Source organism: Pleurodeles waltl, chromosome 7 (genome assembly GCF_031143425.1).
Source record: "Pleurodeles waltl isolate 20211129_DDA chromosome 7, aPleWal1.hap1.20221129, whole genome shotgun sequence".
Taxonomy (NCBI): domain Eukaryota; kingdom Metazoa; phylum Chordata; class Amphibia; order Caudata; family Salamandridae; genus Pleurodeles; species Pleurodeles waltl.
Window position 1 is genome coordinate 1512080323 of NC_090446.1, and position 144179 is coordinate 1512224501.

At 45.6% G+C, this 144179-nt stretch overlaps 1 protein-coding gene across 1 annotated transcript; it reads right to left on the bottom strand.

The window, feature by feature from the left end:
* Nucleotides 1–25862: 25862 nt before the first annotated feature.
* LOC138247457 (phospholipase A2 inhibitor and Ly6/PLAUR domain-containing protein-like) lies at nt 25863–115524 on the bottom strand. The gene is made up of 5 exons (XM_069202082.1): nt 115413–115524; nt 95081–95200; nt 73182–73322; nt 26308–26457; nt 25863–26150 (listed from the first exon to the last, which is right to left on the bottom strand). Exons 1-5 carry the CDS (start codon nt 115462–115464, stop codon nt 26032–26034), a joined length of 582 nt encoding a protein of 193 aa, XP_069058183.1. The 5' UTR covers nt 115465–115524; the 3' UTR covers nt 25863–26031.
* Between the last annotated feature and the right edge of the window lie 28655 nt (nt 115525–144179).

Genomic DNA, 144179 nt, shown 5'->3' on the forward strand with positions numbered 1-144179 from the left:
ACACACTGTAAAGGTTTATTTGAAATGAGAAGGGGCGTCTGCTGCGGGCGTCTAGCCGTCGAAGCTTTAATTTGCTGACAGACGTCACAACAAAGGACATACTGCTTTGCCTCTTTATAGAGACCAGGCCACCAGTAACCAGCCTGCAAAAGTGTAATCGTGGCAGCCACACCAGCATGTGCAGATGCCGCCCCCTCATGTGCTGCAGATATTAATCGAGGTCTCTCAACTTTATTGGGCATGTCACGTACACCAACGCCTGGAATTTTAACAACAGCATTTAGCATACTACCCAGGCAGTAACTATATTTAGAAGGGAATCCTTTAGGAAATGGCGTGCCATCAGCCGTAGCTTTTATGGCAGCCGAAATCTCTGCGTCTGGTTTGAAACTCGAACGAGTCACTGCGGCTACAGTGGCAACCGCCACTGCCGATTTTGCGGCTTCATCAGCCAAAGTATTTCCAGCTACATGTATTCCAACGCGCTGGTGTCCAAGTGTATGCGCAACATGGACTTTAGGAAGCGTTTCTTTCAGATTCGCAACCTTCCCCCACAGCAATTTGTGTTTAATGGTGTTGCCTTTGGAATCTCTGTACCCATTCAACCTCCAGTAGTGCAAATATTAATTGAAAGACTGAACACAGTAGTAGGAGTCACAGACCAGCAAGGTAAGTATCACCGGATCTGCGTGCTCCAAGGCTAACAATAGAGCCTTGAGCTCAGCCAACTGTGCCGTACAATCTCCCAAGGTCTGTGTAGAAGTATGTCGGGGGCAGAACACTTCCCCCTCCATATTGCCGCTCACCACCACACATGCTGCAGAATACTGTTGTTTAGTCCCAACCGCTGGCTGCGCAGAGCCATCTGTATACATGACCACCTGATATTGGTCAATAGGTAACGTGCCAGCGGGAACTGGGTACTTCATTTCATATTGAAGAAATTCCTGAGTCTGCAGTTTAGGGTCAAATATGTAATCTACATCAGTGGCTGTCAAAGACGTAGCCCATTGTATCCATCGCGGGTGTAAAGCTTTCAAATTAGGAACACTCGCTTTAGTAACAGCCTCCAAGACCGGAATCGGGGAAAAGACAATGATGCGTTGGCCCTGGGCAAGAGGTCTTTCTTTAATCACAGCCATCTGTACAGCAGTGAGTATTTTCTCAATTTGTGCAAATCGTTGCTCTGCAACAGAATACAAGTGTGACTTGTATGCTATCGGGACAGTCTCACCCTCATTAAAGATGACATATGTAAACCCAACGGCAGCAGGTATTACCCTGATTACCAGATGCGTTTTATTGTCCCGAGTGTGTAAATGTTTAACTGCTAAGAGATCAGTTTGTAGATCTCGAAGAATATGTGTATGCTCAATCGTCCAAAATCTACTCAAAAAATGTGGGCGAATCAACTCGTATAAGGGTTTTATACGCGTACCATAATCAGGAATGTAGGTTTTGCCAAAATTCAGAAACCCCAACAATGACGGAGCTTCCGAACCGTATTAGGAGGCTGCAAATGAGCACATTTATCCCAAAAATGTGGCACTAAGCTCTTACCCTCATTCGACAACTCATATCCCAGGAAAATGACGCTGAGGAAGGCAACGTTCGATTTCTTAAAATTAAACTTATAGCCAATTTCAGCAAACCCCACAACAATGCGTGCTACACGCCTTAGACGTTGCAGAATCTCATCGTCTGTCAAATATATGTCATCAACATATGATAACGCTTCAGGGTCCAACTCGTGCAGAATTTCAGTTACACGAGCCGAAAATAGTCCTGGGCTATTCTTATACCCCTGAGGCAAACGACAAACCTTTTTCTGAGAGCCAAACGCACTGAAACTGGTATAGTCCCGACTTTCGGGTGCTATATTCTGGCAGAAAAATCCATTCGAGATATCTAATGTTGTTTTGTATTTTTTACGCACAATATTATTCATAAGCGCAGCGCTGTGTGAATTCTGTATTGCATATGTGTGTGTATGTCCATTTATGTGTCTGTAATCCACCACTATCCTATATGAATGGTCCGGTTTAGCAACTGGAAATAAGTGATTATTCATTGGCGAGACACAGGATTCAATTACACCCTGGTACTCCAATTGTGTAAGAATTTTCCTACCCAATGCCCTTGCCTCAAATTTGATAGGATTCTGCGGCTGAGGTTCGCCCTTTATTGGAATTACATGATAAGGTGATTGTCTATCCCACCCCACGTTATTTCTATATAGTGCGGGGGCCTGTGCCAGAGCCCATGATTTACTATAGGACTCCGCTAGTTCTCTCGGAACAAGTGGTGAGAATGAAGGTGTAATAACCTCCTCCCCAACCGGACAGTCGCGAACAAAGTCAGGTGGCCAATCTTGTTCGGCCAGAAGAACGTCATATGATTTTACCACATGGTCCCAAAAGAGGGCGTGTACAATGCGGTCAATGTCCCCTTCTAATTGCAAAGTTACTTTATATACTCTATCAGGATCAGAGACACGCATATCTGCCGTTTCAACTTGTATGAAGTCATCAGTTGCTTTCACCTTCAGATGCTCTAGAAGACTCCGGCGAACTATTGTGACCTCTGTCGCGCTGTCTAACAGTGCCAACGCCCATGTCTTGTTTGTCAAGAGAACTCTCTTCTTGAGCGGCATGTCTAACTGAGACTGCTGCCACTTTCTTCTTTTTAAATTGTTGTTTTTGTTGGTGTGGTTTCTCTTCCTGTTTAACAGAAACCTCCGTTGAGCGTTGTGATTCCTGTCTCGGTTTCACGTACTCAGTTCTCTGCTCTGACCGCCCACCTCTCTCACTTCTCTTGTCCGAGGAGTCCTGAAAGGAACGAGATTGGCGTGTATCAGTATATTGATATCTATCAGGCGTCTTCAAATTATCCCTATTCCTGAGATTATACGTATTCTGCGGGTTCTCCGGTTGCGGAGACTGTCCCCCATCTTTCTTAGGTGTTTGCTGTTTCTTTTCCCAGCGCTTTTTAGTACCCTCAGGCTGCTGTTGTTTAGCATTTTCTTTACTATTTTTACCCTGTAATTGGGGTTTTTGCGGTCTAGCCCCTAGGCTATCGCGACCAATACTGGAATATGTTTCTGCCATTATTCTCGGGAGTTCCCGCTCCTGATTAAGTTGCGGAACGTCTCGAAGACGCATACGCACGGCTAGCGCCACTGCCTCTCCCTTGAGATTACTCAAAATAATAGAAGAAACCGCTGCAAAATTGCCCATCAGCTGCATGCCCAAATCTAAGGCGGGGGCAGCCCCATATTCATCTTGAATTTGTTTAAGCACTTCCGGTAGATTAGCTAATGTTGGCGTACCGTGTGCTGCAGTGTAGAGCGCGGCAAACACCGTGCCCCAGGTAAAACAATGGTCCACAGTGGGAACCATTCCATACGGCAAACACATCGTCAATATTCTATGTTTATCCTGAGGTCCCGTATGGGGAAATACTGCTTCCAGCGTATTCATTTTTTGAGCCAGCCAAAATGGAGTTTCCTCACGTTTAGCCGGTACCTTACCCATAACTGAGTGTACAATGGCTGGATTGATACCTGGAACCACTGCCTGTGGGTGCGCCGGAGCAGCACACGCTGCATTAGTATTTAAAGTCTGCATTACAAACTGAACTAGTCTTCTGTATGTAGTTGCCAAGTCTATATATAAATGACGAACGTCAGCCACTGCCAAATTAGCAACCGCAGGATATGGTGTGTATGTAGCCAATAAAGGCCAGGTCGGACCATCATCACTCAGTGGACCCAACCTAACTTGTGCTACTGTGTGTGGGAGGGCGCCATCAAGCCAATTATGGTGTTCTTGATAAGATAAAGGTATTTCTAAGTACGCATAAGCCCTGTACTGTCCAGGGACATTCGCAATAGTGTATTTGTGAAAAGTATTTGTACCCCCATCAACTGCTGGAAATACGACCCAAGAATAAAAAAGTTCTGTTCTATAGGCTGCATGGGCGTCCACCACAAAAGTGACCGGGACCCCCTGGACTGTCAGTCCATGTGCTATCAAATGTCCCGTGAGTGGTTGATGCATATTAAGCGCCACGTTCACTACTTGAGGATTCGCCATTATAAAAATAACAATAGGGCAGAGAAAGCACACCAATAACGGGGTTTTCCTTTCAAAGTTCAAGCTTGAACAACCCACCACTAAGTAATAGGATGCTCCTATCCTGTGGCGGCGGAAATACTCAGCCCCACGGACGTCTCCGCTTACGGAACCGAGAAGTCAATATATATATGAGACCGAGAGAGTCAGCCGGACCCAAAAATCAGAGCCAGACCAATCATTGGCGGCGCCATGTCGCGTGGGCTCTCATTATCCTAAATGAGAATACTGGATTTCTAGGCAGCAGGATCGTTCACGGTGTGGGGGACTGAGTCTGACCCACTTGGAAGGACCTCTGTCACCCTAAATCCGGTTTTGCTCCGGCTAACTAGCAGTGTCTTATTTCTCCAAAAGGGAAGAGATGATTGGGCAGCCGAGCGCATGACATCTTTGGAACTTCTTAGGGAAGTCGTGGTCACTCAGATCCAAACTAACTCTCTCATTTACAGTACGATCTCATATACAAATGACAAAGGTAGTATAAGTTTTATATAATGTTTTAATAAAACGACTGCATTTTAGATAATAAGGCGTGAGCCGCAATAACCAGAACCATACAACACAGTAGGATTAAAATAGTCACGAGGAGAGTAAAACATAAGAATAACGCTATCATGGTGTTTAACTATTTCTACTCTCCCTCAGCTAGTTCTATTTCCAGCACAGCATGTTAAGCTTCTAACTTGCCTTTCTGGATCCCTCGGGAGACATCAGCCCTCATACCTGAGCAAAGGCCTGTGATCTGGTTCAGCATCTGCAACGAGGCAGTCAGCGTCTAGTTGTGGTTCCCTGGTCAGAATCTCCCTCTTGCGTATATTGGGACAAGGAAGTGTTTTTATAACTAACATGTCAGCGTGATAACAAAATGTCCCTACGCAGAAATGCCAAAGACTAAACTCCTACCACGTCTATCGGCAATGTGCCAGACTGTATCCTTGACTGAAGCACAGAGTGAACAGGAAGGTGTCATGGAGAACTCCAGTGCTGAAGTAGGCTAAACAGTGTGATATGAAATATAAAACAAGACCGTAGAACTGGCTATTTGAAAAATAACAGTACGAAGCCGAATAAAAGCATGTAGAGCAAAGTGCACAGAGGCTCTAAGCTGCGAGCAAATGAATAAAATACATCCAGGGCAAAATGCACAAAGGCCTAAAGCCTGAAGCTAATGTGCAAAGGATACGTAAAACTAACCACACTACACCTCGAGGCCAGGCCTGACATTGTAGAGTAGGTCCCATGTTGCAATAACAACAGAAGATGGATGGAATGCAGAACAAATAAAAAATTCACCCCCAGTCACAGATTTGGGTTTAATCTATCTGTTTTTTTGCTTGCCATGCCATTCCAGCTCAGACCCAGCCATATGCAAATCAGCCTTGGCCCTGTTCCCCATGGGAACAGTCCAGCCCAAACTGCCAGACCAGGTCCTTCCTGGAGCAGAAAAAAAGCATCCTGGGACTGGTTTCAGGGTATCACCCTTCATCCGCCAGGCTAGTTTGAATCAGGTGGCATAGCAAGCACGGGACCCACGTCTGGGTATACCCTTCCCACTTAGGGCGACAAATGCAGAAACAACAGAAGATGGATGGAATGCAGAACAAATCAAACATTCACCCCTAGTCACAGATCTGGGTTTAATCCATCTGTTTTTTTGCTTGCCATGCCATTCCAGCTGAGACCCAGCCATATGCAAATCAGTCTTGACCCTGTTCCCTATGGGAACAGTCCAGCCCGAACTGCCAGACCAGGTCCTCCCTGGACAGAAACAAGCATCCTGGGACCAGTTTCAGGGTATCACCCTTCATCAGCCAGGCTAGTTTAAATCTGGTGGCATAGAAAGCACGGGACCCACGTCTGGGCCTACCCTTCCCACTTGGGGTGACAAATGCAAAAACAACAGAAAATGGATGGAATGCAGAACAAATAAAAAATTCACCCCCAGTCACAGATCTTGGTTTAATCCATCTGTTTTTTTACTTGCCATGCCATTCCAGCTGAGACCCAGCCATATGCAAATCAGTCGTGACCCTGTCCCCCATGGGAACAGTCCAGCCCGAACTGCCAGAACAGGTCCTCCCTGGACCAGAAACAAGCATCCTGGGACCGGTTTCAGGGTATCATCCTTCATCAGCCAGGCTAGTTTGAATTTGGTGGCATAGCAAGCACGGGACCCACGTCTGGGCATACCATTCCCACTTGGGGCGACAAATGCAAAAAAAGGAACAGACAATGGACGGAATGCAGAGCAATTCAAACATTCACCCCCAGTCACAAAGATCTGGGTTTAATCCATCTTTTTTTGCTCACCACGCCACCCCAGTTTAGACCCAACCATATGCAAATCAGTCTTGACCCTGTTTCTCATGGGAACAGTCCAGCACGAACTGCCGAACCAGGTCCTCCCTGGACTGGAAACAAGCATCCTAGGACCGGTTTCATGTGGCAGAGCCCACCCACTGGTATGGATAAAAATCCTAAACACACCACTCTTCTTCTCTCTCTTCTTATCTAATCAAGGGGCACCTAATTGTCTGGGTTTGAGGGTGTGAGGGAGGTGCTGGGTTGCTACAAATGTTCTTCCCTGCCTTTGAAGATCAGTTGGCAGCCCTCCCCCTTCCTGCTTCCCATCTGCTGAGGGAAGATCTCCTCCACCAGGCACATCTCTTTGTGTTAAGCAAGGCCATTTCACACCTCAGGAAGCAGCCTGGACAGGCTGCCAGAGGCTGGCCAATCAGATCAACAAAGCAAAAACAACAAGTGATGGAGGGAATGTTGAACATTGTCAAACATTCACCCCCAGTACAGTGATCTGGGCCTAAATCCATCGTGTTTTTGCTGCCCATGCCATTCCAGTTTGGAACCAACCATATGCAAATCAGTCTTGACCCTGTTCCCCATGGGAACAGTCCAGCCCGAACTGCTAGGCCAGGTCTTCCCTGGACTGGAAACAAGCATCCTGGGACCAGTTTCGGGGTTTCACCCCTCATCAGCCAGGCTAGCTTGAATCCAGTGGCATGGGAAGCACGGGACCCACGTCTGGGCATACCCTTCCCACTTAGAGCGACAAAGCAAAAACAACAAGTGATGGACGGAATGCTGAACATTGTCAAACATTCACCCCCAGTACAGTGATCTGGGCCTAAATCCATCGTTTTTTTGCTGCCCATGCCATTCCAGTTTGGACCCAGCCATATGCAAATCAGTCTTGACCCTGTTCCCCATGGGAACAGTCCAGCCAGAACTGCTAGGCCAGGTCTTCCCTGGACTGGAAACAAGCAGTGGTGAGCAAAATAATGGATGGATTAAACCCAGATCTGTGACTGGGGGTGAATGTTTGATTGGTTCCGCATTCTGTCCATCCAGTTACGCTATCCCACAACGTTTGTGTTTTGCTTGGCCAATCAGATCAAAGCAGCAAAACACTACAGGGCTGAATTAGTCAACTTTTCAGGTAAAGTTTAAACATCTTTACCTGAGCAAGTTATATTAAATCCAACAATTTTACATTGTGGGATTTATTATAACAATTAATTTGATACCAAACTTAAGCTATCTGTTATTTAAAGGTACTGTATAAACTGGAGTAAAGTCTCCCCATTCTACCCTATGGAGGCCATTCACTACAAAACTAATTTGGCTGTTTTACCTCACCAGGGCTTAAAAAACTATTTTTATAAGGTCCCTGCTTGTAGTTACATGGCTCCCAGCCCTAAGAACACATAGGGCACACCTTAGGGGTGACTTATATGTAACAATAAGGTAGTTTAAGACTTCAGAAGTACTTTTAATTCCAAAGTCGAATTTACATGTAACTTTAATTTAAAAGCAGCCAGCAAGGCAGGCCTGCCTTTAAAATGACCCTGGGCACCTCAGTAGTGTACCTATGGGTGCACTACCTATGCTGGGGTCCCTAAACCTACATGCCCTACTATATACTTGGGACTTCTAGATAGGTTAATATTGCCAATTATAATGAGCCTAACTTGCATATCCACTTTACACAGAGCACTTGCCCTGCAACTGGTAACCAGTACCCAGGGCGCAGCCAAGAGTTCGTAACCACCAGTATCTGTCCAAAATGTTTGGGGGTGACCTGGGCAAAAAGAAGGACTTTCCTATATTGTCCCCCAGATGAAAGGTGATGGGTACTAACCTACACCCTGGTAGTCCTCATCAGCCAAGCGGATAAACCTGGAAAGGCCATCTGCATTGGCATGGGCAGTCCCAGGTCTGTGCTGCATTGTGAAGTCCATCCCCTGTAGGGAAATGGACCACCTTAACAGTTTTGTGTTCTCCCCCCTCATTTGCATCAACCATCTGAGAGGTCTGTGGTCAGTTTGTACGCGGAAGTGTGTGCCCAACAGGTATGGCCTCAACTTCTTCAGGGACCAGACCACAGCAAAGACCTCACTCTCAATGGCACTCCATATTTTCTCTCTGGGGAGTAGTCAACTGCTGCTGATTGATCTTGGCCCTCTTCATTAACTTGTGCTAACACTGGCCCAATCCCTTCCTCTGAAGCATCTGTTTGCACTATAAACTCCTTGCTGTAGTCAGGGGCCAGTAACACTGGTGCTGAACACATAGCCTGCTTTAGGGTATCAAAAGCTTTCTGACACTCTGGTTTCTAAACGACCTTCTTGGGCTGTTTCTTTGAGGTAAGCTCATTCAGAAGGGCCACTATGGTCCCATAATTATGGCTAAACCTTCTGTATTACCCAGTTAGGCCAAGAAAGGCCTTTACCTGGGTCTGGGTTTTAGGAGCCTCCCTATTCAGGATAGTCTGGATCTTGGGCTGGAGAGGTTGTACATGGCCTCCACCAACAAGGTGGCCCAGGTACACAACTAAACTTTGCCCTATCTGGCACTTGCTTTTCTTAATAGTCGGGCCTGCTTGAAGCAGAGCCTGAAGCACTTCCTTCAGGTGTACCAGGTGGTCCTCCGAGGTGGAACTGAAATCAGCTACATGATCCAGATAAGCTGCACTGAAAGATTCCAACCCAGACAGGAATCTGTTCACCAACCGTTGGAAGGTGGCAGGAGCATGTTTCAGGCCAATGGGCATCACCTTGAACTGAAAGTGGCCCTCTGGTGTGGAAAATGCTGACCTCTCCTTAGCTCCTGGACGTAAGGCAATCTGACAGTATCCTGATGTCAGATCACATGTGCTCAGGAATTTGGCAGCCCCCAACCTATCAATGAGCTCATCAGCTCTAGGTATGAGGTGAGCATCAGTCTTAGTGACTGCATTTAGACCTCTGTAGTCCACACAGAATCTTAATTCCTTCTTCCCACCCTGGGGATTATGTTTGAGTACCAGTACCACTAGACTGGACCAAGGACTGTCAGAGGGCTTAATTACCTTGTGCTCCAACATCTTAGCCACTTCAGATTTGATGTTGGCCTTGACCTGGTCAGACAGCCTGTACAGCTTGGTTTTTACTGGAAAGCTGTCACCAGTGTCAATGTCATGAACACACCAATTGGTGAGACCAGGGGTCAAGGAAAACAGACTAGCAACCTGCTCCAAAACCTTTCTGCAGTCTTTTTCCTGCTGGTCTATCAGCTTGGGAGAGAGTACCACTCCCTCCACTGACCCATCTTGTGCATTTGAGGACAGGAGGTCTGGCAGAGGTTCACTCTCCTCTTCCTTCCCTTCATATGTGACCATCAGCACGGTCATGTCTACCCTGTCCTAGTGAGGTTTCAATCTGTTGACATGCAGGACCATATGAGGATTCCGGGGGGTGCCAAGGTCTCACTCTTTTTCTCAAAAACAGGATAGGGTCCAGTCCATTTGACCTGCGGTGCCTTAGGAACCAAAGGCTCCAAAACCCACACCAGCTGACCTGGGTGATACTCAGGCATGGTAGCCTTCTGGTCATGCCAGAGCTTCATGAGCTCTTGGTTGGCCTCCAGGTTGCTGCTTGCCTGCTTCATCTACTCAGCCATGCGTGACCACAGGCCCAGCACATAATCCAGCACATTCTCCTTGGATTCTTTGAGAGGCTTCTCCCAAGAACAGTGACTCTCCTGAAGGGTATTGCCTCAGGGTACCTGGTGGCATGGTCCACAACCACCAAAATGTACCTGTTGCCTGATGCAGTTGGTGGGTCTAGGGGACCAATGATGTCAATCACCACCCGCTCAAAGGGAGTCCAGCCACTGGCAGTGGTATCAAGGGAGCCTTTGGCTTACCCCCCGCCTTGCCACTGGCCTGGCAGGTGACACAGGAGCTGCAAAACTCCCTAACTTTTTCTGACATTTGGGGCCAATAAACAATGGTTTTACCTAAGCCTTTGGTCTGAGAGAGGGTTTTGGACATATTATTTCCTATATAGGCTTTCTCACTTAGATTCTCACATACTGTCTTCCCCAAGAAAACATATGATTTACCGATTTCTAGCTTTTGGGCACCCAAGGTGCATACATAATTCCCATAATTTGGCTTCTTCCTCCCATGGAAGAAAATTATTTTAATTATTTTACTTTTAGTTTCAGTAATATTCATAAAGTGCTTGTCTGCAAACTCTTGTAAAGCCTGCAGGCGACAATTTAAACCTTTAGGGGAAAGAACAAACAATATTATAGCATTTCCTCCAAGCAATGGGGCAATATCCTTTCTTTGAGATAAGCAGTCCGGGAGATCACGGATGTAAAGAGAGAAGATGTATGGGGCAAGCAGGCAGCCTTGTTTTAACCCATTTAAGGTAGGAATAACTTGTGACAAGCCCTATCCCTACCCATGAGCACCCTACACCAAGGGGGTTATTCTAACTTTGGAGGAGTGTTAATCCGTCCCAAAAGTGACGGTAAAGTGACAGATATACCACCAGCCGTATTACGAGTTCCATAGGATATAATGGACTCGTAATACGGCTGGTGGTAAATCCGTCACTTTTCCGTCACTTTTGGGACGGATTAACACCTCCTCCAAAGTTAGAATAACCCCCCAAGTGTCTGAATGAAGAGAAATTCCCTAAATTTAGGAGGGGACCTGGCATACCCACTTTTAACAGCTTATTCCACAGCAAAGAACGATCAGAGGGACTACAATACTACCCGTCCAAGATGGGTGAATCTTTATGGTTTCATAAAAAAATTTGACAACCGGGTTACATTTTTTACTCCAAAGTAGTGTATTTTGTTTCAATACAGAAATAGGAATCAGGCCCCATTGCTGCCGAGGGGTGCATTCCTTGGATTGCAGATCTAATTTCTTCTTTGAACTGGGGACCATAGAAGAAAAAGTCCTTCTTTACTAAAGTTTGATTACTCTCCACCTCATTTACGGCATAAAGGCTCTTAATAAAGGTAACCCAGTTCAATTCCTATATAGATAATGGAATAGATTGGGCTCCTACACCACAGCAATACCCAACTAGTCTCCAAAAAGTCCTAGAATTGCCTTTGACTGCGGCTTCCCTTAATTAAATCTGGAGCCTATCCCATTCTTCTCTCTTCAGGTGAGCTTTTTCTCAGGATCAAAAACCAAATATTGGTCCCTAATGAGTGCATTTGTTTCCCTATGTAATAACAGAAGAGGAAGAGGGGTCACCTTAGGATGGTTCATTGAGTTTTATTTTGGTTAATATCAAACATTCAGTTTGATTTCCTACCCAATTACCGAAATTACCGAGGGCGGATTTTAATTTAACTTTCAACCCCAAGCATGACCTATAATCCCAATGTGTCTGCCCTGTCTTCTTATTAAGGCTTAAAGCATATCTATCCAATTTTTCAGGAACTATTAAGGGAAATATTAAAGTACAAGGAGAAAGCTAGCAGGCTGTGATCATTAAGCAGAGGATCAACAACCTTTAGGTTACTGAAAAGACAGAACGAAGTACTGCTTACCACCACATAGTTCAAAATGGACAAGCACCCCAGGAGTTCTAGGAGTAGATACTGCAGGGGATCGCATGGTAACCTCCCACTAACTATAATACAAGGGGTCCTTTCCAACTGGGTCAATAGTACCTTCCCTCTCTTGTTTGTTCTTATATTTGGGGCAAGATAGCTGGAGGGATCCGCAAGGCTTCCTCTTTTTCAGCATTCCACAACTGATCTAAGGTTGTGTTAGATATTTTACAATTTAAGTCCCCTACCAGAATTATATGCGTAGGCTGATCCTTTTCAGCAACTTTTCCAATATAAGAGAAAACCTTATGCAAGTGCTCATCGTAAATGGTTTCTGGGGGAATATAAGCGTTTATTAGCAATAGAGGAAGAGTCCCTTGTTTATTTTCTGAATTAAACAAAAGTACTGCCAAAAACAAATGACTTGGGTCTTTATAACACTCATACCTCCAATTGAGCCTGTTAAACAACAGATAGGCCACCCCTCCCCTTACATGTCCCCGTCTTGAGGGCTTTGCTTCATACTCCAGGGAAAACAAATCTTCAAAGACCAGACAGTCTACACTCCATGTCTCCTGGAGGCATATTTCATCTGCTTTCGCTGATGCCAACTATTGCAGCTTCTCCCGACTGTTCTTTACCCCAGCCATATTCAAAGAAATTACTTTTAGATCATTGCTACTTCTAACGACATTGCAAGTGACCATTATGGGAAGCACTGGATAGAGCACCCGGTAACAGTCCCATCTAGACAATTCATCTTCACGTACTAATTGGGTAGAAGACCTGAGAGGATCCCTAAGGGATACCTGTCTACCATGCTTACATAGGTGGATTAACCCAATACAATCTAACTGGGACCCTTTACTAATGGAAGGATCCTGGGGGGCTAACAGCCCTCTGCCCATGACATTAATCTGATGAGGGGCCATACCAAGGATTTGCCTGCCCGCGTCTTCCTTGATAGGATTAACATCAATCCCCCTACATTCATAATTAATAAATATCATACTTGCCATGAATTTAGAGTGAAAGGTTACCCTGATGTAAAACCAGGCCCCACAGACAATATAGAGACCAACTTAATATAATTACCTCCAATTAATCTTAGGTTCTCAATTTTAGAGAAACATTTAAGTAAGGAGGCCCTATTTAAAATTAAATCTCCATCCAAAAGCGGGATAAAGCCCAACATACAGGAGTTCACATTGTCCTCTACAGCCTTTGCCTCTTCTAACACCAATTGACTTCTCTTTATTCCAGTATCTAAAAATGGCACAGCCATTGGATTTAGAGAAGATGGAATATGAGATGTTTGTGGCATATAGTCATCCTCGTTTACTGCTGTAGTTTTCTCGACCAATGCTTTTGCGAGGATTTTTATAGAGTCACCTACAGCCTGCACTAAAGCCAGAATTTGCTCAGGACCCTCAGCGCTTTGTAAATTATCAGTAACTTCTCCAAAGCATAACTTCCTTCGACCTTTCTTTGAAAATCTACGACAAGGTTTTTTCTTTCCATTGTTCAGGATCTCCCTCTTCCCAGGTTTTACTTGGTTTGGATCGTCAGTACTTGGCACCTGTTTGGGGCGGGATTTAAACATCGGAAACAAGACCTGCTCAACAGCTTGTGGATTGTCACTCGAAGTAATACTGTTAACTGTACAGGGATGGCTCTCCCCCTAGTGGCAGCAGCTGCAAAACTTTCACTATAAAACATTAATAAACTACATTTGTTATTGTATTATGGTGAAAGGGGCAGATCCATGGGGCAGTGATAAGCACGAACGGGGAATGCATAGCACTTCCCCTCAGTGCGCATGTACATTTGGAGGTCAGTCAAACACAAATGCACACTGGGCTCTCTCCAACCCAGACCTGGCTCCCACTCTCCCTCAGAGTCCCCTGGCAGGGCACTCCATCCAATCCCAATGCTGCTTTCATAGTGTCAGCAGCATGAAAGCAGCAGTAGGGTTGGATGCAGGGCAGGCTGGGAGCCTGTGCCTGCCGTGGAGGACCAAAGTGGAGTGGCACGGTGTGGCGAAAAAGGTACTTTTTGTATTAATATATAATGTTTTGCTCCCATAAACCCCTGCCACGCGCCATCCCACCCCACACCTTTTCCGTCCTGTGAGACGCGCCTGTAACTGTAATCAACTGTTTACTCTCACCTGACTCTTTCTCCAGTTACGTAGAAAGATCACCACTGCAAATCTGCAGCCTTTGTCTGACCCAGTTCAGCTGCCAGTTAGGTGGGAAGAATGCCCAGGTCTATCGTTCTCCATTTACATACACTCGATTTTGACCCCATTCTGATTATTTGACTTAGTTGTTTGAAAGTTAAGTCTGATGATCTGATGAAGCGACTGGCAACCAGTCTTGTTTTGCTTTTCATATTTCCCCAAGCTCTTCCCTTTATGTTTTTGTCCCTTATAAGCTCCTCTATATCTCAATGCATAACTCCTCACTTTGCTTTTAATATTTCTTTATAACTCTTCTGTTTGGTGCATATGCCTCTGTCCTTTTTATATATTTTCTCCAAGTTAATCCATGCTTGCTTTTCATCACCCTTTTTTGCTCTGTTCACCAAATACATATCTTTGTTGTGCTCCCCTGCTTCATTTTTAATATATCTTTCCTTTGATCTTCTGTGCATGTTCTGGTATCCCATCTGCACATATAAATTCAGTTAGATCCCCTCGATACATTGCATTACGTAATACTCTGTACATGTAGAACTACTGAGTTTCCTCAGTATATGTAGGGCATATGATATTTCACCCAGATCCACTGAGATTTCCTTAGTATATGTACATTTTTTGATATCCCCTCTCTACATGTAGATCCACTGAGATCCCTAGGGCCTAGGAGCATGTAGTTCCCTGGCATATTAACTCAGACCTCAGATGAAACCATAGGCAGACTCAGAGTGGAGGAAAATGTAGGTCACACTTGTGGCCCTGAAAGGCTGGTACCACTGGAACATGCTACTTCATTTGTCAAGCAGGTCATGTAGCTAAAATGCTAAATAAAGCAAATCACCAGGGAGGAATCGTGCACATGGTGAGTGGACATAGAGCATGGGTAGGTTCCTTTATAAAAGTGCAGATTGATAGGTATATGGTGAACATATTTTCTCCAGAGCAGCATGTTCACCAATATTTGAAAAACGTTCTAATTGTGATTACTCCATCAGCCATCAGATGTTCCTAGTGAAAGAGTTCGTACAACTTCCTACCACTTCCACTACTACCTCAATACATTAACATAGCCTAGAAGTTCTGTCACTAGTTTTACTGCTGCCTTACCTTGCATTCTGCCCTTCCTGCACCCTTTTAACTTTACGCGTACCGATCTCCTAGTTCATCTTCCCCCTCGTATGCCTTATTTCCTTTACCACTCTACGTAGCACAATACTTCTACTCATGCCAATGCCATATTATCACTACCACTCACATATTCTAGCAACTCTATCCTTGCCTGTAACCCAGCACCTCTATCCATTCCTAGACCCTTATACTTTTCGGCCTACTTATAAATTAGAGCATTTTAATCCAGCTGTGGCCTTGAACCTTGTACTATATGCACACCCTTGCACTTTTTATCTGTGCCTGTAACTACGGCCTGATTTAGATCTCTGCAGACGCATTACTCTGTCACAACAGTGGCTGATATCACGGCTGCCGAAATCGAAATCACATTGTAAACAGTAGGATTTCGATTTTGGTTGATGGGATATCTGTCACTGTTGTGGCAGAGTCATCCCTCCGTCAAAATGTAAATCAAGACAGCATGGAATCATACTGGACTCCTCTCTCTCCATGACTCAGCAAATCAACACCATATCATCCTCCTGCCTCAACACTCTACGCATGCTACTCAAGACTTTCAAATGGATTCCTCTAGAAACAAGAAGAACTGTCACCAACGCCCCTCATAAGCAGCAGACTGGACTACGGCAACGCCCTCCACGCAGGGACCACAGCCAAACTTCAGAGAAAACTCCAGGGCATCCAGAACGCAGCCGCACGTCTCACCCTCATCCTCCCTCGCCACAAACACATCTCCCCCCACCTCAGATCCCTACACTGGCTGCCCATCAACAAAAGGATCATCTTCAAAATCCTAATCCACGCTCACAAAGCTCTCCACGACACCGGACCGGCCTACCTCAACGAACGCATCAAGTTCCACAACCCAACTCGACAGCTCCGCTCCACCGACCTTGCTCTCGCAACAGTCCCCCACATCCAACGCACCACCTCCGGCAGCAGATCCTCCCCCCACCTCACCACCAAGACCTGGAACTCCCTCCCCACTAACCTACACAAGACCCAGGACCTCCTAACTTTCAGAAAGCACCTAAAAACTTGGCTTTTTGAGCAGTAACCCCCCCTCCCAGCAACTTGAGACCCTACCGGGCGAGTAGCGCGCTTAATAAATTTGATTGATTGATTGATTGATTGACGCTCTTAGCCTCTTTGCTTATCTAAATGCTAGTACTTTTTGACTGGTCTAGATCCTAGATCCTCTCACCCTATCCAAACCCTAGTACAAATATATCTGTCTATTCTCTAGAATCCCTGTGCATAACTTGTAGTCTTATGTATATATATATATATATATATATATATATATAGTTCAATATTTTTATCAATACCTAATTCCCCCTCCTTTAACCTGATGGTATGATCATCCCCATAATGTTTCAATTAGTATGTGTTCCTTCTCCATTCAGCATTTATCCAGTCAAGGTGTTGTTTGCATATTTTCTTCTTCTCTTTTTGACTTTTTTGTTTAATTGCACATAACCTTTTTTTTATGTCCTCAAGATTTAGAAGGAAATTGATATCGCTTTGAAAATTCCCCCCAAAAAATTAATCATTATTTGGTTTCCACTTAGATTTTTCTCTGAGATGTCGTAGAGTCTTCAGACACATAGGAGATGCACTTGCAGAAAGGATCTCTGTAGCACCTCTTTTTCTTCTCATAGCACCCCCTTCATTTACTTCCCAGACTGTGCCCAGGATTCCCACTCTTGCACTACAAGCTCCTCTCTTATACATTCTTTGCAGCTAGATTTGCTCTATGGAAGTTCCATATGTCCAGACATACATAGAGTGGTTTGTGCGGCCTGCCCTAGTGTCATATTCTTTTGTACACCACACAAGTGCAGATGCCACCATCTCTGTCCAGAACTATGAAATCAATGGCAATTTTACTGTTTCCCAATAATTCAGTTGTAACATACCCATGCTTAGTGTTATTTTATGGCTTCAGCATCAGGAGATTAGTTGAATATCCAGTCTTCTTCCTGAAACTTTTGTCTACTTCTGGCCCCTCTATTAGCACTCTAGCTTCAATTCCCTGGTTGTCAAGAAGTCTGCTGAACACCTTTGTTTATGTAAAATGACCTAGTGGTAGTCCACATTTCTTTAATAAATTCTCCCTTTGGTAAGGTAGAAACTATCCCAAGTGTAAGAATTTTCTCTTATATCCATAATTTCATTGACATGTTCAGCAACTACATACGCCCCAAACTGTCTTTCTTCAAGTTTAAACAAATCTCAATGCTCTCTACCTATCAGCATAGGTTTAAGATATAAGGTGGTACACGGATTGAAAGCCGGTTGTCATCCCCTGGTTTTGTAGTTACATTTGAATTTTTAGTTTCCATTTCTGTTTTTCACAATTTTGCTGTTACATAAGAATCATGTAACACATCGTAATGTATAATTAGCAATAAATCTTTAAAGAATCTCGAAGGGGAAGTACCCCATACTCAATAAAATACAGAAAGAGCCAAAAGATACACCTGTTGTGCTATACCCTCAAATATCTAAAGCTCAAATCACAGAAATTCAGTGTTACCACACATGCCGTGTAAGAGACTGCAGTGTGGGAATATTTACAAGCATCAATAAATGTGTCTATCCCAGATCTTTCCTCTTTGTGGTATACTCATTCACCCTACCAACAAAGGAGTGCCACAGTAGAGACATTATCATTGGGATAGCTCACACCACTCTGACTGGAATTAAATGATTCATTAGTTAACAGTTCTGGTGTTGCTAGGTGAAAAAGCATTAGTCAATGAATGTGGTGCCTTGCTGATCCAATTAAATACTACAAATACTATGCCTGATTATTTGACTTAGTTGCTTAAAACTCAATTCCCCGCACTGGTGAAGTGATTGTGAACTTGTAATCTGGTCATTTTCAGAAGGGTGTGCTGTGTTGAATACTCATGAGGTGTGTCAACCTGATGCTGAATGTATGACATGTGTGCACTCATGCAGAGCAGGACTGGGAACCCAATGAAAATGTTGTCAGACCAGACACACTAGGGTGCATAGCAAGCACATGCAGTGAGAGGGCCTGACCACTGTCAAAGGGGCTTGAAGAGTTTCCCCTACCAAGAAAATGTGAAGAAAATGGCAAATCTGGTGCATCCTATAGCACATTTTCCATTGTATATTTGAATGTATTTACTTCTAAAGCTTAGCAAATGAAGATCATACAGTGCACCGGAATAGTTATACCCACAGACATTCTTACAGAGAATACAAAAAAGGCCAGATAGTAGAGAAGAGAGAAAACAAAGAATAAGACAGAGTGAGCACAGCAAGCAATTCAGGCCACTGCAAGATGGGTTGGGGAGAGGTCCTCTTCCCAAGAATATTTGGTAACAAATGGCAAAAATGGTGCGTTTTCCAACACATTTTCTTTATTATATATTCAAATGTGTTCACATTGAAAGTATAGTTAAAGTGGTCTTCAGAGTGTCTCAATTATACATGCCAAGAGACCAGATTCAGGCATGAGACTCCTGAATTTTTTTTAAGCCCAATATAGCTTTATTTTAGGTTTCTCTTACTTAAAACCTACTCTGCTTCAGTGTAAGTCATTGGGGCAAAATCAGTTCCCCTGATTTGTATAGTCTCACTGACTCCTGTTATGTTCACTCTGTTAGACATGTATTTTGCTTTTTCCTTCACACCTCATCCATCTGCAAATGGTGTACCTCATCTCTTTCCTCTTCCGCACCCTCTTTTCGCTCTCTCCTGGATGCATCTACTCATATCTGCCTCACTTCACCACACCCAAACATACAACAAACAACTCACCTTTAAGCACTTCATGTTCTTTTACTTTTGCCTTGTCAATATTTTGACAATTGTGTATCTCCTTCAAAACACATTTATAAAAATTGAAATCACAGCTGGAATATGTGACCCATTGTTGGACTTGGCCCTCTCAGCAGGGTCAGCTGCAAACCTTTTGCCTTCACTCCCTCAAGCTTTCTGCTAACCAGTGGTAAATAGCTTGTGCTCATTCCTTTAAACATGGTAAAATTGACTTACAGCTAATTGATACATTTAATTTACTTGTGTGTCCCTTGTAATGTGGTGCTACATGTACCCAGAGCCTGTAAATTAAATGCTATGAGTTTGCCTGCAGTACTTATTGTACCATCCACTTTAGTAGCCCTATTAAACATCTCAGGTCTGCCATTGCAGTGTGATGGTCTGTTTAAAACTGTCATTTCAGTCTGACAAAATAAACCTTTTGCCAGGCCAAGCCCAATCTTTTTAATACATAAAAGTCACCCCTGGTGTAGTCCCTAAACAGCTCATAAGGCAGGGTGCAGTGTATTTGATTTGGACATGTAGTTTAAAATTTTACATGCCCTGATAGTGAAAATTGTATATATTTGTTTTGCATTACAGTAAGGCCTTCCTTTCCCATAGCATAAGGATGGGTTACCTTATTACATTTAAGAAGTTATAACTATTGTTTGAGAACATGTAGACACTCTCCTATGAGCTCATATTTCCAAGCTCATTTATGCTTTGCTTTTCATATCATCATCCTAAGCGCTTCTTTTCACTGAAAACATATCACTGCTGGGCTCCACTTTATTTTAATATATGGTTCATGATCTTTCTCCTTTGATTTTTACTTGTCTCGTCTGTGTTTTCCTCTTTGATTTTAATTTATCTATCCTGAACTACTGTCTTCGTTACATATATAATAACTCCTATATTTTCATTTATATGTATAGATCTCACAAGCTGTTATCTGTGAATGTTTCGATAGCCCAGTGTACATATAATAAAACTTAGACCACCTCCTTACGTTTCAAACATGATATATCATCTATACAGATCCACTAAGATTCCCTTGTTACATTCAAATTTTCTAATATCCCCTCTGTACACAAAGCTCCAAACAAGAGAAATGCCAGCTAAAACTGCAGCAAAGGAAACTTCACGATTGTCAAGGATTACACCACATCCACAGCTGCCACAACATCAACTCATCATAGGATCCGTTAAATGACCTCTCAGACTTCTTTTATAGCAAGATCACAACCATAAACAGCAGCTTTGCCCCACAATGGTACCCTGTGGCTCTCTCTAGAAGCTTCACAGTGATGAATGAAGACAACACAATGACCACGTGAGCCACTATCAACACAGAGGAAACCACAGCAATAATGGAAACCATATACTCTGGTGGATCCCTACCTCATGCCTTTGACAAGCAAGTGATCCCTATCAATATGGCTCTCATCCCCATCATCAACACCACCATTAATACAGCCAATTTTCAAGAACCATGGTGTAAGAAAACTGGCTTTTTGCAGGTCCCCCCACCCCCATGTTTCTGCCCCTATTTGGACTTCTAGCTGCTGGTTTTTGACTCTGACAGTGCACTGAAGCTGTCTACCCAGACACCAGTGCTAGTGCTCTCTCTAAAACGGATGTGTATGTATTGGTATCCCCAATTGGCAAGGACTTCAACCCCCTTAAAAGTCCCCTTATAAATGGTACCAGTGGTACCCAGGGCCTGAGAGTTAATCACCAGGGACTGAAGCATCGATTGTGCCACCCTGAGTGACCCAAGTAAACAGGGGACGGCAAGTCTTCCATTGCAGACTGCAGGAACAGTGCAAGCTGTTCCAACTTGACTTTGCCCTCACCATATGTGGCTAGGTCAAAGCACTACTTTTAATATATGCCAGTCACCACTATGGTAGCCCTCCTAAGCCCAGGAGGCTGTTTGCATTATCTTAAAGTGTGGGCATATAAGCTGCAAACTTATACGTCCCTATAATAGCCTTTTCCATTCGGGGCTACTACAAGTGCCTAGGGCGCCATATGGCCTGGCTGAAGTATCTCATGTTTGGTGTCAAACAACTTGTTTAATTAAACATGACTTTATTCCAAAGTCAAATTTAATGTGACATGCACCCAGGTGGCTATCTTAGAGGTTGCCCACAGGGTTGCCCCAGCCTTTTCTGTGCCCAGGCTGACAGTCTATGAGCTGCCTCCACTGCGACAGGAATCTCACCCCTTGCCAGGAGGTACAAACACTCCCAGGAGTCAAAAACTAAGGTCTTCCTAGACGGGAGATGTCACCTCTCTCCCTGACAGGATGGCTAGTGAAGTGTCACACCAAGGCTTTGAGCTTCAAAGCCGCCCACACCGCCTGTAATATGCAAACAGGCTGACTCCCATAGGAGGACAAAGCCACGCCTCTGCCCTCACGCAATTCTGCACCCAAGCAGTTTAGGAAAATTAGGTAGTAAGGATGCGTACACCCCCTAAAGGCATGCCATCCCCCTAGGGTAGGCTACCTGATCTGTACAGCAGAGAATGGAGTATGACATTTTAAAAAGTAGAAAAATTGTGGGTTCTATATAAAAAAGATGAGATACACTCCCTGATGTGGTCACCTCAGGGGCAGTTTAGCAGCTGGGGCTAGTAGCACATGGGCCACTTGCACCCACACCCCTAATGCCCCTAAATTTAGGATTCAGGCAGCACCCCTAGCTCCAGAACCTCAGCTCTGATTTGACTTGCAAGAAGTACAAAGAAGAGACCCGAGTCTGTGACCTTAGGACCTGCACAAAGAAAAGGCCTAATACTCTGCACCTGTGGCAACCACGCTGCAACTGCATGACTGCGACTCATCCTAGACTAGAGGCCAGTTCCAAAGTCAAAAGGAACTTTTCTGAGCACCAACGGGAACTCCAGAAGTCGCTTGGACTAAAGACACTAATCTCCTGTAGTCCGCAGGTAATAACACGTTCCCAGATCCAAAGAATCCGCCATCGTCAGAAGCCACAGAATGAACATCGTGTCATACGCTGATGACAGACAACTCATAATTTCCCTCACCGAAGACCCGGACACAGCCAAAAGGATTTCCACTTGGGAATGGAAGCCGTCCTGGATGAGAGAAAGCTTCCTCAAGACAAGACCGAGCTCATCATTTTCGGAAAAGCCACCTCAGCATGGGACGACTCCTGGTGGCCCACATCTCTCAGCACCCCGCCTTCATTGACTGAGCACGCCCACAACCTAGGTATCATCCTCAACTCTTCCCTATCTATGAACCGACAGGTAAACTCAGTCACCTCCTCCTGCTGGCACACCCTCCGCAAACCCCGGAAAATGTTCAAATGGATCCCAGCAGACTGCTGCAGGATAGTCTCCCACGCCTTAGTCACAAGCAAGCTTGACTATGGCAACGCTCTCCACACCGGCACCATGACGAGAAACATCAAAAAGCTGCAACTCATATAGAACGTCGCCGCCAGACTTGTCCTTAACCTCCCACGCCAAGAACATATCTCCCAGCACCTGAGGACCCTCCACTTACTCCCGGTAGAGAAAGAAATCACTTTCAAGTTACTCAACCACACGTACAAAGCCCCGCACGACGTTGGACCAGCCTATCTGAACCACTGCATCTCCTTCCACACTCCCGCCAGATCCCTTCACTCCGCTCAACTGGCTCTCGCCACTATTGGATTAAAAAACCACAGCTGGAGGACGATCCTTCACCTACATCGCAGCCTCTACCTTAGACAAAGCCCATCGCTCACCATCTTCAGGAAGAATCTCAAGACGTGGCTCTTCGGATGAGGCTCCATCCTTCCCGCTCCCCAACCTCCAGTGCCTTGAGACCCTCACGGGTGAGTAGCCACGCTTTACAAAAACTGATTGATTGACTGGCCATCAGACCCAATGAGGGATTGCCCATAAGTAAATCAGCTAGTGTATTGTTGGAAATAAAGTCCTGACCTCCAACACGTTTCAGGTGGCTACTGTTTTCCCTCGAATTCCAGAATGTCTAAGTAACCGCAAGCTGTGTTTGCCACCACCAAGGCTTGTTGATGGCCAGCCAGGCTATCACTACCTTTGCTTGGTGCTGGCCCTCAAAGGGAACCCGGCAGCACAGTCAACCACCAACCTCAGTGGCTCAAGTTATTGCATCCGTTTCCTCACTGGGAGGTCTAAGTTGTAAAACTAGCACCTGCAGCTCCTGCTTTCAGCCCCAAGGATAGCCAGGACCACTCCGCACCCATGCCGTATGAGCCAGGTAAAGTTGTACTGCTTTGTGACCCATTGTCCAGGGACCCGCACCAGCTTTACCTCCAGTGAGTTTCCTTGAACACGACATGCAAGTGACCAAGTATCACAGGGGAGGTTTTTTTAGCGACCCTGGCTCCCTCTTTCAGCACTAGGATTGCCAGGACAATTCTGCACGTGGGCCCTATGAGCCAGATAAAATTGTACTGACTGCTGAACTGTGGTCTTGGAGCCGCATCACCTTTACTCCCAGTGGTTTCCACTGGATTTGACTTGCACGTGACCGATTGGCACTAGTTGATTTCTCCATTGACCGCAATATTAAGAGTATTGAACTTCACCGACTTAGTTTTCCTTCTGAAATCCATAACTTTGGTTAAACATATATGCTTGTGTTCATGTTGGTGTCTACATTTATATAGAAAAAGCTGCTCTAGTTTTATAAATTGATGTCAAATTTCTTTTGAGTCTTGTCATTTACTTTTCATCTATGTTGGTACTGTGAAATGCTTAACACATGTTCCTCTAGTAAAGCCTGACTGCTCTTATCCACCCTAACAGGACTGAGCTAAGGACTTTGAATCCAAAGGACCCAGTGTGGTGTATTGCATAGTGAGACCTTACTAGCCTCAATGCATAATTTTAATTTTTCTACACATGGAAACACACACCAGTCCTTGTCTGTCTAAATAAACCCTTGGCTAACCCAACCAAACTTGCAAACTACTGACTAATATTCCTCCTCTCCTACCCAACCAAAGTCTTGGAAATGCCAGGATCAAAGACCTCACCAATTACCAGCTTCAAGATGCCACATAATCAGGATTTCCACCCAACCACAGCATAGAAATCGTCCTCATTGCAAACTGCAACTCTCATTCTCCTATACTTATCAGCAGTGTACATCACTGTCCCCCATCTCATTCTAATCAGACGTCTTCACAAAGCATGTATCCATAGAAATGCCCTTGAATGGATCTGCTCCTCCCTCACCAAAAGAACCCAAACCATCAACATGCCCCTTTACTCCTCTGAAGCACAAGAAATTATCTGTGAAGTCTTTCAGGGCTCCTTGCTCAGCCAGATGAAATTCAACATCTACATGACTGCACTGACTGATGTCATACAGACATACAACATAAACACCATCACATACGCTGATAACACGCAACTGATACTGACCCTCTCAGACAAAACACCCAAAACCTGGTACAAGTTCATCACATGTACGCCAACTGGATAAAATCGAACTGCCTCAAACTGACTTTGAACAAGACCAAAGTGGTGGTCTTCAGGAAAGAGGCCTCACCATAGTACCCCAGCTGGTGGCCCACAGACCTAAGACCCATCCCAACGCCTTACTCACAAGCAAAAAACCTCAGAATCATCATAGGCAACAAACTGGACATGGTCTCCCAAGTCAACACAGGAGCCTCGTCCTGCTTGAACATCCTAATAATGCTGGAGAAAATCTTCAAATGTCTACCAAACAACACCAGAAAAATGATTAGCCAAGCCCTCATCACCAGCAGACTAGACCATGGAACACCCTGTAGACTGGGATAACCAACCAGCTCACAAGAACACTGCAACTATCTAAAAAGGCAGCAGCAGCCAAACTAGTCCTCAACTGCCCACACCAAGCCCATATCACAACACAAATTAGGGAACGTCCCTGGCTCTCAAAAAACATAGATGCACACTTCAAAGTCCTCACCCACATCTATAAAGTACCCCATAACACAGGCTCTGCCTACCTGAATGGCCACCTTCATTTCCATCAACCTTCCAGGTGCCTCCACTCAGCTGGTCTCTTAATAGCACACACCCCACACCTATGCAAATGCAGAGCAGGGGGTAGTGCCTTCTCGTGCCTGGAATAACATCCCACAACACATCAGAGCCTCCTCCTCTCTTCTTGACTTTTGTAAGAAGCTGGAGATCTGGCTATTCGATTAAGCCCTTCAGGTCTGGCCTTACATATTAGCTACAGAGCACCTGCATACTGAGGGTTGATAAGCACTCTATTAAATGCAAAATCATAACATAACACAACATCCATTCAGATCACCCCAGTACATTTAGATCCACCGAGATTCCCTAGGAACATGAAGATCCCCTGATATCACTCTATACATGTAAACCGACCATGATTCCCCAGTACATCAAGATCTCCTCACATCCCCTGTGTGCATGTAGATCCCCACAATCCCCTAGCCCTGAGGTGCTTCTGTTAATGTAGATCAGCCATTATCTAAACTGCATATGTAGATCCCCTAGGAACCCCTTGCCAGATCCCTCAAAATTCATCTGCATAAATAGATTACTTAATATGCGTTTGTACCGTGTGAATGCTCTGCCGCCACATAATTCTAAGGTCAATTAATGCTCAGTGCACATTTCTGAGGTCAATAACTGGCTCACAACATTGTCACAACATTTGTCCAATATGTAGCAGAAAACCAAATGCAACGCTTGTGTAATTCTTTCAAAGAAATACTTGAATTACTTTTTTATTAGCTGTGAAAAGTAAAGAGCAGATAGAACCACCACCATCTCCCATAGCGAGGCATTTTCTACTTTTATGGGGGCTAGTTTGGATAAGTTTCAAGGAGTAACCCCATAGAAAGTCCAACTTCAGTGGTCTGGCCGTCATCCTTTGGTGCAGGACACGTCTTCAATTTCTGTGATCAGACCTCCTGGAAGCTCTGGGAATGGGTCACAGTCCTCCAAGTTAACACAGCCAAGAGATAGCTTTTTGAGAGACTGGTCTGGGAAAAGACAAAAAAGGGTATACATATTTAGAGAATTGGTAAAATGGGGAGACTGTAGTGTAAGATGTAGTGCAAAACTGTATGTGATCCACCTCTAACAAGCTAATCACTATAACACTATGTGAGTGTACGTTAACTTCTGTGCTTTACGTACTTCCAAAGGGGTCGACTAATCCCCTAAAATAAAGACAATTTGTCTCTGAGTCAGTGCACTGCAGCATCTTCACAGGTTCACACTCATAGCTGCCCATGTGGAAGCAGGACGGGCATGTCACTCTGTTGGGTTTGTTCTCTCTGGCTGGAACTGTAAAGTCAAAAAGAAACAATTAGTTTAGACTTCAGGTGAAACCATGGGTAGCCTCAGGATAGGGCAAAATAAGAGACCTTTGAAAAGGCAGGTGACCATACTCGGCTGGAGGAATTTGGACAGAGTGCTTCACTTTTCAAGCAGATATCCATGGACTCACCTGCGACCCTTGCCTTGTCCCTTGCGACCCATATCACTACCTTTGCAACCCCTGGGTTCAGTGGTTTCAAAGGCAATGATCAAAACAGAAAATAAACAATGCCATGATGAGCACTGTTTACTCCCTGCAACTCTCACTGCGATCTGGAATATTAAACTTTTAGGGCCATATTTATGGCAAGGTGGCACAGGGCTTGTACTAGGTAACTGGGAAAGGGCAGAAATGTGCTGTATTTAAGGCGTATAGCACATTCCTGTACTTTCCCTCGTGCTGGTGCATAATGGGCAGCCTAGCGCCAACGCAGACACCCGTGCACCATGGTGGAAGGAGGCCTGTGTTGCATGCAGGATTGTTTTTGTGCATGAAGGGATATCTTCTGGCACAAAAACAATCCTTAGAGGCCTTTTCCTCCATCTGTGTGTGCTGCAGAACGCAGCACAAAGAAAGAGGAAGTAACGAGGAGAAATACAAATATTTCTCCTCATTACACCGCTCCTGGGGAGGAGTATCTTTTTAGTGCATTCCCAGGTTTACCAGGTTTAGTAAATCCAGAAGTGTGTCAAAAACCATGGGAGTTGCTTGGGAACGCCCACACAATGCCCATGGTAATGCCTCAGTTGTGCAGAGTAGTGCTATGCAACGATTTGTGCTGCATTGTAAAATTTCCAGATTTTGAGAAGCAGGCAAATTGGCTTTGCGTGGCCTCAAAATTCTGACTTAGAAGTTTGTGTCACGCATGTACAATGTTGCGTGGTTTAAGCATGACGCAAACCTCTCATAAATATGCCCCTAAATTCATTTATACAAATACATTCAGCAGCACAATCTCTCTTGATTAAATTAAATAAAAATAACCTACAATTTAAACAACATATTTCTGATTTTTCATTACTTTAAACACATGTGAGAAGATGTGTTTGAGTAAAAACATCACCCCTGTGATTTGCATGGGTGATAGGAGTGTACACTAGTGGAATCATTAAATATTGACAGCTTGTGGAACAATTTGGGATCCCAGTGTTTCTTTTTCCATCAAGCACATATTTTTATTTGCAGAAATGCGGAATGTGCCTAACGTGTGAGCACCCTACTTAATAGATAGGTGGTATATAAAATATATTTTTTTTTGTGCTAGTATCCGTAATGTTATTATGTAGTTTTGTGCATAATGGGTTCTTAATGTCAGCAATGTCAATTATTGGGATATCTTCTGGCTGGAGGTCATGTGACTTCACTTCTTTGGCGGATGTGTGTGATGTCACTTTGATGTTATTGTGTCAAAGGGGGGTGTCATGTCAGCCCTGTGATTTTCGTTAATTGACGTTCATGAAGGTAGGATGCAGATTAAATAATACTTCTCTTTTAAACATCTTAGAAACTAAATAAAAAATCCGGAAAGCACATGGGAGGAATCAAGCACATCAGCACACATAATGCAGGTGTAAATGTCTTTATAAAATGCATAGTAAAACTGATAGGTGAGGAGGCACTGAAATTAAGCGAGGGAGGGGCAGTGAAAATAATGTTAGTGACGTCTTGTCTAACTGTTGATAACGCGTCCCAATATGGATACTTTACTCACCCTGGGACTCGTTTTAGGCCAATGACTCTTTTGACTCTGATTGGAGACTCCTTAGGACGAGATTCAACATTTCAATCCCTGGATCAATAACCTCATCAATATTCACAATAACTAATCAATCAAATCAATTATCAATCTCAATATTAATCAAGACCCCATGACCTTTCAGCCATGAATAACCACACAACTTTAGTAAGATTTTATGAGATTTATTCCTTATTGATTACACTCTATGAGCATGTGTATTAGTCCTACCAAAATAGCAGTTGGTACCTAGAGAGAAAAGGCAAATAGACAATTACAATACATCATCATATAGTTACCCTCCGTATTGGGTCAGCATACAGAGTCAGTCTTCGTCCTCAGTACATCAGTCGATTCGCCATCAGCCAGGATAAACAGCAAAGGTCAGCAAACAAGGTAGAATAGGACACTTCCCTCATAAGGAGAAGAAGCATGAATCAAGTAGGGTAAGGATGAAGATGATTGGAAGAATGAAACAGCAAAGTCTTTGGACAGAAAGATTGGAATAACAGCAAATATGTCTCTAGAATTTTGGCTTATTTCCCCATGTGTCACGTCGTTATATTAATCTTGTTGAACAAGTCTCTAATTTCCAATTGGTCAGTATTTGGTGCATCGTTATCTTTAACCAATGATTCGTCGATTGTTTTACTAGAATTTTCACCTAAGACTGTTCTCACGTAGTATATTGGCTCCTGTAATTGACGTCTTCAACGGTAAGAGTTTCAGGTAGAAAGTGATACTATTGCTGTCCCTGTCAGTAGTACCTTTGTCCATACCGGTTCAGGCGACCTTGCACCTGTTATGAGTCTACATTGTTGCAGTTGGCAAAAAATGTCTCCTTGAGCAAGCGAGGTCTCATGAGAATGAATTTACTACGATTACACACACTTCTCTAGCTTCTGGAAAAGTACAGTTTCATGTCCTTCAGCAAGTCAGCACATTGCACGTTAGAAAAACTCATTTAATATGAGACCAGGCAGCTAGGCCCAGACCCTTGCTAACTAAGGCCTAGTGATTAATTTAGCAAAACTTCAACATTATTACTCTCAATACTAATACGAATCATACATTAGTACCTTATTTACCCTTTATTAGTCAATTTCATTAATCATCGTATACATTGGTGGCCACTCCTCGTGGGCACATTTCAAACGCATACATTAATTTTCAGTTAATGCATTTTCTATGCAGCTTCATTATACATTATTCTACAAGCATTTCATATTAATTTTGATAATAAAATCTACACTCCATCACTGTCGAGGGATGATAAGAAAAATAAAGTAATGAGATTTGGATATCCAACAAGGTGAATGCCGAACATATATTCTCCACATGAGCATTTTAACCAATATTTTAATAACTTTCCACTAGTAACTGTGGGTTCACTGAAGGCTATCAGATGTTATTAGTTAAAGGAGTAGTGTATATCAAAGTTTTAGATTTTGCTTTTCAGTTTGGTCTCTCGTATTATTTAACGAAAATGACAAAGAAATGAAACCATTTGCAGCCACATTGTTGGGTCTGGCTTAATACTACAGTTGTCTCCACAACTTATTGTTAACTACTCTTTGAAGCATACGTGGAGGGGGCTTTGACTCTGCCCAGGGAAGTATTTCTCACCTCATGCAATTGGCTGTTCACGTAAGGTTCCTCCTTTTACATAGTAACTGCACTGGAATGCAAGAGGTACTATTTTAGATTTCAAAAGTAATCTCAGTCATCAAACGCATTCATTTATCTCAGACATGTATTTTATATATAAAACAATCATTTTTCACTGCAGAAGGCAATTTATCTGTTTTTTTCTAATCGTAAGTACCACACCTTATGATGGCAAGCTCACACTCATGTCTCTTTTCAGCCTTACTTCAGGTACCCTTCCCTGAAGTCTTGCTACATCAGCAACAAAAGGCACTTCGTGGGTACATTTCAGGGTCAGGCAATCCGATTGCCATTGTCTCACTGTCTCATCGACTGGGTGGATCCTTCTCATGCAGTCTCCATGCACCAACTTTCAAGCATTGGCAGAGCTAATGGATCTATATTCCATTCTCTCTTTTCCTTATCATATCCGCCATCCCGTTTGATGCTGGTTAGAACATTTGGAACGTTTTCCCTTTCAAGATTCTATATTGTTTGTTGAGTCCAGTCTACCCAGGTGTGTAAAACCTATCGCTACTTCAATAAATTCTACATTTCCACTATTTGCCCCCTGAATCTCCGTTTGGCATCAAGGACCGCACATTAAACACATTCCATAACTAAATTCCAGTTTTTATTGGTGAATGACCAATATATTGTTTCAAAAATATTGTGCTTGAAGAACATTGTTTCAAAAATATTGACAAGCTACAAATATTGAAAAATGTAATATAGAAGGTAAGAATAGTACTTATTTTTATGTATTATATATATATTTTTTTTAAATCTTAATTCATTATATTTTGTTATATTATTTTTAGGTATTAGTTTTCTTACGATGGTAGTTTTATTTTGTTTGCATTGTTTGAAATTTGTATGTATAAATACTTTTTAACATCTAATTAGTAAATTTTAATTCAGTAGTGACATGTTGATTTTGTAGAGGATCAAAATGAGAGGTTATTTTAATTTTTAAACTGTAGTTTCAATGCATTAATAATTAATATTTTAGTAGTGATTTGTTGGGTTTGTAGGTGAGTAGCGTAGGGACTTATTTGAAGGGTAAATTAATGTTTTTGAATTGTAAATAATTGTTTTATGTTTTTTGAAACAGTTCCCAATTATTTATGCAAATTATTTAATTGATTATTTATGTCAATATTGTTTTGTATTTGAATTAATGAATTAATTGCTAGTATATTTAATAATATGAATAAAATGAATTTCTATTGTTTGTTATTTAATTAATAATTACATAATATTATTATTTGGATTATTCCTTTTGTTTTTGGTATGTTTATGGGTAGCAGGGTAGTGTATTAATTTGAAAAGATTTTATTTTATATTTCCTAAATTATTTTAATGTTAATATCATGTCATTGAATTTCACTCGATTAAACTGAATATATTTTAAATTAAATATATTTGAATATTTTTGTGTTGTTAGGTTTAAATGTTCATTTATAATTTAGAAATGTATATGGTTTATATACTATTAGAGTGGGAGTAATAAATCTAACCAATCCAAGGCCCAAAGGTTTCTCCTATTTAGCTTTCATTGGAGTGGGAATAGTAAATCTGATCCTTATGAAGTTCAACACTTAAAGTGTTTTTGGTTTAAAATAGAGTGAGAATAGTCAGGGGGTCATTAGGAGTTTGGTGGATGGAAACATCCAGCCGCGAAACTCCAGACAAGGTGCTGGCGGTCTCCCCTCTGGCCCCAAGTCTCCCCACTAGCCCCATTACAACTTTCCCACTGGCTGACCAGCAGAAACCAAGGTTCTGCCAATCAGCCCAGTGGGAAAGATGCAGCAGCATTGTTCCCGGCTCATGACTGAGCAGGCGGCATATCTGCAACACGCAGGGTGCACCAGCAGCCTTGAAATGCACACTGTCTGCACACCATTGCAGGGTGCTTGGCAGGGGGACCCCCTGCACGGATCATGCCATTGCCATGGCCAGGGCTGGGGCACCCTTGCCGACCCCCTGCACTTGTTCCCCACCAGCCTTTTCATGGTGGTCAAACTGCCATGAAAAGGCTGGCAGAGAACAAGATTGTAATCAGCACAGCAGTGCTGGCTTCAGCGCCACCATGGCTGATTACAACCTTGACCTCTGTCATCCGCCAGGATCACTGATACTGGTGGAGATGGTGGTCTTTTGACTGTCCGACCGCCAAACTCTTAATTTGACAGTTGAACTGTCAAAGCCACAGTGTTTGGGACCACCCCGCGAATCTGGAGGTCTAGTGACAGCCAGACTCGTAATTAGGCCCTAAATCGAACCCCTTCAAAACCCAACACTTTTCAAAGTTTTGCACAGATTGGAAAGGGAATAGTAACTCTAACCCCTCCAAAGTCCAACACCGTCCCTTGTTTACCTTATGTTGCAGCTGGGAATAGTACATCTAACCCCACCAAAGTCCATAACTTGCCTTAATGTTGCTTAGATTGGAGGGGGAATAATAAACATAAATGTAACTCCTCCAAAGACCAACACTTTCCCTGTATTTTCATAGATAGGAGTGGGAATAGTAAATGTAGGCCCTCTGAAGTCAAACTCTTTAACTGCTTTTGCATAGATGGGAGTGGGATAGTAAATCTAACCCCACAAAAGTTCAACATTTTTCCCGCTTTTGCTTACGCTGGAGTGGGAACAGTAAATCTGACTCATTTCGAGAAAACATTTTTGCTAGTGATGTTTATTTTGGATAGTTATTATTATTATCATGATTGTTGTTATTATTATTAGTAGTAGTAGTAAAAGTAGTAGTAATATTACTATTATTACTATAATAATAATAATAATAATAATAATTATTATTATTATTATTATTATTATTATTATTATTATTATTATTATCATTATTTTTATCAGTAGTATTATTATCATTATTATTATTAGTAGTATTATTATTATTATCATTATTATTATACTACCATCATCATTTTCACCATCATCATTGTTATCATTATTAGTATGGTCTTATATTTAATATTATTTAGATTAAACCTTGTAAGTTATGTTTTTATGGTTTAAGTTGTTTATATTATTTTTAATGAAGAGCGCCACATATTTTTGCTAATATGCATTTAATGGTTTTACATTTTTTGTTAATATTTTAATTTTATTTTTTTTGACCTGTTTAAATATTGTTTTTATATGGTTTAAAGTATTTCATTTATATAGATATATATTCACTGAAGAAAACAAAGGTTAAAATAATGTTATAATTCGGTCGAATGTTTAATAACAACATACTGTTTTAAACTCCAAAAACCACAGAAATTCACCAGTTATAGTCATCTCAAGTAACTATAATTCGTGCTCTAACATGACTATGGCTCGCACCCCCACCATGCATGTTGCAGTGATATTATCAATGATGTCATTGAAAATGTCATGAGCAATATAATATGTGGGGTAAATAGCAGTGAATCAGAATCTGAAAATGGTGGAGGAATCCACTGCTCAAGTGCCTTCCCACATGGTCACAATTGAATTTTGACTTCCAGATTGTGCACTGTTTTCTGTATGTTTTCCTAGTGTGGTGTGGCGTTGGCCCTGTCAGCTTTAGGGTGGTCCTCCCCCAAATGTTTTGTCTTCACACACCTATGTTGATGAATTCATTAATGTTGGCTTAAGGACTCTGTGCACTTTACCACTGCTAAGCAATGCTGAAGTGTTTGTGCTTTCTCTCTAAAACAAGGTAAAATTAGCTTGTACCAGATTGGCATACTTAATTTACTTATAAGTCCCTAGGAAAGTGGTATTCCATATACCCAGGGCTGGCTTGTAAATTAAACACATGTCCTGGTGGTGAAAAATTCCTAAATTTGTTTTTCACTAATGTGAGGACTACTTCTCTCATTGTATAACATCGGTTTGCCTTATTACATTTAATAAGTGCTAACATTTGCTAGGGAACCGGTAGGCATTTAGGGCCTCATTACGACTTTCCGTCCGCCGAAGTCGCGCAGTCAGCTTACCTTCCGGAGACCTTCCTGCGGCCCCTAATACAAGTTGGCCGCTGGGCCAGCGGGTGAAAACAGAGCTTCCGCCCGCTAACCCAGCGGCCAACAGCCCACAACATTGAGGCCGGCTCATAATTGAGCCGGCAGCAGTGTTGCAGTGCATAGGGTGCAGCAGCACCCGTTGCACTTTTCACTGTCTGCAAAGCAGGCAGTGAAAAGCGTGACGGGGCTGGCCATGTTGGCCCCTGCACTGCCCTACCAAGTGCATGGGCAACTTAATAATAATATAGAACATGTGTATAAAAAACCCTGGTTTTAAGGGCGAGCCAGATGACTTTCCTTTTTCTCCAGAGACTCTTCATTTGTTCAGAAACTTGCTCCTTTCTCCTTGCTATTAGAAATGCTGTCAGTGTTTTCCTTGTGATTCTGACAGAGACATTGTAGGAAAGAACCCTCTTTTTGGCATGTTACCCCCAATTTCTGCCTGAGGTCAGTGTGTTTCACTGTGTCACTGGGATCCTGCTAACCAGGACCCCAGTGCTTATGCTCTCTCTCCTCTCAAACTTGTCACTGCATACTAGTAACCCAGTATTGCATCCCAAACTGGCATACTGTTACCTTATAAGTCCCTAGTATGTGGTACTTAGGTACCCAGAGCATTGAGGTTCCAGGAGATCCCTATGGGCTGCAGCATTACTTTTGCCACCCATAGGGAGCCCATGCAAAGGCTTCTGCAGGACTGCCATTGCAGCCTGCGTGAAATAGTGCATGCACCCTTTCACAGCCATTTTCACTGCACCAGGTCACTTATAAGTCACCTATATGTCAGGCCTTCCAACGCAAAAGGGTGGGTGCAAAGTACCTGTGGGTGAGGGCACCCCTGCGCTAGCGGAGGTGCCCCCACGCTGTCCAGGACCATTTTCCCGGACTTCGTAAGTGCGGGGACGCCATTTGTTTACGCGTGCACTGGACATAGGTCACTACCTATGTCCAGCTGCACAATGGTAACTCCATGTAAGGTGTCCAACACCTGTGAATTGTACCCCAATACTGATTTTTATATTGGTTTTACAATTCCATGCACTCTGGGGGATCCACAGTGGACCCCCAGTGCTGCCATTCCAGCCTTCTGAGGTTTTCCAGGCGGCCCCAGCTGCTGCCACCTCACAGACAGGTTTCTGCCCTCCTGTTGTTCAAGGAGCTCAATCCCAGGAAGACAGAACAAAGCATTTCCTTCGGGAGAGGGGTGTTACACCCTCTCCCTTTGAAACTTGGTGTTAAAGGCATGGCAGGGGTAGCCTCCCAAAGCCTCTGGAAATGCTTTGAAGGGCACAGATGGTGCCCTCCTTGCATAATCCAGTCTGCACCGGTTTGGGGACCCCCAGTTCCTGCTCTGGCATGAACCTGGACAAAGGAAAGGGGAGTGACCACTCCCCTATCCATCACCACCCCAGGGGTGATGCCCAGAGCTCCTCCAGAGGGTCCCTGGGTTTTGCCATGTTGGATTCCATGGTGGTGGGGCACTCTAGGAGCATCTGAGTGGCCAGTGCCAGCAGGTGACGTCAGAGCCCTACCCTGATAGGTGCTTACCTGTGTAGCTGACCAATCCCCCTTTCAGGGCTATTTAGGATCTCTCCTCTGGGTGTTCCCTCAGATTCGGATTGCAAGACTGCAGCAGGAATCCTCTGCATTCTTTACTTCATCTTCTACTGATGAAACTGCATCTGGACCCTCCAGGAACTCTACAAACTACAACAAAGAGGCAAAGATGACTTCTGCAACATTAAATCTTCAGCTCCTACCAGCAATTACAATTGTTTCCAGGTCATGCATCCTCCGAGGTCTGCCTGTCTTCAGCCTGCACCACAAGAAGTGAATTAATCTACCTTGAAGTGAAGGAGTCACTTCCCTGCTTCAGCAGGCACCCATTTGCAGGGACGACCAGTGGCGTGGGTCCCCTCTCCTGACAAAGTGCGTGGATCTAGCAAACCGGGTGGTGGACTGAAGTGGTCCTGACGGTCCCAAGGTCCAGCTGTCCAACTTTGGTGGAGGTAAGAGCTTGTTGCCCCATGCAAGACAGTACCCCCATGAACCGCATGTGTTGCAGTTACTAAGGCTTGTGTGCGACCTTCTTAGAAGTTATTCATGCACAGCACAGCTCAGGACCCCAGCACTTTTTCCTGCGGCGCACAGCTTCCTGAGTGGTTCTCCGGCAGCGTGGGATCTCTTTGTGTTGCGCTGCATGGGCCTCCATTTGCACCTTCGTTGTCCCCGTGCTGTGGGACTCCTGTGCACTCTGCCTGGTGTTCTGAGGGCTCTCTGAGTTGCTGAGAGTCCTCTCTGTCTCCCCCTCCTGAGTAGAGGCCACCAGGTCCCTCCTGGTCCCGGGCAGTGCCATTTTCCTGTTACTGCGTGCTTTCCGTGTGCCAAGGCTTGTTTGTGGAATCCAGCATCGCAAACCAGACTGCAATCATCCATCCGGTGTGGAACATCATCTGCACCAACCAGGAACCCACATCCGTCCTCTTGGGTGCAGTACTGGCTGTTCCTCTTCACCTGTGGTTCTTCTTTTGCACCTTCATCCGGGTTAGCACGGCTCCTGTCCTCCCTGGACTCTTCAGTGCTTCTTGGACTTGGTCCCCTTCTTCCACAGGTCTTCAGGTCCATCGTTGGTGTCTTGCAGTCTCTTCTGGTTCTTGCATAATCTTCCATCATGTGTTCTTGTGTGTTCTAGGAAACCTACTGTGATTTACTCCTGCTTTCCTGGGCTCTGGGGCGGGTTCTATTACTTACCTTTGGCATTTTGTAACACTCCTAGGGCCCCTCTACATACTACACTTGCCTAGGTGGGAAACTGACTTTTGCATTCCACTATTTTAGTATATGGTGTGTGTTCCCCCTAGGCCCATTTCTAACTATTGTGATTTTCACTATTTGCACTGTTTTCTAACTGTTTTTACAGCTATTACTGCATTCTAGTGTGTATACTCTGTATATTACTAAGGTACATTTGGCATTTGTGTCACCAAAATAAAGTACCTTATTTTTGTAACACTGAGTATTTTCTTTCATGTGTGTAAGTACTGTGTGACTACAGTGGTATTGTATGAGCTTTGCATGTCTCTTAGATAAGCCTTGGCTGCTGAGCTACAGCTACCCCTAGTCAGCCTGGCTTCTAGGCACTGATAAGGGATAACTGGACCTGGTATAAGGTGTAAGTACCTTTGGTACCCACTACAAACCAGGCCAGCCTCCTAGAGACCTTAATTTTCTATTTAATTCTATCTTGGGTATGATGTTGAGGAGGGTGGAGTCTCTTATCGCAAGATCAAGGGTGCTGAGCTGAACCATCTGAGGTAAATCTTTGGGTTCATTAGAATTTCAGGTTTTGAGTTCTACTTACACAGAAGGAAACTTACTACACAGTGTAACCTTTTTCAAAAGTATAACATACCTTTGTGAATCAGGCACTTTGTTTTCGTGAGGGATTTCCCTTTACCTCACTTCCTACAAGTTCCAATGTCCTAGAAGCTTCCACCACTGCCTTAACATATATTATTGCCCCTAGTTCTCTATCTTTGCTTATTCTAAAGTACCTCTCCATCTATGTACGTATACGATATAGCTCAGCAGCCCCTTTCTGTGCTCTGAGATTCTCCACCTTTTCCTTCAAATATGCTTTGATGCTTTTAGTTCTATACATATGTGTTAGAAATGGGGTCTCTGGTTGGCAGTCAGTTTGCACTCTGTCGAAGCAGGGACCCTACTCTAGTCACGGTAAAGGAGAAAAACACCTGGCTAATCCCCCACTCACTCCCTTGGCAGCTTGGCATGAGCAGAAAGGCTTAAGCTCAGAAGCAATGTGGAAAGTATTTGTACCAACACACACAGTAATACAGTGAAAACACTACAAAATGGACACGATACCAGTTTAGAAAAGTAGGTAATATTTATCCTAATCAAACAAGACCAAAGCAACATAAATCTAACATACACAAGTCAAGATATGAATTAAAAAAGAATAAGAGTCTTAGGGCCAGATGTACTTTGATACATCTGGCACTTAGGGGGTCATTCTGACCCTGGCGGTCAAAGACCGCCAGGGCCACGATGACGGAATCACCGCCAACAGGCTGGCGGTGCTTCCCAGCCCATTCTGACCGCGGTGGTAAAGCCGCGGTCAGAAAACCGGGTCCGGCGGTTTCCCGCCGGATTTCCCCCGGCTGGGCGAATCCGCCAGGGCAGCGCAGCAAGCAGCGCTGCCCTGGGGATTCTGACCCCCTTCCCGCCAGCCTGTTTCTGGCGGTTTTCACCGCCAGGAAGAGGCTGGCAGGAACGGGTGTCCTGGGGCCCCTGGGGGCCCAAGCACTGCCCATGCCACTGCCCATGCAACTGCACCCGTCGCACGCCCGCAACACCGCCGGCTCCATTCGGAGCCGGCTTCTGTGTTGCAGGCCTCCTTCCCGCTGGGCCGGCGGGCGCTAACATGGTTAGCGCCCGCCAGCCCAGCGGGAAGGTCAGAATGCCGGCAGCGGTCTTTTGACCGCAGAGCGGCCAAATGGCGGTTCCCGCCAGGCGGGCGGCAACCGCCGCCCGCCGGGGTCAGAATGACCCCCTTAGTCCTTAGAATACAGTGAGAATGCTGTTGTTGCACAAAAGTACCTGGTTTGTGTCAAAAATAAAGCCTCACGGGTGAGTGTGCTTCGGAAATGTCCGCGAGGCATCGATTTCTCGGCTGCAAGCGAGACAGTGCGTCATTCCTTCTTAGGTTGGGTCAGTGATGCGTCATTTTTCCTCCTTGCAAGAGGGCGATGCAACGATTTCCACACGCGCACCTCGGGTCTGGGCAGGCTTTGCGTACATTTTTCATGCCCAGCGATGTTGCATTGAAATCCGGTCGCACGATGTCAGAAAACCGCGCTGCGTGGGATTTGCATTGTTATCAGCCTCCGTAAGCAGGTGTTGCGTGTCATTTCTCCAGCCGCGATGCATTGACTTTCCAGCCGCGATGCAGGTGGAGCATTGATTTCAGATGCGAAGCCAGCGGCGCACCGTTTATCAGCCGCGTTGCGGAAGGTGCATCAAATATTTCCCCACACCGCGGTGTTTGCGAAGATTTCAGTCCTTTTCCATCAGCTTCACGTCTCAAGTGCCCAGAGACAGGATGGGGCACCACTTGGCAGGGCAGAAGTCTCACCAGAGAGTCCAGGTGCTGGCAGAGACGTCTTTGATGCCCCTGAGAATTCAACAATAGGAGGCAAGCTCAACTCAAGCCCTTGAAGATTCTTCTCAAGCAGGAATGCACAACAAAGTCCAGTCTTTGTCCCCTTTCACAGGCAGAAGCAGCAACTGCAGGCTAGCCCAACAAAGCACAGTCACTGGCAGGGGCAGCACTTCTCCTCACCTCTTCAGCTCTTCTCCTTGGCAGAGGTTCCTCTTGAATCCTTGAAGAAATCTACAAAATGTGGGGTTTTGGGTCTACTACTTATACTCCTTTCTGCCTTTGAAGTTGGCATACTTCAAAGGAAAGTCTCTGTAATTCATAAAATCTTGCTTTGCCCAGGCCAGGCTCCAGGCTCACATCAGGGGTTTGGAGACTGCATTGTGTGAGGGCAGGCACAGCCCATTCAGGTGTAAGTGCCCACTCTTCCTTCCACTCTAGCTCAGATGGCCCATCAGGATATGCAGGCTACTCCCCAGCTCCCTTTGTCTCACTGTCCAGAGGGAATTCACACCAGCCCAACTGTCAGTCTGACCCAGACAGGGAATTCACAACTAGGCAGAGTCACAGAAAGGTTTAAGCAAAAAAAATTCTACTTTCTAAAAGTGGCATGTTCAAACTGACAATTTAAAAACCAACTTTACGAAAAGATGTATTTTTAAATTGTGAGTTCAGGAACACCAAACTCCATATTTCTATCTGCCCCCTAAGGGAATCCGCGCTTAAATATCAATAAAGGGCAGCCCCCATGTTAACTTATGAGGGAGATAGGCCTTGCAACAGTGAAATTTGAGTTTAGCAGTATTTTACTGTTAGGAAATGTAAAACACATCAGTACATGTCCCACCTTCAACAAACACTACACCCTGTCCATGGGGCTACCTACGGCCCACATTAGGGGTACCTTACATGTAGAAAAAGGGAAGGTTTAGGCCTGGCAGGTGGGTACACTTGCCAGGTCGAATTGGAAGCTCATAACTGCACACACAGACACCGCAGTGGCAGGTCTGAGCCATGTTTACAGGACTACTCATGTGAGTGGCACAACCACTTCTGCAGGCCCACCAGTAGCATTTGATTTACAGGCCCTGGGCACCTCTAGTGCACTTTACTAGGGACTTACTAGTAAATCAAAGATGCCAATCAGGAATAAGCCAATTACACAGATAGTGTACACAGGAACACTTGCACTTTAGCACTGTTCAGCAGTGGTAAAGTGCCCAGAGCACCAAAACAGCAAAAACAGAGTCCAGCACACAGTTGAAACATGGGAAGCAGAGTTAAAAAAGACAGGGGAGACCACGCCAAGGATGCAGGTCTAACAATATGCCTATACCAAATAACTTTACTCCTACCTCTACCTTAGTTCCTCAATCCCTTTCTATGCCCTGTTACCTCAACTACTGCCTATAACCTAGTACTCTTCTCCTACCTATACTATAGTTACTGTGTCCCTGCCTATAGTATGTCTAACCATATAAAGCACCTCTACTCCTACCTCAATAGATGTCTATTTCCTAGCATATCTAGCACTAGCTATACCCCTACCTTTAACCTTACCTTCACTATTTCTATACCTCTCTAAATTTACCCTTACCTATATCCAAGTACATCTTCCTCTTTCCATACCATTTTTCCTCTACCACTACTTTTTCCATAATAAATTTACTCCTGGCACTTACAAACTATCACTATCCCATCTACAAAATTGAAACTCTATCCTTATCTATACCCAGCACATCTACTTATATCTAAATCCTTGTAAGTTCAGTCCTACCTACACATTTAAGCATCTTTCCTATCTATACACTCAAGCCTTCTAATATCATACATAAACCCCTCATTCTTCATCTGTCTCTGTAACATAAACCTGTATACCTTTATATGTGCTACTATCATCTGCTTATGCTCTATAACCCCAACATATAGGTAAAGGTTAGTACATCTACTCATAGCTAGAATTTTGTATCTTTCCAACTACCTAGTTCCTGTCTCAATACCCTGATAAAAAGGCAGCCCCTCTATTATTTTTATTATTATGTGTACTTTCTCCATTCAGTGATAATCCAGCCAACCTGTTTACTTATTTCCTTGTACTATTTACTTGTTCTCTTTTTTTGTCTCTGTTTGAATATTACTTTTTTTTATATTTTTGCAATGTCCTCAAGATATAGAAGGGGAACGAACTCTCCTTAAAAATTTTTACGAAACCTGGGGGCTTATTTACAAAGAGGTCACACAGAGTGGCAAGTAAAGCTGCTGCGCTGCATAGAATGAACAGGAGAGAGAAGAACTGAGCCATGTCTACTCAGAAGTGTTTGCAGTTCTGCTTTCTTCCTGCGCTGGTGGAATTTTGGGTGCCATGCACCAATACATACACTCTCGCTCCAAACTGCAAGGGTGTATGCATTGTGGTGAGCATAGAATTTGTGTAGAAAGACGTTCCTTCCTGCAAAACACCTATTCTTTAAAGCATGTTCCTCTCTGTAATTGTGCTGCAGAATGCAGAAAAACAAGGAGAAATCCTGAGGGAGGCACAGGATTTTGATGAAAACACTTGTCTACAGTTCTTTGTAGACAGGGATTTGGTTCAAGACACATGGGTGGTTGCACTGGAAATGCCCATGCAGCACTCATGAAATGCCTCCTTGAGGCAATGTAATGCATGTCGGAGCATACCACTGCCTTACGTTACTATAGGTTACACACCAATGCAAATGGTGACTTGTGGTGGTTTGTAAATACCAGCTGAAGACTTTGAGTCTGGTTGCTTTAAAAAAGTAACGCAAGCCTGATGCAAACTCTTTGTAAACTGTGGCCTAAGTTTCTCAGCCTGAGTTCATCAGTTTGGTTCACATCGTTTTTTTTTTTTCAGAGATAACTAAGGCCCATATTTATACTTTTTGACGCTAAACTGCGCTAACGCAGTTTAGCGTCAAAAAGTTTTGCGCCGTCTAACGCCATTCTGAAGCGCCATGCGGGCGCCGTATTTATGGAATGGCGTTAGACGGCGCAATCAGACCGGCGCTGCCTGGTTTGCGTGGGAAAAAACCACGTAGACCAGACAGCGCCGGCGTAGGGGGAAAATGGCGCATGGGCGTCTTAAAATGGGGCAAGTCAGGTTACGTCGAAAAAATCGTCTTAACCCGACTTGCGCCATTTTTTAACGACGCCCATCCCCCATCAACATGACTCCTATCATTGTAAAGATAGGAGTCATGCCCCCTTGCCCAATGGCCATGCCCAGGGGACTTCTGTCCCCTGGGCATGGTCATTGGGCATAGTGGCATGTAGGGGGGCACAAATAAGGCCCCCCTATGCCACCAAAACAAAATATAAAAAAATAAAAAATTATACTTACCTGAACTTACCTGAATGTCCCTGGGGTGGGTCCCTCCATCCTTGGGGGTCCTCCTGGGGTGGGCAAGGGTGGCAGGGGGGGTCCCTGGGGGCATGGGAGGGCACCTGTGGGCTCATTTTGAGCCCACAGGCCCCTTAACGCCTGCCCTGAGCAGGCGTTAAAAAGTGGCGCAAATGCGCCGTTTTTAGCCACGCCAACTCCCGGGCGTCTCTTTTGCCCGGGAGTATAAATACCACGTAAAGGCCTGGGAGTCATTTTTTAGACGGGAACGCCTCCCTTGCATATCATTAACGCAAGGAAGGGGTTCACGCTAAAAAATGACGCACATTCCGGGAACTTTGGCGCTATTTGCCTCTAACGCCATAGTATAAATATGGCGTTAGTTGGCGTTAGTTTTGCGTCGAAATTGCGTCAAAAAAAACGACGCAATTTCGGCGCAAACGGAGTATAAATATGGCCCTAAGAGCTTCTGGCCAGACCCGAGGTGCACTTGCAGACAGGATGTCAGTCCCACCTCATTCACTGCTCATTAATTCTCCTACATCCTCTTACAAGACTGTGCCCTGGACTGTATTCTTGCAATCTAACCTCCTCTCTTGTTCATTGCTTTGTAGCAAGACTTGCTCTGATGAGATCCTGCACATCCAGACATACATACAGTGGATTAGAACAGCTCACTACTGTCAGATCCATTTGTCCATCATACAAATCTGCCTTTCACCATCAGTGTTATGAAAGCCCTGGCAATATAATAGTTTTCCAAATAATTAAGTTGTAACTTTCCCATGCACATTGCAGGTTTATGGCTTCAGTTCAAGAGAGTTAAGCTCTTAAACACACTCTTAGAATATTGTAGGCTTTGGTAGCTGACCATCATTCCACACCATAGGGTCAAAAGTGCAACTTTCTGAATGACTGAAGAGAACTCATTAATACTCCAGTACTCTGGAAGGAAGCACATTTTCACCTCCATGAGGTAGGAAATGGGGTGATATCTCAAGTATGTAGTTTCCAACTTACTTCTCAGGGGTGCAGCTGTTGGACTCTATTGAGCCCTAACAGCCGAAGCACAAAGTCAAGATGATTTGTTGCTAGGAGAAAACCCTGGAAGTGAAAGTGTAAAAATACTGACACATGTAGTAAGCTTCTGGGACAGAGACATTTTAAGTGGGCTCTGCCACAGGGCCCCAGCCTCTCACAGGAGCCCCTGATACAGCCAGCTCTGTTCTGCAGAGTGTCTTGCCTTGGTGACCTTGAATAGTTCTTAACGGATTGTTTTATATACTGTTTTCCTTTAATTTATTTTTAACATCCATAAAACATTTGGGAGGATGTCACAGAGGTTATTTGCAGTATTTGTAGTGAGCTGCTGCTGTGTCAAAACACGTTTCTCTGCCTGAATAGTAGGTATAAACACATTTACACTTTAGAAGAGTGTGCCTGTGCACTCTCAGTGGCCTGGCCAAAGACCGCATGAAAGAGCTGAAACTGTATCATAAATTCAACTTGTTCTGAACAAGGCCCCCTGTAGGAGGCTGGCCTGGTTTGCAGTGGATACCAAAGGTACTTACATCTTATACCAGGTCCAGTGATCCCTTATTAGTGAAATGTAGCAGTGCCTAGAAGCCAGGCTGTCTAGGGGTAGCTGTAGTTGAGCAGCCAAGGCTTATCTAGGAGATATGCAAAGCTCTTGCAATACCACTGTAGTCACACAGTACTAACACACATGAAAGAAAATACTCTGTGTTAAAAAAATAAAGGTACTTTATTTTTAGTGACACAATGCCAAAAATACCTTAGAGACTATGCCCCCTTCAGAGGTAAGTAATATACACAGTATACTGTATACACTAGAATGTAGAAATAGCTGTAAAAACAGTTAGAAAACAGTGCAAATATTGAAAATCACAATAGGTTGCAATGGGCCTGGGAGGAACACAAATCATATAGTGGAATGTGAAAGTCGTTTTCCCACCTAGGCAAGTGTAGTGTGTAGAGGGGCGCTGGGAGTGTAAGAAAACTCCAAAAGTAAGTAATAGAACTGTAGGAAAGTACCATTTTTCTTGGCATGTTACCCCCAATTTCTACCTGTTTGTCAGTGTGTTTTGCCTGTCTCACTGGGATCCTGCTAGCCAGGACCCCAGTGCTCATAGTTTGTGGCCTATATGTGTTATCAGTATGCTTGACTGTGTCACTGAAGTTCTGCTAACCAGAACTCCAGTGCTTATGCTCTCACTACTTACCATATTTGTCACTACAGTTTAGTGACTCCATATTCCAATTCTGATTGGCACACTGGACACCCCCTTATAAGTCCCTAGTATATGGTACCCAAGTACCCAGGGCATTGGGGTTCCAGGCAATCCTTATGGGCTGCAGCATTTCTTTTGCCACCCATAAGGAGCTCATACAAACCTTTCATCAGGACTGACACTGCAGCCTGAATGAAATAGTGCACACACTATTTCACACCCATTTTTCACTGCATTAAGTAACCTATAAGTCACCTATATGTCTAACCTTCATTTACTGAAGGCTAGGTACAAAGTTACTGTGTGTGAGGGCACCCTTGCACTAGCAAAGGTGCCCCCACATTGTCCAGGGCCAATTCCCCGGACTTCGTGAGTGTGGGGACACCTTTATAAGTGTGCACTACATATATGTCATTACATATATGTAGCTTCACAATGGTGACTCCTAATATGGCCATGTGAGGTGTCTAAGATCATGGAACTGACCCCCCAATCCAAATCTGGTATTGGGGGGCCAATCCCATGAACCTTGGGGGCTCCACCATGGACCCCCAGTACTGCCAAACCAGCTCTCTGAGGTTTTCACTGCAGCCCCAGCTGCTGCCACCTCACAGATAGGTTTCTGCCTTCTAGGGGATTGAGCAGCTCAATCCCAGGAAGGCAGAACAATGCATTTCCTTTAGGAGAGGGGTGTTACACCCTCTCCCATTAGAAATAGGTGTTACAGGCATGGGAGGGGTAGCCTCCCAGAGCCTCTGGAAATGCTTTGAAGGGCACAAACGTTGCCCTCCTTGCATAATACAGTCTACACAAGTTCAGGAACCCCCAGTCCCTGGTCTGGCGTGGAACTGTACAAAGGAAAGGGGAGTGACCACTCCCTTGTCCAGCACCACCCCAGGGGTAGTGCCCAGAGCTCCTCCAGAGTGTCCCTGGCATTAGCCATCTTGGATTCCAAGGTGTGGAGACCCTCTGGAGACCTCTGAGTGGCCAGTGCAAGCAGGTGACGTCAGGGACCCCTCCTGATAGGTGCATACCTTGGTAGGTAGCCAATCTCCCTCTCAGGGCTATTTAGGGTCTTTCCTCTGGGTGTTTCCTCAGATTTGGTTAGCAAGATTCCTCCACGACTCCTCTGCATCCTCTGCTTCAGCTTCTGACCGTCGGATCAACCGCAGACAGCTCCAGGAACCGCTGTAACTGCAACAAAGTATCCAGGACAACTCCTATGACCTGCAACTTCAGCTCCAGCCTGCAATTGCAACAGTTTCCAAGGAATGCACGCTCTGAGGACAGCCAGTCTTCACCCTGCACCAGAAGAACCGTAGGAATTTTCCATGGAGTGATGGAGTCACTTCCCTGTTTCAGCAGGCCCCTCTCTGTGACAACAACTGGTACTCTTGGACTCCTCTCCTGTCGACGGACATGATCCCTGGAACACAGGTGATAGACTGAAGTGACCCAGACTGTCCAAAGGTCAAGCTGTCCAAATTTGGAAGAGGTAAGATCTTGCCTCCCCGTGCTGTGACAGTACCCCTGTGCATCGCGTCTTCTGCAGCTCCTTGGGCGTCTGTGCACTTCTTTCAAAAGTTCTTTGTGCACGGCGTAGCCTTGGTCCCCAGCATTCCATCCTGTGATGCACAGCTTCCTGAGTTGTTCTCCAGCGCCGTGGGATCCTCCAGTGTAGTGCTGCGACGACCGCACTTTCCATCTCCTTTTTCCTCATGTTTTGGGACTCCTGTGGGTTCTGCCTGGTCTTCTGAGGGCTCCCTGAAGTGCTGAGAGCCCCCTATGTCTCCTCAATCTGAGTTGAGACCCCCAGGTCCCTCCTTGGTCCAGGCAGCTCCTCTTTGATGCAAAACGCATACTTGCACGAACCAAGGCTTGTTGGCGGAATCCAGCAACTCAAACAGCCTGAATCCAACAACTCGACTTAGGACATCTCTTGCATCAAGCAGGAACCCGCAACTATCTTCTTTGGTGCATTTCTGTACTTTTCTTCCAACCGAAGAATCCACTTTTGCACCTTCTTCCTGGTGGGCAGGGGCTCCTGTTCTTCCTGGACTCTTCTTTGACTTCTGGACTTGGTCTCCTCTCTCCACAGGTCTTCAGGTCCAGGAATCCACCGTTGGTTGCTTGCAGTCTTGCTTGGTTCTTGCATAATTCTTCATCACGACTTGTAGTGTGTTCTGAGGAAACTTGCTGTACTTTACTCCTGCTTTCCTGGGCTCTGGGGTTGTGTACTTTACTTACCTTTGGTGTTTTCCTACACGTCCACCACCTCTCTACACACTACACTTGCCTAGGGGGGAATTCAACATTCGCATTCCACTATTTTAATATATGGTTTGTGTTGCCCCTAGGCCCATTGCAATATTTTGTATTTTCTACTGTTTGCACTATTATATGACTGTTTACTTACCTGATTTTGCTTACTAGTGTATATATTGTGTATAATATTTACCTCCAAAAGGAGTATTGCCTCTAAGATATTTTTTGGCCTTGTGTCACTAAAATAAAGTACCTTTATTTTTGGTAACACTGAGTAGTAGTAGTCGTAGTATTTACTTTATTTCGGTAAAACAACCATAAAAGTATACATAAATACATTCATAAAATTGAGTATATACAATCTCCTAGTGCATTCAGATCTTAAAGAAAATAGATAAAATATGTATTATTTACACATGTAAAAGAATTAAAACACGTAAGCATTGTGTAAGTGCAAGGTACAAATTTAACACGAAGTACATGTACGGCATATGGGAAACAGGTCTAAATTGGAGATGAAGTATTCAAATGTAAGTTCAAAAGTATCTGTCCGATAGCTAGACAGCCTGGGCGCTTTGTCAGTCCAAGAAATTCCATTAGGACATTGCTCTCCGTCTTATGCGCCATGCTTGCTCCAGATATTTGGTTACAGCAACGACTATGACGGCCTTCAAGTCATATTTAAGGATTCTCAGGGCCTCCCAGTAGTTTCAGGCACCCAAGAGTTTACAAACAGGGATTATCCATCTCCTGCGAGGGTGTGAATATTGCGGGCAGAAAAAATTAAAATGCTCTTTAATTTCCTTTAGCTGAGGAAAGAAATGACAAGACACAGAGGAGGTGCGCTTCTCCCATTTGGCCGTTAAGGGCCAGATGTATCAAGCGAATTTGCATTTGCAAATGGTGCGAATGGCCGTTTGTGAATGCAAAAATGCCTTTCATTATGTATGAAAGGCATTCGCTTTGCAATTTGAAGGAATCGCTAAAATAGCGATTCCTTAAAATTGCGAGGCCATTTAGAGAACCGCAAATTGCGATTCTCTAAATAAGAAATCCTTATTTGCGATTTCTTAAGCACATGTATCAAGCTGTTCCTTAATGCGAATTGGGCATGGTGGTAACCATGTGCAAATTTTAAAAATTCATTAAAAATGCATTTTTAAAATTGACATGTAACGCACATATGCCCCTTTGGCATGTGTGCGCCTTACATGTCCTTAAAAAACTTCTTGAGGTGCAGCAGAGGGGGCCTTAGGCCCCCAGCACCCTGGGGTTTGCATTTCCCAAATTTTCGAATTCCAGTTAGGAATTCGCAATTTGGGAATGCAAAAACTTGGCAAATGTGAGCCTACAGGCCCATAGGTGGGAATGGGGCCGGTATTGCAATTTGCGATTCGGTAATAGCATTTGCGATTCTTTTAAAGAAATCGCTATTACCGAATCGCAAATATGATACATTGCATTTTGCGATTCAGAAATAGCGATTTCTAAAAAATCGCTATTTCCGAATCACAAATGCCTTTTTTGAGACATCTGGCCCTAAATGTCTTAGTGATAAGGACCCGTACCTAAGCTGTAGGTACAGGCACTTGGCAAAGGGGGGATGGATTTCATCCAGGAAATTTTCATAGGATAGGGAGCATTTAATATTTAAAAATTGCCCAGCCAGGTTCTCATGACCATTTTTCAACCATCTCTGTTCCAATGCATAGTTCCAGTAAGCTCTTTCTAATGTCAGGGATACGTCCTTGGCAACCACTGTGGGCGACTTCCAAAGGTCAATCATTTTCAGTTTCTCACTCTGGGACCTAATGTAGTCCCCAGGCCACCAACACCACCTGACTACACCGACCGGGAGGAGAAGATACTCGCCATCCTGCACCCAGAGGGACTCACTGGACTCACTGGAGGAATGGACTCGGGTAAGTCATCTACAATTACCCCATATACAACACATCTGCAATGCAGGCACCACCCCACCCCACCCCACCCACACCCCACCCAGCCATTACCCACCACATCCACCACCCTGCATTACCCACAACTCACTGCCAGGCCCACATCACTCCTGCTGTGCACAGCCACCCACCCCTGCACGTACCCACAATGGAATAATAACCCCCACCACAATGTAACCCCACAACTGCCACTAAATTCAATGTCCACCTCACAAAGGCACCCTGGTAGCCCACTGAAAGCCACACCAGCGCAAAATTGCACAGTTCTGTACACCTCAAACCCTCATGCATATGTAACAGACATGTCTATGTCCCCCAACAGGCACCACCATCCATGCAACCCTAATGGAGGGGACAAGGAGTGCCACAGCACTCCAGGGAGACAGAGGCACATCACAAGACCTTGGTGAAGGACCCCTGGACACTGATGAGCAGGCAGACCCCTCACTAAGCCCTGGATGGTCACCATGCAGCAGCCCCACCCAGGAAAACACTGTCACCCCTAACACCCAGTCAAGACCAGCAGGCCAGGGGAGGCGTACCCACACCAGTGGACCCAGGGCACAGACAGGTGGAACACAGCTACAGAGGCCACAGTCTCCCACACCCAACATGCAGGAAGGCGAGGGCCCCAGTATAAGTGGCACATCAAGACCTGCACAGGGGACACAGGGACAGGGGGCCAGGGCAAGTTCAAGTGCCCCAGTAGGTCAGGGAGTAGGGCACCGGATGGACGCAGCAGCCCAGGACGTCATTGCAGAGGTATTGGGGGCCTACCAACATACCCAAGACAGGTTGGCCCAGATTGTGTCCACCCTGGAGCAAAGTCAGAGGATGCACTTGGAACAACACCAACAGGCCATGGAGCAGTGGAAAGAACACAATGCCACAATGGCCACCATTGCTGGAGCACTGCTGCAGTTGGTCAACAAACAGTCAGACACCCACACCGGACAAGAGGCCCCCACACCAGCCCTGGACAACCAGCAACAGATGATCCAAGCAGCAGAAACAGCACAGGAAATACCCTCCCAGGAATCACAAGGGCCAACCATGCCACCCCAAGAAGTTCCACAGCAGGCGCCCAAACATAGTCTCAGGCCAAGATATGGCACTGAAAAACCCAGCTAAGAACAAGCCCCACTCCAACAATTGACACTGCTACTACTGCAAAGTCACCATCCCACCCATTCACCAACTACACTTAGCTGAGGGCTACATAAAGTACTATACTACAAATAGGACCCACCTAGGACATCCAACAGGGCTGCCACCAAGTCCGTTTTGAGGACTCCCAACCATTACGACTTCCATCACTCTACATAGCACATTTCACTGTATTCGACCAATAAACAACATTTCTCACCTGTAACACTGTCCCCTGTCTTCAATGTTGAACAAAGTGGAGTATGGATGCAACTGACAGGAAACAACTTTATTGTCAATTTGTGCTTGGTGGTGGTAATGTCTGTTTCAAATTATGCAAGGAGGGAATGCATATATTGTCTCTCAGTAACATGCTGCAGAGGTCCATGTCTCGCCTATCATGACCAATCCCCCCTATATGACATGGCACACTTACAGTATCAGTCACTAACCACAATTACAGGCTTAAGTCCCACACAATTATTGGAAGTAGAGTTGTATCAGTTGGTTCCTTGAATTGACATCTTCCCCTTCCTCATCCTAACCATCACTCTCCTCACCTTTCTGAGGTAACTGATCAGGACCTATAGCACCCTCCACCTCCAAAAGGGGGATAGAATGTCTCACAGCCACGTTTTGCAGCATGCAGCAGGCCACCACTATTTTACACACCTTATCAGGCCCATAGGCCAGGGAACCCCCAGAGATAGGTATACACCGGAATCTGGCCTTCAGGAGACCTATAGTACTCTCTATCACCCTCCTAGTACGTCCAAGGGCCTCATTGTATTTCCTCTCTGCATCCGTCCTGGGATTCCTCACTGGTGTCAGGGTCCAATGCAAGTTTGGATGGCCAGAATCACCTAGAGAAATGGTCAATACAGAGTCGTCATTGTAATGTCCCGTAGTCGGACAGGCTGGTTTTCTGCAATGTGTCAGTTAGTAACAGGCAAACTTACCTATGATCCACCCTCTGTCCTCTTGTAGTTGTTTCATCTTCTCATCTTCTGTGGCACACTACTGTTCCTCAAAACAAATGAATTATGGACTGAACCCGGAAACATGGCATTCACATGGGAAATGTACTGGTCTGCAGTACATACCAATTGGATGTTCATGTAGTGAAAGTTCCTCACTCTTGGGGGGATGATAGCTATGTGGATGCCATTGGTGGCACCTATGACATGGGGAATGTTTGCAAAGGCATAGAAGTCAGACTTGATGGCAGGGAGGTCAGCACTTTGGGGGAATCGCACATAGGACTGCAGATGTTGTACAAATGCATTCAGAAACCTTGTCAGTACCTGGCTGAACATTAGCTGTGAGAAACCAGCACCCATGCCCACTGTCACTTGAAATGAGCCAGTGGCCAGGAAATGGAGTGCGGAGAGCACCTGCACCTCAGTTGGAATGCCATGCTGATTACGATTTCCGGGAGTCAGTGCAGGATCCAGTAATGCGCATAGGTCCTGCATAGTAGCACGTGTCAGTCTGTAAGTGATAATGATATCACGCTCCACCATGGTCCCGATATCCTCAAGTGGTCTGTACACCGATGGTGCCCTTCCTCGCCACAAGGGTCGGTACCTATGAGGGGTAAGAAAAAGGAGTGATGTGCACACATACATTGGCATATTTGCCAAATACATGCAGTGCATTGTTCATAGTAGTGTCTGTACAATAACTGCAACCTGACAGATGTACATTTACATCACTAGGAGGGAACAGAGTAAATCATGTGTGATCATATACTCAATGGATATAGGCCTAGGTGCTTCATATGGCTAGTAGGCCCAGCATTGTGGGAATTATGAATTTCAAGATGCATAGGTGATGGCAAAATGTCTGCCCACTGTATTTCTGCCCCTTCGTTGTGGAAGTGACCTAATACCGCTAGCGGTTGACGTCACAGTGTATGGCAGTGTTGAGCACTGTTCACACCCTCATTGGCTAACATGGATGCCAATGGGGAATCCTGGCGTATCATGATCGCCGCCGGCGGTGACTGTGCATACCGCCGCGGAACGTACGTGCGTTCGTCATCGTTTGATCAATTGACTCCCTGATCTTGTGCGGACAGGTACTCCACTCTGTGTACTGCTGTAGCCTGCCTCTGGCTATGGATGTTCCATGTCGTGCAGGGGAAAGGGCCCCGGCCTTCACCTAGGAAGAACTGGAAAAACTAGTGGAAGGGGTCCTGTACGACAGACTCTACGGCCGGCCAGAGGTACAGGTGAGTCAGGGATCGGGGGGCACTGTGTGAGTAATGGATGGAGTGGATTGCACAGATATGTGCTCCTGTGAGCCAGTTTGGGCCTTGGTGCATGGAATGCTGCGTGCCACTGTCCTGCATGTCTGGGAGTACTGTCTGTCCTATGTCTGACAATCTACTAGCTGTTGCCATCGTGCAGGTGCCTGACCTCTGTGTTCCATTTCTGTGTCACCCTACTAGGTCAGCGTCCACCAGAAGAGGGCACATTGGCATGCCATTGCCAAGGATGTATAGGCCCTGGGGGTCTACAACCGGCAGAGCACCCACTGTCGAATGAGATGGGAGGACCTGTGGCGCTGGGAGCAGAAGATCACTGAGTCCCAGCTAGGGAAGTCCTCCCAACGTGGAAGGGGTGCCCGTCGGGCACTGACCCCCCTCATGCGAAGGATCCTGGCAGTGGCGTACCCAGACCTGGATGGGCGCTTGAAGGCTGCACAGCAGTCACAAAGGGGTGAGTACTCACAGACCATACTTCAGCCTGATAGGATGAGTGTGTGTGCGATAGGGCTCATGGTGCTTAGAGCAGGGAATTTGACTGGTCTCCATCTACTGTCTGTTCCCCAAAGGGTGTAGGGGTGTCCCTGTCAGGTTTCACCTACCTCAGCTCCAATACAATTTCAGGGAATGGGTGTAGGTCAGTATACTGTTCAGTAGTCAGGGCCATGGCCATGGGCATAGTGCACGGTGCTGCCTGTTGGGTGTGTCCGCTGGGTAGGTGTATGTCTGGCCATTGTGTATCAGCATTCAGCTATTTACAAGTGTCTCTCCTGTTTTGTCTCCCCATCCCTGTTCTCTTGTGTTTGTTTGGTACAGCATCAACATCAGGCGAGAGAGCTGGGGCACCGGCAAGTGGGGAGGCAGCGGCCCACGGATCCTCCGAGGCAGAGACAACGGACGCCCAGGGGACCAGTGGGTGGGAGGGCGAGGGGACTTCCAAGGGGAGGCTACTACCATAGGAGGTAGTGACTCTGAGACCTCCTCCGATGGGGGTCCTCTGGCGGTAGCGGTCCCTAGTGGACACAGCACTACCGTGAGATCTTCCGCCACTACCCATACCATCAGCGTCCTCCCTTCTGCTCCCCACCGAGTTGCCCGTGCCCACCCACCCAGAAAGGTGGGCGTCTCCTTCTCCCCAAGCACCTCCTCCCCTGCCCCAGTCAGCCCTGCTGCCCTCACAGAGGAAGCTATTGACCTCCTGGGAACCATCTCTGTAGGGCAGACAACCATTGTCAATGCCATCCAGGGTCTGGCTTCTGAGGTGCAGCAGACCAATGCCTATCTGGATGGCATTCACGGTGCTGTGTCTGCCCTACAGAGATCTTTTCAGGCTCTGGCCTCCTCTCGGACGGCGGCCAGTTTCCCTGGCCATTCCGTCCCCCCTCCAACCTCCTCTACCCCTTCCAGCACCCCACTCCCTTCACCCGTCCAAAGCACACAATCAGACCCGCTTACAGGCACATCAACACACAAGAAGCACACTTCCAAACACAAGCACCACACCTCCCACCACAAGCATTCACACAGCCAACAGACACCTGCACACACAACAAAGTCCACTTCCCCCAGTGTTCCCGCCTCTTCCGCCTCCCTGTCTGTCCCCTCTACATCTACACCCTCATGCACTGCACCTTCACTCACTGTTACTGCTCCTCTTCCTGCACTCACCACAATAGCAGACAGCCATACATGCACCCCATACACCACACCTGCACTCACCACCTCTTCTGTAGTTGACACATGCAGCACACTCACCAGACTTGCAGACACCCACCCAACATACATCCACACTAGCTGTCTGTCTTCTCCCACTCTGTCCACCCCCCACCTCCCAAAACACTCAAACGCACCGACACCCACCCATCAGACATCCACCACACCACAGCATACTGAGCAGTCACCTGCACCCACTACATGCACACCTACACCCCATACATCAACTCCCTCTGCCGCCACTCCCACGCCCTCATCCACGCCCACCCCACTTGCTCCCAAGAATCTTTTCCTCTCCCGTGCAGACCTGTTCTAACCCACTGGCCCACCCCGTCTTGTCCTGAAACATGCCCTCCTCCTTGCCCTTTCCGCTCCTTCCACATCACAGCCCACTCCGGTCCAGCCTTCCCATTCCCGTGCCCCTTCTCCGGTAAAGAAGAAGGCCCGCTCAGAGTCTAAGGCATCCAGCTCCACCCGAGCCAAACAGCCCCCACCCCCTTCAAAGGAGAAGCCCACCCCCCTCCAACCTCCTCACGCAAGTCTAAGTCCCACCCCGTCATAAATTCTCCCCCCCCTTCTATGAGGTGCCTGGATCCCCATATGGTGCCCCGTTCAGCGGAATACCCAGCACTTGTGGGAGTCATGTGTGGCCAGTTGTGGCCAAGGACAATTAGCTTTTTATGGACTGGCCATTGGCCCTGTTGGCACTGTTTTGCTCAGTGAGCTACAAATTAAAGTTTCTGTTTGACCTCTGTTTAGGCTGCACACAGTTCCACCATGGTGTTTGTTTATATTTTTTATTGGTGTGGGGCTATTTAATGTACTATGGTCAAGTTGCAGTGGCCTTCGGTCGGGCACGTCCCTCTTGGTGTGGGGTGTCTGACTTGTGCTGCTAGGAAGGGTTGGGGGAGCGTTGCAGAGTGGGTGGAGTGGGTGGGTATGTAACTTTGCCCTTTCCTCCCTTGTGTCGTAGGTTGCGGTACTTACCATTGTCGTCTTCGTCGGTGGTCTTGGTCGTGTAGATATATGGCAAGGAGCAAGGCTGGCATGATCAGCAGCTCTCTGTCCATGGCTGCCGCTGCACGTTTTGTTGAACTCCGGTGAGTCTTTCCTTCTATTTGTTTCTTTTCCACCTGGCTTTGTGTGGCGGTTGTTCCCGCCCTGGAACTGGCGGCGGAATGGTGGTTCATAATTTGATAGGCAGGTTGGGCCTTTCTGATGGCCTGTGGGCGGACTCTGCCGTCATCAGCGGGACTCCTTTCCTGGCGGTGGGTGGTGCGCGAAATGCGTGTGTTTCGTTTGGTTCATTATATGCTGGTCCGGCCCGCTCCTCTGTTGGTGGAGGGCGGTGGTTCCCGCCCTGGAACTGGCGGCAGAATGGTGGTTCATAATTTGATAGGCAGGTTGGGCCTTTCCGACGGCCTGTGGGCGGACTCTGCCGTCATCAGCGGGGCTCCTTTCCTGGCGGTGGGTGGTGCGCGGAATGTGTGTGTTTCGTTTGGTTCATTATATGGTGGTCCGGCCCGCTCCTCTGTTTGCGGATTCTACCGCCACCGCCGGCAAAGCGGAACAGACCGCCATGTTCATAATGAGGGCCTCAGTTACCCAGGCACAGTCCCATATCACCACAGAGCCTCCCCCCTCAGGAAACACCACCAACCCACCCAGCCGGCCCATACCTCTGTCCCCAGGACACGTCAATCAGCAGTGTGTCCACCACTACAGGGACCCCAGGCCACCCCATAAACACAGGACGATCAGGGACCTGGGGTCAGTGGCAGTGGGCGCACTGTTCAGGGGACCGAGGCACAGGACAACAGGAAGCTGGGAGGACTGCTGTGCGATGGGGGGGACAGGCCCAGGGAACCGACTCTCCAGGAGCCACTCTCCAAGATCCTGGGAGCATACCACCATTCCCAGGAGACAATGGGCCAGATACTGGACAAGATGCAGGAGAACCAGTGGCTGCAGGAGGGACAGTACCTGGGGATCAGGGAGGACTGGAAGGACATCAACACCACCCTGGTCACTATTGCAGGGGTGCTGGCAGACATGGCCAACACTATGAGGGAGGCAGTGGCACACCACTGGGCCCCTACCACTAGCCATACCGATGAACAGCCCTCCACCTCCGCTGCTGCTAGTGGACAGGAGGCCCCGCCACAGGATCAACAGGCCACCAGCAGCCCTCCCCCTGCTGAAGGAGAACCACCCTGCAAACATTCCCTGCGATCCAGGCAGAAGCCAGAGACTATTGCCAAGACCCCCGCCAGGAAATAAAACTCTCCTGATTGTCACACTTGTGTCCCACCCGGTCACCCTGTCCACCTTGAACTGCCATTGTTCCCCTTCCTATGCCCCCTTGAACAATGCACCTGTGATCCACATAGACTGGACTCTATCCTGGACTTACCTCTACCATTACACCAGCCCATTGCACATCCCCCTCTACTTCTTAGCACTTAAATAAACACCCTTTGAAAAAATCAAAGTATGGAGTATGTGAAATGATTTCAGTATGTATTTTTTTAACGAGGTTCACACATTGCAATTCAACTGTACAGTAATGTATACATGGGATTGACCTATAGATGGCTGCAGTCAACACACCAGGAGCGGGAGTGGGGCACACATATCTGCAAATAGAGATGCCAAAGAGTACAGTGAGTGGCCATGGAAGTGGGAAAATCAGCCTGCCAGTGACAATGTCAATCACAAAACAGTCAATTAAATCTTAAGTTACACTGTCTTACCTGTGTGTCATTGGAAGTATTGACGTATGATAGCACTTCTGTTGTCCTCATCCTCTGCCTCCTCTTCTTCACTGTCCACAGGGTCCACTGCTTCCACAGAGCAATCTCCAGCCTCATCCTCCTGCAGAAAAGGCACCTGGTGATGTAAGGCAAGGTTGTGCAACATACAGCATGCCACAATGATCTGGCAGACCTTCTTGGGTGAGTAGTACAGGGATCCACTTGTTAGATGGAGGCAACGAAACCTGGCCTTCAGGAGGCCGAATGTCCTCTCTATAATTCTTCTTGTTCGCCATGTGCCCCATTGTAACATTCCTCTGCCCTTGTCCTGGGATTTTTCACAGAGGTCAGTAGCCATGAGAGGTTGGGGTAACCAGAGTCACCTGAAAATATTGAGGGACAGCTGTTAAACACACACTTACTCTTAGGGCCCACACCATACCCATACACCAACATCCACTGGGTGGGAACCAGGCCTCACCTATTAGCCACACTCTGTGCCTCTGGAGTTGAGCCATCACATATGGGATGCTGCTATTCCTCAGGATAAAGGCATCATGCACAGATCCAGGATACTTTGCATTGACGTGGAGATGTACTGGTCCACCAGGCACACTACCTGCACATTTATTGAGCGAAAGCTCTTTCGATTTCTGTGCAACTGTTCATTTCTCCGGGGGGGGGGACAAATGCAATATGTGTACCATCAATTGCCCCAGTTATGTTGGGGATATTTCCCATTGCACAGAAACCAGCTTTCACTGTGGCCAAATCCTCCTCCTGGGGGAAAACGGTGTAGCTGTGCATGTGTTTAATCAGGGCAGACAACACTCTGGTCAGCACTATTGAGAACAGTGGCTGAGACATCCCAGCTGCCAAGCCCACTGTTACTTAGCAGGAGCCAGGAGCCAGTTGCCAGGAAATAGAGCACAGATAGGACTTGCACAAGAGGGGGGATCCCAGTGGGCTGACAGATAGCAGATATCAGGTCAGGCTCCAATCGGGCACACAGCTCGGTGATTGTGGCTCTGTCAAGGTGAGGATGATGTGCCTGTCCTCCACTGTTGCTAAGTCCACCAGGGGTCTGTACACAGGGGATGTTACCATCTCCTATTCATCCGAAGCGGTTGCCCTCTATAGGGCAAAACGGTGAGCAGCAGGTCGGTTTCTCATATTTCCAACCACTACACTTCATTGCATGTTGTGATTGTAACTGTATTTTTGTTGGAGGGGTCCAAATTGTGCTTATGTGTACTGTGACGCAGTTAGGAGCCATGGCCTGCCCCCCCCCCCCCTGAAATGGCATCCGCCTGTCCTGTATGGAGGGACAGGTGGAAATGATGTAATTCAGCCACGTTATGCGCTGTTGCGGGAGGCGGTCGAGAACCGCCGTGCAACTCCTCAGTGGTTATTATTGGTCCCTATGGATTACAGTGGCCAATGGTGATGTATGCTGGCAGTGACAGTACGCACCGCCGCGGACGTGACCATCATTTTCTATCTGTGCACTCACTTGCCATCTGACCTTCAACTGGAGAGGACCTACACTGCATGTGCTGCTGACTGGAACCGACCATGGCTCGTATCACTGGGGAAAGGGCCCCTGCCTTCACCTCTGCGGAGTTGGAGAGACTGGTGGATGGGGTCCAACCCCAGTACCAAATGCTGTATGGGCCTCCAGACCAACAGGTGACTACACTGTGAGCACGATGCATGGGGCATGAATGCATGGTGTGCTGTGTCAACATCAGGACAGTGCGCGCTCTACAGGTGACGTAAATGCAAAAACCTAGTCCTTATGCAGAGGCATATTTCATGCATTGTGTTTCTATGCAGTATGTTAACCTTTTGCATTGCAAAACTTTCACCTTGAAAAGCCATTAATGCTGTTTGTGATTCATTGTTCATTTGCAAGGCTTGTTTGCAGGACTATAGGGTGTGGTCCTTATTCTAAGACTTTCTAGAAGCCTTTCTTGCAGCATGGTTGGGTGTGGCTCGTGGGCTTGGCTTGGCTCTATATATGGGCGCCAGCCCAGCTCCACGTGCTCACTATTCAGAGGTCCTGGTGCAGAGCAGCAGCATTTTCCAGAGCTCTTGTCCCGGAGGCCTATCCAGTCATTTCCAGGCCTGCATTTGTGTATTTAGTGATCTTCAAGCAGGGCGGTAAGGCGGAGGTCGGGCTAGGCCCCGACTCCGTTTTCCAGTGACACTCAAGTTTTGGGCCTAATCTTGAAATCGCGTGTGCAATTGTTTTCATGGCATTTACTTCTTGGCATTCAGATCGGCAGTGTGCGCGATCATTTCATGGCATTTGTATTGTGAATTCCGAATCGGCAACAGTGTGAAAACTTTAAACTGTAAACTTTGCACTTGTATAGCGCGCTACTCACCCGTTAGGGTCTCAAGGCACTGTACTCATACCGCATAGGAACCCCTCCTGGCTTTTCCCTGTGAGGTGCCCACTCCTGGGCACCCCCAGGTTGAAGCCAGGCATCCAAGCGCTGTTGGGGCCGTTGGGGAGATTAAGCAAGCTATTGCCCAGAGTTGCAGAGTGGGACCCATTTATTAGATTAGGCACCGAGGCGAGAATTATCTGGTCCAAGGGAATTGAGCCCAAGACCTGCCGAAGCGCAACTTGAACCCTGGTCTTGAGCCAGATCTCTGCTTCAGGGTCTGCCGCTCTAACCATTATGCCACACTTCTCATGTGCATGATTCCTTCCAAGCATTTACTTCTTGGCATTCAGATCGGCAGTGTGCGTGATCATTTCATGGCATTTGTATTGTGAATTCCGAATCGGCAACTGTGTGCGTGATTCCTTCCAGGAATTTACTTCTTGGCATTCAAATCGGCAGTGTGCACGATCATTTCATGGCATTTGTATCGTGAATTCCAAATCGGCAACAGTGTGCGCGATTCCTTCCAGGCATTTACTTCTTGGCATTCAGATCGGCAGTGTGCGCGATCATTTCATGGCATTTGTATTGTGAATTTCCGAATCGGCAACAGTGTGCGCGATTCTTTCCAGACATTTACTTCTTGGCATTCAGATCGGCAGTGTGCGCGATCATTTCATGGCATTTGTATTGTGAATTCCGAATCGGCAACAGTGTGCGCGATTCTTTCCAGATATTTACTTCTTGGCATTCAGATCGGCAGTGTGCGCCAGCATTTTATGACATTTGTATGGTGAATTCCGAATCGGCAAAAGTGTGCACAATTCTCCTGACATTTACTTCTTGGTATTCAGATCGGCAGTGCTCGCGATCTACTCTTGGCATTTGGTTCTTGATATTGGAATTGGCAACAGTGTGCGCGATTCTTTCCCGGCATTTAACTCTTGAATCATAGATCGGCGTTTTGCGCGATCGTTTCAGTGCATGTGAATCTAGATGTTTGAATCGGCAACAGAGTGTGCGATTCTTTCCTGGTGGTTAACCTTTGAAATACAGATTGGCGAAGTGCGCAATCATTTCTAGACTTTGAAACCTAGATGTGCAGTTTTGATTTAAGTGCATAATATTCCCTGAACATTTGAGTCTTGAAACTCTTAATCAGAGAGTGACGTAGCAGTGTTATTCATGGTACTTGTTTCAGTGCATTCATGCAGAGAAAGAACCATGTGCTCTTTGATTCTTGCTACAATGCTGATATTATTTTATGAAATATTTTGGAGAAAGTTTATTGTTCAAAATATAATATGTGGATTCTGGAATGTTCATGAGAAAACCTTGCATAACCTTTCTTGATTTCCAGGTACCTAGATTCTTGAGGCCTAGTTATAGTGAAGCCTTAGGACATTCATGTTTTCAGCATAAGTGTTTTATTTGAAACAAAACTTATTGAATGTCATTGTGATTAATCTTGCAATTGTGTTGTTTAACTCTTGCTTCCACAGGTCTCCTTCCCCGCTGTTCCCAACCCAAAACCCATTCCCCCACTTGGCAATTCTTTAACTCTGTGCTATATAACTAGTAGAGTTTGGAGCTGCCAAGAGGTGGACATGTTGGGAACATGCGCAAGCCCTGAGGATCTGGTCTCCTTCACTGAATAGTGAGCCCACAAATTTTTAATCCTCCTGGTTTGCGCTAGGTTCTCAATATGGTCACATTGGATGAGTTAGTTAAAGTTATCATGCAGCTCCAATCGGATGTGGTAGCATCCAAAGACATAGCAACCCTCGACGTTCCCACAGCCATTCCTCTGGCTCCTCCAGAACGTTTTTCAGGTGATCCTCTGAAGGCGCAATCCTTTTTGACTCAAGTAGAATTGCATTTTACCTGTCGACCACACACTTTCCCTGACACCCAATCCAGAGTGGCCTTCTTGTTATCTTACCTGACTGGAGACGTGCCACTTGGGCAATTCCTCTTGTGCGTAAAGACAGTCCCCTGCTTTACAATTGGAGAAACTTTGTCCGTGAATGTGAAAGAGTGTTTGATCGAAGAACAGTGACTCTATCAGCAGACCGAGAACTGTTAGAATTGCGACAAGGCAATAAAGATTTAGTTTCCTACTTGGCTAGTTTCAATCGGCTGATAGCAGAGACATCCTGGCCTGAAGAAAAGCAAGCAGCCCTGTTCTACCAAGGACTCAGAGAAGAGCTAAAAGACATTCTTGCCCAGATCGATCCTCAACCTACAGATTGTCAAGATGTGATAAACCTTGTTTTGAGAATAGATCATCATCTTGCAGAATGACAGGGAACATGCAAAAAGACTGAGAAATATTCCTGGTGTGTTCACAAACGTAGAGAATCAAGAACTCTGAAAGAGAGTAGTAATGAACCAATGGAAATTGGAACTATCAGACGGCCTTTGACAAAAGACGAAAAAGACCTACGTAGAAAGAACGGACAATGTCTTTACTGTGGGCGCAAGGGCAACTTCGTCAAAGAGTGTCCAATAAAACCAAAGAACAAACAAGGTCCAATCAAGAAAATTGCAGCAAATGCACAAACCGAACAGGAAAACTAGATCACCCAAATTGTAAAGAAGGGTTGCTCTTGGGTGTCACCATGGACCCTTCACAATCAAGGCATTTAAAGTTAGACATCGAAGTACAAGTAAAGAAGAAGAAATATCTTAAGAAAGCCTTAGTGGATTCTGGGGCTACTGGTAACTTTGTGGATGCACAATTGGTTCAAACATGGGGGATCCCATGCACCAAGAAGAAAACCCCAGAAATAATACAAGCGTTAGATGGGAAACTTTTAACTGGAGGCCCAGTGACTCTGCAGACTGTCCCCTTGTCGGTGACCTGTAATGGGGGAGATCAGAATAACCAACCTGAAGAGAAAATCATCTTTGATGTCATCCATGCTCCTCAGTATGGAATCATTCTTGGACTGCCATGGTTAAGTTGTCATAACCCTGAAATCAACTGGTCAGAACGGAAAATCCTATTCTCCTCCTTGTGTAATGAAAAATGTCTCCATACATCAAGAGTCACAAAACCTTGCAAAGCTCACATAGCAACAGCTGCTGAAAAAGATGTGACGCTGCCCTGGCAGTACTCGTCTTATCTAGATGTTTTTGATGAAAGAGAAGCAGAAACCTTGCCACTTCACAGACCATATGACTGTCAAATTGATCTAACTCCTGGTGCTATACTCCCTAGTTGTCGTGTAAACGCCTTGTCAGAAAACGAAAATCAACACCTAAGAAAATACTTAGATCAATTTCTAGCTAATGGCTTTATTCGTCCTTCCAAGTCTCCTGCAGCGCCTCCACTTTTTTTTGTCCCCGAGGCTAATGGGGATCTTCGAACTTGCATAGACTATAGAGGTTTGAACAAGATCACAGTCAAGAACAAGTACCCATTACCTCTGATTCCTGACTTGTTGGATCAAGTTAAAAAAGCAAGTACACTAAGTTAGACTTGAGAGGAGCTTATCATTTAGTCAGAATGAGAGAAGGCGATGAATGGAAAACTGCCTTTAAAACCCGATTTGGTCTGTTTGAATACACAGTCCCTTTGGACTTTGTAATGCTCCAGCAGCATTTCAATTCATTCTGAATGACGTCCTTAGAGAGTATCTAGACCTATTTGCAATAGTCTACATCGATGATATCTTAATCTATTCAGACAATGAAGTCGAACATGTACAACATGTAAAGAAGATTCTCACAGCCCTTCGAAAGTATAACCTGTATTGCAAATTAACCAAATATGAATTCCATGTTACCACCGTTGGGTTATTACAAGTCATCCTTACCCCTCAAGGTATGGTCATGGCAGAAAGAAAAGTACAAGCAGTAGCTGATTGGCCCACTCCAAAGACTGTTCGAGATGTTCAGTGCTTCCTAGGTTTTGAAAACTTCTGCAGGTTCATAGATAATTTCTCTCAGACAGTGGCGATAATCAACAAGTTATTGAGAAAGAAAGAACCATTTGTGTGGTCCCCTGAAGCTGACAGAGCCTTTTCAACCTTAAAGGAAGCTTTCTCCACTGCCCCAGTCTTGACTCATCTGGACTTTGAACGTCCATTCATAGTGGAAGCAGATGCTTCAAATGTGGCAATTGGTGCAGTGTTATCACAACGCATTAAAGATACTGGTCAGCTACACCCTGTAGCCTGCATGTCTTGAAAGCTAAACGAAGCTGAAAGAAACAATGTAATTGCTGAGAAAGAGCTTCTAGCCATCCGCAATGCCTTCAAAGAGTGGAGCCACTATTTGCTAGGTGCCAAGTACACTATCACAGTATTTACAGATCATCGCAATCTCCAGTTCATGAGTTCAGCTAGACTTTTGACTCCTCGGCAATTACGATGGATGTTGTTTTTTTGCTTAGTTTGGTTTAGTGGTAACCTTCCGTCCCGGTAAAGACAATCGCAAAGCGGATGCCTTGTCCAGACAAGATTTTACCATGTTACCCACAATCCAGCCCCCACGAGCTATCATTGCTCCAGACAAAATGCTTTGTATCATCAAAACAGAAGAATTTTTTGAAGAGATTCATAATTCTTTCACCATTGAAAAATGGCAGAAATGGGCTCAAGCAGATCCCAAAATATCAATCAAACAAGGCCTACCTTTTCATGATGCATGCTTATTTGTTCCAACTACCAAGTTGCGCAAATTAGTGTTTCATTGGTTACACGTTATAACCTACGGCAGGTCATCCAGGTATTCCTAAAACTCTTGAATTAATACAACGATACATTTGATGGCTTACTTTGACAAAAGACATCAATCAAATGGTAGAGAACTGCGAAGTTTGTGCTCGCATCAAGACAAGTCATTCAAAACCAAAAGGGCTGTTACATCCTCTCCCATCTCCACTCCGACCTTGGGAACACATATCATTAGACTTTATTAGAGGACTGCCAGTTGGTCAATCTCTCTCAGTAATCCTTGTGGTGGTAGATAGTCTCACAAAATATGCACATGTCATTGCTTGCAGGAAATTGCCTACCTCCAGTGAATTGGCAACAATACTTTTGAATTGAGTGGTCCATTATCACGGATTACCAAAAGTGATTCTCTCCGATCGAGGGTCTCAATTTGCCTCTAACTTATGGAAGACTTGGTGCAAAACACTGCAAGTTACATCTACACTATCTACCAGCCATCATCCTCAAACAGATGGCCAAACTGAGAGACTCAATCAAACATTGAAACAATATCTGCGTGCTTATGCTGAGAAAGCACTTCATTCTTGGAAATAAATGCTTTGGTTAGCTGAACTGGCCTACAATAACTCGTATCATACTTCCACTGGCGCAACACCCTTTTTTGGTCTATTTGGCTACCATCCTGCTACCTAGCCAATCACAATTCCACAAGAACGTTCACTTACACCAGCGGTGTCAGAAACAATACGACAACTCCATCAAACTGAGCAACAAATTCAACAACATCTAGATAAAGCAAAACAAACGTATAAAAAACATTATGACAAAAAACATTGTGAAGGACCACAATATCAGACAGGAGACAGAGTGTGGCTTTCCACACGCCATATTGATTTCAAGAAAAAACATATGTTTAAAGCAAATATATAGGTCCTTACACAGTTCTTCAGCAGATCAATCCAGTAACCTATAAACTGCAGCTACCAAAATCACTACGTAATCATCCAGTGTTTCATAGTTCTCTCCTGAAAAGAGCAGTTAAAAAATCCACTCTCAACCAGCTCCAGTTCTAGGACAAGGAGAATTGGAATACAAAGTAAAAGAGGTTCTGGATTCAAAATTTAGAGGTCGTAATCTCTGGTATCTAATATCTTGGAAAGGTTACGGCCAAGAGGACAACTCATGGGTCTCCACATCTGACATTCATGCTCCACGACTAGTGCGGCGTTTTCATCGCCTAACCCCAGACAAACCAGGCCCTAGAGCGCGCACGGGAGGGGGGAGTACTGTCAACATCAGGACAGTGAGCGCTCTACGGGCGACGTAATACAAAAAGCCAATCCTTATGTAATGTAATAATTCATGCATTATGTGTTGATGCAGCATGTTAACCTTTTGCATTGCAGAGATTCATCTTGAAACGTTATTTATACTGTTTGCAATGTATTGCTCATTTTCAAGGCTTTGCTGCAGGATCACAGGGTGTGGTTAGGGTGTGGTCCCTATTCTGAGCCTTTCTAGAATCCTTTCCTGCAGTTTGGCTGGGTGTGGCACATGGGTGGGGCCTGGGTCTATTTAAGGTACCCAGCCCAGCTCCACGTGCTCACTATTCAGAGGTCCTGGTGCAGAGCAGCAGCATTTTCTTGAGCTCCTGTGCCAAAGGCCTACCTAGGCTTTTCCAGGCCCTGTCTTCATTATCCTGGTGATCTTCCAGCAGGGCGGTAAGACGGAGGTCGGGTTAGGCCCCCGACTCCGTTATCAGGCATATTCGAGTTTTGGGCCTTTTGAGTTGATCATGTGCGCGATCATAAACTTGGCATTTGGGCTTTGATGTTCGAATCGGCAGCAGTGTGCGCGATTCATCTCTGGCATTTAACTCTTACAGTTCAGATCGGCAGAACGCGCAATCATAATCTTGGCATTTCAACTTTTGATGTTTGAATCGGCAACAGTGTGCACGATTCATTCCTGGCATTTACCTCTTGCAGTTCGGATCGGCAGTGTGCGCGATCGTATTTTGGCATTTAAACCTTGATGGTTGAATCGGCAGCAGTGTGCGCGATTCATTCTTGGCAATTAACCCTTGCAGCTCAGATCGGAAGAGTGCGTAATCGTTTCTTGGCATTTGAACTTTGATGGTTGAATCGGCAGCAGTGTGCGCCATTCATTCTTGGCAATTAACCCTTGCAGCTCAGATCGGCAGAGTGCACAATCGTTTCTTGGCACTTAAACCTTGATGGTTGAATCGACAGCAGTGTGCGTGATTCATTCTTGGCAATTAACCCTTGCAGCTCAGATCGGCAGAGTGCGCAATCACATCTTGGCATTTAAACCTTGATGGTTGAATCAGCAGCAGAGTGCGTGATTCATTCTTGGCATTTAACCTTTGTGTTTCAGATCGGCAAAGTGCACGATCATTTCTAGGCATTGAAATCTTGATGCACAGTTTGATATTAAAGTGTATAATAATTTCTAAGTAATTGAATTCCAAAAGTCAAGACAGAGTGTGACCTTGTAGTATCATTTATGAGTCTAACACAGTTTATTCCTGAAAACTAATGTGTTCATTGATTACTGTTATAATGTAGTTGCTATTCCAAGAAATAACATGAGACAGTTCAAGGTTCAAAGCATAAGATGTTATTCCAAAAAAGCTCATATGAAAGTTTGCATAATCCTTCTTTATTTTCCAGGTACCCAATGTTAATAAGGTCACGATATAGGAAAGCTCTTGATCATTCATGTTATCCGTATATAAATATTTGGAACAAAGTTTATGAAAGTCAATGTGAATAATCTTGCTATTGTGTTCTTAACTCTTGCTTCCACAGGTCTCCTTCCCCGCTGTTCCCATCCTAAAACTCCATCCCCCACTTGGCTATTCTTTAACTCTGTGCTATAATAGCTAGTAGATTTTGGAGCTGCCAAGAGGTGGACATATTGGGAGCAGGCACAAACCCAGAGCATCCGGGCTCCCTGACAGGTCCCTCAGGTACAGTGGGCTGCTATTCCGTGGTGGTCCTTCTCTGGCAAGGGAAGAGATAGACTCCCTACTGTTAGAGAAGATGACTCAGACAATTACAATGTTCTGAAGTCTGCACTCTTGGATGGATTTGGCTTAGCCACTGAACAATATAGGATTAAGTTCAGAGATACCAGAAAAGAGTCTTCACAAGATTGGATAGACTTTGTGGACTGTTCAGTGAAGGCCTTAGAAGTTTGGTTGCATGGTAGCAAGGCGTCTGATTATGAAAGCTCATACAATCTGATCTTGAAGGAGCATATTCTTAACAATTGTGTGACTGATTTGACAAACCAGTAACTTGTGGACTCAGATCTGACCTCTCCCCAAGAATTGGGAAAGAAGGCAGAAAAATGGGTCAGAACAAGGGTGAGCAGAAAAGCTCATACAGGGGGTGACAAGGACAGCAACAAGAAGGATAGTAAGTCCCATGACCAGGGTAGGGACAAAGATAAAAAGTCATCAGAGTCTTCATCAGGCCCACAAAAATCCTCTCGGGTGGTGGGCCCAAACCCTCTTCTAACCATCAGAAAAAGCCTTGGTGTTATTTATGTAAGAACAAAGGCCATTGGGCAAGTGATCCCACTTGTCCCAAGAGAAACACCGAAGCTTCCACCACCACAACCCCTACTGCTTCCAGTAGTGCCCCTAGTAATAGCAATGCTGGTGGGAAAAACTCTACAAATAGCCAAACAAAGGGTGTAGCTGGTCTCACTTTTGGTAATGTAGTGGGGGTTGGTCTAGTTAGGGAGACAACTGAGGCTGGTTTAGTCTCTGATGGTGGCATTGACCTTGCCACCTTAATTGATTGTCCCCTTAATATGGATAAGTACAAGCAACTACCCCTAATAAATGGTGTTCAGGTTGAGGCCTACAGGGACACAGGTGCCAGAGTCTCTATGGTGATGGAGAAACTGGTTGCCCGTGAGCAACACCTACCTGGTCATCAGTACCAAGTTACTGACGTCTATAACAACACTGTTAGCCACCCCATGGCTGTTTTGATTCTCAACTGGTGGTGGGGGAGTGTTACTGGTCCTAAAAAGGTTGTGGTATCTATTGACTTAGCTCTAGAATGTCTTTTGGGTAATGATTTGGAATCTTCAGCCTGGGCTGAAGTGGGGTTGGGGGCCCATGTAGCCATGCTGGGCATACCAGGGCATATCTTTGCTCTTACTCGTGCTTAGGTGAAGAAAAGCAAAGAGGACAGGGAAACTTGGATCCTGGAACAATGGACCAAGTGCTCCCAAAAACCAGTGGTAGAAAGGGCAAACCCTTGTCCACTATCCCTCCCTCTCCAGAAGATTCCACTTTTGATGAGTAGGAGTCCTTGTGCAGAACCTACGCCAGAAGTGGTTCAAGCTGACACAGCTGAGCCCCTTGGTGTAGGGGGGCCTGTCAGGGAGGAACTGAGGGCCAGATGTAGGAAACAGTTTGAGACTCGCAAACGGCAAAAATTGCCGTTTGCGAGTCGCAAACTGGAGTTTCCTATGCAGAAATGCATTTTGCGAGTCGGGACCGACTCGCAAAATGCATTTCAGAGTCGCAAATAGGAAGGGGTGTTCCCTTCCTATTTGCGAGTCGCAGTGGTATGCAACTCCATTTGCGACTGCGTACGCGGTCGCAAATGGAGTCGCAGTTACCATCCACTTGAAGTGGATGGTAACCCACTCGCAAATTGGAAGGGGTCCCCATGGGACCCCTTCCCCTTTGTGAATGGACCCCAAAATATTTTTTTAGGGCAGGTAGTGGTCCAAGGGACCACTACCTGCCCTGAAAAAATTCCGAAACAAAAGGTTTCAGATTTTTTTTTTAAGTGCAGCTCGTTTTCCTTTAAGGAAAACGGGCTACACTTGAAAAAAAAAACTGCTTTATTAACAAGCAGTCACGGACATGGAGGTCTGCTGACTACAGCAGGCCTCCATATCAGTGAGTGCCCATAGTCGCTATGGGGCCGCAATTTGCGACCCATCTCATTAATATTAATGAGCTGGGTCTTTGCGACCCCATAGTGACTCGCAGAAGGTGTCTGAGACACCTTTCTGCATATGGTTTGCGACTCGGAAATTGCGAGTCGCTCGGAGTCGCAATTTCCGAGTCGCAAATCCAAGTTTTGCTACATCTGGCCCTGAGTGTGGCACAGCAGACCTGTCCCACACTAGAGGGTCTAAGACAGCAAGCTGTCAAACAGCAAAATGGGGATGTCAGTGACTCACATAGAGTTTATTGGGAGAACAATCTCCTTTATACTGAGGCAAGGGACCCTAAACCTGGCAATACCAGGAGACAGGTCATTCCCTTGCAGTACAGGGAATTCCTCCTAACTCTAGCACATTATGGCCCTCATTCTGACCTTGGCGGGCGGCGGAGGCCGCCCGCCAAAGTCCCGCCGTCAGGTTACCGTTCCGCGGTCGAAAGACCGCGGCGGTAATTCTGACTTTCCCGCTGGGCTGGCGGGCGGTCGCCTTCAGGCCGCCCGCCAGCCCAGCGGGAAAGAGGCTTCCACGATGAAGCCGGCTCGGAATCGAGCCGGCGGAGTGGAAGCTGTGCGACGGGTGCAGTTGCACCCGTCGCGTATTTCACTGTCTGCGCAGCAGACAGTGAAATACATTTAGGGGCCCTCTTACGGGGGCCCCTGCAATGCCCATGCCAGTGGCATGGGCACTGCAGGGGCCCCTAGGGGCCCCGCGACCCCCCCTACCGCCATCCGGATCCCGGCGGTCGGACCGCCGGGATCTGGATGGCGGTAGGGGGGGTCGGAATCCCCTCGGCGGCGCAGCAAGCTGCGCCGCCTTGGAGGATTCAATGGGGCGGCGGTACACTGGCGGGAGCCCGCCAGTGTTGCCGGTCCGACCGCGGCTTTACCGCCGCGGTCGGAATCCCCATTGGAGCACCGCCGGCCTGTCGGCGGTGCTCCCGCGGTCCTCCGCCCTGGCGGTCTTTGACCGCCAGGGTCAGAATGACCGCCTATATTTCCTTGGCTGGACATCTGGGGCAAAGTAAGACCTGGTTCGGACTTGTCCCTTTCTTTCACTGGCCTCATATGTCAGAAGACACAAAAGAGTGTTGTCGCACTTGTGTGACTTGCCAAGCTAGTGGCAAAACTGGTGTCACCCCAAAGGCCCCCTTAATCCCACTTCCAGTGGTTGGTGTGCCCTTTGAAAGGGTAGGGGTTGACATTGTTGGCCCCCTTGACTCTCCAACTGTTTCTGATAATAGGTTCATCTTAGTGGTAGTGGACAATCCCACAGGACACCCAGAGGCCATCCCCTTAAGGACCACTTCAGCTCCTGCAGTGGCTAAGGCCATCCTGGGAATATTTTCCAGGGTGGGCTTTCCTAAAGATGTGGTATCAGACAGGGGTAGTAACATCATGTCTGCATACTTAAAAGCTATGTGGGAGGAGTGTGGTGTAACTTATAAATTCACCACACCCTATCATCCACAAACAAATGGACTGGTTGAGAGATTTAACAAAACTCTCGAAAGGCATGATCATGGGACTCTCTGAAAAACTCAGAAGCAAATGGGATGTCCTCCTGCCATGCCTCCTTTTTGCCTACAGGGAGGTACCCCAGAAAAGAGTGGACTACTGCCCCTTAGGACTCCTCTTTGGTCACCCTGTTAGAGGTCCCTTTGCTGTTGTGAAAGAGGGGTGGGAGCAATCATTGAAGCCCCTAAACAAGACATTTTGGACTATGTACTTGGCCTAAGATCAAGGATGGCTGAGTATATGAAAAATGCCACTAAGAACCTTCATGCCAGCCAAGAGCTATTAAAGCAATGGCATGACCAGAAGGCTGTCCTGACTGAGTAGCACCCAGGACAGAAGGTGTGGGTTTTGGAGCTAGTGGCACCAATGGCACTCCAAGACAAATGGAGTGGACCACATCTTATTGTGGAGAAGAAGGGTGAGGTCACCTATTTGGTAGACCTTGGCACTGCCAGAAGTCTCCTCAGGGTAATTCATGTCAACTGCCTTAAACCCTACTATGATAGGGCAGATTTGACCCTACTCATGGCCACAGATGAGGGGCAGGAAGAGGAGCCCCAGCAGCTGCCACCTCACAGACAGGTTTCTGCCCTCCTGGGGATTGAGCAGCTCAATCCCAGGAAGGCAGAACAATGCATTTCCTTTAGGAGAGGGGTGTTACATCCTCTCCCATTGGAAATAGATGTTACAGGCACGGGAGGGGTATCCTCCCAGAGGCTCTGGAAATGCTTTAAGCTCTGGTCACTCCCCTTTCCTTTGTCCAGTTTCGCGCCAAAGCAGGGACTGGGGGTCCTTAAACTAGACTGGATTATGCAAGGAGGGCACCATCTGTGCCCTTTAAAGCATTCACAGAGGCTCTGGGGGTCTACCCCTGCCATGCCTGTAACACCTATTTACAAAGGGAGAGGGTGTAACACCCCTCTCCAAAAGGAAATGCTCTGTTCTGCCTTTCTGGGCTTGAGATGCTTAAGAAATAGGAGGGCAGAAACCTGTCTGTGAGGTGGCAGCAGCTGGGGCTGCCTGAAAACCTCAGAAAGCGGGTATGGCAGTACTGGGGGTCCACTGTGGAGCCCCCAGAGTGCATGGAATTGTAAAACCAATACTGGAATCAGTAGGAAAGTACAATTCCCAGGTGTTAGACACCTTACAAGGCCATGTTCGGAGTTACCATTGTGAAGCTGGACATAGGTATTGACCTATGTCCAGTGCACATGTAAAATGGCATCCCCGTACTCACAAAGTCTGGGAAAATGGTCCTGGATGACATGGGTGCACCTCTGCTAGTGCAGGGGCGCCCTCACACACAGGTACCTTGTACCCAGCCTTACAGGTTTGAAGGTCTGACATATAGGTGACTTATAAGTGACCTGGTGCAGTGAAAATGGATATGAAAGGGTGCATGCACCATTTCACGCAGGCTGCAATGGCAGTCCTGCAGAAACCTTTGCATGGGCTCCCTATGGGTGTCAAAAGTAATGCTGCAGCCCATAGGGATCCCCTGGAACCCCAATGCCCTGGGTACATAGGTACCATATACAGGAGACTTATAAGGGGGCACCAGTATGCCAATTTGGGATTAAATATTGGTTACCAGTATGTGGTGACAGATTTGGGAAAAGAGAGAGCATAAGCACTGGGGTCCTCGTTAGTAGGATCCCAGTGACACAGTCAAGAATACTGACAAACAGGCCAAAAACCATAAGCACTGGGGTCCTGGCTAGCAGGATCCCAGTGACACAGTCAAACACAGTGACAAACAGGCCAAGAATTAGGGTAACCATGCTAGAAAGAGGCTACTTTCTCACCACCCCCCTCAAATATATTTGGCCCAGGGCCCCAAAATCCATAACTCTGTTTTGGAAATAGTTCTCTTAGTGGAATTCCTCAGGTCGAGTAGTTCACTGGCTCACACAGTTAGGGTCTCAACGACGTTGCAACTTTCCCTTGGATTTGAGAGACAATGAAAAGCTTGGAGGAAATGCTAACTTCAAACGAGTGATAGAACAGCGAATTATTTTTATCTGTTAGACGCTCCTATGGATTTGGAATTATGTCCAGAAATCAGGTATCTCTGCTATATGCCAGGTGTTCTTGGTATGGTTCCCTTCACAGATGATTGGTTCGGAACTAGGGGGAGGGAATGAACTAAAAGTGACACACCTGGCTCATTCTCTCACACCATGAGAGTGGAGAGCAGGTGAGCAGAAGAAGGGAAAAAGAGAAAATGAAAAGGAGGTGGGAAATTCATGGGGGTGGTGAAGAGGAGGGGTGGCAGAGGGGAAGAGGATAATGAGTTAAGGAGCCAAATAGGATACTCTGGATTACTAGAGTTAGGAAGCGGGTGAAAGGGCGCAGAATGCAATGATGAACAGAAAAGAGAACGGATGTCAAGAAGGGCGGTAATAAAAAGTATACAATGAAGAGAAGAGGAGAGAAATGAGAGGAAGCCGAAGAGAGAAAGAAGAGTGAAGGTCAGCAAATGGAGGGTGATGAGTAGACGAGGAACGTAATAGACTCAGCAGGGTAAAAGGTGATACGCTAAGGTAGGGGGTGAAGACAGGTGAGAGATGGTGAAAGGAGCATAAAATGGGGGGGTAATACACATTGAGAAGAATAAAATAAGAAAAATTGGAGACATGCGAGATGAGGAATAAGTGAGGAAATGGGTAACATGATATTGGAGGCTGCAGATTGGGAACAGTGAGAGACTGTAAAACAGGAGGTAATGGGAAATGGAAAAGCTAAAACCAGATGAGTGGGGAGAGAGAAAGAATCAGGGGAGAATGGATCGATAGCCACTCACACTCCATCTCGCCATCGTTGCAATAATCTGAATTGCAGCATACTCGTTTGATCGTGGTTCGGCCAGTTGTGAAGCTCTCAGTGAAGTAAAGGTCCTTGCAGGCCTTGGCACAGCCCTTGAAGACCATGAACATCTGGCCATCTGCAAGAAATCACATAACATATAGTTACTGTAATTAAGAATGATATTTAGTGGTAATAATATGGTATTTTTAATGTATAGCTTCCCTTATTGGACAGAGGCAGAGTTATTCGCCTGTAATGCATAGAAACACAAATAACTAAGAATAGGGCATCAGGCAACAGTTCAGCACACCTAAGCACAGCCCATTCTCTCTGATCTCTCTTCCTTCTGATGTGTGATGTTGTGAGTCCAGAGGCCCTCAGCAGCCTCTAAGGTGCAAACTCAACTGGAAGAGGAACTTCACTGATGAAAAGACAGGCATTGCTGAAACTTTGGCGCATATTTATGGGGAATTGGCGTAAGTCGCAAGTCTTCTTGCTGCGCTGCCCTACCCCAATGTGAAAAGGCAGGAATGCACCATGTTTATGAAATATGAGCATTCCTATCCTTTCCCCCTTCACTGGCTTACAATTGGCTGCCTAGCACCAACACAGGTACCCTTGCACCATGGTGTAGGGGACCTGAAGTGCATGCAGGATTGTTTTTGTGCAGGAAGGAGTACCTTCCTGCACAAAACCATTCCTGAGAGGCATTTGTCTCTTTATATATGTACCGCAGAAAGGGGGAAAAGTGAGGAGAAATGAAAATATTTATGCTTGTTATGCCTGCTTGTGGAGGCCTCATGTTTTGGCACTGCCCCAGGTTTATGTGATTTGGGTTTGGGTAGCGTCAAAATCCACCGGTGGGAAAACCCAGTACAATGCCCATGGAACATCTCCCTGGCGCAGAGTAAGGCAACACAGTGACTTTCTCTGCCTTTCCTTACTCCATACCTATGAGGCCATTCAAAGCTATGCAAAGTGGCTTTGTGTGGCCTCATAGATATGGTTGAAAGGCAAGTGGCCCCGGAGCATAAAAAAAATAATGCTCCAGTGTCACAAGCCCCTCATAATCATGCCGCTTTGTTCCTGACCACTACAAGAAACTACTTCTCTCTTTCTGCACACCCTCAGTTTAGTGGAAAGGTGGCCACGTGGCAGTTGGAGATCAAAAATGTGAATGATTTGGGGGGCAGGAATGCAACCTGGGAGCCTCACAAAGAAATGGCAAGATGAGAGGAGGCAGTAAAAATGAAGGATAATTTACCAATATTGAAGTGTCAATGGATCTACCTGGTGATGAGCTCAGATCTCACTTTTGTTCACCCTTCACCCCTCCCTCAGACAACAGTATTTCCTCCACTTTGGCCCTCAAGTTGTAACCGCCGCGCGGCTGCCAATGCGGCTGCACTTCCACGGTGGCCAACACAACATCCCCGCTGGGCCCGCGGGGATGTCGGCCGCAACGCGGGAGCCGGTTCCAAATGGAGCAGGCAGTGTTGCGGCGTGAGACGGGTGCAGTTGCACCCGTCGCGCTTTTCACTGTCTGCTATGCAGACAGTGAAAAGCTGAATGGGGCCGTGGCAGGGGGCCCCTGCACTGCCAAAGGCCCAGCGACTCCCCTTTCCGCCAGCCTTTTCATGGCGGTTCCTACCGCCATGAAAAGGCTGGCAGGAGGGGGACTCGTAATCCCCTGGGCAGCGCTGCCCTGGTGGATTAAAACCGCGGGACCACTGTGGCGGTAAACCGCCGGTCCTGGCGGTGCGACCGTGGCGCTTCCGCCACGGTCGTAATGCCATGGATTGCACCGCCAGCCTGTTGCCGGTGCATCCGTCGAAACAGCCCTGGCGGACTTTGACCGCCAGGGTTGTAATGAGGGCCTATGTTCTCTGACTTGTTGCATGTCTTCAGTTGAGCCACAAAGAAGACAATGTTAGGCATGTGCCAGCAAACAATGGTTGTGTATTGAGTGCAAGGCATAGCACATTAACATAAAGTAGTGTCCAAGGTCCCTAGGTTGAACTGACAAAGTATGTAGAAATTCCAACATATAATTTAAAACATGTTTGTATGACAGCATTGAAAGTAGTACCTGCATGTTATCTTTGGATTACCACACCATACTAATCCTTGTTAGAAGATGATCCACAATGACATTTAAGATTAGTGAGTATAAGTATTTATCTACTGCCACCCACAAATGGCATCCATGGCCCATTGTTTGAGATCAATAAGTGATATCCCTTATGCCACTGACCTGCCACTGCCTCCAGTCATATGGAACTGTGCCTCATGCTGCCCCCATTGGCCCAGAAGCTGTAACTCCATTGTTTGCAGAATTAATGTATGAAACCCTTCCTACTGATGTGTCCTGTGAAATGTGTATATGACCCCATCATAGCTACAAAAATCCAACGTCCGCATTTGACATTTGTTCCATCTGTATGCGTAACTGTGATATTATCTGTGTGTAAGGAATAAACAAATGCCCTCGCCTTGGCACTTATTGTCATCAATACAATCACAGTTGCCCACAAGCATCGTTCTGTAGTACAGCAGATGCCCCTTCATTTTGAACAGCCACCTGCAGGCAACATTGGACAACTTCTTGTTTGACGAGGTTAGTGTTAAACTCCATTCCTGCTGAACAACCTGTGCTACATAAGCATAACAACTTGCAGTTTGAAGGAGGGCAAAGAGTACATGACTCATCAATAACAGGCCCAATTAGGAGATGCTTTTTGTCAGCATTGTCAACCTTAGGGTGGTCTTCCCCCAGACTTTTTGCCTTAAACCTCCTATTTTTCTGAATTTGTTTTCGTTAACTTTAGGACTCTGCACTTTACCACGTCTAACCAGTTCTGAAGGGCCTGTGCTCACTTCTTAAAATATGGTAAAATTGGCTTACACCTGATTGTCATATTTGATTTACCGAGAAGTCCCTAGTAAAGTGGTATACCATAACCTAGGGCCTGTAAATTAAATGTTACTAGTGGGCCTGCAAAGTAAAACAATGGTCCCTAGACATATGAATGCAACAATGCTACCAACCAAATGGCTATTTATTCCAGAGAATCAACAGGAAAATGTTTCTTTATTAAAGTATTGTATAATGGCGCAATTGGTATGAGTGAAAAAACATGCTTGGTACTCTCTCATCACTGACACACATGCAACTATAGTGATCAAAAGTACATATCTAAAAGCAAGAATACCATGGCCAATTCTTGGCTAATTAACAATATAAATAAGGGTCTGCAATTTCAGTTAGCTTTTCGATCACTAAGGAAATAACAGGATCATCATCTGGACTGGCGATACAACCCGAATTAGAATCATGAGTGAAAACGGACCTTGCAAAAGACTCATGGAGTAATTCAATCATTTCAAGTCCCTAGGGCATGATACCAGAGGATAAGGGTCCACTCCCTCTTCACTTTGCCGCCAGGAAGTATCTTTCATCGCACCATGCCCAAATTTTGTTCACTCCCTATTTGGGACCAATTTTGAATGGAGAAGCTCACTCTACACGCCAGGGTGTTGGGCATAGACTCCCTTGACATGAGGATGCCTTCATTTGGTTCTGGAGTCCTCCTCCAGGAGTTTTGGACCATTATCCTCAGCTACCAACACTATTTTGTGATTAGGTGGACACAGTGGTTGGTAGCCTTAGTTACGGCTTAAATTTTGGCTAAGTTGTTGGCAGCAGTATGGAGGCCCCAGTGTAGGAAAGTGCAGCTTTTTTTTTCTATGCCCCCCCTTTTTTGCCCCCAATACAGATGCATACAACTCTGTTATCCAGGCCCAGTGCCTGTGCTTTCTCCAGAAATGGTTATGTTGATTTGGTGATTACCTGATTGGCAAGACTTTACTCCCTTATAAGTTCCTACTCAATGGTACCCCAGGTACACAGGGCATAGATGGAAAAGGAACCTGAGGTTTGCAGCATGAGTTTGTACCACCCTGGGTGACCCTCCCAAAGTATTGGTGACAGACCTGCTATTGCAGACCGTCAGAGTGGTGCAAACTGCTCAAGTTCAACTGTGCCCTCACCAAGAGTGTCACAGTCCCATGCACAGCTTTATAATTATGTCAGACACCCCTAAGGTAGGTCTCTGCAACCCAGGAGGCAGGATGCATTATATTTCATGTACAAGCATATAATCTTCTATGTCTCTATAGCACCCTTTCCAATAAAGTACACTATACGTGCTGGCTAGCCCATAGGGTAACATGGGGTTGGCCTGGGCTGCTAGCTCCATTATGGTACTGCCTAGTTAGTCAAGGTTAGTGTCAGACAATTTGCCTTCTCTCCCCCAACATGAATCTTATGGCAAGGAACATCTGGTATGAACCCAGGTGGCACACTAGAGGTTGCCCATCTGTTTTCCACCTTCATTTGTGCTCTGGCTACGCAGCCCACACTATTTCCGGTGCTGCCACCAAGACATAGTTCTGACCTCCTGTCAGGCAGTCTGGGTGATTTTATAGCCATCAGCTCTGTCCTCCAGCGAGGAAACAGCAGGCACATTTGCTCATGGACAGTAAGAGTGTCAGTAGGAGGGCTTAATGTTACTCAGGTTACTGGTACTTAGTGGCATATTTATGGATTGTCACTCACTGCAGTGCAGCGTCACCTTGCTGTGCTGCACTGCATGATAGGGAAAGGGTAATATGGTGCATTCCAGTATTTTCCCCTGCGCTGACGCCCTTTTGGCAGCATCTGTCAATGCAGACATTTTTGCACCATAGTGCAAGGGTGCCTGCATTGCATACAGGATTGTTTTTATGCAAGAAGGGACACCTTCCTGCACAAAAAACAATCCTCAGAGGCATATTCTTCTATCTATATGTGCTGCAGAATGCAGTACTTTTTTCTGGTTTCAGGTTTCTGGGCCTGAAATACTCTATCTTTTTCGGGCCATCCCTCTTGAATTCAAGCATAGCTGGTTGGTGGCTATGAATAGAGTGGTCACACAGTTTATATGGGCTTATTCCAAGCCTAGGTAGTCACTCAAGTACTTATCTTTACCCAGGGAGAGCGAGGGCTGGGCCGTACCAGATTTGGAATTATATGATTGGGAAGCTTCTCTCCAATATATGCGTCCACTTTTTAAGGACACGGAACAACAGTATTACAGAACTTCTATATAGGAGGTTTTGCTCGTGAAAGTGGCTAGAGGTAGTCCATTGTGACAAGTTGAAACCAGTTATTTTAAAAAAGTCCAGCTTAAGACAGTTCACAGGGTCCACAAGGTTTGGGCACTGATCTGTAAGAAACGTGGGCAGGGGCATTATCACTATTACATTTTGATAGAGAACAACCCACTACTACCAGAGATTTTCAGGGGTTACCCTGTTATGGACTGGGTGGCCCACGGAATTGAGAGGCTGGGAGACTTCTTTTGTTCAGAAGAATTAGTTTCTTTTGAAATACTGCAAGATACGTTTTGGATCCCTCAAAGGGACTTTTTTAAGTATTTGGAAATTAGGGATTTTCAGTACCGGAAAGTGGGGGTGGGGGCGGAGGTGGGTGACGTTGGTGCTTGCGGTTTTCAGTAGTTGGAGGTGTTAGATCACCTGGTCAGAAGGGAGTCTTCCTCCATCAGTCAACTTTATGCAGATTTGAATGCCCTCATCTTGGATGAATTAGGCAAATATATTGCAAAGTGGCATGGCATGCTGGTGGCGCTGGATCGGTCTTTCTTGGAGTCATTGGAACTGGGGCATACTACCTTAATATTGCCAGCCGGGCAGGACAGTTGGCATTTCCTGTGCTCGCACATGTTTGGTGGCTACTGAGGCCTTGACCACTATGGGAAAAGATCACAGAGTTCCTTCAAGTATCTTTTGGTCTTAATAGTGATCTGACCAAATTACTTATATTGCTGGAAATAGGCAATGACAGGGTTCCCTCGGCCCCTAAAAGATTTGTATTTATTGCAACAGCTGTGGCACACCTGTGCATATCGTCCTGCTGACACGATAAGGATCATCCTACCTTTCAGCAGAGGCTTGCCTGACTTCTGGCTAACTTTAATTTGGAAAAGGCTAATTATGTAAAAAGAGGCGGCAGAGCTCTTAAGAAGGTTAAAGCAGCTTGGTCACCGTTTTGAGAGTGGCATAGGAGTTTATCATCCTGATTTCTTATGTCCATCTACATGTGTGGGGGGTAATGGTTTATTAAGTGTGGGACGATTAGCTAAAATGATTGAAAATGGGATGTGGAAGCCATGCGCCAAAAATTAGGCAATGGAGGCCTCGCCCTCCTTGGGGCAGTAATCTTGCAGTGCTTGGTTTATGTGTCGTCACTGACTGGCATATACGATGATATACGATTGTATTGTTTCTGTTGTAAGAGCTTCCGCACTGTAGCTCTTTTCTGTTTTAACAGTCTATTACTGTTTGTTGAATTGTTATGGTCGTTCCAATGTGCTGCTTTTCTTTTGCAAAACGTATATAAAAAATAAAAACAAAAGAATGCAGCACTAGTTATTTCTCCTTGTTTTGCCTCTTCTGGGAAGGCAAATATTTTTGGCACATTCCCGGGGTCATCAGTCCTGGTAAATCTGAGAATGTGTAAAAAACATGAGAGTAGCATGGGAACATCCATGCAACACCCATTGAATGCCTCCCTTGTGCAGAGTAAGGCAACACAGTGATGATATGTGATACATTGCTTTACTCCAGATTTATGGACTCAAGTCCCCCCCTTCCCTCTCAACCCTTCCCATTCCAAGACCCAAACTACTCAGAGACTCCCACAAAGTCCATTCTACACAAGGAAGCTAAAATACACATATATATCCCTACATAATACTTCCCCTTGATCCATTGAATGTGACTTCAGTTAATTTAACCTGACTAACATTTGCAATCATTGCCTTACTAACCCAAGCTTATTTTTAAAAAGTTTGCTAGGGCACATTGAGCATCCTAGTATTCCATGTACGCCAACAGTGCAAGTGCTTCATTATGATGGGAGATATTGTGTTTTATAATAAGTGGTTTCAAATCCTGATTCACATCCTATAAAAATGTAAACAATCCAATAAAAAATGGATGTTAAAATGTTGCAATCCTAACCCACACATACAGGTATTCTCATCCTCTAAAAGTGCATTAAGCTTCTCAGGCCTTAGAACATCAAAGCCCCCTGAAATTGTAAAATAATAGGAGTAACTGGGCATTTGGCAAGGCAGCTATATACAGGAACAGCCTCTTATTATCCAACATATAACTTGCTGAGGGTTTACTCTTTATATACTTTAGGTCAGATAGGCTTGATGTTCTTCTACATGCCTCTTTCAAGTCACCTTTCAAGAGGTGACAGGCCTCTGTCAACTTGAAGTTCACCATTTGTAAAGCCACAGCAGTTTTTCCTTATCAATTCCTGACCTGCCTCGCACATCTTAGCTCACACCTCACAATTTCCTTTGCACAGAGAAGTGATACCTTTTGGACCTCAGAGAACCAAAGTTTATCCCAGAAACTCAAGGTTGATTTATAGGCCAAGGAATTCCAAGCCTGCAGATTCCCTTGTAGCCTTATCACTGGGCCCATCACACCTTTATGCAGACCAAGCGCTTTTTTCAAACATTTGTCTTCACACTTCTCCTGACTTGTCTCTGTGATTAAGGTCAGTAATTCAGTCCCATAAAGGCATGGGGAGGGGACCATCGCCTTATAGAAAGTTAATAGTGGGATCTATGAGAGTCCACCAAATGTGTCCTTGAAACGCACTATCCCACCTATGGTTGAAGCTGCATTCATCTCCACGATTGCCTTATTTAGCGCACAATTACATTTTTTAGTAAACATCATCCCTAAATATTTATAAGAGGTTATCACGTCCACCATCCTATTACCCAATAACCACTTGAATGGTTTTGTATTTTTCCCAAAAGCGATTAGTTTGGTTTTTCCCAGGTTAACCTTGAGTTTGTTAGTCTCACAATAGATATTAAATGTGTGCAATTTTCTCCATAGGCCTACCTGAGTCAGGTCTAAACTGGCCAAATCGTCTGAATAAAGCAGACATGGCTTGTGTCTGCTCCTTATTTTCAGCAAAATGGAATTAGTAGTAGCAAGGACCCCGGGAAGGTCTGCAAGAAACAGAGAAAACAATGTAGGGGACAAAACACAGCCCTGCCTCAGCCCATTTTATAGGGGAATTCTTTTAGCTAGGGCCCATTTAGGTCAAGCTCAACCTAAGCCTAATTCTGTGAAAGTAGTTCCTGAAATATTACTAACAAGCAAGGGGGAATTTGCCACTTGTCGTAGCTTCTCCCACAAAATACTACGATCCACTAGATCAAAGGCTGAACTAAAGTCAACAATAAAACAAAGCATATTTTCTGTCATTTCCATTGTTTTTGCCACAGAGCCTACAAGCTAAAACTATGATCAACTGTTGCATGCCCTTGCTTGAAGCCTCCTTGTTCCACAGGGTCAATATCATTACCCTCGACCCAAGTCTTGAGAAAGATAAGGGTTACCTTTGAGTACCATATTGCACCAAGTCAAGGAGGCTTATCAGGCGAAAATTGCTTGTGTCATTTGTCTCCCTTTTTTATGTATGGGTTTGATAACTGCACCTTTCCAGCTTGGTGAAAAAATACATGTCCTTATTATAGATACAAAAACGTTTGAGAAAAATGTTGCTCACCACTTAGGATTAGGCTTAATTACAATTGCCTTATGTGGCCCAGCTGCCTTGGTTAGATTTAGGGAGGCTAACGATTCTACTAAAGATTGTACTGAGAAAGTATCCAGAGATTTTTCCCCTTTCTTGGGCCAAGTTCCACTTGCAGTTGCCTCTCTAGCTTTCTAAATATTAGTTATGTGAGAGACCCAAGCATTTTTTGGAACTTTGCTCCTTACCGGAGGATTTGACTTTGTACACCCTTTCTGAACTAGCTTCCAGAATCTTTTCATATCCTCATCGTGGAGGATGCAAACAATAACGTCCCAATTTGACTGATAATAGGCCTGGTTCTTAACACTAATCAATGCATCGTGCTCCCTTTTTATGCAACTGTAATCTTCTTTCGCAACAACTACCCCCAAGGAGCGCATTACCCTTCCTGCTTTCCTCAACATCTTCCTAGAGGTTAATCACTCCTTATCAAGCCAGGGCTGCATTAACCCACTGGACTTATCCTTTTTGGCCTCATGGTTGCATATCCTAACTAGGAGGAGGTCAACCATTTGACTTCCTCCGCAGTGATCTCAGAGTTCCAATCCAGTGTATCGAGGCCCGGTTCCCCACCGATGACACTTGGTATTGCAATAATAGGGGCATGTATCTTTCATCAATTCTTATGGTCAGACATTTTGGGTAGGATCCTTCCATCGGGATCACATGGTCCCGTTGGAATGACCCAGCAAGTGAGACCTTGATACTTGAACAAATGTTAAAGAACATGTCTATATAAACATATAATCAACAAGGCAGCTCTGATTAACCTATATGAATGTTTGGGCTGCCCACATAGCCCTCATAAACCGATAATTTAGGCTTACAAAACCTACCTTAGATTTTATTAGTTGCAAGTCATACTTAGATTGAGTACACTCTGGGAAGATAATGTTCGGAATTCCATAGCTCTCTAACATGTCGCTACCACCGACCTTAATCTGGGCTGTTTCTAACCAATTATTAAAATCTCCTAGTAAGAAGGCCGCAATTACCTCTGGAATACCTCCCACTTATCCTTTCTCGATTTGCATTTTTTTACATAGACGTTGGCAATTATTAAACTATTGAGGTGGTGCCACCCCTCATACAAGTCGAGGAAGCAAGCCAGCAGCCAGTCCCTACTTGTGGGTATAACTCTTGCTCGTTTGCTACATTTAGTGGATACCAATGTCATCAGTTTGCTTTAAGCACCCTCACCCCACTTTTGCTCCCCATTTTACAAATTGCACAAACCCACTCAAATGGATTTTGTCACCCACCAACCAGGTCTCATGAAAGCAGATTATTTCATTCTCCTCCCGAATATCTGTAAGTCTGTAGTTCAATTTGTGTTTTCCAGACCATGTACATTCCAAGAAGTAACTCCCAAGATTGCAGGTGTAACCACTACCTAATCCACCTGCACCCCCATAGAAGGAGACACTGTCCCTCTCCGTGCTTAGACACATACATCTATTGCACAGGGGGATTGAATCGACCACTCCATCACTTGAGTTGGCTGGAATAGTTATCTCAAGGGTACCATGATTATAGCCCACCAAGCGGGAGAGGGACTGCATTACTTTCACACCAGTTAACATCTTTAGTTGTTCCAAATTGAGGCCAGCATGATTAACCAATAAAGGCAGCTCTAATTGAAGTGTCTCTACTTCCAATACAATCACAATTCTTAATCCTAGGTCAGTGACCTCATCTCTGGCCTCCAATACCAAGCGAACGAATACTGAAGAACTAAAATGGACTTTGTAATTTCTCTCCCTGCTAAGGATTCTCTAAAGGCTACTTGCTCTATGTCCCTTGTCATGATCACCTCCAGAGCCTTACAGGATGAGTACATCTTTAGTAAGCTTGACCTGCTCAATGGCTTCCATTTACTTGTTTTTTAGCCTTGTCATATAACATCCAGCTACAGATATTTTGATCTGTGATCCCTATGGAGCCCCTGTGCTGGCCCATTCATGGCAGAAGTAGTCTAGTTGTTTTATTATCTTGACTCTTCCCAAACTTAAGGCTCCTTTCTATGTTCAGGAAGGCATTTCTCCCAGATTCCATTAGCCACATTCCCTCGTACTATACAGCCCTCAATTCCCTTCTTATGAAGTGGGTTACAAGTGCCTCTCCTTAGGGTCCTGGGATCTGACTGCAGTATACAAAGGGCCTCCTTTTCCAAGCCCTTGGCTCTTTCAACACACCCTACTTCCCTTGACTTACTCTCCTATTTTTCCCTTGGCTCTTTTTGGGTTGATATAATTTGTCTGTGCCTCCCACTAGCCTAGATTTCTGAGTGATATTTCTTAAATTTTTACCCATCCTAATACGTTCCCTTCCATTTCAGTGCTACAAGTGCACATTTCCAGCCCACCCATGATGTCACCTTCTCTGGCCTCTGCCCTTGAGCCATAGCCTCCTCATCATTCTGCAGAGATTAGAAGGCTAACAGCCTTATGAGTGTAGGTATGCAAGAATTGATTGCCTTTAACTCACCAAAAATGTCCTTAGGTATAACAGCCTCCACTCTCAGGGACTCATTTGTAGCGCAGGATGATTCCAACATCCCATACAATGTTTTCTGCATTTAAAGGAGTATATCCAGCATCGGAGATGGACCAGTCAATAGAGACTCAATATTTGCTGCAGAAGTTGCCAAAGTCTCTTGGTCTGCCCCATGAGGGAACACATCAGCCAAAGCAGATGTAGCAGCCGCTATTGTCCTGGGAAGCCCGTTACCAGGTATTTCTGTATTGCTTTTATTCCCCTGTATGCCGCCTGTTACCTCAGACCCTTCTTCTGAACTCACAAAGCTCAGTTCTGAAGGATGGAACATTCAGGGAGAAGTGGAAAGATGGGGGCGCATCATTTCAGGATTATTAATCTAGTCCAGAACCTCTTTTTTCTATATTTAAAGTCTCTCCAGGTGACCACCTAAGGGGAACATCACTTGCCCCACGTTTACGGTATAATGAAGTGCTGTGGTCCAGAAGTGTTTCTACATGAAGTCCTTAACCAACACTTCCAAGGACTTTGCTGAAGTGGATTGCACGTTTCTAAGTATTGGAGATGTGTCGGTGAGATAAACTCTGGGGCAAGAGTGTCTCTGATTTCAGATGTATTAGCTATCGCACGATCATGTTTTTTACTTGAATTTATCAGGGGCTTGTTTCATCTTTTCAATGTGCGTTCTTTTATTTGTAAAAGGAAAAAATGACAAAAAAGAATGAATATTTTTTTTTTTAGAAGGTTGCTTACCTTTTTGTTAAAAAAATGAGTTTCTGGTTTGCTAGGGTATGCACCTAAGCCAGGCAGAACCCACCTACTATAGTCAGAGCGAGGGAGTTGCAAACCCAAGATAACCCCTACTCATGATCTTGGTAGCGTGGCATGAGAAGTCAGGCCTAACCAAGAGGCAATGTGTAAAGCGATTGCACAACACACACAACACACGTGATGCACTATCCCCAACCCAAAGGAAACACAACACCAAGTTATATAAAAATGAATTGTATGGTACACAACATCATTAAACCAAACACAACATGTCAGTAATACCCTGCTACCCAAGCAGTTGCCAGAACGTTCTACAACACTATTACTCTGCAGAAATCAGAAATAGCAATAGTCACACATAACACACAGGTTACTCATTATTCTGCAACATAAGCAGTAGTCAGAAATGCATCTGTCATAAAAGTATCATAAATGCCCATAACAGGAACATATGATAAGTCATGAAAACATATTTACATGGCATACCCATAAAAGAACATTGGCAAATATATGACACATAAAAGAAACAAGTGAGCATACTATGCTCATAATGCTCATTCAAAGTACCTGTTTTATATGTGAGAAGCACCTCCAGTGCCACAAGGCAAATAGGGCCCCCTGAGCTCCTTGGCACCAAATAGGGGCCGTTTTATAGTTGGTGGGGGGGTGGCACACACCCCCTCCGTTTTGATGCACCCAAATGAGGTTATCCATGGACTCTGTGGGCCCCTTGACACAAGAGGGGAAGGGGCCTGGCAGCACAGGGAGCCTCTGTTGAGGCTTTTCCTCCCAGCCACGGGCCTCGACAAACAAAACAATTGGAGCTTCACACTCCTCTGGCAACGACCGGGGAGAGGGGGGCCTTACCCTTACCTCCCCTGCGTCCTGCTCTCCGGGTGGCCCTCGGATCCGGAGGGGACCTCCGATGAGGTGTTCCTCCCTCCTGGGGCCATGGATGTGCACTAGCCTGCACCCGATCTGGTGCGCAAGTGTCTCTTCTATCTCCAGAGCCGCAGCGGTTATTAGGCCAGGGGGTGCTCCTAGGAGCATGCTTCGTCTTAGGGGCACTGTTAGGAGCGCGCTCGCTCCTCTCTTTGCCCTGCAGTGTCCCAGCTTCAGCCACGCTCCTGGCTTTGATCCTGATAAGCTGCCCGGGTCACGGTGGTGACCTTTATCCAGCTGCAACCTGAAAAAGCGCTTTCAAGGTGCCACGCAAGACGAGCCAATGTGCTCCCAAGGCGCTACATAAGTAAAAGAAGCACTCCTCACGTGCAATGCAGGCAGGTGCAGGGATCAGGGGCCACAGTACCCAGCCCCTGGGGGACACAAAAAAGGGAGAGCACAGGATGGTATGGCCCAGCAGCAGGCCAGCACAAAGGGGATGCAGTCAGGCAGTTCCTCCTCGTGACCCAGCAGGTCACAGGTCAGCACAGCAGCAGCAGTCCAGGGCTGTTCTTGGTGGGTAACTCCAGCTTCAATCTGTGTCCAGTTACAAGCATGTTAAAGTCCAGAGTGTCCCCAATTGTACTTATATTCAGTTTTGCAAGGGTTTAACAAAGAGGGGGAGAGGAGGTTCCAACTAGTTACAACTGTTTGTGGGAGTGCCTCCTCTCTCCTCCAGCACAGGCTCCAAACATCAGTTGTGGGTAAACAAGCCATTTGTGTGAGGCCAGGGCACAGCCTTTACAGATGCAACTGTGCCCAGCCTCTCCTTCTCTCAGCCCAGATAGACCATTCAAAATGCAAATGCACCTCTGTGATACCTCTACCCTCCCTGTGTACAAGCTGTCTGAAAAGTATGCACAAAGCCCAACTGTCACTCTGCCCAGAAGTGGATTAGAGTCAAGCTGCAAAACACCAGAGTCATAAGCACAGAGAAATGCTCACTTTCTAGAAGTGGCATTTCTATAATGGTAACAAAAAATCCACCTACACCAGTAAGCAGCATTTCCCATTACCATTACAACCATACCAAACATGCCTACGCTACCCCTCATAAATTAGGCAGTACCTCCAGACATAAGACAGGGCATTTCCAATGCAATTCTATGAGAAGGCAGCACTCACAGCAGAGAGAAACAAAATAGGCTGTTTGTCACTACCAGGACAGGCCACGTAACCAGGCACATGTCCTTCCTTATACATACATAGCGCCCTTCCCATAGGGCTAGCTAGGGTCTACCTTGGGGGTGACATACATGTAGTAAAATGGGAGTTCTGGACCTAGCAAGTAAATTTAGATGCTAGAGCCCTGTGGCAGCAAAATGTGCACAGGGCCTGAGACAGGTTTGAAAGGCTACTTCAGTGAGTGGGGTAAGCAGCACTGCAGGCCCACTAGTAGGATTTAATTGACAGGCACTGGGTATAGGGATACCACTGTACAAGGGACGTACAGGTAAATTAAATATGCCAATTATGTTTAAGCCAATCATACGAATTTTAGAAGGGAGAGCACCTGCACTTTAGCACTGATCAGCAGTGATAAAGTGCTCAGAGTCCTAGAACCAACAACAAGAGGGCCAGGTCCAACGCTTCTCCTCCCACTTGAAGTGGCTACAGCACCTTCGCCACCACCTTTTGCAGCCACTTTCCTGATGGCCGTAGCTCCAGTTTTCTACCCTTTATAGACCCCCTCTCCTTACTCCAGTATTGTCCAGTTTATGTCCAGTAACAAGATGGCCAAGAAATGCCTCTTGAGTATTACATGAACCACCACCTATCTGTGATATATTGTGCCTACCACTACAGCTGGAGCTCCTACCAGCTCCTGCTGTCAGCCCACTTTTCCGTTTCTGCAATTGGCAGTGGCTGCAGTGGTTGGTGACTGGTGTTTAGGCGTCAGGTCCAAAATGGTCTTGGTGGCCTGCCACAAGAAAAAAAGAGAAGTAGAAATTGGCGCCGCTGAGGAGCAAGCCGCAGCATGAGATGCGACATAATGCCTGCAGACAACACAAAGTGATGATGCAGCAATGCAACAATGCAGCTAGCGGGCAGGTGAGGACAAGCATATATGCACCACACTTTGTGCTTAGAGAGGGAAGACTCTGGCCCTTGACAGAAATTCTGGTAGATAAGCTCATGCCCTGCTGGAAAACAGAACAAGAACATGTAAATCTCTACCCCTGCCAGCATTGTTAAAATGTGGTTACAATGGTACTGGGGAGACTAGATGAAGCCCCATGCAATTATTTACTTACTTACTTTCATTCTGTTCGTTCCTTCATCCCTCGAATCTGAGCAAATTAAGAATTACCTGTTTATTGTGTTGCTGTCTTCTATGGGGTCTCATTGCAGAAGTAGACCTTTGGTCTTCCATGGAGTTTGCACACAGTTCAGTAATTTACTCAGTGTGCTTTTGGATAGATCAGGATTCTATTTGATGTGTACATGTATCACACAATATCATTTTCATATTTCAGCTTTCACTTCTGAAGTAAGCGTACGTTATTACTGCGTCATGCCTATACAATTTCTCTTAGCTTTGTCAAATTTTTAGCCATGTTGTGTGCAGCATAGCTGAAAGTATTACAAAAAAGGCTATGACGCAGTCAGTGTTGGCCACATCATAACACTTTTATGATATACAACATAGCCAAAACACATTCACAAATCCAATAGCTCTTGCATTGGAGATACCTATTGGCTTTACCAATGCTTGCACTTTGTGGTGGTTTAAAAATGTATAGTAAGTTGCCCTTTGTTAGGTAGCAGTGCAGAAACAAGAGGTATGTTAGTGTTATGATATTCACCATGGATGGCATATACCTTTGTGTATAGAAGAGGGCATTTTGAAAGGGCTGTCCATCATTCAAGTTTGGCATTGTCTTAGGCTAAGAAGGTTATATTCAGTTGCAAATATTATTGTTCTGTTGTTGTTGTGGTTGTCGTGTAAGAGGAGACCCGTGTCCAGTGGTTAGGTCGTCTGATTGCTGTATTTCTTGGTATATTCTGGAGCAGCAGAGCTTGACTTGTGGGTTTTTTAGTACGTGATATTAGGGTTTTAAGGTAGAAATTGCTGGTAGCTGACCTGTTATGTGCTCGGGTACTTTAAGGACTATGGGCCCGACTTATGGCTTGGCGGGGAGGGTACTTAGTTTTAACAGCAACGGAGTACCCTTTCTGCCAAAGTGAGGTCCACCCACCTCATTTAGAGTTGGTGGACCTTCAGTATCTCAAAGGCGGTGATTACTCTGTCTCCACCGATTGCATACTCTACCAAGAACCTGACAGAGTAAGGACCACTGTAGGTTTGGCCATTTGTCTGCCAGCCCATCAATGCCAGTTAAAACCTGGTGGAAAGAGGAGTGAAAAATGGAAAATGACCTTAATGCCATGGAAGAAAATTCCGATGCCGAGAGGATCGTTGTTTATAATTTTCAGAAATAAAATCCCACTTTGTGATTTTCTTTTTGAAGATAAACTTTTTTTGAAAGTTTGCTGCATGGCTCCATCCACTGTTGCCAGAGCAGTCCCTCAAACTTTCAATGCATTTACAGAAACTATCATGACAGTGCTTCCCATAAATGAAAGAGAAGTCTGCTGGGCCTTAGGAGATCTCAAATTTTGTCTTATAAAATTTTAGAAGTGGGCTCTTATGAACTTGTGCTTGCACTTCGTTTTACTTTTATCTCTGTTACATTTGGGGTGGTTGTGTTCCCTAGCACTAATGACTATATTGTTTTTGGTACTTTCCCTCCCATAACAAGAATTTGAGTAAAATTAAGTATATTCCCAATTCACGTTTTCAGTGCCTGTGCTATCCTGGCTGTATCTGTATCCCACGTATGAAAACAATTGTTTGCCTTTCTGTGATATATTTTGCTCTTTCTGTCATTCTGTTTGAAATTAACATATTTTTTTAAATTATGTTGAAAACATTACTTTTGTTTGAAACTTTGTGTTAAACATGCTTTTAAACCTTTACATTTTATATGTGGTATTCTTTGACGTTGCTCATGTGTTTCTATCCTTGATATTTGATAACTTTGAGATTTAGTTCAGGTGGGTTTTTCTTGTGTGTTGGTGAAAAACTGTTTGTTTTTTATGTTAGAAGTTAAAAAAACGAGTTTGGTTACTTTTGGTAGATGGTGGGTTTGCAGTATTAAGTTTAACAGCTAGGGGTTCCTTCATTGTTATAATTGGGCTTATTTTACATACTTTGAAAGTGACTGTTAGGTTCTTTGAGTCGTTTGTTGAAATTTTCAGATTTTTGTGCTTCCTTTTGGTTGAAGTTCTTTTAATATCTAAAGAGTAATATATTTAATAAAGTAGAGGGTTTAGTTATATATTTGTATTTGTATTTGTAGATACACATTTTGAAAATGTGTCATGTTAAATTGCACTTGTTTTAATTTTAAAACTGTGAAGGGGGCTTCTTATTTTCTAAAGTCTCCCCTCTGGCATTTCTTTGTGGAGTTTGGCAGAATGTTGTTTTCTCCTAGTTGTTAAGTTTGTTCCATAAAAATAGAGAGGTTTTGTGTTTCTTGTATTGTTCCATTGATTATGCTTGTAGTTAGTTACATTTTATTGGCTGCTTTGTGTTTAGTTTGAATTGTTTTCAGCTATGACCTTACGTGGTGCACACTAATTAGTGTTTTATTTTAAGGTGTATCTACTTGTTGTATTTGTTTTATTAATATGTGTTTAATATTCAGTTTATTATATGTATTTTTAAAATGTGTTATAATATTTATTTTTATAGTAATGTTTTTTTTTTTATTTCTAAGAAATGTATGGCTGTGTACTAGGGCAGAAAGGGTCTCATTCACCCATCAGGCACAGAATTCTTGCAAAGCAGAACAGGGTGCTTCAGGAGCGAATATTAGTGCATTTCTTCAACCATGTTGCCAGGCCAGGCATCTCCAGCTGCAGTAGGTAGTGCTCACTTAAGCAATTTGCATATCCAAGTCTTTATAAAACTTCTCACACAAAACTGTAAAACAAATATTGCATACCATCACGTGGCAATACCTTTTTGTGTCATGGACATATTTATATTATTTTTCTTCTTTGCATTTTATACTAGTATTGTTCTACGAAACCAAGAGATAAAAGGATGGGTGGAGCTAATTGCATCTGACCCAACACTGTATTTAACTGTTCATTGCACTATTGTTGTAAATGGCATGTAAGAGCTAATAGTTTTTTATGTGCATTATGCCACTTTTAGTTCTACTGCTGAAATGCTTGCTAAAAAATTAAAGTGAAAGAAAATAAGTGAACAGGGAGGGTAAACTTCTTACACATCATGGAGCTGAGGTAATATTGCTGTTGCTTGAACTGTATCTTCTATTTCTTTCAGTACTGTCTACTGGACCAGCCTTGTGGTTGCAGTAACTATTTGTCTAGTGCAGATGTTCAGTTTTATTGGCAGTGTTTTGCTATGTGGCTTCTTGTGCTGGAAGTGATTTATGTACTAGAAACCTTTGAAGTGATGTTATCTGGTATCTACTTTATCAGTATCAGTCTAATCTGTACAGGTGTGTACGTGTGCGTTCATACCACATGTCTATTCAATTAGAGGTCTATTTGCTGACAAGGCAAACTGCTGTCAGAATTGCACTAGTGCATAGTTCTGTAGTCCTGGTCTCAAGACTAGAATCCCTGCTGAGAGGTTATGTTAGTGCACCATTAAAAATATACTTTATGTTCTGTGAAGTTCTAACTCTGCCATTTAAAAGGATAGCATCTAAAGCAGTCGGGTAATGCTGAATTAAATGAACAGTCCAGCTAAGAACATCTGGTAGAACTCAATTTAGAAAACATGATCTATGCTGATCTATGCTTAGAAGTTCTCACACTGTCAATTTAAAGTTATAACAGTCATGCCAAGACATAATTCCAGTTATACCATGACTACTGTTGGGTTTTGGATGTGCTGTCCTGATAACACATTTAAAGAATGTCCATTAAAATGTGAAATTCCAGCCTGGAAGAGAGAGATATAAACATCCATTGAAGCAATAGCTGTGCAGCTGTGAAGTACAGATACGATCCATCAAATTTATAGCAGCTCTTCTGACAAGTGCCTGTACAATCCCACTTAAAATACTACAGCTCTGCTGAGAAGTAATTATACTGTTCCAATTAAAGTACAAATGTCCGGTTAAGAGGCACAACTAGTGTGCCGCGAAAACCTCCAGCTCTGCTTTATATAGTGTTCAATGAAAGTTCCTTTGCAAGTTATAGCTACCCTACTTATGTTGTCGCATAATATAAGCCATTGAATCAATGGGCCTTAGTATGTTTTCACCAGATATGAGTATTTCCCTGAAATGACAAAGTACATTATTACAAGTTAACAGTAAGTTTACAGCTGCAGAGACTCTGCAGACATGGCAGAGAACTCAGCGCATAAAAATATAGGACAGGGCAATCATTTTATGTGCAAAGTTTTTCTCCTCAACTGCAGCTGTAAACTTACTATTAACTCGTAGTTTGTGAATACCAAAAGAGTCATAGGGCCTCATTATGAGTCTGGCGGTGACTAGACCCCCAGACGCGCAGATGGTGGTTGGACCACTGCCAATGCAGCAGTCTGACCACCATATTACAACCCTGGCACTCGGGCCGGCAGGGAACAGCCAGGATCAGCGATCCCAGCAGTCTGGAGGTGGTGGTGGTCCTAATCCGCCAAGGCAGCCCTGCCCTGGGGATTACGACCCCCCTTCTCCACTAGCGATTTCATGGTGGTACCACTGCTATGAAAATGCTGGCAGAGAATGGCCCACCTGGCCAGCACCCTTGCTTTGCAGACAGTGAACATTGCGCGAGTGCTGGTGCACCCTGCGTTTTACAGCATTGCCGCTGGCATGATTACGAGCCGCAGACCATGCTGTAGGCTGTTTCCCGCTCGGCCAACGGGCGGATACTCAGGTTTCTGCCCACTGACCTAGAGGGAAAGGAAGGTAGCCTGTATGGTGGCAACCTCCACGTCAGAAGTTCGGCAGGCGGTATAAACCGTCTGCCGAAGTCATAATCAGCCCCATAGTTTGTGAATACCAGACGAGATGTAAACTTCCTGAAAAGTGTGAGTTTATCTTTGTGAATGTGGCCCATAGTTTGTGAAAACCAAAACAGTAGTAAAATTACTACAGCAAGTGTAAACTTACACAACAGTGTAAGTTTACCTTTGTGAATCAGGTCCGGCATGTTAATTTTACAAGAGGATACAATCACATTTGTTTTTTGTAATTAGGATTTTGAATGAAATGTGCAAAATGCACTGAACAAATCCATTTGTGGGAATGTGTGGATCATCCAACAAATAGCTGCTACTTCTCACGGCAATGTTGCAAAAAGAAAAAAAATGAAGCATTGACAAAGCAAATAATTCTGGCCTTATTGCGCAGCAATTGCAGACATTCAAACATATTCAAGTGAGCGTACTAATTACACACAAATTATTTATGCTGTGATACAGTGTTACCTGCTACATGACACTGCAAACTATGGAAATATAAAGCACAGCTACAGAAGTCAGGGAGAAAGGGCCCAACAATATTATGTGCATTCCTATGTATGCACGAGGTATCCCATTAAATATACTACAAGAGGGGGGGAAGAAAGAGCCATTTTTTCAGTAGAGCAACGCCTCCTAACGTATCAAAACAAAAGGATCCCTGCTGTCTAGCAAAATAATATTATGATCTACTTTGGTTATTTTCTCGATTTATTATTTTATTTTTTGTTTTTTTTAGTTTTTATCCCTTACACATAAGGAACACATTTTTTCAAATGTAAACCCTCATCCCTCCGGTTTACCCCTTGATGGCATGCCATTCCGGAACTGGGAAGCTGTTAGCAGTGAGAGACATGGGGCCACCAGATGGTAATGCCAAATAATGATTGGATTAGAGGATTGCAGGGGTATTTGTTGTAGAAGATTAAAAATACCGGCCTGGTAGGAACCTAAGGGGCATATTTACAAGAAAGTGGCTCCTCAGATCTGAAGCGCCACTTTAATTGCATCGCACTGCACCCCCCTAACGTCACATGGCAGTGTTGACTTTGCTATACAGCACACCATGGCTCATGTTAGCACAATAGTGTCATAATTTATGATGCTTTTGTGGTGCTTTGCTGGGTTGGCGCCATAAATTATTGTGCTAGTCCAGAAAAGCACAGGGAGGCCCATAGATTATTATGGGAATGTCAATTTAACGCCTACCCTCAGCAGGTATAAAAAATGTAGCAGTGAAATCTTGTACATTTTACTGAACCATTTATTTCGGCCTCCCTGCATACATTATACCTGTAGCAGGTATAATGAGGTGCAAAGGTTTCCAAAGTGGCACAATGCATGCATTGTGCACTTTGTAAATATGGCGCACATTGGGGGCATCCATAACGCCTTCTTAGTGTAAAAAGAAAATGATGCTAGGACGGCGCAAGGACACCCTATTTGTTTTATTCAAGTCTTCAGATTCAAAAGGGGAAGTGGTTTCAATGGCCCCTGTTTCTATTAGTCAACATGTCTTTGGCCACTCTTCTCTGTGGCTTTTCTCAGGACCGAGGAAAATAAATCTCTACTACCTCTCTGAAAAAGTGAAATTACTTCAATTGCAACATGTTGATGCTGCACACACTCTGCATGCTACAAAAAACACATCTCACACAATTGGTAGAGAAAAATTATACAGACTTGGTAGAGAATTCTTTCATACATGTAAAGAAATATAGGCTTTGCCCATGGATCCTCTAGTGGCAAAACAAACCTGTAGTCACACTAACATCAAGGTCTCGTCCAGGTGAATTCTCCTATACCCAATTACCGGGGTATCCCATTATCCCATTGAAGATAGACTTTTAGACTTGCCTTAATATCAATATCGTAGGTTGATCACATGTATTTCAAAGAATATGACATCACAGGATGTATAAACATCATTTCTATATAAAGAAAAGTGGTATGTCCATTGCAAATTACTTACAGACATTTGATTTTACTATTGAATGTTCACAAGTGTCCATATTAGCATCGCAGGTCATCATCTTGCCATTACACATGGTTGCATTCCTACTGGAACATACTTCACAAATCAGTGAACATCCTAAAAATATAGAAAAATCCAAATTACAAGTTAAACCAACCTTGATGGAAGATTTTGGTGCATGATTGACCAAATTTCTTTGCAAAACTGCTTCACATCCAAGTTTGACAGTTGAACAATATATTGGTAAAATTCAGGACTCATCGTGTTAGTATCAAATTTTAACCAGAGCAATCTGATAACATTATTTCATAAAAGTCGGGCTTACTTACCTACCTACAAACCAAGAGTTTGACTGGCCAGGTGCTGACAGTGCACTGCTTTGTGTAAGGTCACAGGGATTGACTACAGAATGTATTTATAGGCACACATCTATGGAGGGATCAGATCATCAGACACGTAAATGGTTTTGCCTCAGACCTACCAGCCTGTATAAATGTCTATAGAGATCAGTTCACTTGTAGGTAATAGGGAGAATTGTGCACAGTGACAGAAATGACAGGATGCGGAACCCCTAGATCTTGTTAGTCGAGTGTGGTGTTTTAGGTCTTGGACTTAACTGTGTATCCTACACTTGCTTTACCACTACTAAAGTTCTATATAGACATCTGAATTCCAGTGCTCAATCTTTTCAATAGGTTATACTACTGCCTCCACATGCTTTTAACTTCACCAACATAACCAAGGACTTCACATCTGCACTGTGCCCTGTCGCACACGTGACAATGATCCCTTCTCTTGAGAGAGCTCAATTCAATTCTCACTTATATAGTGCTACCTAAGTTGCATCAGACCTAAAATGCACACAGTAGAAATATGCTTCTTGGACTATATGCTCCGAAGCCTAAAAAGAAAGTTGGCGATTGATTCCTAATCTTGGTTTTGAGGATAGGCTCTTCAGATAATGCCTGCCACTCGTCTCACATAGTAGCTGGCAAACTGGATGGAGGAATGGACATTTTCTGAGGGAGCGGCACTGCATTCAGAGGAATTTAGAGGGTTGCGGAAAAAAAACATTGTATAAGTGTGGGTGGAGGTGGAGGTGGGAGGGAGCATCAGGGAATAGAAGACCTGGTCACTACCTGCAGACACAGGTTGACTGTACACCTCTGCCAGTAATACCTTGAAATGGGTGAACAAAGGAACGGCAAAGGCAAGATCAGTAGCACCTATAGCCCACACACTGGTGGGCTGCAACGTACCTGAGGTAGTCCCAAATGGAACCCCCGCCAGGGGGCCCTGCAACCTCCTTCCACCACCTAATTGTACTGTAGGAGGACTTTAATAGATCTTGATCACTGACAAGGCAGTTATTATTGGGCAAGATATTCTTTTTGTTATTTGTTGCTGTTAATTCCTTCTAATACAGCTCTGTATATGGGAGAGATGGGGATGGTCCCGCAAGTAACTCTGGAGGTAATGTATTGACTGTTATTATTACTGATGCTCTACAATTAATTCTACACAATTCCGATGACGATGGTTATTATTCTTAAAATATAATCCGTTGTGGTATGATGACTATTTACCAAATGTGCATTTCTTTGAAACACCCACTTGCACTGAAACCTACAACTATAAACAACTGTGCTGGAAAATGACCCTCCCTGAAGGGTTCCCCAAAACTGTTTGCTTCCCTCCTCCTTTTTTCTGACCTAGTTTTCGTTGGCTTTAGGACTCTGGGCACTTCACCATTGCTTACCAGTGCTAAAGTGCATGTGCTTTCTCCCTGAAACATGGTAACATTGGCTCATACCCAATTGGCATATTTAAATTACCTATAATTCCCTAGTAAAGTGCACTAGAAGAGCCCTTGGCCAGTAAATTATATGCTACTAGTGGGCCTGCAGCCCTGATTGTGCCCCCCACATAAGTAACCTCTTAATCATGTCTCAGTTCTGCCATTGCCAGGCTTGTGTGTGCAGTTTCACTGCTGCTTTGACGCAGCATTTAAAAGTACTTGCCAAGCCTTAAATTCCCCTTATCTTACGCTTAAGTCACCAATACGCCCCTAAGGTAGGCCCTAGGTAACACATAATGCAGTGTTCTAGTTAAGTAAAAGACAGGACATGTACTGATAGGTTTTACGTGTCCTGATAGTGAAAAACGTCCAAAGTTGTTTTTCACTACTGTGAAGCCTGCTCCTCTCATAGGGGACCATTGAGATTCCCTTTTATGCTTTTCAGTGGTAGTTTCTAATCTGGGAGGAATTCACTTGTCATATTTGGTACGGTTGAAATGGTAGTGAGAAGTCCTACTTACTGATGAAGTTGGATTTTAGATTACTATTTTAGAAATGACACTTTTATAAAGTAGGCATTTTTCTACCCTCACTGCCATCTTTGCCTTACAGGGTGTTTCCAATCCACGTCTGGTCTGGTCTGTGCTGGTCGACAGCTTCCCTTGTGCATTCCACCCAGGCAGCCATAAACACAGGCCACTCGGTTGCACTGCATTCATCTGCATTCAGATGGGTTTCCCTGGGCAGGAAAGGTGGAGGGGCTCTCACTTACACTTCAAAGGCCAGTGGCCTGGACTCACACAAAGGACTGATTACCCCCACTAGGGATCCTGGCAGACAGGTCTGGGTTGAAAGGTGAATTTGTGCACTTCAAAACCACTCTTTGAAGTTCCCTTCACTTCAAAGGCACTTTTGGGTATACGTACTGGGTCTGTGCCCCCACCAAATCAGACACTTCTGGACCTACAACTAGACTCTGTCAGAGAAACTGACTAGCTGCCCAAATGCTGCTTCGGGACTGCTTTGCTGGAAGGACTGCTGGCCTGCTTGTTACCCTGCTGCCTGCTGACTCTCCTGGAAGGACTCTGCCTTCCTCTTCAAGTGATCTCCAAGGGCTTGGGGTTGAGCTTGCCTCCTGTTCTGAGGTGTCAGGGCTATCAAAGACCTTGCCAAAGAAGAGAAATTCCAGTGCATTGTAAAATTGCTGCAATGCCTGCAAAATTCGACACAACACCTGCCAGAATGATGCAGCACCCTTTGCCTCTGGTCAAGGCGTTCTGGGTCTTTCACGCATCATTCTTGGGTGTCAGTATACCCCCCATATCTCAGTGAGGAACCAAGGCTGCACTCTTGGAAACTGAAGCATCTCCTTGCAATGTGGAAAGAAACAACGCACCACCTTTGCCGCACCAGAAAAATCGATGCACCGCTTTACTTTTCAACGTATCTCCTCCTCTGCAGCCCCTCTGCTTTGTGATTATGTGAGTACTGTATGTTAAAAGGATATAATCCCTGATTCTTAAGGATTTAAATTCATTTAAACCTGTTAAAATGATATCTTGACTTGTGCATATTGGATTGTTGTCTTTTTGGTCTTATTTTATTCAGATAAATATCATCTATTTTCCTAAATTGGTGTGGAGTACTTTTTGTGGTGTTTTCATTGTGTTACTATATGAATTATTGCACAAATACTTTACATGTTGCCTTCTAAGTTAAGCCTGCCTGCTCTGTGTCAAGCTACCGGAGAGCGAGCACAGGATAATTTAGGTTGTGGTGTGACTTACCCTGACTAGGATTGTGGTTCCTACTTGGACAGGGTGCATACTGCTGCCAAATAATATCTAACAAACTGCATATGTTATGTTTTGAAAAACAATAAAGACATTTTAAAAAAATGCAAACAGGAGCAACAGCACAATCTGTGTATTCACCTTTCTCTACTGAAATACCATAACGACAAAGCCCATCGATATGGCCCAAAACAATTCGAACAGAACAGCGGCTTGTGAATTTTCCACCTGTTAAAACAAAGCTCTAAATTTACGAGACATACTTAGCCCCCCATGGAGTCTGTAAAAGCTTTCATGATAATATTACTGTTTGAGCCCTCTAGACTCAGCAGATTGATCACTCTTAAGTATGCTTTCTTATTGATCATTAAAACTCAGAGACAAAGGGCCTGATTCTGAACGAGCCGCCGCCCGCCTTGCGGGAACCGCCATATGGCCGCTCCGCGGTCGAAAGACCGCGGAGGCCATTCTGGCTTTCCCGCTGGGCTGGCGGGCGACCGCCAGGAGGCCGCCCGCCAGCCCAGTGGGAAACCCCTCCCCACGAGGAAGCCGGCTCCGAATGGAGCCGGCGGAGTGGGTATGTGCGACGGGTGCAGTTTTCACCCGTCGCGTATTTCAGTGTCTGCATTGCAGACACTGAAATACACAGTGGGGCCCTCTTACGGGGGCCCCTGCAGTGCCCATGCCATTGGCATGGGCACTGCAGGGGCCCCCAGGGGCCCCGCGGCACCCCCTACCGCCATCCTGTTCCTGGCGGTCCGCCGCCGAGCAGCGGGAAGTCGGCGGGAGACCGCCGACTTTCCGCTTCTGACCGCGGCTGAACCGCCGCGGTCAGAATGCTCATGGGAGCACCGCCAGCCTGTTGGCGGTGCTCCCGTGGTCGGTGGCCCTGGCGGCCACCGGCCGCCAGGGTCAGAATGACCCCCAAAGTGTTGGCGGCTGGCCTGGTTTGTAGTGGGTACCTAAGGTACCTACACCTCATACAGTTCCAGTTATCCCTTATTAGTGAGATGTAGTCAGTGTCTAGAAGCCAGTCTCTCTCGGGGTAGTGTGGATGAGCAGCAAAGGCCTAACTAGTAGACATACAAAGCTCATGCAGTACCACTGTAGTCACACAATACTCACACACATGAAAGAAAATACTCAGTGTTAGAAAAATAAAGGTACTTCTTTTTGTTGACACAAATGCCGAAAGTACCTTAGAGACTATACTCCATTAGGAGGTAAGTAATACACACATTATATACACTAGAATGCAGAAATAGCAGTAAAAACAGTTAGAAAGCAGTGCAAATAGTGAAAATCACAATAGTAAGAAATGGGGGTGGGGGAACACAAAGCATATACTTAAATAGAAGATTGGGAAAGTCGGTTTCCCACTTAGACAAGTGTATTGTGTAGCAGGATGCTGGGAGTGTAAGAAAACACCAAAGGTAAGTAATAAAACCCACCACAGAGCCCAGAAAAGCAGGAGTAAATCACAGTAACTTTCACACAAGAACACGTGATAGAAGATTTTGCAAGAACCAATGATGGATTCCTGGACTTGAAGACCTGTGGAAGAAGGGGACCAAGTCCAAGAAGCACTGAAGAGTCCAGGGAGAACAGGAGCCCCTGCTAACTCGGATGAAGGTGTGAAAGAAGAACCACCGGTGAAGAAGAACAGTCAGTACTGCACCCAAGAAGATGGATGTGGTTTCCTGGTTGGTGCAGATGATGTCCCACACCGGATGGATGATTGCAGTCTGGTTTGCATTGGTGGATTCCGCCAACAAGCCTTGGCACACGCAAAGCTTGCATTTAGCTGAAAAAGGTATTGACCTATGTCCAGTACACGCGTAAAATGCCATACTCGCACTCACAAAGTCTGGGAAAATGGTCCTGGACGACATGGGGGCACCTCTGCTAGTGCAGGGGTGCTCTCAAACACATATACTCTGCACCCAGCCTTCAGGGTTGACTGGGTGACTTATAAGTGACCTGGTGCAGTGTAAATGGCTTTGAAATGGTGCATGCACCATTTCACACAGGCTGCATTGGGAGTCCTGTAGAAGCCTTTGCCTGGGCTCCCTAAGTGTGGCAAAAGTAATGCTGCAGCCCATGTTGATGCCCTGGAGCCCCATTGCCCTGCATACCTAAGTACCATATACTAGGGACTTACAAGTGGTGACCAGTATACCAATTTGGGATGAAATACTGGGTTACCAGTGTGCAGTGACAAACCTTAAAGGAGAGAGAGCATGAGCACTGGCGTCCTGTTTAGCAGGATCCCAGTGAATCAGTCAAACACACTGACATCAGGCAGAAATTGGGGGTAACATGCCAAAAAGAGGGTACTTTCCTGCTCAAAGTTAGTGCAACCAATCATCATCAAGCTCAAACTCTTGACTGGGGCTTGGCCTCCGTGTTAATGTGGTGATCTCACCTCTGTACTTCCTATTTCATGTTTAGATCTTTCTTTCTAACTGGGTATCCTTAAAAGACCAGGTCATAAATCCTAAATGTCATACAGGACAATTTATAAAGGGATTTTGGAAATTCCAAGCTCCCTTAGAAGCCAATCTACTATCAACACTGTTATTTACCACTACAGAATGGGTTTGCATGAGCGTGGCGTATTTGACAAGAACTCTCTGGATAACATTGTTGAGAATGTATAACTGTCAAAGGCTGGAAGTAATGATTTCCCCCTGATCCTGGACTTGGCTTCAATGAGGTAAGGCTGATGCCTTCCTGGGGCCACAGTGTTTTCATATGATTACTAAAGAACATGTGAAGGGCCTTTGTCTTCAAAGAAACATCCGAGTTTGGGAGGTAAAGACCTCTCAACTTAATGAACCTACAACTGATTGATGAGTCTACACCAGGCAGAATTTTATCGATGGCCATGCCAGACTATAACACACCTGCCCATTCATCCTCCTACCTACTGACCCATTAGGGGTACACTATTAGTATGTCATTGTATAGCCCTTTGTCTTTTTTACTATGTCATATATAATGCTTTTATATATCATATTTACAATGTCCTTCATTCACAGAATCGCCCCGTTTGCGACTAGAAAAATGCTTTGTACATGTGGCCCTTCGTCTCTAATTTTATTTTGACTTTCTACCTTTACAGCAAGGAAGTTGGTTGTTCATGCCCTGATCACATCAAGGCTTGACTATTTCCATAGACTCGTCTTGGGTATGACTAATTATCTGATCCAGAAGATAGAGGTGGAACAAAATGCTACAGTGAGGCTGGTACTTCAACTCCCTCATCAACGCTCCATCACAGAGGGTCTGTGGGAGCTCCATTGGTTACCTGTTGGTAAACTGATTATTTTCAAAGTTGTAACTATTGTGTAAAGGGCCTATTATCAAACTGATTCCAAATTTCTTTCTGATAGTTTTGTTCCCTATCCTCCACTAAGAATGTTGAGATCTGTCTGGAATAATCTTCTAGCTCTCGAGTAGTAGGCATCTATTCCAAGAAAACAAACTTTGTCTCTCAGAAATGCTTTTGTTTTTACTATAACCATGTGAATTTCATGAGCCATTTCTACTATTTCCTTTTGTAGAGACTGTGGAATCACAATCCGAGGACCTCCTGGCAATAATCCACTTGCTGTTATTGAAAATTAATTCTAGACTTGTTTAAACGTGAATATGTCTTTGGTTACTATTCCATTAACAAGCTTACTACAACTATTCACATTTCTATTTGGTCTCTCTTGTTATGCAGGATATTTCTTGAAGTATTGAATCTTCTAAAGTTGCTTTCACAAGATTTGATTCTAATATCTTTTCAGGAGTTGATTGTTTAAATATGAAGTTGATATATTCTTCAGCCATTGTAATATTGTCTTTTTTTGTTGGAAGTGGATGCTGAAAAATATAATCAGCTCGATTGAACTTTTTGCTGAGTCTGTGTATAATTTTGTAATGTTACTATCATCCTTCTATTATTGGAGGTATCTTTGCTCTCAGATTTCCAAATATAGTTAAAAGAGCTTGATATTCTATAACTATGGTGAATGGTTTGCCATAGAGGAATAAATTATAATAATCATGAGCCCAAACAACAGCAAATATTTCTTTTTCACCTTGATATTGCACTTGCTCTTTTTCAATTACGCTTCGGCTGGCATACAACACTATTTTTCTTTTTGAATCTCTTCCTGGCTTATGCTGTGCTAAAATACTGGACTACTAATAAAAAATTGGTGTACAATTAGCCGGAATATGACCCTTTGTGGCAGCTAAGGTAAGTAAAAAATGCTTTTAAATGTATGTTGTATGCATGCTTGCGGCTCCATACCCTGCATGGCCCTACTCAGCAAACGCCGGCACTGTCCGTCCTGACGGCGGGAAAAGAACACAGGATGAACGCGGTGTGCACTGCTCGGCGGCCGCAATCGCTTCCCACCAGCTGCCCCAGCAAAAGAACACAGGAAGAATGCAGCGCGCTCTGCCTGGCGGCCGCAATCGCTTCCCACCAGCTGCCCCAGCAGCCAGCACACCTCCCGCAACACGCTGAACTTCGGCGCCCAGCGCTGTCGGAGGGCTGTTTCGTTTTGACGTGTCCTCCACTGGGGCGAGTGTCCAATTCAGGTGAGGAAGGCTCATTCCAGAACAGCTGCTGCCCCACCCACCAACGGAGACATACTTAACTTGAGAAGAGCGTCTTCTCTTTCACCTCGCCACCAGCACCCATAACCAGCACAGGGGTATGTCAGCTGCAGCATTTTGGCACACCACCTCCACCAGCAAAAAAATAGATAAATAAATAAATAAATGAACAAAAGGGAGCGAATTAGTGCTGGACAAGACAACCCCAAGCCCGCAGGCCCAAGAAACAACAAAGGATCCTAAGCCAGCACACAGCACCTCACCATAACCGGACTCCCTTCACCATGGCCAGCATACCGCCACTGGAGCCGTTCACCATCACCGGCGCGCCTCCTACCCAAGCCGCGAGGTGGAAAGTCTGGGTGGAGCGCCTCAAAACATACTTCAAAGCTCTGGATGTCCAGCTAGAAAGACGGAGACCCCTCCTTCTTCACATCGACGGGGCAGACATCCAGAAAGTCTTCAAATCAATAACAGAAGCAAGTCTGCGCACATACGAAACCCTGAAAGGCGCAATCACCGCGCATTTCGAGCCTTGCGCGAACCCGGACTATGAGAGATTCCTGCTGCGCCAAGCCCGCCAGACAACAGATGAATCAGTCAGCGTCTTTTATGACAGACTGAAAGAATTAGCCAGCACTTGCACACTGCCCGACGAAGAGGACGAAATCTGGGCACAGTTCATCCAAGGGTGCTCATCGTCAAAGCTCCGGGAACGCATCCTGCAACAACCAAACAAGCCCATGAAAGACATCCTCACCCTTGGACGGTCTCAAGAACTATTGCGAGCTCGAGCGGCACACATGGAGCAAGCGCCACCAGCCCAGGTGAAAGCGGAGGCGGCCAACGCGGTGACTGCGAACCTACTGCAACCAAAAGGTGACAGCTACAAAGGAAGGCAAAAAGGCAAACCCTGCAAGTGGTGCGGCGGCCCAGCACCACACCCTACTACCTGCCCAGCTTGGGTCAAAATGTGCAGCGCATGCGGAAAAGCCAACTGTAGGAAGTTGGCTCTGTATGTACTATTTCAAAGTAAGAAATAGCATGCACAGAGTCCAAGGTTTCCCCTTAGAGGTAAGATAGTGGCAAAAAGAGATAATTCTAATGCTCTATTTTGTGGTAGTGTGGTCGAGCAGTCGGCTTATCAGAGGAGTAGTGTTAAGCATTTGTTGCACACACACAGGCAATACATGAGGAACACACACTCAGAGACAATTCCAGGCCAACAGGTTTTTGTATAGAAAAATATATTTTCTTAGTTTATTTTACGAACCACAGGCTCAAGATTTACAAGTAATACTTCAAATGAAAGGTATTTCACTTAGGAACTTTAGGAACTTTGAATTAGCAAAATAGCATATACAGTTTTCACACAAATGACATATAGCTATTTTAAAACTAGACAGTGCAATTTTCAACAGTTCCTGGGGGAGGTAAGTGTTTGTTAGTTTTTGCAGGTAAGTAAACGACCTACGGGGTTTAAGTTTGGGTCCAAAGTAGCCCACCGTTGGGGGTTCAGAGCAACCCCAAAGTTACCACACCAGCAGCTCAGGGCCGGTCAGGTGCAGAGGTCAAAGTGGTGCCCAAAACACATAGTCTTCAATGGAGAAGGGGGTGCCCCGGTTCCAGTCTTCCAGCAGGTAAGTACCCGCGTCTTCGGAGGGCAGACCAGGGGCGTTTTGTAGGGCACCGGGGGGGACACAAGTCAACACAAAAAGTACACCCTCAGCAGCACGGGGGCAGCCGGGTGCAGTGTGCAAACAGGCGTCGGGTTTGCAATAGGTTTCAATGGGAGACCAAGGGGTCTCTTCAGTGATGCAGGCAGGCAAGTGGGGGGATCCTCGGGGTAGCCACCACCTGGGCAAGGGAGAGGGCCACCTGGGGGTCACTCCTGCACTGGAGGTTGGGTCCTTCAGGTCCTGGGGGCTGCGGGTGCAGAGTCTTTACCAGGCGTCGGGTCTTTGAAGCAGGCAGTCGCGGTCAGGGGGAGCCTCGGGATTCCCACTGCAGGCGTCGCTGTGGGGGTTCAGGGGGGTCAACTCTGGCTACTCACGGTCTCGTAGTTGCCTGGGAGTCCTCCCTGTGGTGTTTGTTCTCCACAAGTCGAGCCGGGGGCGTCGGTGCAGAGTGCAAAGTCTCACGCTTCCAGCGGGAAACGTGTGTTGTTTCAAAGTTGCTCCTTTGTTGCAAAGTTGCAGTCTTTGGTGAACAGAGCCACCGTTCTCTGGAGTTCTTGGTCCTTCTAAATGCAGGGTAGTCCTCTGAGGCTTCAGAGGTTGCTGGACCCTGTGGAACGCGTCGCTGGAGCAGTGTCTTTAGAAGTGGGGAGACAGGACGGTAGAGCTGGAGCCAAAGCAGTTGGTGTCTCCGTCTTCTCTGCAGGTTTTTCAGTTCAGCAGTCCTCTTCTTCTTAGGTTGCAGGAATCTATCTTGCTGTGTTCTGGGAGCCCCTAAATACTCGATTTAGGGGTGTGTTTACGTCTGGGGGGTTAGTAGCCAATGGCTACTAGCCCTGAGGGTGGCTACACCCTCTTTGTGCCTCTTCCCTGAGGAGAGGGGGGCACATCCCTATCCCAATTGGGGGAATCCTCCATCTGCAAGATGGAGGATTTCAAAAAGTAAGAGTCACCTCAGCTCAGGACACCTTAGGGGCTGTCCTGACTGGCTAGTGACTCCTCCTTGTTTTTCTCATTATCTCCTCCGGCCTTGCCGCCAAAAGTGGGGCCGTGGCCGGAGGGGGCGGGCAGCTCCACTAGCTGGAGTGTCCTGGGGTGCTGTTACAAAGGGGGTGAGAAGCACCTCCACCCAGTACAGGCTTTGTTACTAGCCACAGAGTGACAAAGGGACTCTCCCCATGTGGCCAGCAACATGTCTGGTGTGTGGCAGGCTGCTAAAACTAGTCAGCCTACACATATAGTCAGTTACGGTTTCAGGGGGCACCTCTAAGGTGCCCTCTGGGGTGTATGTTACAATAAAATGTACACTGGCATCAGTGTGCATTTATTGTGCTGAGAAGTTTGATACCAAATTTCACAGTTTTCAGGGTAGCCATTATGGTGCTGTGGAGTTCGTGCATGACAGACTCCCAGACCATATACTCTTATGGCTACCCTGCACTTACAATGTCTAAGGTTTTGCTTAGACACTGTAGGGGCATAGTGCTCATGCACTTATGCCCTCACCTATGGTATAGTGCACCCTGCCTTAGGGCTGTAATGCCTGCTAGAGGGGTGACTTTTCTATACTTGTAGGCAGTGTGAGGTTGGCATGGCACCCTGAGGGGAGTGCCATGTCAACTTAGTTGTTTTATCCCCACTAGCACACACAAGCTGGCAAGCAGTGTGTCTGTGCTGAGTGAGGGGTCCTCAGGGTGGCATAAGACATGCTGCAGCCCTTAGAGACCTTCCCTGGCATAAGGGCCCTTGGTACCAGAGGTACCAGTTACAAGGGACTTACCTGGATGCCAGGGTGTGCCAATTGTGGAAACAAAGGTACAGGTTAGGGAAAGAACACTGGTGCTGGGGCCTGGTTAGCAGACCTCAGCACACTTTCAAATCATAACTTGGAATCAGCAAAGGCAAAAAGTCAGGGGGTAACAATGCCAAGGAGGCATTTCCTTACACCAACCATTTTGCATAAGTCTGCCGATCTACGCTCAAACCAATAGCTCATACCACAAAAAAATCAATCAAAATGGTCAAGACCACTCCAGACCCAGATTCGGACAGCGACATGGACAGCGACCACCACACAGTTTACGTGGTGCATACCATCGGGAACCGGCAGCTACCCACATGCCAAGTTCTAATCCAAGGACTTTCCATACCAGCACTAGTAAACACCGGTGCCTTCATAAATCTGATGGCCATGGATATAAATCGGACCTTACCCAAACCGCTGCCACCACTCCGACCCACAAGTGTACAGGTATTCGCATTTGGCAAAACCCGACCCCTAGATATGGCGGGGGCATTCACAACGGAAATCTCCCATGACGCCACCAGAGAAGCCACGAAGATATATGTATCCAAGGACGGTGCGGGGTTCCTGCTAGGCTGCCAAAGTGCCCAAGACCTCGACCTAGTGCATTTTGCGTTTAGCATCCATGCTAACGCTCTCCGAGACCTAATAGAGGAATTCAGCTCCCTGTTCGATGGCATCGGCTGCCTGAAAGGGCCCCCACTCCGGCTCCACATAGATGACTCAGTCACCCTCACGGCCCTCAGGCATCGGCGAGTGACTTTCCAACTCCGCCCCAAAGAAGAACGCAAACTTCAACTCCTAGAGCAAGAAGGCATCATTGAACGGGTTTCAGGCCCTACACCGTGGGTATCTCCGATCGTAGTAGCAGGAAAGCCCAAGAAGCCAGATGCTGTCCGCATCTGTGTAGACATGCGCATGTTGAATTTAGCAATCAAGAGAGAAAGACACCTGACTCCAACCATAGATGATATCCTCAGCGAACTAACAGGGTCCAACTGGTTCTCCAAAATGGATCTCCGGTTGGGGTACCACCAAATCATGCTACACCCTGAGTCGCGGCCCATAACCACATTCTCCACACACAACGGCCTCTGGTGGTACAAGCGACTCAATGTCGGCATATCCAGTGCGGCAGAAGTTTTCCAACATGTCATAAAAGGAGTCCTGCAAGGACTTCCAGGAGTCCTAAACGCGAGCGACAACATTTTGGTTCATGCCCCCACCGTGGAAGTACACCTGAGGAGGCAGCGAGCTGTGTTCATGAGGCTACAGAAACAAGGACTAACGATCCACCGAGAGAAATGCGACTTCCTAAAAGAGGAGATCTGTTTCTTTGGATATCGGTTCTCCAAGCATGGCGTCCGACCGGACCCCCTCAAAGTCAGGGACATACAAGAAGCCCCAGCTCCCACATCAGTCTTGAGGGTCTGAAGCTTCCTAGGCATGGTCACACATTGTGGCCGTTTCATGAGGAACTTGGCGGACATCACTGGACCTCTGCGACGGCTCACGCAAGCCAACCACCAATGGGAATGGGGCGAGGAACAAGAACATGCTTTCCAAGCCACTAAAAATGCACTCTCCGCCGACACCACACCAGCATTCTTTGACCCCCAACGCAAGTCACAGCTGGTCGTCGACGCCAGCCCCACAGGCCTAGGAGCTGTTCTAGCACAGAAGCAAAACTGTGGGGAATGAGCCCCCATTGCCTTTGCCAGCCGCACGCTCACACCAACGGAGCATAGGTACTCCCAAATTGAACGGGAGGCCATTGCCATCCACTGGGGGTGCCGCCACTTCCATCTCTATCTGTATGGCAAGCCATTCTCCGTGGTTACTGACCACAAGCAGCTGCTGCCCCTCTTCAAGGGTTCGTCCTCGAAACCGCCACCCAGGATCGAAAAATTTATCCTACAGCTCCAAGAATTTGACTTTATCCTCGAATACCAACCAGGCACAAAGAACCCTGCTGATTTTATGTCCCGTCATGCTCGCCTGGCCACCCCCCAAGAAGTAGCAGAGGCCCAAGAAACAGAAGAGTACGTGCGGTTTGTGGTAGACCGAGCCAGACCTCTGCCCATACCACTCAATGAAGTGGTAACAGCAACCAACCAGGATGAATGGCTACAAATTGCCATAATGGCCACCCGGACAGTAGATTGGTGGCCGCTCCAATGCCCAGACGCCTTCCGGACACAAGACGCCCAAGCCTGCCTACACGCGCTGTTCAACATACGCCACAGACTTTGCATGTGACTGATCCTAGCAGATGAGACCAGGGGCAAGACACTCCAACCTGCCCTACCGAAGACCCATAAGGCTTAAGCATCATCTCAAGTTTTGTACTGTTGTTTTGTTTTGGTTATTTCCCTCTTCCCCGTTGGGGAGGGATGTAGTTTTGCAACACGAAGTGGGCAACACCACTTCTACAGAATCGGAAGTGAGTATGGGGTAAAAACCCCTGCCGGAGGTGCGAGCTGGGTCGCACCAGGAGGACACGGGGGAGGGTATAAATATACAGTAGGTGAAAAGGCGGGAACAATGTTGTTGTTCTGGAGACAGGGAGCAAATAATAAAGTGCCACAAACCATTACGTGTGCCCGGGCCGTTATTTCATGCGCGGCGCGCCAACGGCCGGACATTACGGGCACGAAGCATTGCATTATTTCAATGTAAACAGCCTATATGTCCGTATTCCCTCCCAGCCGCCCTGAAGTGCCCCCCACCAGCCCATAACATTCTAGAATATAGCCCCTTATTTTAAATGATTCATTCACAATACATTACTCTAGCTATCCCGAAATTCAGATTACAAAGGGGGGGTGGGGGAGATCTATATCTGTTCTCAGCATGGAACAAACTTGGGCTCGCGATAAAGAAAGTTGTCAACCTTGCCACTTTCAGAATGCACCTGGAAACGTGGCTGTCCACTCAGTAAGTGTTTGTTTTCTGGGGCCACAAGTTTCTTTCTTTCGTTTCAGTGTTGTTAGCGCTGAGATGCCTCTTAAAGTGGCTGTTCCACTTTACAAATGACAAGTTTATTCATTCATTCAAAAATGCCATTACTCACACTGCCAAGAGAGTCAATGGCTGTTAATGTTGCCATGGTGAGTGGAATGAAAAAGGTGCATAACAGTTTGAGTCAAGTGGATAAAGAGGGCTGACCTAAAGCCATGTATATATGTATGCATCCTTTAATTATGAGTTGTTTTGGTTGATTACAAGATGCTAGTGAGGCAAGTAGGCTTTCTTTCTAAGGAACCTCTAAACATCGCATAACACATGAGGAGGCATAAAAATCATAGGAAAACAGAGATAAAATGAGGTATGTGCGGTTTCCCAGCACAATAATTGTGATTCAATAATGTATTCATTTAAATAAATTAATTTAATTTAATTAATATTTATATATAAACAATAATCTATCTATCTATCTATCTATCTATCTATCTATCTATCTATCTATCTATCTATCTATCTATCTATCTATCTATCTATCTATCTATCTGTCTATTCATGCATAGATACGTATGGAGATTGCAACTAGGTAGCTATAGTTAAGTCAGAGTTTCCATAGAAAGACTGTTTTTTGTTTCACGTTTAGCTTTAGTTCGTTAACCAGTCGTGTGCCTTGGACGAGGTCACCTCGTCCAAGGCACGGGATCTGGGGGGAGCGCTAGCGCTCCCCACCTGTGCTCCCCACCCACCCCCCAAGGCAGGGATGGAAGGGGAAGCCCTTCCCCTTCCACCCCGACCCCCTCAGCCCCCCTGTGACGTCAGCGCGCACGCTGATTTGGCAACAGGGCCTCCCCCATCGCACTGAAAACTCAGCTTCCAGCGCGATCAAGAGAGAAATGCTCGCCATTTCTCTTTCGATCACATGGGGGAGGCCCGGAGAGGCTTCAAAGGGAAGGAAATGTATTTCCTTCCCTTTGAAGTCTCTCCCAGCATTTCAAAAGCCGGATTGCTTGCAATCCGGCTTTTGAAACCCCACTAGACACCAGGGATTTTTTTTTTTTGTTGATATGGACATAAGGGAGCGACCCCTTGGGCAAGGCTCGCTCCCAAGGGGCATTTTTTGGAAAGCCTTTTCTGCCCTCCCTGGGGGCAGATCGACCTATTATTAGGGGGGGCAGAAACCTCTAGGCACCAGGGATACATTTTTTTTTTTTTTAGGTGGGGAGCGACCCCTTAGGCAAGGGTCGCTCCCCTGGGAGCAAATTATATTCAGGCCATTTCTGCCCCCCTTGGGGGCAGATTGGCCTATTTTGATGAGTCCAATCTGCCCCCAAGGGGGGCAGAAACCACTAGACACCAGGGAGTTTTTTTTTGTTTTCGTGAATTTCATGCAAGGGGAGCGACCCCTTAGGCAAGGGTCGCTACCCTTGGGGGGAAAATTATTTTAGGCCATTTCTGCCCCTTTGGGGGCAAATCGGCTGATTTTTGCTACGCCAATCTGCCCCCAAGTGGGGCAGAAACCACTAGGCACCAGGGATTTTTTTTGTTGGCGCCAAAGTCACACAGAGGGAGCGACCCCGTAGGCAAGGGTCGCTCTGGGGGGGGGGTTGGGGGGGCAAATTTATTTTAGGCGGGGGCAGAAACCTCTGGCACCAGGGCAACATTTTTTTGTGTGTTTTTTTTTGTTTGTTTGTTTTTTTAGAGATGGGGAGCAACCCATTAGGCAAGGGTCGCTCCCCTGGGGGGCAAATTGTATTTAGACCATTTCTGCCCCCCTTGGGGGCAGATTGGCCGATTTGGGTCAATCTGCCCCCAAGGGGGCAGAAACCACTAGGCACCGGGAATTTTTTTTTGGGCGCCAATGTCACGCGGGGGAGCGATCCCGTAGGCAAGGGTCGCTCTCGGGGGGGGTTGGGGGGGGGGGGGAAATTATTTTAGGCCATTTCTGCCCCTTTGGGGGCAAATCGGCTGATTTGTGCTACGCCAATCTGCCCCCAAGTGGGGCAGAAACCACTAGGCACCAGGGATTTTTTTTTTGGCGCCAAAGTCACACAGAGGGAGTGACCCCGTAGGCAAGGGTCGCTCTGGGGGGGGGGGTTGGGGGGGCAAATTTATTTTAGGCGGGGGCAGAAACCTCTAGGCGCCAGGGCAAATTTTTTGTTTGTGTTTTTTTTTTTTGTTTTGTTTTTTTTAGAGATGGGGAGCGACCGATTAGGCAAGGGTCGCTCCCCTGGGGGACACATTGTATTTAAACCATTTCTGCCCCCCTTGGGGGCAGATTGGCCGATTTTAGGTCAATCTGCCCCCAAGGGGGCAGAAACCACTAGGCACCGGGGATTTTTTTATTGGCGCCAATGTCACGCGGGGGAGCGATCCCGTAGGCAAGGGGTTTTGGGGGGGTGGGCGGTCAAATTTATTTTAGGCCATTCCTGCCCCCCCTGGGGCCTGCTGAGCTAGAGGCCAAAATCCACAGGTAGGCACTGTTTTCTATGAAAAAAAGTGATGTGTCCACGTTGTGTTTTGGGCCATTTCCTTTCGTGGGCGCTAGGCCTACCCACACAAGTGAGGTACCATTTTTATCGGGAGACTTGGGGGAACGCTGGGCGGAAGGAAATTTGTGGCTCCTCTCAGATTCCACAACTTTCTGTCACCGAAATGAGTGGCAAACGTGTTTATTTAGCCAAATTTTGAGGTTTGCAAAGGATTCTGGGTAACAGAACCTGGTCAGAGCCCCACAAGTCACCCCATCTTGGATTCCCCTAGGTCTCTAGTTTTAGAAAATGCACAGGTTTGGTAGGTTTCCCTAGGTGCCGGCTGAGCTAGAGGTCAAAATCTACAGGTAGGCACTTTGCAAAAAACACCTCTGTTTTCTGTCAAAAATTGTGATGTGTCCACGTTGTGTTTTGGGGAATCTCTTGTCGCGGGCGCTAGGCCTACCCACACAAGTGAGGTATAATTTTTATTGGGAGACTTGGGGGAACGCTAGCTGGAAGGAAATTTGTGGCTCCTTGCAGATTCCAGAACTTTCTGTCACCGAAATGTGAGGAAAATGTGTTTTTTTAGCCAAATGTTGAGGTTTGCAAAGGATTCTGGGTAACAGAACCTGGTCAGAGCCCCACAAGTCACCCCATCCTGGATTCCCCTAGGTCTCTAGTTTTAAAAAATGCACAGGTTTGGTAGGTTTCCCTAGGTGCCGGCTGAGCTAGAGGCCAAAATCTACAGGTAGGCACTTTGCAAAAAACACCTCTGTTTTCTTTAAAAAAATGTGATGTGTCCACGTTATGTTTTGGGACGTTTCCTTTCGCGGGTTCTAGGCCTCCCCACACAAGTGAGGTATCATTTTATCGGGAGACTTGGGGGAACATAGATTAGCAAAACAAGTGTTATTGCCCCGCGTCTTTCTCTACATTTTTTCCTTCCAAATATAAGAGAGTGTGTAAAAAAGACATCTATTTGAGAAATGGCCTGTAATTCACATGCTAGTATGGTCACCCCGGAATTCAGAGATGTGCAAATAACCACTGCTCCTCAACACCTTGTCTTGTGCCCATTTTGGAAATACAAAGGTTTTCTTGATAGCTATTTTTCACTCTTTATATGTCAGCAAATGAATTGCTGTATACCCGGTACAGAATGAAAATGCACTGCAGGGTGCAGCTCATTTATTGGCTCTGGGCACTTAGGGTTCTTGATGAACCTACAAGCCCTATATATCCTCGCAACCAGAGGAGTCCAGCAGACGTAACGGTATATTGCTTTCGAAAATCTGACATTGCAGGAAAAAGTTACAGAGTAAAATGTAGAGAAAAAATTATGTTTTCAGCCACGAGGCTGAAAGCACAAAAAATTGTAAAAATGGGGTATGTCCCAGTAAAAGGCAAAATTGTGTTGAAAAATTGGGTTTTCTGATTCAAGTCTGTCTGTTCCTGAAAGCTGGGAAGCTGGTGATTTTAGCACCGCAAACCCTTTGTTGATGCCATTTTCAGGGAAAAAACCACAAGCCTTCTTCTGCAGCCACTTTTTCCCATTTAAAAAAAAAAAATGAAATTTTCACTGTATTTTGGCTAATTTCTTGACCTCCTTCAGGGGAACCCACGTAGTCTGGGTACCTCTAGAATCCCTAGGATGTTGCAAAAAAAGGACACAAATTTGGCTTGGCTAGCTTATGTGGACAAAAAGTTATGAGGGCCTAAGCGCGAACTGCCCCAAATGGCCAAAAAACGGCCTGGCACAGGAGGGGGGAAAGGCCTGGCAGCGAAGGGGTTAAGTGGGGGCCAATAAAAAGTGGGATTTCCATTTTAATTCACACAGGAAGCTTTGCTCTCCAACACTGAAAAAATGGCTGAACGGAACTACACCAAGTTTTGCAAAAAGTTAGAGCTTTACTCAGAAAGCGTGCTTTGTGTAATTTGCCGTCAGTGGTCACCGCATCCTGAAAGTGAAACGTGCCATAACTGGTGGCCGGGCCGCATCATGGACACCTTATTATAGCGTCCATTCCAGGACTTGGTGACATGGTTCTCAGTGAAATGCACCGTAGTGAAAGTCTTTCAGGGGCATGGAAATGACCCACATATAAAGAAACTTTATAGATTCTGATCACAATTTAAAATATTTCTTAGCAGTGGTACGCTAATTCTAGGAATTCTGGTGATTTTTTAGGTGCAACATACTGACTTACTGCTTACATTTGATGAGCTGTGTTTGAGGCAAGTGTTTTCTTTCATGACTTTCTCATAGTGGCTAAGGAAGGTGCTCGAGAAGCTAAAGAAGTTCACAGTATCTTTTTCAGCTTGCATGTGGGAATAAACTTGAGTAAAACATGTACTTCCAACACCAGCAGCAGTCTGTCAGTTCATTCCCAGAAGTTCCACTGCACCTTCAGCACAGAGTTCAAATCAGCAGCTAGGGCACTGACCTTTTGTGTTGATGACAAGACAATGCAGATACGACTGTCATTTTGTTGGAATAGAAGCTGTTCATTTTAATTCTTTCCTGAGGCGCACTGGGAGGAAATCAGTGATTAGCTATTATTGCAGGTATGAAACCAGTGGGTTAAACATGAGGTTTGGTATGATTTCTTTGTAATTTGGGGCATAATATATTTTTAAAGGGGCTAACAAAAGTTAAACAGAGAGAATAGGCATCATTCCATCCTCCCCTTTTCTCATACGAATACTCAGTCTACTCGTTTTCTCATTTGCTTACCAACTCCCTATTTTTAAAATAGTAACATTTTTGTAGACAAATATATGTGTGTGTGTGTGTGTTGTGTGTGTGTGTGGGTGTGTGTGTGTGAAAACAAAGGTTAAGGTGATGTTATAGTTCAGTTCGGTGCACTGCTAAGACCTTAAAGTGTGCAGAGGGTGAAACTCTAGCCTAATGATTTAAATGTGAGCTGACACACTGCGCCAGTCCTTGTGTGTGGTTCTGTGTGCAGATATTAAAGGACTGACCCAAACTCCCTATATGTATATTGATAATTTATGATTTTTTTATTGCAATTATTTGAGGCTGTCAGCCAAACCTTAACTTTAAACAATAAGCAGAGGAAAGGCAGACCTCTACCAGAGGCTACTCATTTCAATGGTACTAAAGTTATCAACATTTAAAAATGGAAATTCCAAGTAGACCGTTTAGTATTACTTAGATATTTTAGAGTTATGCAGAACTGACTCACCTGCAGTTATGAAAGCCAAGAGGAGGCAGGAGCGGATGAGGAAGGCACTCATGGTGAGGAAGAGGATGGAGCAGAAATGCAGACCTTAAGACCTGGTCTGTTTCTGCCTTCCTTATATGGTTTGAGGATTAATCTGTAGCCTGAGGTAGAATTTAAATAAATTTGGAAAATGTTTTCCAAAGGGCGCCATGCTCATCTGTTACACATCCTTGTTGACAAGGAAGTGTGTTTTATTGGAATAGTGCTCCACGTGTCAATAAATCGTCATCACATGTGTAAGCTCTGTACATAGCCTTACTGAATAACAATTATTGTGTGGAGAAGGTGGCGTGCTCTTCAATTGTGTCTTCAAATAACAAAACACTCTTTTAGTGGGTCATGTCTGCCTCAGCAGACTGTGCATTGTTTTCATTGATTCATTACTTCTTCTTCAGTTCCTTTCCTTTCTCTTTACTGTTTCTTTCACTCTCATCTTCTCTTCTTTTCTTGCTATGTTTCTTTTCTCTTAACTCACTGCTCTTCGTCTTCTGCATTTTTATGTATTTCTTCTGCCAAGAAGGCTTCTCTGCATCCTGTGGTTTGACTGTGTACATTTCTCTCTTACCTTAAATGTTACTATCCTTTTGCATTTTGTCTTCTGCTGATTTGTCCTGCTGCACTTTTGTAGGAAGTTGGCTCTGTATGTACTATTTCAAAGTAAGAAATAGTATGCACAGAGTCCGAGGGTTCCCCTTAGAGGTAAGATAGTGGCAAAAAGAGATAATTCTAATGCTCTATTTTGTGGTAGTGTGGTCGAGCAGTAGGCTTATCAGAGGGTAGTGTTAAGCATTTGTTGTACACACACAGGAAATAAATGAGGAACACACACTCAAAGACTTACTCCAGGCCAATAGGTTTATATATTGAAAAATATATTTTCTTAGTTTATTTTAAGAACCACAGGTTCAAGATTTACAGTTAATACTTTAAATGTAAGGTACTTCACTTAGATACTTTAGGAACTTTGAATAAAAACAATATCATGTACAGTCTTTGTAAAAATGGCAATAAGCTATTTTCAAAGTGGACACGGTGCAAAAATCAACAGTTCCTGGGGGAGGTAAGCAAAGGTTAGGTTTGCAGGTAAGTAAAACACTTACAAGTCTCCAAGTTGGGTCCAAGGTAGCCCACCGTTGGGGGTTCAAGGCAACCCCAAAGTTACCACACCAGCAGCTCAGGGCCGGTCAGGTGCAGAGGTCAAAGAGGTGCCCAAAACATATAGGCTTCAATGGAGAACAGGGGTGCCCCGGTTCCAGTCTGCCAGCATGTAAGTACCCGCGTCTTCGGGGGGCAGACCAGGGGGGTTTTGTAGGGCACTGGGGGGGACACAAGCAGGCACAGAAAGTACACCCTCAGCGGCACAGGGACGGCCGGGCGCAGTGTGCAAACAGGCGTCGGTTTTTAGGTAGAAAGTAATGGAGGGACCCAGGGGTCACTTCAACGATGCAGGCGGGCACAGGGGGGCTCCTCGGAATAGTCACCAACTGGGCTAGGCAGAGGGTCGTCTGGGGGTCGCTCCTGCATTGGAGTTCAGTTCCTTCAGGTCCTGGGGGCTGCGGGTGCAGTGTTGGTTCCATGCGTCAGGTCCCTTGTTACAGGCAGTCGCGGTCAGGGGGAGCCTCTGGATTTCCTCTGCAGGCGTCGCTGTGGGGGGTCAGGGGGGGTCGTCTCTGGCTACTCACGGGTTCGCAGTCGCCGGGGAGTCCTCCCTGAAGGGTTGGTTTTCCGCAGGTCGAGCCGGAGGCGTCGGTTGCAGAGTGGAAAGTCTCACGCTTCCGGCGGGAAACGTAAAGTCTTTAAAGTTGTTTCTTTGTTGCAAGCAGGTTGCAGGTTTTTGAACAGGGCCACTGTTCACGGGAGTTTCTTGGTCCTTGGGTGCAGGGCAGTCCTCTGAGGCTTCAGAGGTCGCTGGTCCCTGTTGGATGCGTCGCTGTTGCAGTTTTCTTCTATTTTGGGAGACAGGCCGGTAGGGCTGGGGACAAAGCAGTTGTCTTCTCCGTCTTCACTCCAGGGCTTCAGGTCAGCAGTCCTTCTTCTTGTTAAAGTGGCAGGAATCTGGTTTCCTAGGTTCTGGGGAGCCCCTATCTACTGAATTTAGTGGTGTGTTTAGGTCTGGGAGGGCAGTAGGCAATGGCTACTGTCCTTGAGGGTGGCTACACCCTCTTTGTGCCTCCTCCCTGTGTGAGGGGGGCACATCCCTAATTCTATTGGGGGAATCCTCCATCCACAAGATGGAGGATTTCTAAAAGTGAGGGTCACCTCAGCTCAGGACACCTTAGGGGCTGTCCTGACTGGTGGGTGGCTCCTCCTTGTTTTTCTAATTATCTCCTCCAGCCTTGCCACCAAAAGTGGGGGCAGTGGCCGGAGGGGTGGACATCTCAACTAGCTGGGATGCCCTGGGGCGCTGTAACAAAGGGGGTGAGCCTTTGAGGCTCACTGCCAGGTGTTACAGTTCCTGCAGGGGGAGGTGTGAAGCACCTCCACCCAGTACAGGCTTTGTTCCTGGCCACAGAGTGACAAAGGCACTCTCCCCATGTGGCCAGCAACATATCTGGTGTGTGCCAGGCTGGCAGGAACTGGTCAGCCTACACTGGAAGTCGGGAAAGTATTCAGGGGGCATCTCTAAGATGCCCTCAGGGTGTATTTTAAAATAAATTGCACACTGGCATCAGTGTGCATTTATTGTGCTGAGAAGTTTGATACCAAACTTCACAGTTTTCAGTGTAGCCATTATGGAACTGTGGAGTTCGTGTTTGCCAAACTCCCAGACCATATACTCTTATGGCTACCCTGCACTTACAATGTCTAAGGTTTTGCTTAGGCACTGTAGGGGCATAGTGCTCATGCACATATGCCCTCACCTGTGGTATAGTGCACCCTGCCTTAGGGCTGTAAGGCCTGCTAGAGGGGTGACTTACCTATGCCACAAGCAGTGTGAGGTTGGCATGGCACTCTGAGGCACTCTCAAGCTGTGAGGCAGTGTGCATGTGCTGAGTGAGGGTTCCCCAGGGTGGCATAAGACATGCTGCAGTCCTTGGAGACCTTCCCTGGCATCAGGGCCCTTGGTACCAGGGGTACCAGTTACAAGGGACTTACCTAAGTGCCAGGGTTGTGCCAATTGTGGAGACAAAGGTACAGTTTCGGGAAAGAACACTGGTGCTGGGGCCTGGTTAGCAGGGTCCCAGCACACTTTGAAATCATAACTTAGCATCAGCAAAGGCGGGTAACCATGCCAAGGAGGAATTTCTTTACAACTTTCTAATTCATCATCTTTTTCCTTTGTTGATTTCTACTTTCACTTTTTCTTTACTTCTTTATTCCTTTCATGTACATTTTTCACTCAATGTCTTATTGATATTCCCACTGTTTATTTCAGTATTCTGCTATACTTTATTTTTCTCTTTTTAATTCCCACTCTTTTTGAACTTTTGTTTTTCAATGTTTATCCCCCCATTCAACCTCTTCCTCTCTCTCTCTCAGTGTTTTTCCATTGGCTGTTCTTCCCACTTACTTCCATTACTTTTTTTTTTCTTCCTTACTTCTTTCGTTACAGCTTTGGTTCTGAGTTTCGTTCTATACTTGTCACCTGTTTTCATTTTTATTGCTTTCCTTCACCTTCCCTTCCTACATTATTTCTTTAGGTTCTGCCTTTTTTCCTTCCTTCTTTTTTCCCTCAATGTCTTCCCTTCTTCCTTCATACCTCTCTTACTCTCAACAATCCTTCTCATTCTTACTTCATACTCCATTTCTTCCTTTATCAGTCTTCTTTTATTCTTGTCTTTCCTTCTCCCTTCTTCCTTCCTGTTTTCCATCATCTCTGCTTTTCTTTTCTTGATTCCTTTCTGGCTTTCTTCTTCTCCTTCTTTCCTTGTTGTCACCCCTCCTGATTTTTTTCATTCTTTCTTATATTTTGTGTTCTTCCTTCCTTTCTTTCAGGATTGCTTCTAACATTTACAGGATCTGAAAATTTGGTGTAGATGGGTGAAAATAGAGGGAGGGTATTGCAGGGTCTCGTAAGTTGCAGTTTTCATTGTAATTCCCTGGTTAATAATTGATACCCAAGAATGTAAAAACAGTTGTGTCCCAACTTTAAAGATTCCTATGGAACTGATAAAGTAGGCCACTGGCCCGTCAAACTTGCACACAGAGGACCCAGGGGCATATTTACAATGTATTGGTGTAGGACAGTTCTGGAAGTCTTTGTGATGGCTGCCCCATGTCAATCCGAAAGGGTAGGAATGTGCTGTATTTACGAGATTCAGTTCACTCCTGTCCCTTCGGCCAGCACCAGTGCTAAATTTTGTGCCTATCGCTAACACTGGCACCCTTGCACCATTGTGCAAGCGTGTCTGCATTTTTGACAGGATTGTATTTGTGCGCAAAGGAACATCTTCCGGAACAAAATCAACCCATGAATGCCTTTTCCTCTTTTATGTATGCAGCAGAATGCAGCACACAGAGACAGAGGAAAAACAAGGCAAAATAAAGATATTTCTCCTTCTTTCACCTTCCTTGGTGAGTTGTACATTTTGGACACATTCCAAGGTTTACAGATCCTTGTAAATTCGGGAATGCATCAAAACCAATGGGTGTTGCATGGGAAAACTCTCCACAACGCACCTGGAATGTCCCTCTACACAGTGTGAGGCAACTCAGCAACTTGCACTGCGTTGCCTTATACCATATCTGAGAGGCTTTGAAAAGCCACACAAAGTGGCTTTGCGTGGCCTCACAGATGTGGGTCTGCATTCTGTGTCCCGATTCAAGGGGCTTGTAAATACGCCCCCCAGTGTATTTTTACAGGAGATTTTGGCTGCTGACAGAGGTCAAAGTCTCAGGTGAAATACCAGGTTTGATTTAGAATGCTGCATGTTTTATTACCTCTGAAGCTTTTTTGCCTCCATGTATCCCAATATACTGCCAAATGGCTTCCCTAGGCTTCACTAGACTATATCAGAGTGGTGATTCTAGCACTATTAATGAAAGCCTTCCACTTAAGAAGAGTGGGATTTAATTAGAGCAGGACACATTTGTTGTATTTGCTGATAGGCATGACTGCTGGTTTAGGGGAGACAGCACTTTTGTTTGTAGGCAACTGAGCCACTCATACAACAAGTTGCCGGCCCAACCTTCCCAGCTCACAAGCAGTATCTCACCAAAAACTCAATCAGTAAAAGGTGATTTCTGGCAGGCTTAAGCATGGACTCTAGGTTGTGATATCTCAAGGGAGTTGTGGTTAAAAGGAAATTACCCTTTTCTCACGTTAGCAACAAGTCTCTTTCACTAACAGGAACGTTTTTAATATATTTTTTTAAAAGACTACAATCTATGGTAAGATGCATGAGCTGCAATGATTAGAATAAAAAACAATAGAAGAAGTATAATCATAAAGATGAGAGTCATGAATACAATGATCCCCACCATCTTGGAATAAACATGAAATGTAAAATTCCTAGCAAGGAGAACCTAATCTCTAACCTAAGGAGAGCTAGTCATGATAAACATAATCTGCCAGTACCATGTCCCTGAGAAGTACCCCCCAACCCTTGTTACCTTGGAATGATGTCTCTAGGTCAGACTCTGTGGTGACACAAAGGCTGAGTTCTGCAGCAAGGCGATGTGCAGCATAGGTGGCATCTGGAAGGAGTGCCTCTGATAACCTTGTCCGTGTGAAATGTATTTATACAGATGAAGTACGACCCCTGGCACAGGTATGTTCCCAAACAATTGATAGAGAGGCAAGTGTACATTATGTTCCTATCACACACTGATTGTGACGCCTTCACATGATGGCGCTGATACTGCAAATCAAAACAGTTTTATAACTATAAACAATGGCAGCCAAGAAATAATTAAAAAATGGGCTAAAACACAGTAAGCCAAGTAGTTTAAAAGTCACTAGGTGACGGGGGCACAGGCCTGCAAGCCAAAGGCTAAGCTAATCTCCTGAGTTCCAATAAAAGCTGATTTGGATTCACTACACATTCAGCATATAATAAACTGAGATGGGGGCAAAGAAAATTACTTCACACGTTTGCAATTTGAAGGCCTTTATAAACTAGTAGACTCTTAATTTCAAGGTGGTTGGTAACAGCAGTTAACAACGTCATAGGAATAATGAGATCCACAGAAACAGTTACTGTCACCTCGAAATTTTGGTAGTTGAAAAAAATACGGAATTACAGATGGAACAGGACCCAAAATATGGATTCCACTGGTAACTCATGATTTCTGAGTGAACCTTCAGGTCTAACTTATAATGGGCCTGATTTTCCCTGAATCCAGAGTACCAGTATCCCCAGTATCCCCAGTATCATTAACTTCAGAGGTGGACAAAATCCATTCCTTTTACTGAGCAACTCACTAGGAAGGGCCAGTGGGGCTCTGGAAAATATCTCTCATAAATACCAATATAATTTCACAGGTTTTAGAGGCACGGCATCTAGCAAACAATTTAAAGACATTTTCTCTTCTCTTGTGTAGAAATCAAACCTCTGCGGGTCCCTTTATACACTTTGCTTATGTAAGACTGGGGAATCTTACGTCAATTATGTACTTGTTTTTTAAACTCTGTTTATTGGTTTTTCATAGAATTCAGTAATTATGAATACAACAATATGTTCTTCCCTACATGCCGTGTATTCAAACTTATTTTATGCATACTACAGGTACTAAGTGATTCTTTACAATATTCCGTTGGTCTCTGTTGAGACCATCCACATGTGCAGAACATTGACACTTCTCACTTACTCTCGTTTTCAGTTTCCATCCACACATTCTATGTCCCCAAATAAGATTTGAATTAAATCAAACATAAAAGGAGATAAAGCGATTACTGAGAAACAAAAAAGAAAAAAAAAAAAAAGAAACAAACTATGCACAGGTTTATATATTATGGCACACTAAAATTAGGTCTTGCCAGTGTATCTAAGTCGTTCTACTGGTAGGGTCATCACAGACGTCTTCCCGCCTCTTTTTCATTTGTAGGGTCTATCCCATTCCACTAGAGTCCCTCAGCCCCACAGACATAGTCACAATTCTTATCCATGGCCTCTCTCACCCTGCCCCGGAGACTGTCCACAACTATGGAGAGATGAAGTCCCTTTGTAGCATGCCCCAAGATCCCCCTGTCCTCTCGCCCTCCCCCCGCCCCCTCATCCATCCCCTCGGTCCCCTTCTACCAGCGTCACTGCTTCTCCACATTCTAATGCCCCCTCCGTTTTCCGCTTCCGGTCTTCCCAAGCCTCCATTATTTCTGTCCAGAGCTGAGCTATAGGTCTCGCCAGTATCCCCTTTGCCTCTTCTCCCTGTAGCGCCTGCTATTCAGCCTGTGCCCACCTCGAGACATCATTCCTCCAGTGTTCCAGCCGAGGGCACATCTGAGACTTCCAGGCCATTGCAATGCGGCGCATGAACAGGACCAGAGCAAGATCGAGGAATTTGTTTCCCACCCTCTTGGATGCCGGTCTCCCATGTAAGCCCACCAGGCATAGTAGAGGGTCTGGGTCTAAACGTGCCCCCAAAGTCCCCTCCAAGTCCTTCAACACACATATGACCAAAATCCGGGTCTGCTGTCTGACACCCATGGCAATTCCTGGGCTCTCCCCTGTATATCACCCTAAGTCTATGTGGAGTGAGATCCATTTTGTGAACAGAATTGTATTGTATATATCTGAACCGTGTGTTCCTGGAAACATAGGATATGCCAACACTTTCTGCCACTCTGCACCTGTCAGTTCTCTACCCCCTTTCTCCTCCCATTTCGACCTCAGGATCTGTAAGGACTTTAATATAGTATTGTTAAAGGCCTTGTAGAGTTTGGTGACCAGGTGGCTGTCCTCTCCCCCCGTTAATAGGAAATGTAGTATAGCATGTGTCTCTGGTTCTGCATTGACTGTGGGCCATAGTCATCGTACTGCAAGGACCAGAGTCTGATATGTCATAAACTGTCCCCTTGGGACTCCATCCTCTTCTACTAATCCCACAAAGGTGCACAGAACCCCCTCACAAAAGAAGTCTCCCAAAGTCAACACACCAGCCTGTGTCCAAGCCCCCATCTGGTTTCCAGCCAAAATGCGTCCCAGTACTCTTAACGGAATACCAGTCAATGGCAGCTTAGGGGAGTAGGGTACCGCCACCCCGGTGCGCCTCAAGAAGTTTCTCCAGCAAGAGAGGGCCACCCTCAGTAATCCAGACCTCCCAGACAGAAGGTTCCCAGTCCCAACAAATCCCTCTATGAGGCGATCTGGTGTTATTACGTCACCATCTACACTCAATCCCGTTCGGTGCCTCCCCAATACCCAGCGAGCCACCCACTGGAGTTGGCATGACAGGTAGTACAATTCAAAATCTGGGACTGCCAGCCCCCCTCCAGAGTAGGTCGGCACAGGGTGGAGAGAGACATCCGCTGACACCCCCCAGGGGACCCTAGAGCAGTCCCCTAAGAAGAGCGTTTAGTTCCCTGAACCAGCTCTTCGAGATGCAGATTGGTGAAGTACTATAGGAGCCGTGGTAGCATGACCATTTTAGTCAGGGCCACCCGGGCCATCATTGGAAGTTTCAGAGAGCGCCAAAACATCACCGAAGATAGTAGAGAGCGGAGAGCTGCTCCAAGATTCCCGTTGTGAAAGTCACTTAACTCGTGGTAAATCTGAATGCCCAGATACTTGAAGGAGCGAGGTGCCCATGGGAGATCATCCGGGCACGTGGGTGGGCATCTAGCGCCCTCGACCAGCGGGAAGGCGTACGTTTTTTTCCTGTTAACCCTAAGACCCGACCGGACACCGAACCCCTCAAATAGCGCCAGCGCCCAGGGAATCCCGGTCACACCACTTCGCAGATAGATCAGCGGGTCATCTGCATAGAGCGGAATAATGTGTTCCTCCCGACCCAATATCACCCCCCTACCCTGCACTTCCATCCGGAAGTGTGCTGCCAGGGGTTCTAGTGCCACGACATATGGGGTAGGATTCCGACACCACTCCCCCTGCACGCACCCGAGCCACTGGGTGACGGTTCAGCAGCTCAACCCAACGTACCCAATTCTCCCCAGTCCAATTCTGGTCATCACTACACTGAGATGGTCCCACCGCACTGAGTCAAATACCTTTTCCAGGTCTATAGATAGGAGCAAAACCTCCGGGCTCTGCTCCCTGAGTGGACAATGCAATAACGTGAACAGCCGCCTTAGGTTCAAGGAGGTGCTGCGTTCGGGTAAAACCATTCTGGTCCTCATGAATGAGGTGAGGGATATGTTTTAACAACCTATTAGCCAGTGCTTTAATTAGGATTTTAAAATCGCTATTCAACATAGATAGGGGACGAAAGTTTGTCACAGATGCCTAAGTTGACTTCGTCTTAGGTAGAGGGACCATCAATGCCTCCCCAGAAGGGCGCCCGTCTTGAAGGCCTCAGCACATAGATCAACCAACACCGGCGCCAGGATGCCCACATATGTTTTATAGAACTCCATAGGGAGTCCGTCTGTGCCCGGTGTTTTGCCCGCAGCCAATTGTGAAATGGCAGTTTTCACCTCCTCTAGTGAAATCGGTTCTCCCAAAGGCCCCCTGTCTTCCGCACCGAGGGTAACCAACGGGAGAGATTCCAAATAGCTTCCCAAAGACCGTGATAAATCATCTCCAGGGTGCTCATGCAGGGACGTTTAGTAGGATTTAAAAGCTTTATTTACCTCAGACGGTGTGCCCGCTCTACCTTCCTCCGCCTGCACAGAGGTGAAGTGCTTCCGGTAATCATGGCAGCGCAGCCTCTCTAGTGTCTGGTTAAACGATTCTCTGACCCTGAGAAGCCTACGTTGTGCCCCTGGTTCTGCTCCCTGCTCAACCTCCCTATCATGAAGTTCCCTCTCTATCTGAGTCAGTTCATTAGTAAGAGTCTGCCTAATCCCTACCGATTGTCCCAGATAGTGACCCCTCATCACCACCTTAAGAGCCTCCCACTCCGAACTGCGTGACCCCGCGGTGCCCTTCTTAATCCTGATGTGTTCCAGAAGGTGGGACCAGAGCTCCTCTCTGTACACTGGGTCCTCCAGAGCTCTCGGCTGGAGCCTCCATGTCGGGATGGGCGACCTCTCCCCAGACCCCCGCCAGGTGAGGAGCAACGGGCTTTGGTCTGACAGCGTACGGCCCAAGTACTCGGAGTGAACCATCTCGTGTGTGACGGATCCAGAACTCATCACGCGGTATATTCTGGTGTATAAGTGGTGGAGTCCTGAATAAAAGGAGTAGTCTCTAATTTGTGGGTGCTGTAACCGCCATACATCTTCCAAACCCCAGTGTCTCGACCAGTCCCTGAGGTTCTCTGCCATTTTGTGCGCCACCGCCCCAGGCAAGGGAGGAAGGGAGCGGTCCAACCCAGTAGCCAGCACGCAATTAAAGTTTCCCCCTATTATGAAGCGACCCCCTAAGTGCCTGGTCAAGGGCCCAGAGAGCGTCCGCCAAAAGGCCATTTGTTCCAGGTTAGGTGCATACACACAACTCAGCACTATAGGCCTGCCTTGCAACCTGCCCTCCACAATAACGTATCTACCGCCTGGGTCCAAGTCTGTGGAAAGGGGTTCGAACGGGTCCCCAGCTCTAACCCAAATCAGTGCCCCCCTCGCAAACGCCGAGTGTGCGGTGGTGAAGAGCTGCCCCTTCCACCTGCGTCTCAGTTTTTCCACCTCCTCGGTGGCAAGGTGTGTTTCCTGGAACATTGCTATGTGTACCCCCCTTTTCTTTAGGTAGGACAGGATCTTATGATGCTTAGCAGGTGAACCCATCCCCCGGATGTTCCAGGTTATCAGCTTACAGTCCATCTGCATGTATAAGTTAGAGGTGTCAAAACCATCACCCTCTCCCGGTGATCATCAGTTCTTGTCCCACCCCCCCTTTTCATCTGTGTCTTTAGTGTAGATTCCACTATAACTAACCCCCTGCGCGTATGGTGTAACAAAAACATCAACTCCCAACTCCCTCTTCCCAGGGCAATACCGCAACAGGCGGTTGCCCAGCATAAGCTCAACAAGCAAAACAATAGCGCTGAGTCAGATAGTGTTCTCGCCATTCAGTGGTTTGTGGTCGAGAATCCAGACGTGGGAGCCATGGCCTCCTGCAGGTGCCTGTCCGAATCATGGTCTCGGAGGTAAACTCATCTCTCTTCCCCCCATGCTCCCTACAAGTCGTCAGCCGTGCGGGGGGTCACTCTCTGAGCCTCGTCCGACTGGTGGGAGTCCGAGTCCATGGAGTGAGTTTAGCGGTCCGAGTCCCCCACCACTGGCCTCCTCATCCATGTTTCCCTGCTGCAGTGATGCCGAAGCCTCTAGGACCAATCGTCTATCAAGATCCCTCTGTTCTGGTGTAGGTGTGGTTCTCGGGCGAAATCTGTTCCAGCACTTTCTCTCTTCTCTGTGCCTTCGTCTGCAATGTGTACCCAATGGGGCACCAGAACCTCTCTCCGTGTTGTGCGCTTCCAGCCACTTTCAGGCCTCCTCCAGTGTTGGAAAGAATGTGCTGTGCCCCTCTTGCATCACTCTCATCCGGGCTGGGAATAAGAGTGAGTATTGTACACCCGCATCGCTCATAGTTCTTTTCACCGTCATGTAGGATGCTTGCTTGGCCTACACCTCAGCAGTAAAGTCTGGAAAGAGAGTGACTGATCCATTGTCGAACCTGAAGGGCCCAGCCTCCCTGGCCCATTGCATCAGAATGTCTCTGTTCCTATAGTGCAGTAGTTTAGCTACCACAGTCCACGGGGGTCGTCCAGGTGCAGCCGGCTTGGCCCGTACTCGGTGGGCTCTCTCCAAAGCAAAGGATTGGGTGAGGAGGCCAGGGGTGACTTCCTGCTGCATCCACGTTTCAAGGAAGGCTACAGCGTCTATCCCTTCAGTCCCCTCCGGCAGTCCAATGATACACACGTTGTTTCTCTGATTTTGGCCTTCAGCGTCTTCGGCCTGGCGCTCCAGTCTTTGTACCAGGTCTGTAAGTTGCGTAATTGTGGCCTGTATCTCTTGCTGTGCTGGAGCCAATTCTGTGAGCGTTGTCTCCGTACTTTGGACTCTATCCACCAGTTTCTGGTGGTCTGCCCGCAGTAGGCCCAGTTCCACTGATACCTGGCCAATTCTCATTGGAGAGTGGTTTTGGACTCTTCAATGGCCCCTAAAAGTTTGTCCAAAGTTACTTGTAGGGATTGTGGCACCAATTCGGCCATTTCTGAGGCACTCTGGTCGCCAATGCGGTCTTTCCCTCGTATCCGTCCCATCTTGCGGTTCTTGGCAGACATGCAGCCACAGCGGCCAAGGTGCCCCCCCTCCAAGGCAACAACAGTCACAGCGTTCGCGCACCTGTTCGCTTATCTGACAGCTCGGGGTAAATGCGCTCTATGGGCATCTCTTCACCCGGTGGTTGTTCATTCCCAGCAGCACATCACCATTGGCCGGGTAGTACTATCAGCCTGCCAAAAAGGGCCGGGTCACATCAGCGCGCCTGCTCAGCTGTATAACAGTCCTGGCCAACTCATCAGCCTTCTAAATGTGCCCTGTTCTGCCGCTAAAGTCTGTGTTCCATCAGGCCACCGGTTAGGTGACTTCGCCAGGTCCAGCCGGGTCGCTACGTCTGCCCCCCAGGTGCGTCGCCTCTTCCTTTCGGCAGGGTCCCTACCGCACCACCTCCTAGGGCCCCAGCGCTCATCTCGGCCTCTGTACTCTGTTCTTCAGGCCACCTCTTCCAGCGTGCTCTCTCCCTGCTCTACCGCCGCAGCCTCAGTGTTGTCTCCCAAGAGCTTGCAGTTACCAATCGGCCTCTGATCTGCACCGCCGGCCGCCGGCCACGCAACTCGCACCTTCCCAGCACCCCGTTCTTCAGGTCACCTCTTCCAGCGCACACTTTCCCACACAGCACAGCTGCAGTCTCAGGGCCGTCTCACAATAGCTTGCCATTACCAATCGGCCTCCAATCTGCACCGCCGGTTGTCGGCCATGTGACTCGCGCCTTCGCCGTTTCAGCACCCCATTCTTCAGGCCACCTTTTCCAGCGCACTCTCTCCTTGCATCACCGCCGCAGCCTCAGGGCCGTCTCACAAGAGCTTGCCATTATCAATCGGCCTCCGATCTGCACCGCCGGCCGCATGACCCGTGCTTTTACCATCTCAACACCCCGTTCTTCAGGCCACCTCTTCCAGTGCATTCTCTCCCTGCAGCACTGCCACAGCCCCAGGGTCGTCACACAAGAGCTTGCAGTTACCATCCGGCCACCGATCTGCACCGCAGGCCGCACGGCCCGTGCTTTCACCGTCTCAGCACCCCGTTCTTCAGGCCACCTCTCCCAGCGCACTCTCTCCCTGCAGCGCCGCCGCAGGCTCAGGGCTGTCTCACAAAAGCTTTCCGTTACCAATCGGCCTCCGATCTGCACCACCAGCTGCCAGCCATGTGGCCCGTGCTTCCACCGTCTCAGCACCCTGTTCCACAGGCCACCTCTTTCAGTACACTCTCTCCCTGTAGCACTGCCACAGCCTTAGGGCTGTCTCCCAGGAACGTGCCGTTGCCAGTCGGCCTCCGATCTGCACCGCTGGACGTCAGCCACGGAGCCCGCAGCTTCATAGTCTCTGCGCCCCGTTCTTCAGGCCACCTCTTCCAGCGCACTCTCTCCCTGCAGCACCATTGCAGCCTCAGGACCCTGTTCCAAGAGCCTGCCATGACCAATTGGCTTCCGATCTGTACCACTGGCCACGCGGCCTGCACCTTCACCGTCTCACAACCCCAGGCTTAAGGCCAACCGCAGGTCGCGTCCGCCCACCAGGCCGCACTCCGAACTAGGTTGGCGGCCCCCTTGCAGCTCTCAGTTCAGGGCCCCAGGCGGTCGCCCACGAGCCCCTGGGCTTCCGCTCACTGCTCCACAGTCCCGACTCCATCTTGGGATCCCTCAGGGGCCATAAAAGAAAGGATATCTAGTAGGCCTCGGCGGAGCAGCGCGTTTACGCGTCCGCCATTGCTGTCGCTCAGGACACGCCCCAACGTCAATTATGTAAAACAATACTGAGGCACCACCTTATATTAACATAACAAAACAGCTCACTGAGCTACAGCCTCAATAAATGAAGTATAAAATACTGTGTGTGATGTGTGAAACATCAAGCCACACTACCATAGTTGAATAAATACAGTGAGGGATGTTAGGTGTCAAAGTAAATAGGTTGTGGTATACGTTTAGGATGATATTTCTTTGCTCTGAGGGATGTACTTGAGATTAAAACATTCACAATATAAAACATTTGATGTGGCTGTATTTTTCCAATACGTTACTGTATGCTAGCTTTATATGTACACAATTAATCAAATCATAAGTAATGCCGATTCTTAGTAAGACAATGTCAAAATAACATTAACTTATGATGGCACAAAGGAACAGAAACCTGAGTGGATCTCAACACTTTATTACTTAATATGATAGCATGTATTGTGTCATGTGTGCTGTGGCATGGCTGTGATTTTTAATAGTGCATTTATTATATTATATATTACATATAAATTAAAATCATATGTTAGTTAATGCTAAAAACAGTAAGGTGCTCATTACGAGTCTGGAGGTCCAGGGACCGCCAGACTCGGGGTAGCGTTCGGACTGCTGTCAAAGCAGCAGTCCGGCCTCCACATTATGACCCTGATGGAGCCTCCACGGTCCTACCGCCAGCACAGCCAGGTTGCCACCAGTCCACAGCCTGGCGGTGCCGGCGGTCTTAATCCGCCAGGGTATCGCTGTGCTGGGGATTACGACTCCTCTTTCCACTGGTTTTGCATGGCGGTCCCACCGTCATGCAAAGGCTGGGGTAGACGGGGGGGCCCTATGGGGGCTCCCTCACTGCCCACGCACTTGGCCCCCCTCGACAGCACCCTCACGCTTTTCACTGCCCTAATTACGGGAAGTGAAAAGCACAACCGGCTGCTGATGCACCGCAACATTGCTGTCGGCTCGATTACAAGCTGGTGTCAATGTTGTGGTGAGTTTCCCACTGCACCAGCGGGCAGAAATGCTGTTTCTACTCGCTGGCCCGTGAGAAACTCATAATATGGCCAGCGGGCAGAAAACCAGAGTGGTGGTTTTCCAACCCAAAGAGTTTGGCAGGTGGCCTCTGCCATCCCCCAAGCTTTTAATAAGGGCCAAAGTGTATATAACACACTAGTTATGGTGTGTGTTTGATGTGAAAAATATCACCTATAATAAATGTGATTTTTGCAATTATTAAGTTAGCCATATTGAAAAATAAGAGCATATGTCAAGAGTGAGGTGCATTTATTATCAAAGCTATACTTTAACTTAAAAACAAAATGTACCTACAGACTATGCAATGCTATGAATCTAATTTTATATAAATAAATGTATGTGTAAACTATATTCAGTAATAAAATTAATTCAAGATCAAATTGTAGGTGAAATTGTGAAATACTCACAATGCTCTGTGACGCTTCGTTTTTAGTTCTAGATTAATGCAAGATTTTGCTTGCACTTAAATCATTTTCAACATAGACTTGTAGTTGGGTCAGCCCTCTTTAGCCATTGGCTCATTGGGCTCAGGACTCTTTAGCCATTGGGTTGGGACATTGACAATTACATAATAGCTCAGTCCATAGGAGTCTGTAAGACCCTGAATTACTAAGCTGTTGCATCATCCGTGAATTGCGTAAGTTGCTACAAAGCACCGCAGGAGCTTAAGTCATATTTACAAAGTGACAAAGTGGATAATTTTCATGACGTTTTGAGTCCTGTGTGGTGCAAGTTGTGTGTTGTGTCACCTTACATTGAACATAATATAATGTATGGAAGGTAGGTGTTACCACACTAATCATAATGGAAGACTAGATCATTGCTATTTACAAAGTGCATGCTGCATCATGGTAGGAAAGTACCCTCTTTTTGCCATGGCTACTCCCATTTTCTGCCTGATGTCAGTGTGCTTGACTGTGTTCACTGGGATCCTGCTTACCAGGACCCCAGTGAGTATGCTCTCTCTCCCCTAAATTTGGTTGTTGCATACTGGTAACCTAGTAGTTCACCCACAATTGGCATACTGGTTCCCCCTTATAAGTCACTACCTGTGTCCAGCCACATAATGGTAACTTCAAACATAGGCATGTTTGGTATCAAACATGTTGGAATCATACCCTAAGGGTTTTTCAAGCATTGGTTGTATGATTCTATGCACTCTGGGTGCTCCTTAGGGGACCCCCAGTATTGCCATTCTAGCCTTCTGAGGTTTTCCAGGCAGCGCCAGCTGCTGCCACTTCTCAGACAGGTTTCTGCCCTCCTGTTGCTTGAGAAGCCCAAGCCCAGGAAGGCAGAACATAGGATTTCCTTTGGGAGAGGGGTGTTACACCCTCTCCCTTTGGAAGTAGGTGTTATAGGCTTGGAGGAGAGAGCAGTCTCCCCAAGCCACAGAAAATGCTTTGAAGGGCACATTTGGTACCCTGCTTGCATAATCCAGTCTACACCTGCTCAGGGACCTCCAGCCCCCTGTCTGACGTGAAACTGGACAAAGGAGAGGGAAGCGAACACTCCCCTGTCCATCACCACCACAGGGGTGATGCTCAGAGCTCCTCCAGTGTGTCCCTCAGTTTTGCCATCTTGGATTCCAAGTTGGCAGGTAACTCTGGGAGCATCTGAGTCACCAGTGTCAGCAGGTGACGTCAGAGTCCTCCCCTGATAAGTGCTTACCTGTTTAGGTGACCAATCCCCCTTTCAGGGGTATTTAGGAGCTCTTCTTTCGGTGGTTCTTCAGATTCAGGTTGCAAGACTTCAGCAGGAATCCTCTGCATCATCCAATTCACCTTGTCACCGAAGAAACTGCATCTGGATCCTCCAGGATCTCTACAAAACTGCATCAAAGAAGCAAGGAGGACTTCTGCAACGTTGTGCAACTGTTTTCCTGGCATGCATCATCAGAGGACAGTCTGTTTTCAGCCAGAAGAGAGAAGGAAACTCCCTTGGGGTGAAGGAGTCACTCCCGTGCTTCAGCAGGCACCTACTGCGATGACAACTGGCTGCGTGGAGTTCCGCTCCTGACGAGTTGCGTGGATGCTGCATCACTGGTGGTAGACTGAAGTGGTCCCGATGGTCCTGCCGTCCTACTGTCCAACTTTGGTGGAGGTAAGAGCTTGCCTCCCCATGCAAGACAGTACCCTTTGCACTGCGTGCTTTGCAGTTTCCAAGGCTTGTTGTCATCCTTCCATAAAGTTCTTTATGCACCATGCAGCTCCGGCCCTAGCACTCTGTCCTGCAATGAACATTTTCCTGAGTGGTTCTCCGGCGCCGTGGGAGCCTTTGTTGTAGTTCTGTGTGGGCATCCTTTTGCACTTTCTTTGTCCTTGTGCTGTGGGGCTCATGTGCATGCTTCCTGGTCTTCTGTGGGGTCTCTTTCTTGCTTAGAGCCCCCTCTGATTCCCTGTCCTGGGTAGGGTCTACTAAGTCCCTCCTGGTCCATGGCAGTGCCATTTTCCGCTAATCGCAAGTTTTGCATGTGCCAAGGTTTGTTGGCAGACTACCCCGATGCAAACCAGAATGCAATCCTCCATCTGGCATGGGACATCATGTGAACCAACCAGAAATCCGAATCCATCTTCTTGGGCGCAGTACTGACTGTTGTTCTTCACTGGTGGTTCTTCTTTTGCACCTTCATCAGGGGTTAGCAGGGGCTCCTGATCTCCCTGGACTCTTCTGTGCTTCTTCGACTTGGTCCCCTTCTTCCACAGGTCTTCAGGTCCAGGAATCCACTGTTGGTATCTTGCAGTCTCTTCTGGTTCTTGCATAATGTTCTTTCTTATGTTTCTGTGTGTTCTGGGAAAGTTAATGTGTTTTACTCCTATTTTCCTGGGCTCTGGGGTGGGTTCTATTACTTACTTTTGGTGTTTTCTAATACTCCCAGCTTCCCTCTACACACTACAGTTGTCTAGGTGGGAAAGCGACATTCGCATTCCACTTTCTTAGTCTATGGTTTGTGCTTCCCCTAGGCCCCTTCCTTACCATTGTGATTTTCACTATTTGCACTGTTTTCTAACTGTTTTTATGCACATTTCTGCATACTAGTGTATATAATTTGTGCGTTACTTACCTCCTACGGGAGTATCATTTCTATGGTATTTTTGGCATTTGTGTCACAAAAATAAAGTACCTTTATTTTTGTAACACTGAGTGTTTTCTTTCATGTGTGTAAGTACTGTGTGACTACAGTGGTATTGCATGAGCTTTGCATGTCTCCTAGATAAGCCTTGGCTGCTCAGCTACAGCTACCTCTAGAGACCCTGGCTTCTAGACACTGCCTACATTTCAATAATAAGGATAACTGGATCTGTTATAAGGTGTAAGTACCATAGGTAGCCACTACAAACCAGGCCAGCCTCCTACAATTATGCAGTGTATTACAAACTTCAAAATGGCTCTAGCAGATGCTAAATGCTATGCAATTACAGTATGATAAAAGTGGATTGTGCCTGACAATATTTCCCAATCATATCCTGCCTTGTAGGTTGTTATTCTGAGAGTGAGCCAATGTCTGCATCAGCACTAGCTATAGAGATGGAGGAAGGAGAGGATCTTTCCCCAAGGGATCAGGCTCATTGATCTAACAGAGTAGGAGGTGATCCAGATTTACTTTTTGAAGAAGGAGACCATTATGGATTTACTGCAGAAGATTGATCTAAGTCTGCAATAATCAACTGGTCAGTCATTCACAAGACACTTTGCCACATGTCAAACTAATGCCAGTACTTCATATGCTGGCATATGTGTCTTTTCAGAGCACTGCTGACAGCTTGCCAGGAATTTCACAGAACATTTTTTTTTGTTTTTTTAACCTTGTTCTGTATGTCGTCATCATCCTAGCATGTCAGATTTTATGAGATTGTGCGGTCCCCTCATGTCTTGGGAGCTAACGTCTGCACCCATCTGCTATTGGTGCCACATCTACTGTAATAGGAAACACACCTGTTTCTTTAATGTACAGGCTATTGTGGACTGTAAGAGATAGTTCAACAATGTTGCCATCAAGTATCCTGGAAGTGTGAATGATGCCTATATGTTCAGACAGTGCATGATAAACTAGTGCTTCCAGGATGGGCTCACTCCTGCTAGGTAAGTCTTCTTGTAGTGTCAGTGTTTGATTTGAATTGTTTTTTAAATAATGTAAAATTCTGTTGCAATAATGACTTACTCATCATGAACATATTTTTTGTAGCAAAGCTTTTAAATGTTTTATGTGTAGTTTTTTATAAAGTTCATTACTCCATGTTTATTGCATCAATTTCTTACAATAAAAGACTCCCCTGTATATGGGAAGAATACTTTGGGCCCATAGTTTAATGTGTGCGTTCTTCTAGTACTTATAAAAGTTATTCATTACATCATTAGCTAAAAAGTTTCACTTTCATCTAAATAATCAAAAATCTAAATGATCTTTCTAAAATTATTATTTTGGCCAGATTTAATAAGGTTTCATGCAAAGCAATTGTGGTGCTTTGGAAGCACTTCATAGGAATTAGTCACACTCTAATTTGGGATTACACTTTTCATATTTATTCTTCTCAAGATATTTCAACATATATATCAGATGAAGATTAATGCTTATTCTTTTTCTTCTGTCTTCCCGATTCCATCTGGGTGGTCGGTCCGCCGTTCCCTTGGGAGAAGTACAGTAAATATTAATGAGTATTTGATTCTCATTCTTAGCTTGATACAATCACCGTAAACGCCATGAATGTGCACTGAAATTCAGAGGGGTGGATTGGGGGGGAATGTGGGGGTGAAAGGTTTCTTTCCCTTTTAGGAATGGGAGGAAAAATAATAATATAAAGAAACATATACGTGTCCCCAATAGAGTAGTAAGGCTTACACACAGCCCCTTCCCGCATGCAAGACAGAACCCTGTTTAACCTTGTAGTTTCTCTTTGTTAGAACTACTGGGGGGGGGTCAGATAGGCACAACCATCTTTCCCAGTCCCCACACCCTGCCACATACCTGATAGAGCCACGATCCTCCTGAAGCACGGTGGGAAAATGCAGCTCCAGAGCAAACGGCCTCCTGAGTCACCTCTGCTTCAGGTTGCTTCCTTTTCGTCATCTCCTCCTTTGGGTCACAGTGAAGGCGGCAGTTCCCACCATCTTCTTCAACTCCATTTGACACCGGAAGTTGTCCAAGTGTCCGTTCATCTTCCGGTCGGTAGCCACTGTTCTCTCCTGGCTCCGCCTCCGGTTGCCACTGCGAAGACACCGTCTCCAAGTCTGGTCCCTCTTTTCTTCCTGGCGCCAGGGTCAGTACCCAGAAGGTATCCTCTAGCTGCTCCTCCTCTTCGGAATCTAAACTTCCCTTAAAGCGATGGTATTCATCCTGCAGGGGAGAAGAGAGATGTGTTGAGCTCTCGTTCTCCTGGCGAGTTCGAGAGACCAAGCTCTTCATGCTCATAGTTCAAGGAGCAACAACGCGGATAATCCAATGTAAACAGTGCCCGTAAGTACAATAACCTAGAAAGTGGACTGATATATCAAGAAGCAATGAAATATCTGTTCAAAATGGGCACCATATTAATAAGTCAAATACACTCTGCTGGCATTACATTCATGACAATAACACCTTATGGGTATAATACAGCAAGCAAAACGTCACCCAAAATAAATGAATGTCCAACAGATATTCATATTCTTCTTCTAATGGTTAGAGCATTAGATAAATCAAGACCCCTCAGTGTTGTTAACAGGCTTTCTCACTACTGGGTATCTCAGTCGTGAAACGCTTTTCAAATGTTTAAATGTTCCAGCACTCTAATATGTAACAAGAGTACTGTTGTCAAAGCCCAAGTGGGTTGTGTCACTTATATTGGGGGTGCCAGTTATTGAAAGAACCTCGCACTCCTGGCATCCCAAATCAATATTTTTACTTTGTCTTTCAACCAATGTTGGAGTCTATACGTTCTGGTTGTTTGAGGCGATTCCCTAGCCAGGCAGAACCTACCACTCCCGTCACTGCACTATACCTTCTGGCATGGACCCGAGTCGGCCAAGCACTGGGGGAGAGTCACTCTCCGATACACGTTGTTCACAGTGGTAACCAGCCCAGCCAGGCACTTCAATATACAGATAGTTACCATTCTGCTCTTCCCTGGTAGGAGGCACAACTTCTGGGGTGTGATGGCTTTAATTATCCCGGACAGGCCTGGTTGCACACAAAGAGTTACCAAATCCAAACCTCCCTGGAATGAGGCACAGCTTCTGGTGTGCAATTACTTGAGTTGCACCAGACAAATCTGATCACACACGGAAAGTTACCAGTGCCGTACCTTCCTGGAATAAATCACAGTATCTGGAATGCAATGACTTGAGTCCCACCAGACAAATCCTATGACACATGGAATATTACTAATGCCGGGCTTCCCTGGAATGAGCCACAACAGCTGGTGCAAGATGACATGAGTTGCTCCAGACAAATCTGATCAAACATGGAAAGTTATTAATGCCGGGTTTCCCTGGAATAAGGTGTAACATCTGGTGTGTGATGACTTGAGGTGCACCAGAAAAATCTGGTCACAAATCGAAAGTTACCAATGATATACCTCCCTGGAATGAGGCACAATATCTGGTGCACCATGACTTATGTCACTCCAGACAAATCCAATCACATACGGAAAGTTACCAATGCTTTACCTCCCTGGAATGAGGTGCAACGTCAGGTGCTTGATGACTTGAGTCGCACCAGACAAATCCGGTCACACACACACAGATGCATGTACAGCGGTGACACACAAGGTAGAATGTGGCACTGCTCTGAGTACGTCCAACCTCCGAGAGTCACAACCAGTGAATCAGACACTGCACACAATGAGAATGCAGTTGGATGTTGCACGAGAGAAATGAAGCATGCTCGACAAAGATGGGCCACGTGGGGTCCCACAACCTGTGAATCTGCTCACTACCAACCAGACGCTTATGCGTGTCATGGCCCCATGATGAAGGGCCACACTCCTTGAATGCTGGCACTACTTTGAAGGCTCAGTGCCAGGCAAAACCAGTCTCCAGGTGCAATATGTAGTTCCACGCTTGCAACGCTGCTGCCAGGTGATGTCCAGCAGATGATGTATAAGTAAGGAATTTCAAATTATTGCACTGTCCTGTAAACCAATGGGCAAATGCAACTAAAAGAATATTTATTTACTAAACTTAAAACCACAAATTCCAAATGCATGCTCTTGATAAAAAATAAAAAAAAACACAATTCTGCTTCCTCCCTCCAAAACGAACAATTTCTGCAATCTATGATAAATCCAAGTGGACAAATATATCGTAACTGCAGACACTGCTAAATCTGAGTGGAAAAAGGGGGACATTCAGACAGAACAGACATTATGCAATGTTGCATGACACACAGGCTTCTAACAAACATAATATAAGATTTATTTTAGTTCTCTTGCATCTTCAAGGTTGAAGCACCAATATTCTATCTGTGTGACAAAATAACAAACAATAGCTTTAAAATCAAGAAGTGTCACTGCTCCTCATTAGTTCAGGTTCAAGTGTATTTGTTTGCATAGTTACTTCAAACAATTGCAATGTGATACAACAGTCAATAAAAGAAGGTTAAACAACAGTTAAGATTTGTGCCTATTCCCTGAGTCGTTGTAACTCTTCACCACCCTAAAGCTATGTTGTTAAATAGAAGCATATAAAATGTGGAACTCAAGGCAATAAAAAGAGGGTGGCTGAGAGTGGAATCGGTTGGCAACATCTGCTTTCTGCTGTTTTGGACAATGAGTTGAAATAAGAAATGTGCAAAAAAGCAAAATGCGAGGGAAATAAAATTGCAGAAGTGCTAGTGTACTGCCTGCTTACACATGTTCAGACAGCTAAGTGGATACGTCCATGAAGGCACAGCAAGAGGGGCAAAGTGCTTTGCTAGCATGTTCCAGTTCAAATACCAGTCTCCTCCCCTGGGTTTGATTGCACCAGTTCCCTCAAGTAGTTGTGACTCCGGACCAAGCTAATAGTAGGTCACCACTTAGAGCATATTAAGAGTGCAAGATGGTAAAGGAAGATTGGCTGGAATAAGAGAGCGTGACGGTATCTGCATCGTCTGTTCCTGGTGAAGTAATTTGACATGCAGAATGTGCAATGCGCAGTGTGTGCAAACTAAAAAAAAAAAAGAGTTAAAATGCCAGCGAGTGGACGGCGGAATGAGTCTCAGATAAGGGGCGTGGCAAGAAATGCTTATAAATGGATCTCAAGTTCGACTTTGGGACGCTGTTCCTCGCTGGAATAAAAGTCATCAGGCCATGTTGGGTGACTAAGCTTGGGTAGTAGCCTCTTGCTCGAGGGGTCATCCCACACTAGAATATAAAACACCAGGGCGTGTCTTTGGTCAAGCTGTGCAGGTAGTCCTGCAGCATCCATCTGACAGCTTCCCTGAGGGTTGGTGGGGACTGTGGGAGTGGATACCAAACAAGCCGGTATTGACATGTTCTTTTCCGCCTGTGCCAGATACTTAACCAGTCCACAGTGCAGCTGCGGACCCCCTGGCATGAAGCAGGTCAGCCCAAAGAAGCTGGATTAATAAAAAATGCATTTCTCTAAAAGATCCTGAAACATAGTAGATAAATAAATAGACACTTCAAAGTTCTAATCCACACACTTCTGTAGCTTAGCCTAAATACACAGATAGCTCTTCATGAAGGGTAAGACCTATAGGATGTAGGGCCAGATTTACAAGGCCCTTGCACCCTTTAGCACCACATTTGCAAAAAGATTTTTGCCGCAAATTTGACACTAATGGGCCACTACTATAGTGCCATATTTTCAAAGTGGCGCAAACTAGGGGCCTGATTTATACTTTTTTCGCACTGCATTTGCGTAGTTTTTGAAAAAAGTATAAATCTGGCCCTAGGTTTGTGCCAACTTGAAAACCCTTTGCGCCACATCATGCATAATAGATGCATGATGTATGCAAAGGGGATGATCCCTCATCAGAGGGTTTCTAAAAATGGTGCAATGGAATCTACAAGATTCCGTTGTGCTATTTCTAGCGTCATTCTTAACAGCAGGCATTAAAATGAGGCTCCCATTGATTTCAATGGACATTTTAATATTATACTGGATTAGTGTCATTTTTTTACACTAATCCAGTATAGCATTACAATAGTGTAAAAAATGATACAATTGCCCCGAACATGCGCCATGGTGCACCGTATTGTAAATACAGTGTACCATGGTGGTGTTAGAAGATGCAAGGGGGCCGCAAGAAAAGTAGCACATCACTAGTGATGCACCACTTTCTTGTAAATATATCACGTAGTGTATTAAAATTGATTATGAACTTACCCCAATCTTCACAAGTAACTCCTCTGTAATTAGGTGCAATCATGTGACACAAAATGTTAGCTGATTAACATCACCTGAATGAGAGGTCTTAAAATGTCTAGCCATCAGGTACTGTTTGTCCTCCTTAATAATAGCCCACTTGTGCCTCAAGAACCCTCTCTCTGGCCTTGTGGATTGTACTACTTATACAGTAATTATTGCATGTGCATCTTAAACAGTAAACACAAAAAATCTGAGTTGCAACATAAATGTTTCCGGATTTGAAATCCCTTCTGTACTGTAGGAAATGTAATTTCCTTAGTGTTTACACTAATTTTACATGCCTTACTATTGACCCATTTGAGGAACCCTAGTCCTGAGGTCTTCATTGAAGTATTTGTGAGCCTGTTGCCACATTGTGTACTTACTTTTCTTATATGTTATGCTTGGATGACTGTCTAAGTGTTTGCTGGGTATTTCATCAGTGTGTAAAACAAGCCAATATTTATGAAGAATCTGTTTTACACCCAATATTTTTTATTGTAAGTTGTTATAAACAGGATCATCTTAGATTCATCTTAATTTAATTTGACAATAGATCTTCACTTTTAACCTTTTCCAGTCGTTCTAGAGCTTTTTGTATGGTATACTTGATGTAACCTTTCTACTGAAATCTGTTCATCATTACTTTGGTTTCTTCCCTGAAAGTCTCCTGTGTGCTGCAGTTTTTTTGCCTTGAATAATTCCCTAAAGGGAATACTGTGAATTAAGCTCTAGGGGGGATTGTAAAATCTATTGGGCATTCATGTGCCTAGTGTCAATGCAGGCACCCTTGACACATGGCACAAAATGACCTGTGTTGATGTACGGATGTTGTACATGAATGGATAGCTTCCTGCACAAAAATAAATCTTTGATGCATTTTCTTCTTTGTATGTGTGCTGCAGAATACAGCACCCACACAAACAGGAATTAATGTAGAAATGCATCAAACCTTCTCCTTGTTTTGGCTACCAAGGAAAGGGGCACCATCTTGGCATTTACTCACATCTATAGTACCTGCAGATATAGAAGTGAGACTGAAGATACTGGACGATGCACATGAATGGACATGCTTCAAAGATTTAGGGCCACATGTACGAAAACCTGATGTACAATAGTGTAAATGACACTGAAGGGAACACTGTAGTATTCCAGAACAAACATGGTTCTAGAATCGTGGGAGCGTGAAGGCAGAACAGAGAGAGACGTGGTGGAGGTTGGTGAGACAGACGGAGTGTACTTTCACCGCCTGTCAGGAGGCTCTGTTTTAGAGGTGGTGCGGATGGCTGGGCCGTTTATCAACTAACTTGTAAAAATAGAGAAATCTGCCTACGTACCCGTGGTCCGATGTACTCGTTGTAACACTGGCGACGAAGGTGGTGAACGGCATTTCTTTCGGCTCAACATCCTGTACCTTTGACACTTACTCCTGGCGGCACTTCGTCCTTTATCCTGCGTTGTTTAAGGTACTGTACTGTTTTCCCTTCACACTCAGACGCCTTACAAGTGTGACGACCATGCACCCTCGTGTTGTTTTTTGAGTAGTGCGTGAGGGAGTCTCAAGAGCGCCGACGCACACTCCTGGAAACACTCATCACCTGGTTGCTATGTTTACATAGCAATGCTACCAGAGCATGAACGGATTTTGAGGTACGCAGGGGTCCTCGAGAACACTGACGCATGCTCTTCATAACTCTCGCCTTCTTGTTGCTAGGTTTCAAGGCAACGCTACTGGACCGTGAGACTGATAGAGCGAACCGTAGTAACAATTTACCTGTGTTCGGACGCTCTTTAGGACGATGAATCTTTTGACTAAGTGGGAACTCTCTGTACTCTTAATCAATCAATTTCCTGAAATCAATAATCAATAACGAACATAAGCAATACCTTGATCAACATAACACTTAACAATTAATCCAGAATACATTTCGGCGAACCCTGACCTTTCAGTCAGGAATAACCACACCAGTTTATTGCAAAGTTAGTGAATTTATTTCCCTATATTAACAAAGCTAGCACAATATATATGTGTCTCAACACCAAATGATAAACATAAATGAACATTAATAGCTGTCCATAACGTCGAAACAAGTGTAATCTATGTAGCATTTGAATCACAAGACATTCGATAATGGCAATGCAAAGCACTAATACGATAATCTGTAATGAGCTAATTGCGTACATTTAGTCAGCATAACAAGATCTCAAATTGCATCGTGCGACATATGGAATCCTCCTCTAACCTCAAATTAGCATCGGCATGTGGGACTTCATGCAAAAACAATTTAGCAACATAAATTTAGAAAACTCCTAGCTAGGGCTCTTATCAAAATCAGCAGTTGGTTACCTAAAAGAAACACAATGCAATTTTACAATTTCCTTTCATATTTACCAATTACGATCAGCATACAAGGAAGTCTTCGTCTCGCAGGTACCGTTTCTCGATCAGCATTGGACGGGGCAAAGGGGCAGGGGTGGACGGGGCAATTGCCTCACGGCGGCAAGGTAAAACTAATACTTCATGCAAAGGGATCAAAATCAAAGTTAAAGTCTCTAGGGTAAGAATCATTTAAGTCCTTTTCTCTCGATTAGAGAAAGCATCAAAGTCTCTCAAAATGGCGTCGCAGCAAAGTGGGCCATAATAGCTACGAAGTCTGCAAAATGGCGGGATGTCCAATAATGGCCTCAATGATCTAATTTCTTCTCGTGCACCTGTTTTTTTATAGACAACAGTTCGAATCCAGTAGGGTCTTCCATTGGAGGGTTCATAGGTTAGCTTCAAATTGTCCAATCAAAAACAACAGTTCTCAAGCTTTTACTGAAGCATACATTATCCTTGGAGATGGGTACGCAAGTTGCAACATTGTCTACCAATTAGCTCACTTTCAGAGCCTCCATTGTCCGCACCTGCAAGTCGACCTTGAAGTAAAGAGAAAATATGCCAGGCTGGCACGAAACTTTAAGATAAGCATGTGAACAGTTTCTGTGGAAAAGTACAGCTTCAAGCAGAATTACACGTTTAATAGCACATTGGAAAAATACGAGCATCTAAACCGTGAGACCAGGCCACTAGGCCAAAGCCTCTGCTAAAGTAATGCTAAGCTAACGCATTTCAAACAAGCAAATCGTAGCACACGTTTATGATTATGTCGGATTAGTGCAATTCTAATACACCACGTTATATAAAGCACGCTTATAAATGTTGGCAAACTACTCTAAGGGCACATTTTGTCTCCGTACAATCTTTATTAGTTCGGTTAGAGTCACACATGATTATTTCACACTACGTTTATGCGTTAATAGATCAAAACCTTCATTTTCTGCTTCATCAATCCCTCCTCTGATGACTACTTGTCATCACACAAATTAAGCCCACAAATTTTATTCCATTAAAATTCTGTCAGTTCTCTTTTCCTTTTAGTTCCCCTAGTTTGCGCTTTGTATTCTTCTGCCATTCTTTTCATAATTTTCTCCTCCTTTCTTCTTTTTATTCTTTCCATAATCATTATTATTCCCCTTTTTATTCCCCAAATTCCAAATACACAAATTATCACTATTAAAATTCCCTCTATTATTTTTAGCAATATTCCATTCCAAATTCCCCCAATCCAATGTCCCACTGAAGCAAGTCCTTTTCCAACCTTCTCCCACACTCCTGGTTCTTTCAGTTCCTTCAAATCTGCACTTTCTTTTGTTAGATTAGCAAGCATAGTTTTAACTTTCACACTATTGTCAGGTATATAGGTACAACAGTGTCGTGCACCAAGCATTTTGCAAACACCGCCATCCTTTGCTAAAAGAATATCTAAAGCAAGCCTATTTTGAAGAGTCATAGCTCTTTCCGCTGCAAGTTCAGCATCTATCAGGATTATAGCACCTGAAAACTTCGTCAACATGTTATCCACTATAGTAGACAACTTTCTTATTTTGATGGAATTCAGCACAACTCCCAACGAAGGAATCATGGCTCCAAATATATCACCTACCACAGCAGCTGCGGTCTCTCTCTTCTGGATACGATGGGATCCAGATGTCTTTTGAATCATCGATAAGTCATCCAGTTGATAAACCTTTGGGAACACTATACCCAAATAACATCTCCCCCACCATCCCTTTGGAAGACGATAATAGGCATTATACCCACAAATGTAATATACACCTGGAATGACAGGGTCAAGTCCGTCCATCATGAATGTCCATTTGGCCTTAAAGATAAACGTGTGTTTACACTCACTCGCTCCTACAAAAATGTTGTCATAATAAGATTCACCTCGATATATACAAAACTTCCCTACATGCCAAGCATCTAAAGCAATTTTCCCTTGTGTCTTTATTGCAGCAAAATCATAATTATCTACTGAAGTCCTCT

Excerpts from the sequence above, each read along its gene's own strand:
- LOC138247457 (XM_069202082.1), bottom strand. The coding sequence starts at position 115,464 with ATGAGTGCCTTCCTCATCCGCTCCTGCCTCCTCTTGGCTTTCATAACT. Across the intron at positions 95,201-115,412 it reads CTTGGCTTTCATAACTGCAG|GATGTTCACTGATTTGTGAA; the intron begins GTGAGTCAGTTC and ends CTATATTTTTAG. Across the intron at positions 26,151-26,307 it reads ATTAGTCGACCCCTTTGGAA|ACCAGTCTCTCAAAAAGCTA; the intron begins GTACGTAAAGCA and ends GTCTTTTCCCAG.